Here is a 144,179-nt window from a genome sequence, read left to right on the forward strand (position 1 = left end):
GAGTGGCTTTGAGGACCGGAGTGAGGTCTTTCCTCCATTGCTCTCCGTCTTTACTTTGAGTCTCTTATTGGAATTGAAGCTCACAGAATTGGCTAGCGTGCTCTCAATGGGCTTCAGGGTTCTGCCTTCCTCACCTCCTCTTCCCAGTGTTTATGTGGTTCCAGGCAAAAGCCACTATGCCAGGTTTTTTTTTTTTTAATGTGGGTGCTGGAATCTAAACTCTGGTCTCGTTTGCTTTCCCATCAGATACTTTATTGAGACAACTTCCCAACCCAATCATCTTATTTTAAAAATATTCCATTGAGAGATATTGTCTGATCTAGTTTATTCTACTCTCTGAATATCCCCCTTCCCCTACATAATTTAATACCCTCTCCTTAATCTTGGCAGAAGCTTGGTACCAAGCTCAGGACAAAGTGGAGAAATGGCCATGGCATCCTAATAAACCAGATTGCAGCTTTCATCCACCGGGAAACAATTGTATGTAGATGAGAAAATATTGCACATATTTCTGACAGTAATTTAATGTTATCCATTTAAAAGTTATCTGACAATTTTAAAAGTAGAAAATTTTGTTTCTATCCCCATCAACCGATATTAAACTTTCCACAATCCCTTATGGCTATGTCAGTCTTGATGTTCATAATGCCTTTTTAGAATAAAACTCAGCAGAAAAATCTCCATAATAATCAGGAGGTTTGGAAGAAACAAAATTACTTTTTTATTACCAGTGAATAACATCTTAAATCATTAAAATGTTTCTCCATCCAACCCATCAGTTGCTGCTGACAGTTCAATCCCGACTGTGTAAGTATTCCCTAGCTTGGTAGTTTGATGTTGCAAGGAGTGTTGGGACCAGCTTCACCCATGTTTCAATCTCTATTTTTTAAAGGACTTGCCTAAAGTCCCACAGCCAGATGAGGCAGACTGAGCCTATGACAGTCTGATATGATTTCCATGCTAGGCTGTTCTCTGAGACCCCGATGCCTGGTGACTTCCTCAAGTTAATTTCTGATATTCGTTCAGTATTGTGAAAGAAATTCCTGTTGAGAGGGCGTGTGCTGTGTGTGTCAAGACCTGAACAGGTGTGATGCACTCTGTCTTTACGTCCTAAGTTTCAATATACAGGTGGATCATATAGTTACAGAGAACCATTCTCCAAAAGTCAAACCACAAGTGTTTATTAAAAGTCTACTGAGAACATTTAATTACCCTTGATATGGTTTTCTATGGTGGAAATAGCTCACCTACCTTCTCCCTGGATTAAAACCACTGCAATATTTTTATATTTGACTTTTCTCTTGATTTTCTCTACATATTTTTTGACTGTGACCTCCTTGCCCTCTAAAACTTCAACTTGAATTTCATCTTCTCTGTCTACTCAGACTTAATCAACTTATATTAAACCCTTTCCCTCTGTGATTCTGAGTAAGCAAGCCCCTATTGTAAAAGATATTTTCAAGAGTATTGCTCTTTTTATATGTTTTTTTTTTGTAAACCACTGTTTTGTAGTCGTAATGTCATGCCTGAGTCATCTTTGCCCTCTCAATATTAGGTGTCAATATCATTTGAGGACTGTTTGCCTCTAAGCCGTTTACTGTTTGGGGCTAAAGAGATTGGTCAACTGTTAGTTAATCTAATCTTGTAGAAGACCTGGGTTAAATTTAGCACCCACGTATTAGCTTCCAACCATCTGTAACTCTAGTTCTGGGGATCCAACATCCACTGACTTCCACAGGCTCCTGCATGCATAAACATACAGAGACAGAGAGAGAGAGAGAGAGAGAGAGAGAGAGAGAGAGAGAGAGACAGAGACAGAGACACAGAGAGAGAATAAGAGAGAGAATAAAATAAACAAAACAGTTATTTTTTTTAAAAGAGGATGTTAAAAACAATCAAAAATTGTTGGAGGCAATATTGACTTCATTAATTCATTCAGTACACGTCTTTGTTGGTTGCCTACTTTGGCTTAAGTATAATAAGAAAGCTTTGTAATGAGTCTTTCTCTGTCCCAGTAGCCAGCTCCCAAATAATGACATGGAGATTTATTATTAATTATAAAAGCTTGGCCTATAGCTTAGTCTTATCCCACTCACTCTCATAACTTAAATTAGCCCCATTTATATTAATATACATTTTGCCTCATAGCTCTTTACCTTTCTCTCATTTTTCATGTCTGACTCCTTCTGTGTCTCATTAACATCTCCTGCATGCCTAGATTCATCTTCCACTTCCTCTCTGTCTGCCCAGAAGTTCTATCTATACTTCCTGCCTAGCTATTGGCCATTCAGCATTTGATTACACCAATCACAGCAACACATTTTCACACAGTGTACAAATATCCCACAACACAGCTTGGTATCTGACTTCATAGCATTTACAGTTTGGGCTTAGAGACAGACGTGTCACTAATGAGAATGGTTTGTGGACATTATAGCAATAGAGAAGCCCCGCATGTGGGAAGGGCACATGACGAGCACAGAGAGAACCATCAGATCACACAGGGCATTCTAGTTGTGTTTAAATGTTCACAAAATATTTTAAATTCTAAGGAAAACTACTGAAGAACATTGACGAAACTGCAGCATTATTAAATTAATAAAGAAATCCATTCCCTACCCCAGATGGCTATTGGATGAGGGGATAAAAGAGGAGGATACACAATGGCTGTAAGTCATATTTATGTCATGTAAGATGTAATGTCTACAGTAAGAAGGAAAGGGTGTGGACTTAGGAGACTTAGGGGTAGAAACCACAGATATGTGTGTGTGTGTGTGTGTGTGTGTGTGTGTGTGTGCGCGCGCGCGCGCGTATGTGTGTGTGTGTTGGAAACAGACAAGGTCAAAGATGATTTCCAGGTTCTGGATTTAGCAGCTGTATGATGGATCCCCCGGAGCTAGAATTACAGATGGTTGGGAGCCGCTATGTAGGTGCTGTCGGTCTGTTAAATGCTTATCTGAAGTGTCAGAAATGAACAGATGCCAACCTCAGCTTCCTTTGTCTTTATTTTGAACCTGGAATTTCACTAGCCTTTAGAAAGTATTCAAGCGTGCCCTCAAAGACCCTGATGATGGTGGTGCAAATGAGCTCACCCAATGTTTTCAGAAGGCAAGCTTGGGACACTAAGTCATATCAAGGAGTGAGCTTGGAGTGCCAAGCCCTGTCTGGAGGAGAGTTCTTCATGTTGCTGGTGAGAAAGGGAGGTGAAGGAGTAGAGGAAAGGCATGAAGAAGGCCTTTCCTGTTGGCAAAGAAGCAATTTTGCTGAAGGTCCTAGAAGGGATGTATCATAGTCTTTCATGAACTGAGGTCTTACAAGAGCTATGCACATCTTAATTCACACCCCCTCTCCTCTGTGCTCAGCCTGGCTCTTCACAATCACAAAGGAAATCTTCCTTCATAAAGTTTAAAAACTGAATGGAGCTTCAGAATCCCTGACACCCGATTTCCTACTCCACGACATATACTTCAGAAGCCCATATTGTGTGTCCTGTGACTCCGCACATCTTACCAACCAATGCAGTAGATTTTAAACAAAACAAAACAAACAAAAAAAAAACTATTCTAAATTTTAGCCTTCTGCCACCCACAGCGTCGTGTCCCTCTGCTTTACACACTGAGCTAAAGTTAAACCAAGAAAAACCTGCTCATCTGGCTAGAGGCTTTATATAAAACACTAGATGGCAGCAGAGGTTCTTCGTGAATTGGAGAAAGACCGTGCACCCTGGACCATGGAGGGAAATGGTACCTGAATTAAAGGCAGAAAGAACGTGAAGGAGGAAGGCAGCAGTCAGCTAAGCCACATTCCATCAGTTCAGTTTGCTCAGCATCCTCGTCGCTGGTCTATCAGTTCAGTTTGGTCAGCATCCTCGCCGCTGGTCCATCAGTTCAGTTTGCTTAGCATCCTCGATTACAGCTTCCCGAGTGCGCTTGTTTGAGGAAGTGAATACATTTGCATTTTCTTTATAAGGCATAAAATTAATTTCCCTTAAGTGAACTTTAATTTTTCCTTGCTGGATTTCATTATTACATAGTAGGTTACTCCTTTATAAATGGGACCCCATCCTTAGGTATTTTTGCAGCCCCCTTAACAAGGCAAAAAATCCTTTAAAAATAGCATATGGAAAGGAAAAGAAAAATCACCAAACATGCAGACTTCACTGCTAAAATATTTACAAGTGATTCTAAAATATCAGGGGCATTGAACTCTATTCCAAATAAGTCATAAAAGAAAGCATTAAAGTGAAAGCGTGATATAATTTCTGTTTCTTTAGGAGTAAACCATCACTGTGTTATAGTGTTTACTCCATGATATTCCCCAGTGACCTTCATTTTTCTCTTGTCTGGAACTGTCACCCAAAAAGTGAATATATTTTTAAAAAATTCTTTTTGTATTCAAACTTGGGTTCTTTCCAAGTATTGCCTCATGCTTGAATCTCAACACTCACATGATATTGTCTGTGTTTACCTGGTAGTTAGTATGTCCTGCTAGGTGGTGAAGCTCTTATTATTATTTACATAATGAGAGTAATTGCCATGTGAAAGTGTTGTATTTCTTACTAGGTAATGAAGATCTTATTAAGTATTTGCACAATAGGTTATACTTTACAGATGTTTTTCATAACTATCATCTCTGTTATTCTTTATTACCTTATATTATACAGTGATTATTATTATTATGTCCATCTTACTGATGAGAAAGGGAGGACGAGAAAGGCTGAGTATCTTGCCCAGAGTTTGCAGACATTTTAAGCGAAAAATGTTGATTTAGGTTTAAGTTCTTTTCCTTTACAGCTTTGGAATGTCTTACGATTTCTCACCACCTTCCAAAAGGCTATAATGATGAAGGGTTATTTTTATTTATCCAGGAAAGCATAGAGGTGCGGAAAGAAGAAAGTTAACACCACCTTGTGCGTTTTACAAGGAGCAACTGTGGTTTCAGTGCAGGAAGCGGTTTGGAGTCAGCAAGGAATAATCAATGGCCAATGTATGGTTAGGAGGTGGCAAGCTGGGGGTGATGGTGGTGGTGGTGACGGCCTGCAGGCACCATAGTCAGATCTGAGAGGTGTAGGAGCCCACTCCTACAAGCTCAGCTAGGGTTCCTGGATAAGGGATCCTTGAGGCCAAAGAAAAGTCAGAAGAAACAGAAGACAGGATAGAATCGGGAGGTCTGTCTGGTCATGCTGAAGAAGCCAAACAGCCCAGAGTTTATTTCAGAACTTGCTTATATACAAAACCAGAACAAAGCATAGCACGGACAGTCAGTAGGTATCTAACCACAAGACCATTCCTGTCCTTGAGTGAGCAGCCTCCTCTCAACATGTGCTTGCTGTTATAAGCAGCCTTCCTTTCTATCTTGATGTTCCTGAGGCTTGTTGTCAGCAGTATATTGTCTACTAGATAGAGTATTCTTTCCTCACAGGCTAAATCAGAAGTCTCTCATAGCCTTAAAGGTTATAAGAAAAAGTAGAACAGGCAAGCTTAAACTCAAATGACTTCTTTAAGTCGGAAATGACTCCAGATGGAAACTGAGTCACACATGGGTTCCCACTGAGAGGTATTTAGGAGGTAGACTGAACAGGGCCTGGATTGACTGGGAACAGACAGAAAGGAAGAGGATCATTAAGGACGAATATTAAGAGGAGCAACAGGATGCTTGGAAGTGATGGTGTTTGTTGAAATTGGAAGATATTAGAGATGTGGTTAATTTTATTGGGACATTACTTGATTTCTATCTAATTTTCAACAAAAATGCCCAGAGGAGCATTTCTGCATCCCTAGATTACAGCATGGAAAAGTTGAATTATTTTCCCAGAATAATTTTAGCCTGTATTTTTCCAAGCTGACCTACTGCCTCCAGGAAATCCCCCTGTTTTCCCAGCTGTGGAGCTGAGCTTCCTCCGCTTGTTCATGACAGTAACGGTAGGCGTTGAGCACAGCTTCGGTTGCATTCTGCCTGCAATGTGGCATTTGCCTCTGGCTTTGCCTCTTGACTTGTACTTTAGTAGTATTTACTGAAGAAGTAATGAATTAGTTTGTTTGTACATCCAGTTTAGCACAGAAAATGGTTTTTTCTACTAAGAAAAGGGTAATTCCATAGCACAGCGTATCTAAACCAAAGATGGAGGAAGGAAGGGATTAAGAGTTATTTAGCCTCTAATCTAAAACAAGGTTAAGTTCTCATTGGAAATACATTGCTTTATAAACCAGAAAAGGATTGCCTGTGAACAGAATTAGGAATGATACTATTTTAGAACATGCAGAGACTGTCAGATACCTTGGGGGGATGAGACAAGAGCAAGGTAAGTTGGAAAATGGTTGTTTCCAGAAACAACAAATCACTGGTTTTATTTAAATCATAAAATAGTCACTGATTAATCATCCCACTTATTTATTCTACAAATCATCTTGATTACTGGGGATATAGAGATGAGGAGGATCCTCTTTGGGGGAGACAGAAACTTGGGGTGAAAAGGCAGGATGATATGTCTTGTGTTGTAACAGAGGTGTGTAGACGCTGCTGTGGGAATACAGATGAGAGAAATTAATTCTGTCTGAGTGTGTGGTCAGAGCCAGATGCATACAGGAAGTGACATTTGAGCTGGTTTTTAAATAATGAATAGGAATTCCCCTGGTAATCAAATAGAAGGAGCAACAGAGGAGAGCAAAACACACAATCAAGTTATGAAAGAATTATAGCATCTGCCTGAGAAAACATCATGGGATGGACTCAGAAAGGAAGAATGGGTCCTGCCTGGAATCCTTAATAAGAGATGACAACGTAGGCTAGCAGGAATTTTAGGGCACATTTTGAAAACACATGGTTTATATATGTTTAGGAGAAAATATGCTCATGGTTTAGGACTCATGATGTCTGGCAGGGAGGAATGCCTAATAAATGTTAAACAGAGAGAAATTTCTTCAGCAAGGAAGATTTCTAATATAAAACAGACATCTAGGTACCAGACATGAACAGCTGGAAACCGTTTGGGAAAGGATGCTCTTTGCCTCTGTAATTATGTGCATGTTCACAAGAGTAAACTAGAGCCTATGTGACCAGAACAAGACAATAATAAGTGATATAAACTATGACTTGAATATGTCAAGACACTGGATGTAAGTAATTGACATGTAAAGATGTCCATTCTTAAGACTGATTTAGAATGGTGATATTTCAATGAAATTCCCAGCAAATTTAAATGTATGTAGGAGTACTGAGATCACATAAAGGCAATTCTGAAAAGCAGGGACTAATGGAAGAGACTTCTTGTTCATGGATGTAGATGGAAATATATGAAATAGAATTGTCAGGAGCCATTTTCCCAAAAAGTATAGTGGGGACCATTGTCTTGGGGATGTTTGCGGAGAGTGTATTGAGAACTGTTTGTTGGCGGAGCCCACCCCACACCCAACTATCTTGAGAGCTATCTGTTAGCAGAACCCGCCCCACATTCCAACTATCTAGAGAATTTTTGTGGTTGGAATCACAAAAGGAACAATTCCGCTTGCATATAGAACACTAGGTGTGACTCGTGACCATTGCTGCCATGATTGCTGCCCTGGCAAAATCCCTTCCTGCCCTTGCCATGCCTCTGCCCTCATCCCAAGCCAAATTCCTCATTCAAGGGCTATATAAGCCACAACCATTTCTCTAACAAAGAGAGACCTTGACAAATCGAGAACAGAACCTTGTCTGGCTCTTGCTTGGTCTCCGTTTCTCCCTCCCGCCCGTCTTTTTTCAGATAGCACCTCTTCGGGACCCTGGAATAACTGACCCGCTGGGTGAGTTTACATAGAATGGTATTGGAACCAAACAGAACCTGAGCCAAAGATCACTAGAACACCAGAAAGAGCTTAAAAATAAATTCCACCCGGCAGAAAGTAAGTCACAGAAAACTAACAGGTAAAATAATTTATTCTGTAAGTGATGCTGACAGAGTGTGTGAGCCATAAAGATCGTAATCACACCTTTATGCTGAGCCACATTTAAGTGCTTGACTTTATTGTATTAGTCAGGGGTCATGATCACCTGACAGACCGATTCTTCAGAAGAAAGTTTTATTATAACAATATTCCATAGAGTCCGTCTGAAGGTCCAGGCTGGAGACACCGTGTGTAGGAGTAATAGCTCACAGCAGAGTGTGAACTGGTCCAGTGAACAGTAGGGTGATAATCAAGACTGACACCATTACTTGGGGAATTCAGCTTCGCTGCCACTCAGCCCTGAAATGCTATGTTTCTGCATCCGACTCAAGATGATTGCCAACCAGCGACTTTCCGCTAGCTAGCTCTTCAGGACTGATGTCTCTAGTGGATGGGCAAATGTGACTGGTCCATTTGCCTATGCTAATGCAGGAGAGTTCTTGTTTTCTGCGTTGAGGAGGAAGGTCCAGAGGCAGAGTATTCTCCGTGCACAGTCTGGGTGTTTGAGATATTCTAGATCACTCACACAACTTGAGGACGGCCTGTGAGATTAGAGGACTTGGTGTTAGACTCTTTCTTTTGTTCAGATGAGGAACTGGTTAAAAAGGTTAAAGATAAATGTCACCACGTCTTTGAAACTAGGAAGAGAAGGAACAAGGACCCAAAGTTTTTCTAACTCCAAAAGCCAAGTGCTGTCAGCCAAGGACACACTGCATGATGACTCATGCACACAAAGAAAACCTGAGCAAAGTCCTAAAAAGACGGGATTTTTCAAGCTCAGTGAAGCTGGGCCAGGGAGCAGTAGACGATGAGAGAAAGGCAGGATGACAGTGGCAAGGCTTGTGTCCACTCCAATCACAGGTTGCACCCACAATTGCCAGAGTGATGGTATTTGGAGAATTAGCTTATAATGTTGGAATACCTGTGATGGCATTAGCACCCAAGAGAGACACAGGAGAGGAAGTAGATTGTTCCCTTCTTCCCTCTCAGGGTCCAACCAGAAGATGGACATCAGTAAACTTAAAAGAGATACTGAGTCCAATAGCCCCTTGATCTGGGACATTGCAGCCTCACAAACTATGGGAAATCCATGTGTCTAAGCCACCTAGTTGATGGTGTTTTGTCTCAACAGCTTGAGATGTCTAACTCAGGTGGTGTGGTTTGGAACCCAGAGCAGAGAAGAAATGAATAGCAAAGGCCAGTAGATTTATGGCCCAACTGTGTTTCATGCCAGGAAGAATCCAGTACCAATAATTGTTTATCAGTGTCTTTTCTGGAAGCCCTGATACCCATTCCTCTCCTCTGCCTTGCTCACCCCTTTCCATCCTCACATATACAAAAATACCCATTGTGAGTAAATGTGCCTTTAAGGAAGGAGCAATAGGGCTCAAAAACACTGAAGAATTGTTCTATATGTGAGGGGAGGGGTCAGAGCATGCTACTGCTTGACTTAGCACAATGGAAGACAAAAACAGATGTTTGCAAGCATTTGGAAGGCCACTGTGTGAGGAAGAATTTCCCTTTATCTCTCTCATACTCCAGAAGTGAGAAAGTGCTGGAATGGGGAAAGATTTTCAGTACGGCTGAGAGCAAGTGGGCGGTGAGGACAAGAGGGAACTTGGGGAGAGAATGAGCATCTTGACCTCTGGTTCTCTTAAATTCTCAGAGGGCACACATAGCCAGATAGCACTAAGTTTTCATTATTTAAATAAATAGAATATAATTATTGAAATAAATGATCCAACAACTTTTGAGGCCATAACAATTTCTGATAGTTGGGGGGCTGGTGGCAAAAGGCGAGGGTGGCCTTATTCAGAGAGATGCTTTGGTGCCTTTGACATCAGTTTTCTTCTTTGGACCACAATGCAAGAGTACATTCCATGGAGAACATTGAAGTTTTTACTGAATGTGAAATAAATAGCAATGACAAGCACAGAACTGACAACACCAGGAAGACAGAAAGAGAAAAAGGAAAGTAGGATTTCTTTCCGGGGGAAAGCAAGTAGCTATAAGGCAATGATCACAATAAAACCACTAAGTCTATTTTTATAATTATTGGACATCTGTGGTGTGACACAAGTTTTGCAAATGCTGTTTTAGTTCATTTAAAAAAACCCCAGGATATAATCATATAATTGCCCATTTCATAGATAGATGTGAAGTAGCTGATGGCAAGTCATGCTGGCATTATTAAACAGGCCACTGAAATACGTTATACGCAGACATTTGGCATTTGAAGTTCATATACATGACAAGTTCATGTGACAAAGAGCTATTTTTTCATGCTATATGAATTAGACAGACAGACAGGCAGGTCTAGCAGTTCTCTCTTATCTGCCCTCTCACTGGGATAGAGCTGAACTGAGTTCTATAGCCAGATGGACCCAGTTCCGATTGATGGGGGTTCTGGATGTTTATAAAAAACAATTTTGTGTTCATCTACCCATCTGCTTGGTAGCCACACAACCATGAAATGGAACAGCTTTTGCATATTTATTCCTGCCTCTTTCTGTCATGCAGGAATGGGGATTACATGGTCACTTAGGAGCCTGACTGTCCATTTAGGAGCGCATTATAACACCCAATAGAATACAATGATAGAATAAGAACATGTTTCTTCGTCTCGTCCTTGAGAATATGACTATGCTGCAGTGAGCCATAGGGCCACTATTTGGATTGACTGAGTGACCAAGTCCTTCTCAGAGATGCTCACCTAAGTCTGCAGGTCAGTTCTCCAAATCATCTGAGCACAGTCCTAGCAGCAGACAGAATCCACCTTGTCAGCCAGTCCTTTCCTTTGTCTTTTGGTTGTATATATGTGTGTTCATGTATGTGGGTGTGTGTTCCTGTTTGTGTACATGTGTGTGAAGACCAGAGGTCACTGTCAGATTTCTTCCTCAACTGCTTCTCCACCTTTGTATTTTTACAGTGTGTGTGTATGAGAGTGCGTGTGTATGCGTGTGTATACATATGTGTGCATATGCACATGGCATAACAGGTACATGGAGGTCAAAGAACTACTTGTGGATGGGTCAGTTCTCTTTTTCCAGCATGTGTATTCTGAGGATTGAGCTCAGATCTTCAGGCTTGGTGGCAAGTACCTTTACCCACTGAGCCATCTCACTAAATGCAGACTTACTTATTAAGATAGTGTATACTTTGATCCTGGAGCTCACCAACTGACTGGTTGACAAATGACCTCTAGGGATCTACCTGTCTTTACCTCCCCCCCCCCCCCCCCAGCACTAGGAGTTCAGGTGTATTACCACACCCATCCTTTACAAGAATTTTGGGGTTTGAACTTGGGTTCTCATGCTTGCATGAGAGACACTTTACTGAGACTTCGTCAGCCCCCTATTTTGTCTTTCTTAATAATCCTGTTTGCTCTTTGTTCAGCCAAGGGAAGCCAAAAAAAGAATGAAGAGTAAAAGCCAATTTATAGCAAGTGCTCCTGGAGTTTCAGTGGAAAGTCTCTGAAAATGGAGACAAAAACAGACGTTTATTATCTGCCACAGGACTATAAAATATGCTTCTTTGCAATAGCTTCTAGGTGATAATATTTTCCTCGGAATGTTGTTTACATAAGTGCTGACGTCTGGGAACAATATTAACGAGTGTGCGTAATTCTTAATGGATTTCTTTTCAGGCTCAGCCTTTTTGAAGATCTGTAACTTCCTCTGTGTCCCACAAAGAACAATGGCCAATATTGGACCCTGCTGACTTTATACATGTCTTATCATACTCCACATTGCCCTTTAGGAAATCACTCACCTTAAAGTTGCCTAGACTCAAGCGAAGCCACAGGAGCTGTGCATAGAAACTGGGATGTCCTTCTAGGCAGGAACCTGACCATAGACACAGAGCATGGCTACACTTCTTGCTTTGTATCTTGCTTTTCCCGCTGCCTTTTTCCAAACGGAAACAAAGAAGTAGTTTTCATTGCTTGGCATGAGATCCAGTTAACACGCAGATCTAAGAAATGATAGGACTAAAAGAGACATTACCTCATCAGATAGAGCAATACTCTTCTAACTACAGACTGGTAAAACCAACAGAATGAAATGTCATCTGTTAAATATGGTCGCAGAACCTCCTGCTCTGTTATCATTGAGAGGAAGCTGTGTCTGAGTTTGAATCAGAGCTAACCTTAGTAATTTGTCCAATCAATAGAAGACAGCAAGAGTGTTATTTTGGTACTTCTAATGTCAGATCATATGAATTTTGTTGCTTTCATTTGGGCCTCTTGGAGTGTCGTGGACCGGGCTTGACAAAAATACCTCTTGCCAGGGTAGGTGTATGTGAATTTAGAAATATTAGTAAAGAATATGAAGGCACATAAAAAATAATAAGATGGAAAATACAGCATAGTACCAGCAGGGCATTCAAGGGATTACTGAAATCACCTGTGTTTATTTTTCCATAGCTTTTATACCCAATGTAAATAGGGGGGGGGAGAGAAGGTAAAAAAAGACTTTATTAACATGATATGCAGGACAACTCAGTCAAATCACTTTATCACTCTGAGACATCAAATCATTAGCATTCTGTTGTCTAGGTAGGAAAGCTGCTCTAGATCAGATATCCTGAAGGCTGCCCCTCCCCAGGTGACCTCATTGTTACAAAAGAAGGAGTGAAAGTACATATCCTGACCACCTGTCAGGATGGCATGGACCTACTTCAATCAGCTATCCTAATGTTAAAAGAACCAAGCAATTGCATCCTGAGTTGGGACCTGCAACTATGCTTATTAGTCATTTTGAGCAATCTCCCAACTCTCTGACCTTCAGACAAGGTAGAAATGGGCCCTCATTTTTGGGCCTCCAGATCGGAGAGTTCATTGAGGGGACTCTTTTTTTCTAGATACACAGTTACAAAGCAGTGAGACTCCAGCTCAGTATTGTTGTACCATTGACAGGGTTAGGCTCCTGACTGACAGCAGTATCCGCTGCCAGCCATATGGTAGAGCTCTCTTGGGTCTCCAGCACAGGTGAGTTTTTCAAGCCTGCAGCCCCAGCCTACCTCTAACTACAAAACCCACCAAGCAAAACCACTTGCTGGAGCCCAGAGCATTGCAAAGTAACATTAATATGATTGTAAGTCCTCAGTTTTTTCTACATAATAATATATATAAACAGGTTTCTAAATACAATATAGAAACGATAGGGGTGGAGAGATGACTTGTGTGCTATGCAAGTGTGAGGACCTGAGCTTGAATTCCCAGCACCCACTTAAAAGCCAGATATAGTCAGGCATGTCCTGTAACCCTAGCATTAGTGGTGGATGAAATTACCTGGTGCGGGTGAGAAGGAAACACGGAACACGCAACAAACCCGCTTAGGAGTTTATTAGAGGGGCTGTGTAAAGGCCTGGGGATCGGTGTGCAGAGAGGGAAGGAGATGGTGCGTCCAGCTTTTTAAAGCTGCCTAGCACATGCGCACAGGGGGTTGGCGTGATATGTCACACTGATGACGCAGATGATAGGCGACTCACGCATGTGTGCAAGGGTTTAGCTGAGTCATACATGGATGTAACCATTCATGCGGGAACGTGGATCACGTGGGGCCCTTTGTGCCCAATGGCCTGTCTGCATGTGCCTGGCTTTAGAACCCAGAAGTACAGCCTTATCTGTGGCTGAATAATTACAGTGGAGACAGGTGGAATCTGGGAGCTTGCTGGCTTGCTGGCCAAGCTGACATAAAAACCAATCTTCAGGTTCAATGAGAGATTCAATCTTAAAATATAAGGTAAAGAATCCTAACAAAAGATACCCAACATCCTCCTCCGGCCTCCTCATGCACACACATGAGAATGAACAACCTGTATATAGATGAGTATGCAACACACACACACACACACATACACACACACACACACACACACACACACACACACACACACAGAGAGAGAGAGAGAGAGAGAGAGAGAGAGAGAGAGAGAGAGAGAGGATAGGAAGATTGAGTATATTTTGTGTGTGTGCATGTGTGCCACATGAGGAGAGGGCATTGGCATTGAGTTCTCTGGAGCATCCCAATAAGAATTTATAATCAGATGAAAAGAGATATAAGATCAGCAGAAGTAAAAAAGTAATGAGGCTCAAAATGGAAAGGAATGAACTATAGACTGAATGAAAAATATGCATGATGAATAAAAGAAAACTCTGTTCTTAAAAATGACCATCAAAAGAAAATAATAGACTCCAAAGGATCCTTAGTGAACATTCTAAAAATAATAAATTGGAAAAACACTTGAAGAAATGGAAGGTTTCTAGGTACACATAACTTACCAACATCAAACCAAAAGTAATAAACTCTGACATAGACCAGAAACAGGTTAAAGACATTGAAGCAGTGCTAAAAATCTTCCAACAAACAAGCATGTCAACCAAAGCAGAGCCCAGGAGCTGGTGGGTTGATTGCTGAGTTTTGTCAAACCAGTAAAGAAGAACTAACAGTAATGCTTCTCAAACCCATTTTCTGAAATCTAAAGGGAAGGGACTTGTTAAAGCTCACTTAGTGAAGACAAAATCACCCTGATACTGACACTTGATAAGGGCCCAGAGAAAACTGCAGGCCCATGTCCTTGAAGCACAAAGATGCAAAAATCTTCAAGGAATTTCATGCCAGATTCAACAATACACAAAATCTCTTACAGAATGGTCAAGCTGGCTTCGTCTCAGGGACGCAAACATGCTTCAACCGACACAAATACAACACAGCATGGAAGTCAAAGGCAAAGTCACACAATCTTCTTAAGAGATGAAGGAAAGGACTTGGATCAAACTTGGGATCTCCTCTTGATCAAAGTCCTGAAGAAATGAGGTAGAGAATATTACTACCTTAATATAGTAATATAATAAAGCTTGTGAGTGACAAACCTATAGCTGACATCAAATCAAATGGGAGGAGAAGTGAAAACATGTTCCCTGAGGTCAGGAACAATCAGAGGTCTCCATTTCTGTCATTTCTTCAATGCACTACTAGAAACGACATATTACAATCAGGTAAGGGAAAGAGTGATTCAGACTGGAAAAGAAGAGGTCAAATTACTCCTGTTTGCCAAAGATATGGATTGCTACATAGAAAATCCCTAAGACACCACTGAAGACTTTTAAAATACTAAACAAATTCAGTAAAGTAGCAGGATATAAAACCAATAAATAAAAGTCAATAGATTTTTCTGTACATAAATAATAAACTTACTGACAAAAAAGAGAAAGAAATCAGGAAAATAATTTCATTCACAATAGCTAAGAAAGAAACACTCAGAAAAATACCAACTAGAGATGTGAAAGGCCTTTGCAATAAAATTACAAAACAATGACAAGGAAGTAGAAAGACACTGAGAAGTAAAACGATCTCACACAGTCATGGGTCAGTAGTATTAATGTTGCTTACCTGCCTATACTATTAAATAGATGTACAAATTCAATGCAATACCCATAAAGTACCAATGACATTCTTCCAAGAATTAAAAAAAAACTAATTAAATTTATTTAGAAGGGCTAAAGACCTCTAGTAGCAAACACAACCCAGAGCAGAAAAAACAATGCTATGTGTGTCATGATACCTGATATAAAACCACATGGTAGAACCATAGCAACAAAACCTCCATGGCATTGGCATTAAAAACCCCACATATAAATCAAACTCAAAAGAAGACTGAGAAAGAATCATCTCATACTCTGAACTGATTCTTAAGAAAAATGTCCTAAATATGAGAACTTAACTCTGGTTTCCCACTATATTGAAAATATGAAAACCCAAAAAAATCCTCTAAATAGAGCAAGGACCTGAGACCTTGGAGCTACATGCCACAATGGAATTTTATTCCTCCATACAGAATAAGACTATGTCATTCTTGTGGGAAAGTATATGGAATATAATTATTATGTAATGAAATAAGGCAAACTGAGAGATTGTTTTCTCTTCTCTTTAATAACTTAGAAGACATGAATTAAAGGGAGAATGGCTATTGAGGACTAGGAAGGGTTTGAGGAAGCAGGCGAAGACAAAAGGTGGTAGATCTGATCCAATCAATACATCACTGTCTTAGTTTAAGGTTTTACTGATGTGAAGAGACACCATGACCACGGCAACTCTTATATAAAAAGAAAAAGTTTAATTGGGGTGGGTTGCTTACAGTTTCAGAGGTTCATCGCATTATTAACATGATGGGGAGCATGGTGTTGTGCCGGTAGATGTGGTACTGAAGCTGAGAGGGCTTTATCTTGCAGACAACAGGGAGTCAACTGACAGTGACATTGAGCGAAGTTTGAGCAAAAGAACCTTCAAAGCCCATTCCACAGTGACACACTTCTTCCAACAAGGCCATACCTCCTAATAGTGCCACACCCTTTGGGAGCCTTTTCTGTCAAACCACCACAACATGTATGTATGTAAGTGTAGCAAAACTCACTAATTTATACTATTGGTGTGTGACAGTCATTGTGCTAATGAAAGAAAACCAATGAGGTTGACTTACTTTTGGATATATAAATAAAATGCTATGAATTTACAGTGTGCACTGTGTTTTGAAGTTCATGCATACTGTGGAATCATTAAATCGAGTTAACTAACGTACATGGCACACCGGTCTTCATTTCTGAGGTGTGAACACCTTACTTGCCCTGCTGCTGTTTTCCATGTGTACAGTGTTTTATGAGCTATAGTCACAGTGCTGTATAACAGCACATATTTCTGTTAGATAAGTCAAATCTTGCTTTGTTTGGCCTAGTTCTTCCTCTACACACATCCTCTTGTAGTCACTGTTCTATTCTCAACATCTAGAAGATCAAGATTTTAGATTTCCCCTGTGACAAGATCATTCTGCATTTGTCTTTCTGACCCTGGATTATTTTGCTTGGGACCACATCCTCCAGGTTTAGGCACATTACACAAATGGCAGGACTGTCTTCATTTTGAAAATATGAACATACATAAACGTATTTATGAGATTGCACTTTTCCATTGATACTTAAAAGTTTTATATCCTGGCTGTATTAAATAGTATTTCAAAAAGTGTGTATATGCAAGACATCCATGCAACATATCTAAAACATAAAAAGAACTCCTAAAAGACACAAGTAAGAAATCAATTTAATTAATACATTGGCTCAATGATATGAGCAGAAATCTCTTCAAAGAAGATACAAGAATGGCATGAACATAGGAAAAGGACCTCAACACTGTACTAGGGAAATGAAACTCAAATACTGAAATACTCTTATACATTCTGGTTGATAAATACAACTCTAACAAAGGCCAGTAAGAATGCACAATGGCAGGGACTTTGTGAGATGAAATTGAAAATGGTATAGCTATTCTAGAGAACAGTTGGGCAATACCTACTTAACATACTCATCACACAGCCCAGAACTCTCTCTCATATTTACCACAATAAGCTTTTAAATTATATACACAGAAGAACCTACACATAAATGTTTATAGCAGATTTATTCATAATTGCCTAAATGTAGAAGCATCAAGACAAACTTCAGAAGGAGGAAGAATTGAGCTTTGTACAAATAGTGAATTATAATTCAGTGCTAGAGGAAATGAACCACACAGCTATGGGTGGACATTGGTAAAATTTAGGTAAATATTATTTAAATAATTAAAGCAATATTAAAAACGACATACTATGATTCTAAGTTCACATTATGTCATTGGGTGACAATGATATAACATGGGTTTGGGTCCTTCAATGCCAACACATGTACTACTGGCAGAACATTCTGTAGTCATTGTACCAATGAAAGAAAAATCATCAGTTTGTGATATATAAATAAAAGTTATGAATTTACTGTGTACTCTATGTTTTGAAGCTATTGTATACTGTGGAATCAGTAAATCTAGCTAAACAACATATGCTATATAACACATTCCTCTGTTCTGGGGCGTGAACACATCTTGTGCACTGTTAGCATTTTCCCTGAATACAAGGTTTTACTAACTCTAGTCATGATGTTGTGCAATAGATGTCAGGAGCACTTGGGTTATCATGGTACACTTTGCCAAAGTCTGTAGAAATCTTAAGATCCTTCTGAAACGTGTCTATTGAAAAAAAAATGGCAATGAGGTAAGATTCGATTAGAAAATAAGAAACTTCTCAATAAAACACACAAAAATAAGGAAATCTTTGGCCTCTTCTTAGCAGGAAAGAGAAGATGAGCGTATTCAATATGCATAATGAAACATGGATTCTTATTGCTTGAGAGTACTCATTACAGACCTGACTTCTTTGTATAAGAATGCTAACAAAATGTTCAGGCTGCACGGCTAGGGAATTTATTTTTTCTTCACCAAAACACAAGCACAAAATATTTCTGACTCAATTATAACATGCAAACAATTTATACCTCATCACTCTTGAATAAAAGGTTCATTTCAAAGTGTGTCCAGCCTTTACATACACGATATGTCTGGGAGTGCTTGCTGGATAGAAGTCTAGATGTGATGACCATTGTATACAAGGATGGTAACCAGCTAAGGTTTCAACAAAGCTTTTTTGTTTTTCTAGCTAGGTGTTATATTATTCATGGAGGGCAATATAATCAAATATTCTTACTTGAGAAGATCAGGGTCAAAAACAGTGAGGTGTGTTTTCCCGAGAACAAACAAACATTCAATTATTTTATTCCCACTTGAAAAAAATGTGAAATCATATTAGGCAAAGAATCTTCCCATTATCTAGCTAGTAGCTCAAATGTATCCTGGAACAGTATTAGATATATTTAAAGAAGGTCATTGATATGTATTCCTCCTGAAATAACTCAGGGTCTGATGGAGTCATCTGTTCTTTGACATCGCTGGTACTGAACGTTGGCTATTGTTTTTCCTAGCGGCCTTAGAGGAAGCTCACTTGGAAGATAAGATATACTAAGATCAGCTGCCATCCACATCAACTCCTGGCTCTCATTATGTCTTACTTGGACTGTTACAGCATTAACTCAAATGACATCCCACTAAGACAGAGCCTTGCCCGTTGGTTCCATCATGTATATGCCTCAAGAGCTATTTTTAACTAATACAAAAATTTTTCCATCATTTTCTGTGCCTGGAGCCTACTACTCAGAGGAAGAAAGACATACGTGGCACTTCACACTTGAATTGTGGCTCATCTTTTCAACTTTTTCTTTTCTTTTTTGTAGAGCTTCCACAAGCTTTGTAATTTTATAACACATCTCTTGCGTAGGTCCAAACCATGGAGCTTCTTTGACTCCTGACTCCCTTTTTGTTCTATATCCAGGGATGAATCCACAGAGTGCATCATATTTTCTGCTCCAAAGAATGTCTTAAATCCTTCAATGATGAGCAAAAATCAGTCACTGTAAATAATTGGGAAATACACCAGTGTTTCTAGAATAGCTCCTTCTGTATCTCAGGTCTGTTAATAAAAAAAAAAAAACCAAAAAAAAAAAGAAAAAAAAAAAGAAATATCCCTGAACAGCAAAGCAAGAGCACTACCTGAGCTGCATCAGTTGTTACAGCGACAGAACAGCACCACAATGCTTCCCAACACTTGACGTGAACAGTCCAGTTCTGCGTCGACACATGAGTGAAGGGGCCCTGTCGGGACCAGCAGTCTTGAGGAGATACAGGAGACTGGTGGGAGAGAGTCAGAGCTCGTCAGTGCATGGTGCTTTCATGCCCTGTGGTCTGGGCTGTTGTTTCTGAGTAGCTTTGGCTTTAGCAGCGATGGTTGTTCCTGCTGGCTGATCTACAGCCAAGTATGTAGGCCTGAAAGACAAAACACACACACGAAGGACTCACTTTAATGGATTTCCCCAAACCTGCATACTCGGCTACTGTAACTTACCTACAAAGTTTAAGACAAATTAAAAAATACCAGTTTTCACTTAAGGGATCATGGAAGCCGTAATCTGGAGTTAGCAAGAAGAGTTGAAACATATCATTTAATCAAATGGCATGGGGAGAGGCACACTTTTCACTGGGTTGGGTTTATATTATATGTTAAATAGAACAATATAATATATACAGTATACAGTAACTTTATAAAAGAAATTATGAAGGAAGTCGCCATGACTGGAGAGACGGAAAACATCTTTTTCTGCTGGATCTTCAATATGGGAGCCACAAAGCTGGTAAAAATCCTGTGGTGTCTGTCAGAAAAGGCAGACTTGAGCAAGAAGCAAGAAATCTGAACTTTTGGTGGAAGAATTCCAAATATTTATCTATATTTTGTTATCAAAGCAAATTTAATTTCTTTTGGAAAATTTCCCCATCTCCTATTTGATGATGTCAGCACTCCTGCTTTAGGGACTCTGCTGCCTCCCACATGCCTTTTGGAGAAAGCTCATACTTCACCTATGGTCTAGACAGTCCAGAAAAACCAATTCTGCCCTGTGACTCGAAGCATCTGCATCCTGATGCCTTCTTAATCCACCAGACTGGTTCCAGATATTTGCCTTACTTGCTTTCAGCCTGGCTAGAAAGATCTTACTTTTGGACCAGCAAGCCATTGTTCATCTGTAAACCTGGGGTGGTGGCAGCAGTGATGAGGGTGGGGTTGGGGGTGGGGGTGGAGGTGTTGGCTAACTCTTGCTGAATCTTATCTGTATCTCTAGGTGAACATTCATTTACCTGTGTCTGGTGGGATACAGTGTGATAATCTTGATGAAAATTGTTACAGTCTACAATAATTTATTAACTATAACAGACAGGGTCTTGTTTCCTTTTACTCTTGTTGACATTATATGTCAATAACGTTGCCCTAGAACCAGATTGCCAGGAGATATTTTCTAGCAACTGTGACACTTACTTTTTTGTGGTTGACTGGTTTATTGATTGATCAATAGGTAAGGTGAATACTTCAATCTTTGCATCAATCTTGATTTCAAGAGGAAGGCATACATATATTTTATTAGGTTTTAGTTAGTATGAAGAGTAATGGGTTGTCCTGTAACATTTTTTCATATGTGTCATTGTATGTGGCTATTTTCACCCCTTTGTTTGCTTCTCCCTCCTCCATCACTTGCTGATACTCTTTCTCCCCCACAAATCTCCTCCTTCAGTGCTGGAGGGAAGGTTCAATGGTTAAGGGCATTGGCTCTTCTTCCAGAGGACTAGGGTTAAGTTCCAGCACCCACGTGATGCCTCATACTTCCTGTAACTCCAGTTCCAGGAGATCCAGTGACCTCTTCTGACCTCTGTAGGCATAGGGCACACAAGTATTGCAAGTCATACATGCAGGCCAAACACTGAAGTAATAAGGGTGGCGGCGGGGCTGCGTCCTCAACACCCCAGCCGCCTGCCCGGCTAGCTTATGCCCCGAAATAATTACACAGACACTGTATTCTTTTAAACACTGCTTGGCCCATTCTCTTCTAGGCTAATTCTCACATATTAATTTAGCCCATTTCTAATCATCTGTGTATGGCACCCCAAGGTGCGCTTACCAGGAAGATTCTAGCCTATGTCCATCCTGGGTCGGACCTTCATCGCGTGTGTCTGCCAGGGAGCAGGGCATGGCATCTCTGCTGAGGCGTCTGCTCCGGAGAGCAGAGCTGTGGAGTCTCTGAGCTCACTTCCTCTTCCTCCCAGCATTTTGTTCTGTTTACTCCTCCCACCTATCCTCTAACCAATAAAATGGGCCAGGGCAGTGCCTTTATTAGCCAATGACCTTCCTCCATCAAAACACCCATACATATGAAATAGATTAATATCAACAACCTCCCAACCTCCTTCTTCTAAGCTCACGTTATATATGTGTGAGGGTAATGTATACATATGTTTTATCTACATGGCTGAATTCTGGCTTCTGCATGTAAAGAACATGGGTGGCATTCTATCTTTCTTCCTGCTCACTACCATTTTGCTATCTTCCTTCTTTTAGATATGATTTTTTTCCCCTCTCAACGTTTCCTTCTACTTCCATGTTATACAAATACGTAGCCATAAATGCCTCTAAAATAGCATTTCCTAGGATACTATGGGGGCTGGTCTGCTGAAGCTTTAAACGTATCAAGTAGATGCAATTTCTGTGTTGCCAAGAAATCATCAAAGTTAGGGATGCATTGAGTCAGTGTGACAAGAGGGGAATCCGTGTGATGGGAAGGTGAGTATTGAGAGCTGAGACAGTTTCACAAAATACGTGATACATTCCATTGTACACGCCTGAAAAGTTTTGAGTGCACATTCGTATTAACAAGATATTGGTTCCATGTAAAATAAATAAAAGAAAATCTTACTTAGACAGTCTAGTGAAATGGTAAAATCCAAATAGAGAAGAAAAAAACACTTGGGGGCAGACAAAAGTGATTTTCTTGGAAAAGAAGAATAAAATACATGCTGCAAGGAAAAAAATGGACCTTCAGGTATGAAAGGAAAAGCAAACAAATAAAAACCAATCCTGGAATAAACCAAGCAAATCCGAAGTTCCTGTTAGACAATGGAATTCTCTTCTACATATAAATTCTGGAAAAACACGCAACCCAATTACTTTGTAAAAAGATGTTTCTTGGTATTATTCATAACACTGGAAAACATGTACCTAGTAAAAGCTGCTTAAATTAATAAAATTACAACAATGTAACATATAAAAAACTAAACTGCAGCTATAATGCATGCCAGTTGTTAAGAAAAAAAATAAAGGGGATGCTAACAAAACCAGGCTGAAGGAAATCTATGAAATAAAGCTAAGTGTTTTAGAGTCCCATGGAAAATGACAAAATAAACCACTAAAACCACAAAGGCAGCTCAGGCATCAAGAGGGTGGCATTACTGCCTGCCAGATCCTTAGAGATCTCAGTTAAAGTCTCTGTTGTCTGGAATAGAACAAAACAGACACGTTCCTATGTCAAAGATGGGACCGCAGCTAATAAAAATTTTAATTTAAAAATTAACAGTTCTAAAAATAAATGTTTATTTTCTTTGAATAGACTGTGACTTTAAAATTCCCACGTGGGGAATTTACCAGCTCTGCTGGCTTCCTGAGAAAAGATGAAAGGCAAACTGAATCTCTTGAGATGTAGAAACCCAAGAGTCTTTATATCCCAGATAATTAGCATCTAGTTTAAGGGAAAATTCATCCATGCTTTTACCCCTATAGATCTTGGTATGACATGTGTGGCAATATATAGAACCATGGTGATTCTGTTTGTGTGGCTTACTTTTTGTCACCTGAAGCTTTGAAGATTTTGTTCTTATTTTGTAGTTTCATTTTTCTGGGCATTTTTTAGCATCTGATTCAGTCTCCAAAATAATGTGGTTTTTTTTCTTTGTTTTCAGAATTTTTCTTCTTTTCTCTTTCTTTCTTTCTTTCTTTCTTTCTTTCTTTCCTTCTTTCTTTTTTGTTGAAAGACCTGGCTATCCTGGAACTTTCTCTGTAAACCAGGTTGGCCTCAAAATCACTGAGATCCTCTTGCCTCTGTCTCCTAAGTGCTGGGATTAAAGGCATGCATCACTACCGCCCAGCTCAGAAATTTTCTAATGTCAGTCATTATTGTTGCTGTATTGGTGATGGTGAATTTTTTTTTCTGGCAGAGTTTTGCTATGTAGCCCAGGCTCTCTTCAACTCGTTATCCTTCCTCTGGCTCTTGAGTGTTGGGATTAAAGGTGTGGGCTGCAATGCCAAGCCTTCTTAATATTTTAATAATTTTAGGACTGAGAGGGATGACTCAGTAGTTACGGTGCTTGCCATGAAGATGATTAGGATTTGTATCCCCTAAATGCACTGGGTGGGGTTGGTAGCCCACGTACAGTCCAGTCTGAGACAGGGGATTCCAGGAGCATGCTGACTATCTAGATTAACACTTAGTGAGTGCGCACTGGCTTCCAGGGAGAGACCCCACCTCAAAGAATATGGTTGAAGGATGACGTGAAAGATTCTTGACACCAGCTTCTTGCCTACACACACACACACACACACACACACACACACACACGCACGCACGCACGCGTACCCACATTATGTGCCCAACACACATGAGGCATGCACACATACCACATACACACGGAAAGAAGAAAAATAGATGATTTCCTTCTTCCTGAGACCTTACTACAGGTTCTCTTCCGATTAGATTCGCCACCTTCTCATACCGTTTCCCCACTTTAGTTTTCTGCTCTACTTTCTGAGGGGTTTTCTTAATATTATATTGAAGTTTCTCTATCTTTCATTTCCAATATTGTATTATTTTAATATCAGAACAATTTCTCTGAGAATTTTTAAGCTATTTTTTTCTTCTTTTTTCACTTTGCATTTATTTTTAAGCTCTCGATTCTTTAATTAAAAAAAAAATCTTAAAGGCATTTTCTAGGTACTGGTGGTCCTTGACTTACCACCTTGGAGAGTGAGGAGGGGCACTCAGAGATGCAGTGTCTCTGGGGGTGACTAGACAGAGGAACTGCTATTTATTACTTCCGGGAAAGAGCTACATCTGTCTGCAGTTGCAGGATTTTTTTTTTTTTTTTCATCTGAGCTGGTTGGGTAAAATTCTTCTCTCTCTTCCCTGGAGAGTAGACCTCTGTCCGGTTGCATTCCAGGAGCACAGTGGTGCACTCAAATTCCCCGGGTCTGTGTTTGGAACACTCCCCTGTGATGTGTTGGGTCTCTGGCACCAGACCCTGGCTTTTAGGATTTCCAGAAAATGGGCGACCCACCTTCTGCTCTGGCTAGGAGCTGACGCTTTGCCTTTATTGCCTGAAGATGGCTTAACTTACTTTTTTTTTTAAATGAATTTTAACCATTTTTTCCTACTTCTAGCTCCAATTTCTGCTTTCCTGGATCCTTCAGCATGGTGCACTGCCCCACAAACTCATAGGTTTCAGTTCCCCTTGGTTTGCTGTAAGTTATTGTTCATTCTATGATTCTAGTTTCTCAAAATTTTGTAAGGTCTGAGGTCTCTTCTTTGCTTCATGCATTTAAGGGTGTGAGCTAAAGAATAGTCCTTATGCAGAAAGGACACAAAAAGATAAATAGTGGCTCTACCTATTGTATTTGTGTAGCAGTAAGGTGCAAGTCTGCCATGCTTCAAAAGCACAAATTAAAAGGTGCTCGTGGGTTATGCCAGCTTTTCCCCGCTGTTTTATGTCTGGAGACAGAACTGTTATATAGCACCCTCCAGACCCTAGCAGAATCTGCTCTCAAAAATTTGTGTCACTTATGAATACAAAGTCATTAGTTATATCTTTAACAGAGAATAAATGCTAATGAATTTAAGGGCTAACAAATGCTAATGAATTTATATCTTACAGGATTTTTCTTTTTCAACATTAAGTTGTGGAATGATTTTCTAGAAATTTGAATAATATCTTTCCCAGGCCAGAGAAGAAGCTCAGGGAGTCATGGAAGTCACGCGCCAGGGATCAGTGGCTAGCGGACACATTAACTGCTGCAATTCACATGGTTTGCAAGAAGCTGGAGATGAGAGATGAAAAATAAGAAAAGGAAGAAACAAAATGTCCTGTCAAAAATCAGACTTTCAGGTTTATAGGCTTTTGGTTTAAAGCCTTTGTTTTTAAATTTGTTTCTTAGTACTTTCCTTTTGACCCAGATGAGCATCCTGCTTATGTACTTCTTTATGCAGCCCAAGTGGAAAGCTCTCAATAGATTTCAACAGAATTTATTTCATGTACCTGGCTAGAATAATGAATGGGAAGAAAGTCCCATTGCTTTAACCAAGAACTGCTTACCTTTCTTACAGCAACTGTAAGTCATTTTTAAAGAGGCCATTTTTTAAACACAGGCATACATAGTACTACAAAATTGATTAACATATTTATGAATACATTTTCCTGAACCAACCAATTAGTGCATTAATGCACACAGCTCTAGAATCTAGTTTTGTAGGAATGAAGGCAAAAATTGGCTTAAAATATTATTCTATCCATTTTTAAACACCAGGCTTGTATAGAATACATCATTTATTATTTCCATCCCTCATGTGAATACGTTGTCTTTTAAAGACTTAATAGGAAGAATCTGAGAGCTATAGCTGCTATCAAAGTGCTGGGTTTTCATCTGTCCAGGAAGAAATGAAAGCTGAAAACTCCCATGGATTTGTTTCCGTGGATTTGTCATAATCTATCCTTTCTGATGTCTATATCATCCTGATTCTTACATCCTGATATCCTTTGTCTTTATACAAATTAGTGTCTGTCATATTTAATATTCTTCATGCACAACTGCCTTTTCTTAACATATATTTTATATTTTAAAAGCACAGCTCCACATTTTTCTCTAATGCTACCTAAATCATTCTGAAAACCACCACTTCCTCCAAGAACCCCTCTGCTACTATTTTGTTATAGACAGTGTTCTCTTCTTAGATGAAAAATTTAAAAAAAATATTCTTTACTTATTCATTGGACAGATCAATAATTTGCTTGCCTACAACAACAACGATCTTATTGTCTTCTTTAGTTGCTGACAACAAGTCCTTGAAAGGAAATGGACTCATCCATTTTGATCAGTTCATAAGGCTTCTTATAGCATCTGAACAAATAGTGTTTGGACTTAGGCTATCTTTGAGATCCATTTGAGAAAAAGGGCATTGCATTCCCTCAGGCTTAGTACTATGCTGTGGAACTTAGAGTTGAGTCACCCAGCCACCAATCATACCCAAATGGACCACTCAGTTTCCATGTCTGGGTTACTATACTATTCCAGGGCCCCTATTTCTCCTTCATATTCTTGAGTTATGATAACCAGCATTTTATGCATCCTTAAAGCTTACTTCGTTTCAAATATCCTAAGCTATATTTCTAGAATTCTGCTTTGACTTTTGTCTATATGACGTGGACTTTCAAGAATGAGGTCCTATCTTGTTTTCCATCAGGTCACCTCATAGGAATGGAAGCTCATTCCTAGGTATGGAATTGGTGCCTGAATTCAACCCTGGTTCTTCCTCAAGTCAAATGCCATCACTCATCCAGACCTTTGGCTTCTGTATTACAATAAGTTTCTGGAAACTCTGTTATTCTGTTGAAATATTTCCTTGTCTGGACTGAAATAAAGTTCCATGTCTCTTATCTATTGTATATAGCTCAAGAAAAGAAGAGAGCTAGAGATGAAAGGATGCTGGTTATACACCCTCTAAGCTGCTGGAAGGGCCAAGGCCATCCATATTCCTCCACTGATTGAGGAGCTCGCTTATTGCCACAATTCTGTGAAAATAGCTATTCTTTCCACTGCACAGGGAAACAAATGATAAAGAAAGACCCAAGTGAAGAAAACAACAACACCAACGTTACCCTCAAATCCTGGCAACTTGACTCAGGCTGTAGAAGCCAAACCAGACATTAAATGCATCTTTGCTTTTGAGATCTGGCATCTCCTCAGCCTGCCACATTGCAGTTTGCCCAATGTACGTATGTGTGTGTGTGTTAAGATGTATTTATTTATTACATATACAGTGCATGTATGCCTGTAGGCCAGAAGAGGGCACCAGATCTCATTACAGATGGCTGTGAGCCACCTTATGGTTCCTGGGAATTGAATTTAGGAGCTCTGGAAGAGCAGGCAGTGCTCTTAACCACTCTCTCCAGCCCCAATCGTCCAATCATTTTGGTTTTATAGTATGTTTATTTCTACCTCTATGTTCTAAAGTTCTTTATACTTATTACTAAAGCAAATAAAAACAATTTAGAATGTACAATTAGGTTAATAACTGAAAAAAAATCAAAAGCCAGTCTCACAATTTCACTGTTACAACTCTACTGAAATTTTTTATGTTGATGATGGCAAAACAAACATATTTACAACTTGCTGCAAAGTGTAGAGACCAGAGAATCAGAATAAGATTTAAGGGTGGGGAGATGTTTTTAATTTGCTCAGCATGCATGTCCAGGAGACCATTTTAATTATGGTATTGGTTTCTAAGAAAACTATTTACTTTGGACCACTATGGAGGATAGATGTCAAGCATCATCAGTGGAATAAGGAAGAGCAGCTGCTGACTGACACAGTTAAGTAAATGAGAGTGTGCAATTGCAAGCCTTGAGACCTTATCTGCAGTTTTAGCAAACACGACTCCTACCTTTAGTTTTGCTAATGCTAGTGCTTGATTGCTTATTCAATTAAAATGACATGAGAGAGAATGTAGTTATGGGGTGTCCAAATGAGAAGCCCTGAAAAGTCATGGAACCTATGCCCATGATGACAATGCCCTCCCAACACCTGCCAACTAGAAGTGAGATGGACACTCACTGAGTTTTGCTCCAACCTGAGTCTTTTTAGAATGGTCAAAGGATAGAAGAGACCTGCAGCTTTTATTGTGTCATGTCAAAATTGCCAACACTTTACTTTTTAAATAAAAATGAATTAATTCAGCAAGAGGCAAACCAATACTCAAAAGCAAGTTTAGTGTTGTCTTGTTGGGAGGTATTAGTTAGAGGAAAACAATTACTTTGTTGCTTGATGTTTTGTCTGATAGTTTGATTCTAGATGCTATTCATATACCTGGGACTATAATAATGTCTAGGAACTCCTAAAACTAAGTTCCTGCAATAACCTTTAGAGTAGCATTCTAGCACATCAGAGAGTGCACATCTAAAACGTGTTTAGAGCCACTAAAAGCTTTTGAGAGTTAAAGAATATTCTTATACACTGCCTTATTTTGGTAATTTAGATTTATGTTCCTATCATCTTGGCTTTTGGATTCAGGCTTACCTGAATCCAAACTGACCTTCTGGTCTGGTGTGATTGGCTGGTTTCTTCCAGAGCAGCTGAGCAATGATCAGTCAGTCATTATCCTTCTTGAGTAATTGCTGTTTATGTCCACTCTCTGTGACAAACTTGAACACAAACAAATGAAATGACTTGTAGAAAATAAGTCATGAAGAAATGCTGCTCAGACATTGGTAAATGTTAGTCTATCTCTTCATGCAGGAGCTGGGTAGAGAAAAGAGCAGTAGGGCTGTGGTGGGGAAAGTTAAGGACAGTATAGAAACAAATTCTTTTGCATACTTGGCAAAGATGAACAAGATAATTTATTTAAAAGCAATTAGCAAAGACTTGGGCACATAAAACAGGCACTTAACTCATTTCCTGTTCTTGATAAGGGCAGAGTTATTTTAAAAAAATTTGGTAATATCATGAGAGGGGAAAGGAAGGTTTAGAGGACTCTGGACAAGGGAAGAACCAGGTGATTTTATCCTAAGTCACACTTATGCAAAAGTGTAATACATTGAGCATGAATTTCGTTGTCCTCCAGAGCCACCCGCACAACCTCTTCTGATTTCACTCTCTAGTTAACAAGACTAACCACACATGCCTATACTACTCATGGCCAAAATTTAAAGAAGCAATTTCATTGTTTAGTATTTGGGTGCCAGAATAGATATTTGAAGCGCTCCCCAACCCCCATAGAGATGGGAGAGTGTTGGCTTGCTAGAGCCCACATCTGAACACTAAGAGCGGGAAACTTACTTAAACAGTAGGAGTTGAAGAACTGGTGTAAAGGGAGTGTGAACAAATAAAGATTCCCCAGGTGGGGAAAGAAAAGCAGATTCAACAGAAATCAGAGAAAGACACACTGACAGTCTCTGGTGGCCAATGTGCTTGGAGTTGGAAGGAGAGGACTGATATAAGGACTATTAGCTCAGGACTAGCTAAGAGTGGGGTTCCCATGACTGGGGTCCCCCTCTGGAGAATCCAGCTCCTCTCTCAGCACAGCCACACTAAAGCCCTGTCCATGGCACTGCACGTTTTCGCCATGCTTCTGGATCTCTTTCCTCTCAGCTTTTTCTGCTCCCACTGTCTTTTCTCTCTTTCTCTTTATGTTTTGTTTAGATCCTTTGCCCATGTAGAAGCAGACTATGGGAGTTTTAAGAATTAGAGATCAGATTTTGCAAACTCAGAGTCCTGTTCCACCCACCAAACTTCACAAGCCTGTTTCCCTGTTTGCCCAAACACGAAAGAGGTCTGGAGACTTCGCAAATCCTCCAGATGGTCTGACACATCCTTTTATTCTCGACCTGTGAACGTGCTCTTATCTTTTATATCACCAACAGACATTCTTTTATGGTTCCCATTCACTTTGCTATTATGTCAAGACTGCTGGAGTTTCATGCAAAAAGCCTTTGTTGGATGGGGCCTTAGAGTAGGGAAATGTATCATGGCAGGGGGCCCAGAGTGTGCAAAAATGGGTCTCTTGGTAGTCTCCCTCCCTCTGATGATAATGAAAGAATCTCCCAAGGGGCATTAATGTCTTTCAAGGCTCTGAGATTTCCTTCACATATGATATTTTCCCCCTGTATATCAACTTCTTCATCTTAATGAATTCATAAATTTCTTTCTTCCCCCATCATGTAACTCTTTGAGGAAAATGAAATCTATCCCAAATTGCCAATGATCTCTTTAAGAGTGGCATGATTTGTCCAGAAATAGCAAACATGATTATGTATTCTGTGCCACAGTGTAAGAGATTTTTAGAGGAGTGGCTTTCCTTAGTTCTCTAGATGCCATGACAAAATGCTACATACTTGGTGGGTTTCAACAGCAGAATTATCTTCTTATGCTTCTGGAGTGAGAAAGAGTCAACTCAGCATACTCATGTGACTGGCTTCTGGGAAAGTCCTTCTCCTGACTTTTCAGTCAGCTGCTACTGGCTTAGATAGTGTGTCTATTGCTGTGATAAAACACCATTACCACAAGCAACTTGGGGAGGAAAGGGTTTATTTGACTTCCATTTCCACACTACAGTACCTCATTGAAGGATGTCAGGGCAGGAGCTCAAACAGGGCAGGAACCTGGAGGCAGGAGCTGCTGCAGAAGCCATTGAGAGGTGTTGCTTATTGACTTGCTCTCCCATGGCTTGCTCATCCTGCTTTCTTTTGATATCAAGAACCAAGGGCATCACCTCACCCACCATGATGTGAGTTCTCATCATATATAAAGAAAACTCACCATAAGCTTGCCCAGGGGCCAGTGTGGTGTGGATAGTTTTTCAGTTGAGGTTCACTTTATGACTTTGGCTTGTGTAAAGTTGACATAAAACTGGCCAGCACTTTCTCCCTGTGGATGATTGTGTGGACATGCAGTCCTTTGTCTTTCTGCCTCTACTTCTTCTCCTCTCTACTCTTCCCTATCCTCCTATCTTCCTCTTTTTCTTCTTCCTCCTCCCTCCTTCTCTTTCCCCACCTTTCATCTGACTACTAATCCTGTGGGTTGGCCCTTATGGACTCATTTGAGTTTAATTATCCCCTAAAGTCTTGTTTCCCAATACAGTCAAAGTGGGGCTCAGGACTTGAACATGCATGCTTTTGATTAATTTAGTTCACAACAAGCTGTGTCTTCTTTCCTTAATCTAAAACTTTCTTAATAGCATTCAAGGTATGTAGATTGATTATCATTTGAGAGACTCAATCTGTATAAAAATCCTTGTAAAAATGTAGAATTCTATATAAATGTAAGATATTGTTTGTTAAGGACAACAGCATCGAAGGAATATACAATAAATAGAAAAGAGAAAATACCCTGACTTCTGAGTTATATATAGACTTCTAAAGAAGCTAGTGACTGTCTCAGCAGATGAGAACAACAGCTGCCGTGAGAAAGGCTAAGATAGACTACTACTCTTTAAAGCGTGCAATCTTTTTAATGGATTATGCAATATTTGTTTCTATATAAGTAGTTAGCTTTGGGAAACTCGGTAATTATATCCCATACTACTTATAAATTGTATTTCACACATGAACGCTGAATTTACTATCATAATAGCATCTAAATATCACTAATAGACCTTACCAACACATCTGAAACCCTTCCAGGGCAGAGCTCCACTTGCGATAAGTGTCAGATTTATGTAGTAATACTGAACAATTAAGAGCTTTGCCACTCTGGTCCCTTAATTACTACTCATTATTTTTGGACGCTGACAATGTATCCAGGACTGCCTTTCAAAAATTGACACTGTGTGGGTGCACCCCTCGCGGTCCTGAGTTCCTTGCTCGTGCTCTCTCTCCTTCTGCTCCTGATTTGGACCTTGAGATTTCTGTCTGGTGCTCCAATGTGGGTCTCTGTCTCTGTCTCCTTTCATCGCCTGATGAAGGTTAATATTCAGGAGGATGCCTATATGTTTTTCTTTGGGTTCTCCTTCTTATTTAGCTTCTCTAGGATGGAGGTGGGTGGTCCTTGGACTTCCCACAGGGCAGGGAACCCTGATCGCTTTTTGGACTGATGAGGGAGGGGGACTTGATTGGGGGAAGGGGAGGGAAATGGGAGGCGGCGGCAGGGAAGAGACAGAAATCTTTAATAAATATATAAATAAATTTTTTTTAAAAAAGAAAAGGACAAAAAAAATTACACTGGCATGGGGATTCACAATTTAATCAGCTCTAATAAATCAAATAAATGAATACAGTTTTGAAAAATGGTCCTTAGGGCTTCCGCCTTCAATTTCTTGGGACGTCACTTATTTGTGGAGCCATGTCGTTCTTGTCTTTACGATGCCACTAGTGAGCGTGAAGAACACGGGTTTCTGCAAAGGCTGTGCTCAGGTTGGCATCCTTCCTGTCTCTGTGTTGAGCTGCATGGCAACTGAGGAAAGACATGATTCTCACAGGACATATTTTTCTTCTCCTGGAACCCAAGAGATGCCCTCCTTCTGAGTCCCGGGTTAGTTTGACTTTTCATACCATAGAGAAAACTAACTGACTTTCCCTCCCCCGCTTCTTCTCCTTCTCCTCCCTTCAAAACCAGTGTCACTCAGCTGGAGTTCATGAATGGTTTTTTGGGAACCTGAAACACATGCAAGTCCATTGCTTTCAGTTGTTTCTCAAAGGCCCTTGACCTAAAGACCTGAAAGTCTCAGAAATGCATGTCAGTTAATGATTGTGAAAATTTTTGTCCAAGGAATTTCTTTACTGTTTTATGTTGTTAATGACAACAGTTAAAAAAGAGCTTAGTTTACCCTTTTGTATAAGGAACTACTCATGTCATGGAAAACACAAAAATGAATAAGACCTGTGACTCGTACTTTTAAGAGCCACACGATCTTGAAGCAGAGTTAAGGAAGGCATGCCAACAACAGTAAAATAAGACAGGCTGTGACAAAACAAAACAAAATAGCAACAAAAATAAGTTCCCCCAAAAGCAGTTGTAGCGCAGACATAGGAGAGCAAAATACTGACTGCACTCAAAATGCCAGGTATACCCCAAACATGGAGAGTACCCACAGAGTATCTCAAAACACAGAGTACCCACAGAGTATCTCAAAACATGGAGAGTACACACAGAGTATCTCAAAATGCAGAGAGTACCCACAGAGTATCTCAAAACATGGAGAGTACCCACAGAATATCTCAAAACACCGAGAGTACCCACAGAATATCTTAAAACACAGAGTACCCACAGAATATCTCAAAACATGGAGAGTACACACAGAGTATCTCAAAATGCAGACAGTACCCACAGAGTATCTCAAAACACAGAGTACCCACAGAATATCTCAAAACACAGAGTACCCACAGAATATCTCAAAACATGGAGAGTACACACAGAGTATCTCAAAATGCAGACAGTACCCACAGAGTATCTCAAAACACGGAGAGTACCCACAGAATATCTCAAAACACAGAGTACCCACAGCGTATCTCAAAACATGGACAGTACCTAGAGAATATCTAAAACACTGAGTTTACCCATATAGTGTTTCAAAAATATGAATGCATTCATAAAGTATCTCAAAATGCCTTGTAAAAAGATAGAAAATTCAGCAAAAGATGAGTAGCCAAGGTCCTGATCAGAAAAGAACAAAACCTACAGTAACTATTATTTCCTTGGGACAGGAAACCAGGGAAGATGTTTGCTGTAAGCAAATTTCAGAGTGAGAGTGCCAGGAAAGTGCTGGACAAGAATGGAGATAATATACAGTACAGCATCCTGTAAAATAGAGCATCCTTAGAATTATTTTCACAGAGAGTTTTTCATTCACCTTCTGCACTTTAAAAAGATGAGCTGTGTCTAACATCTTCTGATGATAACTCATCGTTTTCTTGTAGCTAAAATGGAGGTTCTCTGGATGCCTGGACTGCAAGAGCACACTGGTTTTGATTTTCAGTTAAAGGAGCAGAAAGGATAAAGGCACAATGGGAGACTGAGGTAGTAGAGTGGTGGGGTCAATGGGGAGGAAGGAGGATGAATCTACTAAAACACTGTTGGGGCTAGCTCGATTCAGGAAATAACCAGGCCAACTTAAAGATAAACACTTATATTTTTAATTATTGTAAGGGGAAATTCATGCCACAAGAATGGGAAGTCCTAGTTCCTCTGTGTCCAGCAGGAATCTCCTAGAGAACACATGCACTTGGTCCATCTCAGTTTTTCTTCCTGGGCTCCAGGTAGCCATGCCTTAACTAGGCATGATTGGTTAACAGAGCTTCCCCATTATCTCCCCCTTTTGGAAACAAGATCGATCCAAACCCAATACAACTATATACAATAGGAACAGATACCAAGTATAAAATTACAAACAATATTAAGCAAGGAACACATAACAAAAGTTTTACTAAACATTCTATTTCAAGGAGTCTAAATCTTGCCATTAAAATATATGTCTGAATATGTCTATATAAATAATGCTTAAGTTTTCCACAATGAACAATGAATTTTTCTGCAGTAATCTTTGAAGTTTCCAGGAAGAATATGGGGCTCCACAACTCCAACTGGTTGATATGACTTCATGACACTGACAGTTCTACTACAAGACCTGTTTTGGGTACCAGCTGCACAAGATGGTTCCAACTTGGTTAGCTGAAATGGTCCACATCTTTTACACTGTTCTGTGCCAGACCTCCACAAAATACTCAAAAACTATTTGCAATCTTACCAGACATTAATCTTGAAACTTAACCATCATTTTACTTTCACAGGATCCTATAGAAACATTGCCCCCATGACAGCTGGAAGGAATTCTAGAAGACCATGTCCCCTTTCCCAGGAGAGTTTGTCCTCAGGGTTAGGGACATCATTTAGGGGTTGATTATAATTGGTATATGACTGAGGGTTGGAGAGAAATTTTATAAGCTCAGGGATCCTTTTGTAAAAAAAAAAGGGAGGGCAGAATTGGATGATGGGATAATAGATTGGTTTGTGAGTTATTATTTATAAACAATTACATTTGTATAGATCCTTGTATATTGATAAAAAGTTAAATAATATTGAATATTTTATGGATGCATGCTTCTACCTCTGTTTGAAACATTTTTTATATATTGATATATATTTACAATACTGCAGTGTACATTTCTACCTCTGATCAAGATACTTATATATTGTTTACGTTTGGAGGTCATTGTCCTCATTTATTGCACAGTTGTTTATTGTCTTAGTCTTTAAGTAATATAGGTATTAAGAATTATAGATCAATAGTCATCTATGTTTGTCATACTTATAGTTAGACTAATCAGGTTCTTTAGAAACATAGAGATTATATTCTGCATAGGTAGATAATCTTCAACCACTTCAAAGAACTGTAGAAAATGGCATTTAAATAACTTAGAGTTCTGTTGACTTGAGATGTAATTGCTCCTGGCAGTACCGATCTTTTCCCTAGAAAATGTTGAGCACCCGAAGATCCTGCATCTGGAGCTTGTTTTCTTCTTGGCAGAACTGGCCTTTGGGCAAAGAAATGCCCATACCTCAACCACTGACAAAGATACATAGTATCTGTAAATGGATAAAACAGGACTGTCAAATCCTGCCAAGACAGGGTAAGATAGTTTTGAAAAGTTTCTTGCCTTTGAAAATGGTTTGTCAGTCATTTTAGGCCTTAGCCAAAGTTGGTTGCTTCAACATTGCAAATGAGACTTTGGGTGATTGCCCAGGTAGCCAGTTGTTTCTGTTATTTGTTGCACATTTTGGAAGTTGCTCGATTGCATTTCCTGCTTACTCAAGTAATATTGTTTCCCTTCTCAGATCTTCAATGGGGTTGAAGATTAGATAGCTGTAGTTACCTTTCTCATGATTTAGCCAAGCTTAATTTAAATGCAAGATTTAGACTCCTTGAAATAGAATGTTTAGTATAACTTTTGTTATGTGTTTCTTGCTTAAAAATGTTTGTAATTTTATATTTGGTATCTGTTCCTATTGTATATAGTTGTATTGGATTTGGATCGATCTTGTTTAGACAAAAGGGCGAGATAATGGAGAAGCTCTGTTAACCAATCACACCTAGTTAAGGCTTGGCTACCTGGAGCTCAGGAAGAAAAACTGGGATGGACAAGGTGTGTGCTCTCTCTGGGAGATTCCTGCTGGACAAAGAGGAACTTGGACTTCTCATTCTTGTGGCATGAGTTTCCCCTCATATCAATTAAAATTATAATTATTTATCTTTAAGCTGGCCTGGTAATTCCCCGAATCAAGCTAGCCCCAACAAAACACTTTGTTCAACCTTATCAATGCTATGCACTATATATCAACACAATAATTTAAAAATAAAACATCAATAAAAATAAATAATTTAGCTACAAAAAAAAAGAAAAGAAAAAAATGTCAGCACACAATGTGACCTTTTCTATTCAGTATTCAATGATGTGGGATTTCCCTCTATATGCTGTGAATATGTTTTATTGCCATTGGTTAATAAAGAAGCTGCTTTGGTCTATGACAGGGCAGAATATAGCAAGGTGGGAAATCCAAGCAGAGACAGAGGAGGAAAGAAGGAAGAGTCAGGGAGACACCATATAGCTGCCTAAGAAGCAAGAGATATCAAACAAAAGCCTCGTGGTAAAATATAAAATAATAGAAATGGGTTAAATTAAGACGTAAGAACTAGCTACAAATATGCCTGATCCATCAGCCAAAAAGTGTTGTAATTAATATAGTGTCTGTGTGATTATTTGGGTCTGGGTGGCTGGGAAACACACACAGTCTCCATTTATAGTTCAGTCTGTGATGGGCATCAAAGTGGGTGAGTCAGGCTGAAGAATGAGGGGTCTAAGCAAGAACAGTGCAAGTTTGTTATTCATCTCAAGATGGTGAGAGTTAATAGATGTAACTTATAAAATCATCGGGGGAGAATGTTTTAGAAAATGAAGAGAGGAAGAATTACAGGTTGGGTATGGGACCCTTATAGAAAAAGGAGAAGGGGAGGAGAGAAAAAGGGAAGGAGGAAAGAAGGAGGAGCAATAGGTTGGGGTGTTTGTGTGTGAAGGAATTACAGATAATTACAGGATAGAGAAGAGATAAAGATAAGGTAAAAGGTCATGGAGGCAAATGTAAGAAAGAAATGGTTATCAACAGGACAGTGTATGGGAATCCAACACAGGCTGTTTGATCTCTGAACTGTTAGAAAACTCTGTACTCAAGATCTCTGAGAAAGAATTTTTATAGAATTTTTAAAGAATTTTTATAGAAGATGAGATGGAAGTCACACTTAAAGAAACCGAGAAAAAGGAGCAGAATGAGGTACCACGACTCCCACTCTAGTTCTGGTGGTGGAATCAGGGCAGCTACCTTTGCAGGTGACTGATTTTAAACAAGGAGCTAGACCACACATTGCAGAAGTCTTACCTGCATGGAAAGTCAACTTGAAGCTGGCTAACTTTAAATGTCAGGCACTCCACTGTGAGATTATCAGAGGAGGATGCCTGGGAACCCTGGAACGGAATCAGAGCAGGAAAGGAACAAATGATGTAAACAAGGACACATGGGGTTTTACTGAACTGCAAGCGTTCTTTACAGCAAAAGAAAGTCAAGAGGCAGGAAACACAATAGAAGAAAATATGTGTAAACATTATACAGACGACAAGGAGTGTTTCGGAGATACAGGGACCTCTAAACCACCCAACAACACAAAGGAGGAGGGGAGGCTCCCAGAAAGGAGGATGTTGGCATACTGTTGGAGAAAATGTGAGTTAGTGGAACCATTATGGAAGAAGCAATATGGGGCTTCTCGGAAAAGTTAAAAATAAGTGTCATGTGATTCATCAACCCCAGCACTGCCCCCATGTGACTTGGTGCTGTGTCCACAGCATAGCTGCAAGTCTCCAGATGTGACCCAGAAGTCAAACCTGTGCATTTGCTCCTAGAACACAGCAGGCCGAGGACTGCTGTCGTGGGGGAGACTGTAAACGAGGCCTTTAGACTTTCCTCGGGACCCTGAGTTTCTAAACACCTGAGTAGGAACTAATGATTAAAATACACTTGCTCTTCATCTGCTATCAAGAAGAAATTAGTCTAAAATATTTAAAATAGAATGGTACTAAGTAAATGGTACTAAGAATCTGATACACAGCTAATGTAGCACAGAAATTGACTCCTTGGTTGTTGTTGTATAAATAAATACGCAATCTTGATTGTTGAGAGTATAAATAAATATGTCTGATTATCTACACACAATGTTAATTTTATAAAAATTTAAAAATTTTTCTTGTGTTTTGATCAGGGCTTCGGCTTACCTATGTCTTTCAAAGACTGAGCAAATACTCAAATACTTCCTGCAAAGTGAACAACTCTGCATTTTTTTTTTTGACTAGGAAATACATGGTTTCTCTTTCTCCAAGCCTTACTCTTATAACCCATATTTTGCTGTTTTAGTTTCCCTCCTAAGGAGAAAAATATTAGGAGGAAAAGAAAACCTTGATGACAAAGAAGTCAACATCTAGCTCTGGAAGAAAGGCTAATTCCTCAGAGATGCATAATTGCTATCCAAGGTCACTAATCTTGGTGCTAAATATTTAAACAACGAAAGAAAAGTTAATTAAAAGCAAAAGCAAATTTCTTGCCTTCACCCATGCCATCTGGTAAATCTTTAAGAGAGCCATGGGCCCTATAACATATTATTCCAGGAAGGACAGAATAATTCATTTTCTTTCCTTTGAGACTTTCATATTAAAAAGAAATCTTTTTTCTTTAAAAAAAAATGTAGCCAGTTTTAACCTTTTAAATTTTAGTGGTTTTAGTCTCTGAAAGTATCACACATTTATACAATTATTTTGGTCACATTGGACCATCACTATCTCCCTCCAGCTCCTCTTAGTGTTCTCTACAATTCATGTCCTCTTCGTTTCTGGCGTTAATAGCCTGGTGAGTCTAGTGTGCTGCCCAATGCACAAACATATGGAGCCTTCCACTAGTGTACTGGCAACTTAGGGACATGACGAAGGAATGTCATTTTCCCACCCTCAGTAGCTGCCAAGTGTCCATAGCTCCTATGCCAGGGTGGAGCTTTCAGGGAGGCCTTTAACCTATCTATACTGGAATTCTCATGCCTTGACACGGCTGTTGTGAGTTGCTGTATACAGCAGCCATGAGCCGTCTAGCAGCTAGCAGACTTTCACAACTCTCCAGCTCTTACAGTCTCTCAGTGCACTCTTCCTTGACGATCCCAGAGCCTTGCATGGGGCAGGTACCCAGCCACAACTGAGTACCCACAGTTATACATACTTGGTACCTTGACCAGTTATGTCCCTGCACAAAAACTGCTCACTGTTTTAGGGAGCTTCCCTGACTAAAATTGGAAGCAATGCAAGTTTATGAACATGAACGTTGATATTTAGAAGGCAAACAGACAGCATGATAAAAAATGCAGTGATTTAAAGCACTATAGTTTGATAGGTTTTGACCAGTATTTAAAACTAACATTGTCTCAATCTAGTCAAGGAGTATTTTCATCCCGTTGAAAGGACCCTGGTCTAATGCCCGGAACTCTCCATCATTCCTTTTTCCTTTCCCAAACCAACTTCTGTTCTATATTTTTTTTATAGTCCAGATTGGTGTTAGTTGTTCCAGAATTTCATAGAAATGGCATCAATCAGGATGTAGTGGTTTTGTTCTGGCTTTTCACCTCAGCATAATGTCATCGTGTCCACCTATAATTCATTCTGTTCTAACTCCCGAGGCTTGCTGCATTTCTCGGGACTAAACTCTTGCTTATTCATTGACCCATTTGATAGGCATGTGAGTTATTTCCAGCTCAAGGCTGTTGTGAATAATACAAAGCCTTTTGATTTCCCTTCTGTTGAGTAGTGCCTCAGAGGGTGCTTGGAAGGCTGTGTGGTAAGGGTATATTTAACCTCATAGCAAAAGACCAAAGAGTTCTCCAGAGTTGTACCATGTCAGATTCTAATCAGCACGGTAGGAAAATTCCAGCTGTTCACAATTGATCATGCTGCTCATAGTGTTTTGATGTGTTTGGTGTTTCTATGTATTGTGATTTTTTTTCAAGTAAAATTTAGTTCTTGGAATATTGGCTATAGGAATCTCTCTCTCTCTCTCTCTCTCTCTCTCTCTCTCTCTGTGTGTGTGTGTGTGTGTGTATGTGTATGACATTTTTGAGGCATGGTCCTGCTTTATAGCCCAGGATGATTTCAAATTTGTCATCCCCTGTCTCAGCCTTCTGAGTGTCAGGCTTACAGTGCTTACCACTATATCCAGCAAGAGAAATTTAGACATGATAGGAGGAAGAAATTCTCCAAAGATTTGTCTGTCCCCTTTTTTTGTGTTCTGTGATCAATTAATCTTTCATCAGATATTGTCAATTGCTCCAGTTTTTATTATTATTGTTTATAAATTCCTGAATGTTTAGTTCTTATGGGTAATCTTCTCCGTGTATCAATTTATCTATTTCATTCCCATTCTCAATGACTTTAAATAATGAGTCTCTATTACTTAGAGCTAAGAGAACCAGAAACAAAGCAAAATGAAACAAAATGTTTCTGATACCATGAACACGACACTTGGTAGATATCTATGTGATACCTAAGTCTCCCAATAAATTGTGGGGCTCCTAACACTGCCTTTAATTAGTAGAAATAATCTTTTAGTGTTCTTAGTTGTTGAAAACACTAGGTTGCTGCAAACACTAACATTTGCCTCAAAGCTTGGTGCCATCCTCCACCAAGAGGGTGATTCTGGAGTCAAACAGGCTTTAAACCAGAGAAAAGCATAGAAATTGACAAACTGGATACAGGTGCTCCATGCTGCAGCCATGTGCAGAATTGGGTGTGGAGATCCAGCAACTCCAACTCCACTAAGAGACTCTAGACCGACTATCTGAGATTGGGGCATGCGTCTTCCTCTGTTAAATAAATAAAATACTGCATTTTTTGGAGCATCCATCTTTACTGGTTGCCAAGGATTCTGTTCTCACACTTGGTAATCCTTTTATGGGTTGGTTTTAGATGTGTCTCCAGTTCCCAAGGTGCTACAGCACGTTCTAATTTGGAGTGCATATTTATTTAATTAGGAACGTGGTGCCCGTTTCCGTCAGTTGGTTTACTGATTAATCACTGCCTTAAGAACCTATTTTCCTTTTCCTGGTCAGAAGAATAGTTCAAAGGCTCTTCAGATTTGAGAAGTGGCGCTTTTTCTGCACGTTAACTAATAAGAAAGAGGTCAAGTTTACAAACACTTTTGGCACCTGAAGGTTTGTTGGCAACACGTTTAGGACTGCAAACTTGGTCACAAGCACATACATCCCATGTTCTGGCAGTCAGTGGGACAACTGAGCAGTAAGTGTAAATACACGTGGCACATTCACACTGTGTTTGTTTATACGGAGTGGAAGTGAGTTTAATCAAGATGAAATTATGGATAATGCTTTCTAGTACTACTATGTCCTAAATAGAGTCATACAGTTGGGTTATTTAACTGAGAAAACCAGAGTTTAGTAAAAGTAGAATCACATATCATAGAGCTGGTTTAGGTTCACAGATAAATTAGAAAGTGCAGAAACACACGAATTCCATTTGTCTTCTGATACCACACCGACCTGAACTCTCCATGATCAACATCCCACTGCAGAGTGGTTTCCTTGCTGGAACTGATGAGCCTATAGGGGCTATTATACACCATGCTCAGATTATGCATTTGGACATAATCCTGTTGTCTTCAATCGCTGGGTATGACAATATATAATGGCGTGCATCCAGCAACACTGTTTTGTACACAGTATTTTCACTGCCCTGTAAACAAGCCCCTTTTCCTTGGCCTATTTCTCCCTTCTCTCCTCTCAGCCTCTGGCACCCATTGCTTCCTTAGTTTTGTCTTTTCCGCTATGTCATATTGTTGACATTATGTAGGACACAGTCCTTCTAGATTGTCTTTCACTTAAAGTTTTTCCATGCCTTTTTGTGGGTTGACAGTTCTTATCTTATTGTTGAATAATATTCCACTTCATGATTTTACAATAGTTTATCTGTGGAACATTTTTTTTTAATGTTACCCATTGGAGATGGTTGGAAAATGATTGTGCATAAGCCACTTGAAGTAGAAGTATGAAATAAAAGACCCAAGATACTTTGTGTGTGGAGTGGAATGATTGGATAATTTCATAGCAACAATAGAAGCAAGCAGTAAATGTTTGTTGAAGCGAACACAAAGCTGCTTGCTTTCGGGAATTAGATTTATGTGCAGGTAGTAAAAGACATGTCGACACAATAACTTATGTAGTTATTATGTCATCTGCCAGAAGACAGATAGAAACCTATGAGTGTCTCTTCCTAGGACTCGATAGCCATTGCTTTAGGGCAGTACAAATAATTGGAAGATTATCACTTTTCATTATACAATGAGTGAATATTTTAAATTCTAAAAAGCATTTGTAGATCAACAGGGCAATTCCAAACATTCTTCTGATTTTGTAATTGATAATATTAAGCAATAGCTTGGTATAATTTGTACCTACTTTTTCAGGCCTCTTATGGTAAAAATACCCAGTTTCCTCAAGTACTTTCAAAAGCTCAGAGTACCTCCAGTATGGAAGATAGAGGGATATTTGTTGTGGAATATTACTTTAAGATGTGTTACATTCGTTTATGCTGTGTGTTATTTGTTTAATGGTATAAAGATGTGTTGCAATCTTTCATGGTGCACTCTGTAAAGCTGTATTACTTTGCCTCTCTAAAATATCTGATTGGTCTAATAACCAAGCTGAACAGCCAATAATTAGGCAGAAGAGAGAAATAGGTGGCATTGCCAGGCAGAGAGAATAAATAGGAGAAGAGAGAGGAGCGAGGAGCAAGAAAAGGAGAAGATGAGGATGAGAAGATGAGGAGAAGATGAGGATGCCAGTTCCAGTAATGCAGTCCACCCTAGAGCAAAAAGGGAAGAAAGATACATAGAATAAATAAAGGTAAAAAGCTAGGAGACAAAAGGGTAATTTAAGTTAAGAAAAGCTGTAATGGCAGCTTACAAAATGGGAAAAGATCTTCACCAATTCCTCATCTGTCAGAAGACTGATCTCCAAAATATATAAAGTTCTCAAAAAACTAGACATCAAGATATGATAAAATCCAGTTAAAAATGGGGTACAGGTCTAAAGAGAGAATTCTCAACAGAAAACCTCAAATAGCCAAAATACACTTAAAACAATTGTTCAACATCCTTAGTATCAGGGAAATGTAAATCAAAATGACTCTGATATGCTATCTTATACCTGTATACATAGCCTATATATGGCTAAGATCAAAAACACTGATGACAGCTTATGTTGGAGAGGATGTGGAGTAAGGGCAATACTCCTTCACTGCTGGGAGGAGTGCAAACTTGTATAGACAGTTTGGAAATCAATATGGCTGTATCTCAGAAAAATTGGAATCAATCTGCCTCAAGACCCAGCTATACCACTCTTGGGCATATACCCCAAGGGTGCTCAATCATACATCAATGACAATTGCTCTACTAAGTTCATAGAAACATTATTTGTAAAAGCCAGAACCTGGTAACAACCTAGATGCTCCTCAACTGAAGAATGGATAAAGAAAATGTGGTACATTTGCACAATGGAGTACTACTCAGCTGTAAAAAATATTGACCTCATGAAATTTACAGGCAAATGGATGGAAGTAGAAAAAATAATTCTGAGTGAGGTAACCCAGACCCCAAAAGACAAACATGGTATGTACTTGTTTGTAAGTGGATATTAGAAGTAAAGTACCGGATAACAAAGCTATAATCCGTAGCCCTAGAGAGGCTACATAACAAGGAGGGCCCAAAGAGAGGTGCATGGATTTCCCTGGGAAGTGGATATGGAAGAGAACTTCTGGGTAAACTAGGGGTGGGGGTGGAGGGATGAGGGTGGGAACTTGAAGAAACCCATTGGGTGAGCTGGGTGCAGAAAGAGGTTTGGGATGGGAAGGAGGGCTAGGGAGAAACCTGGTGCCAGGGGAATTCCCAGGAATCCACAAGGATAAAGGCAGCTAAGACCCCTAGCAATAGTGGAAAAGATGTCTGAACTGGCCATCTACTGTAATCAAATTGGTGACTGCCCTAATTGTTATCACAGAGCCTTTGCCCAGTAACGATGGAAGCAGATGCAGAGATCCACAGTCAAGCACTGGGCCGAGCTCTGGGAGTCCTGGAGAAAGGGAGGAGGGATTGTACGTGCCAGGGGGATCAAGGTCATCATGTAGGAGCCCACAGAGACAGCTGACCTGATCTTGTGGGATCACATGGAATCTGAACCAATAGATAGGGAGCCTGCATGGGACTGACATAGGCCCTCTGCATGTGTGTGACCGTTGTGTAGCTTGGTCTGTTTGTAAGGCCCCTAACAGTGAGATCATGACTTGTCCATGAGGCTTATCTGGCCTTTGGGAACCAGTTCCCCCATGCTGGATTACCTTGCCTAGCTTTTACTCAGGGGGAGAAGCTTGGTCCTGCCTCAAGGTAATGTGCCAGGCTGTGTTCAAGCCCATGGGAAGCCTGCCCCTTTCAGAATGGAGACAGAGGAGGAGTGTGTGGGGGAGAGGCAAGGAGATGGGAGTGTGGGGGAGGGAAAGGGAGGAGAAACTGGTAGATATTAAAAATAAGGGGAAAATGTTGATTAAAAAATTAAAAAGAAATAAGAGTAGGGAAAGAAACCTGGCTAGAAACATGCCAAATTAAGGCCAGGCATTCATAAGTAAGAACAAGTCTTCATGAATTTATTTGGGAGCTGCATGGCGGGACTCCAAAGGGAGAAAAAAAAAAAAGAAAAAAGAAAAACAGCTACAGACATTCTTTCTCTGTGAAGCAGAGGAGAGGATTTTAATGGTTTTAATGGTTGGCTTTGCTTGCACAGAGGTGAGATAACCTGCCCCTTGGAGGAGGTCACTAAATGGAAAACAAATCTAATTAAAAGTTTCCATCATTTGAGCCCCAAGGATTGGGTTTTCTCTGCTCTCAAAAAGAATTCTGATAAATTCTTAAATGTATTTCTCATTCTATGACACAGCAACTTTTGATTTTGCCGTTTTGATAAATTATATAAAAGGTTTGGAGAGAATAGTGATCTATACTAGCATTTCTAACTATGTATCACTAAATTATTAAATCATGAGATAAAGTGCTACTCACTGAGTAACTATTATGTCTTCAACAATGAGCTGAGTCTAAAGAACGCAGCAGAGAGGTAGGGAGACAGGAGCTGTGACTAGTGGAGGAATGACCTGAGTCACAGGTAAATTAGACAGTTTACAGTTGGTGATGGTGAGGAGGGCTCACACCGCTGAAGGAACAGAACCCCAAAACACTGGCTATACATAATGTGGATATGCAAAGACATTACAACACCGAATTGCAAAAAGGAACACTTAAAAATTTTTTAAAAATTCGTTTTATTTATCAACCACAGTTTGTTCCCCTTCCCCTCCTTCTTCTTCCATTCATCCACTCCTCAGAGAGGCTAAGGCCTCCCATGGGGAGTCAACAAAGCCTGACTTATCAAGTTGAGGCAGGACCAAGCTCCTCCCCCCTGTATCAAGGCTGAGCAAGGTATCCCACCATAGGAACTGGGCTCCCAAAAAGCCAGTTCATGCACCATGGATAAATCCTGCTTCCACTGCCAGGGGCCCCACAAAAAGACCAAGCCACACAGTTGTCACCCACAAAAATTGAAAGGACTTTTCAGGGAAATGCAGTGCACCACCGTGGATAGACATCTTCCACTCTGTCTATTCGGGAGTCTTCCTGCTCACTAACTACAAGGTGAATCTTGAGCAACAAGAATACCCATGTACACAATATTCTCATCACCCCACACTTTTGTCTTTAAATGTCAAAGTGCACAAAATCATGGCACACATGTCATATTTCAATAGAGACAGTACTATTTCTTTCCAAATTTGAATGTGTTTTATTTTTATTTCCTATTTGTTGTTCTGGTTAAGGTTTTAGCACTGTTTTGGTCAGAAGAGTGGATATTCTTATTCTTTTTTTTCCCCAGCACTCGGGAGGCAGAGGCAGGCGGATCTCTGTGAGTTCAAGACCAGCCTGGTCTACAAGAGCTAGTTCCAGGACAGGCTCCAAAACCACAGAGAAATCCTGTCTCGAAAAACCAAAAAAAAAAAAAAACAAAACAAAAAAAAAAAAAACAAAAAAACTTATTCTTGATCTAAGAGGAAACACTTTTAGCTTTTTAACCACTGAGTTTGTTATTTGTGGACTTGTCCTATAATTTTTATTATGCTGAACTATACTTCTTTGTATCTAATTTGTTGAGGTTTTTTTTTTTAACATGAAAAAGGTTTGCTTCCTGTGTAAGAACAGATTGACACCAGTACTGAGCTATTTAGCAATACAGAAGCGTTGACTGTGGGATTCCTCCCCAGCTCCCTACAGAAGAAAAACCAAGCCTGAAGTGAACAAACCCAAAGGAATTAGAGCTTATTTGAAAAGACATGAAAATTCCACGCAAACAAGGACAGAATCTAACGTAGTGAACTGGCTTTTGTGCAGTATGCTGAGAAAACAGCTGTTTTCTGACAGAAGGACAGAAATGCAGAGAGCTTAGTAGGCAGGCCTCTAAAGCAGAAAGTTGAAAACTCTAGCAACTTTGGTAAATGGACCAAACAAAGATAAGGGTGCCAGAAACTTCAATAAAACCAACCAACCAATCAACCAGTCAACCAACTAACTAACTAACCAAGCAATCAGGATCCAAAACTGTAGCTAAGCCATTGTTACTTTTCTCAACTGGTAAAGATGAATCATGACATTTGTCATTGAACTAAAATGTTGAATTATTATCTAAGAGTCAGGGGCCATCACTCCAGCATTTCACAAAAGGAGGAACTCCTACCTCATGTCCTAGGTCTCAGCATATACTGTTACCTACAAGACTTTAGGAACATAACAAGGTTCACTGGTGATGAACGTGTGGAATGAACTTGTTTATTCATAAAGAATCTACAGATGCTTCTGCCATTACAATTACTACCAGCCTTGGTCACAAAAAGGTGAAGCCAGAACAGACAGAAACAAGAGACAAGGGGACAGGCAGGGGAGGGAAGAGGTTTCTTTCATTCATAGCTCCAAACAGAGAGGCAAGAGAAATGGTCTGGAAATATTTCAAGAAGAAAGAGAGGTTGAAGCCCGAGGTTCTGAGGGATGGGAGTGAGGGACTGAGAGCACTGGTGTGAGTATGCTGGGAGGCAGAGGCCAGAGAAGGTGGGGAGTGGCGTAGAGCAGTTATCATTCATGCCTTAGAGCAGAGAGTTATAATAATCCATAAAGGTGCTGCAACATGAAATAACAATTACTGCTATTAAGAGGTTTGTGGATGACTTCCACCACGTAACAGGAGAAAGATCACCTATGAGGATGGATGAACCAATAACTGATGTTTTCCATTATAAGTCTATGATACTAAATCCCCCGTGTATGTATATGTGAATTTTAAATCTGGAGGAGGTTGCTGAACAACATTTGCTTCCAGTCCACAAGAGGAGTACAAATACAAACCAGGGCACAGACACCTCTTCTGTACCATGATGCATATTCTTTACTAATTTAGTTTCTTGAAGTTGGAGGGAAAACCCTGGGAATGGAGATAGAAAGGAAAACTCCAGATTTTAACCTATTTAAAACAATTTTTGTTATTTTAACTACATAAGACAAAAACTCAGCATCTTAATCATCTTTGATATAATTTGTGCCCTCAATGCACTCTCAATAGCAGTATTGAGTTTCATTTTCTTTCTTTATTTTGATTTTTAATGAACAATTTGCACCTATTAAACAACTCCCTATTCCCCCCTACACAGCCTCTGATACCTCCTATCCATTATCCCTCTATGAATTTACCTATTGAGTTCAATCACATGAATCAGAATATCCTCTGTGGCTGACTTCTTCCATTTATCTTCATGCTATCTTTCAACAGTTTCCCAAAACCCCTTTAGAACAAAGGAAAAATTTCCAAAGGCACAGAAGTGAGAGTTGAAGTATTTATTCCATATGGAACCTTGATAGTACCAGGAAAAGGTAACTCTGCTAGTCCATAAGGAACAGCAGTGATGGCTGGCTACTATAAATCCCAGGGCTGCTATGTCAAAGTTTTCTCATCGCAACAAGAAAACACCTTTTGTTAGAGAAGAAAGTTGTGCAGAATTTGAGGATTTCCATATTTTTCTAATGAAAGACCCCTAACAAAGATAAGGTATTGGGAACCACACTTCAAAATGCAGCTCAAAACCCTGCATATTTACTTTGTACATTATCCAAGTGGGCTTATAACCCATGGTATTTCTGTATGCACAATCTAATGAATTATCTAAATCTTACTCGTTACTGCACAGTATATCTGAGAGATACGAAGACATTTTGATTTAGTCCATAGAATTTCTGTTTTTATCTCTATGTTGGCAACTTTCTTTCATGCTCTGTACTTCTTTACAGAATAGTGAACATCTCCATATGTGTTTGTAAAGTCTGTGTACGTGTTAATATGAATTATAACATTCCTAAAGAGATTAAACCATTTTTTATTTGTATTGATTTCCCATTGTCAACTAAGATTAGTTTCAAAGGTGAACAATTTGTAGGAAAACTCAGGGCAGGATAGAAAGCCGGCAGGTTATTTTCCATGCTTTCCTAAATAGCTGTCACTCTTGACAGATACCTAGGATGCAGTTATGCAAGGAGATGCTAAACCCCCAGCATTTCATTAAAAGCAAACTGCTGCTGTTGAGTACTTAGCATACCCCAGAGCATAGGAAAAACCGATAGATTTGCAGGCATGCCCTCCGGAGAGCTCAAGTGCAGAACCATGCAGATTGATTTATCTCTTGTAAGCACACTACAGGGAGAATCGTAAAGTTCTCAGAGGTGACCATTCCTGTGTGAAAACTGAGATTAAAACATAGATGTCAACATTATTTCTTCAGTGAGGCCTCTGGTTTCACAAGCTAATGACATGAAGGGGTGGTTTATTCAAGGAGAATTTAAAAATGTTTTTATTAATTCTTTGAGAATTTCTTACAATGTATTTTGATCATATTTATCCTCAACTTCTTCCCTTAACTCATTCTAGATTTGCCTCTGTCTCACTACCCTTCATAGACTTCATGTCTTCTTTTTTTTCATTTTTTTTCAAATTATTAACTATAGTTTGTGCTGCCTATATTATCCTGGGTATGTGGACATACACTGGGGCATAGTTGACATTCCAAGAGCCACACCCTTAAAGAAAACTCTCTCAGAAAGAGAGAAAGAAAACAGAAGCCATCAACTGTCCATAGTTCCTCAGTTAGGGGTGTAGTTCATAAACACTTTGTCACAACAAGGAGAGGTGGGCTATCCACAATTGGTGAATGTCACCAACAATGCCACCATACAAAAAAATTTTCTGTTAAGCTATTTTAAAGAGGAAGAAAGTATCCATTAATGTCAATACCAGTGGAAAGATACGAATGAAGATGCTAATAGGCCTTTTGAAGTATGGGGAAAGAGATTGAAATTCTATTAGGCTTCTGAATGACACTGGCCAATTCACTTTTGGAAAGGTGAGAGGCTGGAAATAGGAAGTAGTGGCTGAGAGCTGGGAGAGGCCTCACAACACAAATACGCTCAGAATGGCTTGACTGATGCATAAGTCATAGGACCAGGTTCTCAAGGGAGCCCGCTAGAAAAATTCATGTCAAGTAGCATCCATCAGTTAGTTATTTATGACTGACAGCTGAACAAGACATTATTAATGAAAGGAAACAGGGTACTGTTGTGTGGGTTCAGAAGAAGTTATATAAACTGCTGGAGGAAAAACTGTCATCAGTAGTCCTCCAGCTCTGGACTCAAAAACTACAAGACTGTCCTGTCTGAGAGGATATGCTCACTGGTAGAATAGTAGCAAGACAATCATAGGGATAACTGTGGGAGGTCCTTCTCTATATGTGTTGCTTTTTTTTTTTTTTGGTTTTTTGAGACGTGTTGCTTTTATTGGTGAATGAATAAAGAAGCTGCTTTCGGCCAATGGCTTAACAGAATATAGGTAGGCTGGAAAAGATCTATAGAGAGAGTAGGTGGAGTCAGGAGATGCCATGTAGCCCTGTCAGAGACAGATGCCAGACAGAACTTTACCCGGTAAACTACAGCCCCGTGGAGATACACAGATTAATAGAAATGGATTAAATTAAGATGTAAGAGCTAGTCAATAAGGATCTAGAGCTAATAGACCAAGCAGTGATTTAATTAATACAGTTTCTGTGTGGTTATTTTGGGGCTAAGCAGCCAGGAACAATCAAGTGGCCTCCTACAACAGGTATAAGCAGCTGCTTTCTGATTTGAGACTGGAGGGAACTCAGTTTGGTACTGTAAAACTGACCAAGAACCTGCGGCTGGGGAGGTCAGAGGCCTTAAGTGAGACAATGTTCTTTTGCTCAAGTTGCCTCCTAAAGATTTAAGCATGCACTTTTGGATTAGTGCTACTCTTGACCTTCGGCAGAAAAACTTAATGCTTTGGCACACCATTGGTCAAAGTGATGATGAAGGGCTTAACCCTAAACAGAATATCTACTTCCAAGGCTCAGAGGACATCTGGAAGGAGGGGCAGAATGGCTGGGAAGGGTTGCTATGACACATTGTCTTCTGGATATGACACAGCATTCAGGAAGTCACTGCAGCTGTCGTTTCCTGTACAAGATTGGGCCCACGACCATTTTGTCATGTGTAGGGGAGGGACTCATGAAGCTCCATCTCTCACTGAGGAATTTGCATAGTTAATAGTTTTGGGGAAGTTAAGAGGCTTTTTTCTTCAGTGGTGTAGTCAGCGGTAAGTTGCCTATGTAAATAACATCTACACCTGCTTCTGCAAGCAGCCATAATTAAACTCGGTGAGTAAAAGAGCAAAAGATATCAAAGGAGAAAGAGGCTTGTTGGGAAAAAGAAAGGGTCCAGAGGTGAAAAGGAGAGGATAAGAGGATAATGGCAAGGAGAAGTGACTTCTGAGTATATACATTATGAAAATTTCAAAACCATAATTTTTCAAAAAGAACAAATCCTCCAGTAACACACGGTATGAACTAATTTTGGTGATGAGTTAGAGAAGAACAAAGGGTAGGTATCATTTAAAGATGTCCTAAATTCAAAGCATCCCTAGGAGAGACAGCATTACATGCATCTGAAACTTGCCTAAGTCAGTCGTGGCTTCCCTGTTCTGTTCTCCACCAGTTCTCCTAACTCACATCACATGCTGGATTTGGTGGTGCCTTTTGCTCTCCCTCTTCTGCCACAGTTTCGGTTTTATAGTTGCTGGATAGCTAGTAGAATACAAATGAGGCAAAGTTGATGTTGTTCTTGCTCACCCTTCTCCCAAAGTATGTCTTCTCATTACTCACTGGAGATTAGTAAAGAGAGGTGAAACAATATAATCAGACTTTATATGCTGCGAATCTCAGATGACATTGGTGCCACTTCAGGCAGTGGGTGTGACAGAGATTCATCACTTCTACAAATCAGAAATAAAGGCTTGGTATTTATTTTTTCTGTTTTTGTTCTCATCTATGTTCAAAATCTGTGATCCAATTTAACCACCACATGCAGGTACATGGTATCTTAGACTTGGGAGAGGTGCCAGGTGTTCAAATCCCTAAACAGGGCAGATCACCAGGTATAGCTTGACATGTTCAGAATTTCTTCAGGCAAAGTGGTTTAGGCTGATGCTCCTCTCATAACCCACTGCAGGATTATCAGGAAACTGTGGGTAATATGTTTAATAAGTATCCAGAATCTAGACATGTTTTCCAACTTTGTGGTAGACACACTGGTCCTAGCCACTATTTCTTCATGCCTGCGTGACTCTACCAGCCTTATGATCTATCTGTACACATATACCCTTGAGCACTACAACTTCTCAAGATCTCCCTGCTAAAGAACCCTTTAGCAGCCCCTGTTTGACCCAGAAAGAGAACCTTAATATGGTCTACCAGTGCATATTATGTGACTCTACTATTTTTGACTCTTGCCTGCTATTCTTCCTTCTTATTGGTACTTCTCCAGCCATTGCCCATTTACCAGCTCACTGGGAAGACCTACTGTGTTCTGTCCTCTGTGCCTTTGCTATCTCTATTAATTCTTTCTGTTACTTTTCCCCCAAGTGGCCAGATGGCTCATTTTTAAAAGTTATTTGTGCTATGGAGCAATCTTTACGTACACTGTGGATATTGTTGCTTTCATTGACTTAGTAAAGGGCTAAATAGCCAAAGGCAGGTAGAGGTTTGGTGGGACTTGGGGACAAAAAGAGATCACAGTGATGAAAAAGGGTGGAGTCACCAGCCAGGAACAGAGGCTACAGGAGATAAACATGCCATGTTGTAAAAATGTACCACTACATGTTAGAGTGTAGATAAATGTGGATTAGTTTAAGATATAAGAGCTAGTTAGTAACAAGCCTAAGCTATAGGTTGAGCATTTATAATTAATAATAAGTCTCTGTGTGCTTGTTTGGGGAGCTGGCAGTACTGACAAAAAACTCCACTTACATCTTTGTGTCTTTGCTTCTTCAGAGCCCTCCCCACCCCAGGGCATCCTATTTAAAATCTATTTCCACCTCCATTCTGTCCTCTCTCTTTCCCCTGTTTTATTATGTTTCATTGCATTAATCATCATGTGTTAATTTTTTTAAATTTTATCTATTGTCTTTTGCCTCAAGAGTAAACTTCATGGGAACAATGAGACCTGTATCCTTTAGTATGTACTCCTTATGCCTAATACCTAGAGTAGTAGCTGGCATATGGTAAGGCTTCATACATATTTTAAGAGTGGTTGAATGAATGGATGTCATTCACATCCTATTACTGGAACCAAGACCTGGCCTCGCTATAATGTTTGTCTTTGACTAAGACTTTATCTGAGGTCTTTTATAAACAGATTAACCTAACCTGGACCTTTTTCCCCCTTGCAAATGTTTTCCTTCTAAACCACACAACATTGAAATAGATTCCTGAGCCCCAGTCTTATACAGTGGGAACTGTCTCCTTTTACTTGCATTCTTGGAGGCCTACAGATGGGAGTAAACCTTACCACTTCTTTGGAAAGAGGGTTTGTATGCAGCATATATAAGGAACTCAATAAACTGAGCACTCAAATTAAAATTACCCAATCAGTTAATGAGAAACAAACAAACAAGTAAGCAAACAAAACTGAACACATAGCTCTCAAAAGATGAAATACAAATGACCCACAAAAAATTCTGAAAAAATTCAGCATTTTTATTCACCAAGAAAATGAAGATCAAAGCTACACTGAGGTTCCATATTATCCCACTTAGATTGGCTATCTTAATGAAACCCAAATTACCAAATACTAGCAAGGATGAGGGGCAAGGAATAACCCATGAATACTCAATGGTTTTCTGCAGTGACCTACCTGAACAAGTCCTTCCTCGAAGCTATAAAGCCTTCTTTATTGAGAACCTCAGGAAGATTGTCATTTATTTTAGAGAGTAACCTTCTTATTTCTCATACACTGAGGCTCAGTCCAAGAACTTGTCTTATCCTGTTGGATATACATGCTTTCAGATTCCCCAGTATGTTCTATAAATGGTATTTCATACATCATTTCTTCCTGCCTAAGTCATAGAGTATAACAGAACTTAACAGACAGAGAGGAACTCAGACTTTTAGCATAAATCCAAAGCTCTCAGGACAACTAAGAAAGAGAAGGGACTTCTGATAGATCAGTCATTTAGTCACTGATAACACAAATGACCATGATCATGTTGCCATTCATCACTTAACTAATGTGCTCCTGGGAATTTGGGTTGCATGATCTCATTTAGTCTTGTACTAATCCTAAAGGTAAATCTCATAATAGGAATGTAGAAACCAACCAACCAACCAACCAACCAACCAACCAACCAACCAACCAATCAAAAACGCTGATGTGCCCAAAAGTAAAGTAATGCAAAACATGAAGCCATAGGCAGGAGGGCAAGATTAAACTGGGGTCCCCAGGACTGCAAAGCTCAGAATCCAGGCTGACTCTTCCCCTACTGAGTAGTTACTGACACTTTAAAGTACCCCATTGCTGAGGGACACATAGCTGTGAAGGCTCCCTGCTGCCTGAGTACCACTGAATTCAGTTACCTCCTGTACTAAATGCCCTCACCATTTAGAGTATATGTTCATGTTAGCTTTCATTTCTCCATTACAACGTTCTTTTTTGTTTAAGAGGGTCTTCAGATTACAGATGAAGGAAACAAAGAAGAAGTTAGTCCCCTGGAGTACCCACTGAGGTAACATGGAATTGCACCATTGTCCTGGCTGGAAGATCTGTTCTGTGTCTCCAGTAAGAGTGCAAATTATTTTGACAAAAAAACGCTCTATTTTGAAGTCTGTTCAAAGCTCTGTTTTAGAGTTACTTAACAAGGTGCAATTTTCCTTTCTATCTCTTCAGTGTTCAAATGACCCCTGTAATTGGTAGACACTGCAGTCACAAAATGAGCTGAAGTGGAGAAGATAAAAGGTCACCTTCTTGGAAAACAGTGAGACTCTCTCTCCTTTGGTACCGTCTTCACTCAACACTAGCTAACTGTGAAAGGTTTTGACTGGCACCCTGTAGCAGTTTCTATGTGACTCAGAAAAAGCCCCCAGGCTGTTGCTACCCAACTTGGGGTCATTAAAATGCTTGAGTGAACTTCCTCATACCTGTCTGCTGACTAGGGTTGTCGTTGGACTAAAGGGAGAGAGAGAAACTCATGCAGGACTGGTGTCTGGATCAGACGTCAAAATGAAGTGGGAATATCTCCAAGGCCAGACCTCAAGACACTGCAGTGATTTCAAATGGACAGAAGCATCCCCAGTTGTCTTTATGCTTTAATATAGTTTTTCTTCCACCTTTACTATTTACATGGAGAATGCATTTGTTTTATATTTGTGGTTTTTTTAAAATATATCTTACAGTGCCACCTAGAGAGGTCCAAATCCTTCAATTAGGAATTAAACTGGATTTCTAATCCTTTAAGCAAGAACCCTTTGCGCCGGGCGATGGTGGCGCAGGCCTTTAATCCCAGCACTCAGGAGGCAGAGGTAGGCGGATCTCTGTGAGTTTGAGACCAGCCTGGTCTAGAGAGCTAGTTCCAGGACAGGCTCCAAAGCCACAGAGAAACCCTGACTCGAAAAACAAAAAAAACAAACAAACAAAAAAAAAAAAGAACAGAACCCTTTGCAAAGGTTTTGTTTTGTTTTCTAAAATGGAAAGAAGAGGGGAAAATGGCAATGTCTAACATTCTTAATTCTACAAACATCTTACAACAAGGTTTTCCTTCAGCGTCACTTTTTTGCAAGCACCGAAGGTTGTAGAGCTTTAGTTCAAGCAGACAGGGTCACGAATGCCAGGACAACAATGTACTTAGTTAGGTGATTTTCTTTTCTCTTTTAGACTTACTAGTTTATACATTCTACTTTATGAGGATAATGATTTGGAACTAAAAACATTTCATTTTTCATTTACTAAATGGAATTTAGTTAAAATATATACCCCATTAATTTTTTCAGTCATGTATAGGTCATACCATTAATTATTGAATGTCATGAGATATCTTGATTTAATGATGAACTAGGGCTATTAGATTTTTTGTGTGTGTGTGTTCACACATGTATGTGAGGATATGTATGCCCATACTTGCAGGGAGGCCAGAGGAATAGATTGTGCATCTGCCTTATGTTCTTGACATTGGGACTTCTACTGAACTTAGAATTAAGCCAACAGCCAACAACCCCCAGCAATCCTGTCTCTGCTTTCTTGGGGTTACAGACATATGTGACCACAACCCACTTTTTCTTGTAAGGTCGAAGGATTGAAACCCAGGTCCTCAAGTTTGCACAGCAAGCATTTCCACCCACTGAGCCCCCTCTCCACCCTCATATGCCAGACATACCTTGCTATTTCTAAGCAGTTACTGCTGTTCCTTTTGGAGACAAGGCAGCTGGTCTACAGTTCCCAGCATCCCACCTAACTACACTCCCAGACGCACTTGGATCCCCCTTTAAAAATGGGGGGACGCCATAACTCACCCCTCTTTCCCTTTCATCTCTTCACCCCCATACCTCACCTGTCGTCACCCCCCCCCCCATTAAAGTTCACCCACGTGGGACTGCCGTGTGTCTCATGTTTTCTCTCCAACCCCGCATCCAACCCCGCAGAAAGAATAACAGTTACTCTTCAACCTCTTTAAGTCAATGCCCACTATCTTTCTTGGTAATGCTGGAAGATAGAGGAAAGCAGTTTGGACAATAAGAATTGGAATTTTTCAAGTCTACTTTGTACTGTAAAACTGATGGAGCAAGGTAGCTCAGTAAAACAAATTACAGATGTCAGCATCCCATTTTCTGGCTAAAATTGAAATGACTAACACATTTCAAAGAGAAGTTTATTCCAAAGTAATAAAAATAAATCTTCTCTCTAAAGAATAAGAACATTAAGCTTGGTATGCTTGCTGGATCTGTGGGTTGAGTAGACATGATTAGACCAAGGATCATAAATTCAGAGGTCTTCAGGGCCAGGTCAGTAGTAATAATGTAGGATTGTGAGGACAGAGGTGGACACGGAGCCTCTCATGTGCTCTATCTAGAAGGTGCAGCTGCTCCTCAGCTCTGGAGAGTTACTGTCATTGTGAAATGCAGACCTGGCATTGCAGAGAAGCTGTGATCCGGGTATTTATGAGGAAGGTCCTCTGCCCTTGGCCTAGACTTTCCCAGGTGATGTTTATTTTATTTTAGACACTGTATCTACATCTCAAATAGCTGTAGCCAGGAGAAAAGAATGTACTAGACTTTGTCTATAGAAGTCAGCAATGCAAATGCTCCCTGTTAGCTGCTGGAGAGGGACTAGCATGGTTCCTATTTGAGGGCTTCTGGCACAAGGCAAGCTCTTTACAAAAGAATCTAACACAAGTACTAGTGAGTGCAATTGCATAATTAAATAGTATCTGAATCAACTAACCACTAATTGCTAATCGCTGATTAACATATAGAATGGATTATATAATGCAGGACCACATCCAGGGATCTACATTTCATTTCTTGGCAAAATGTCACTGTAATTAATAACCATTCTAGGATCGCAATAGCCTTGAACTCATCACAACACTGAAGACATGCTGGCAAATTTTAGTCTTTGATTTGCTACTTTTGGGCTTGAAGCTCTTGGTTGCAAAATATTAGACTTTTGTTTTACTTTTGATTCCCCAGTAGTGGGACAGACCTGTTTTCAAAATGTCTTCAATGAAGTCAAACCTCATAGAAATTCAATAAAATTCATTTGCATGTATTTCTCATTAACCTCCTCTGCATTCTCCGAATTCCTGACTAACACGGCCTTAATCAAGACTAAGCCCAAACATGTGGGCTTCTGGCATACAAATTTCCAAGGCGCTTGCTATCATTTTGGCCAATGAGCTGTGTTCTTTGGTGTTCGGGTCCAGGCTGTGATTTTAGTGCAATGCTGTAATTTTTATGCCCTGGTGACTTTAGACAAGTCTGAGATGATTGTCTAACCCATCACACTTAAACTATTGCCCCCTCCTCCTCCATGTTTCCAGTTAAAAGCTTACCCACACTTGAGTTGAAGATACAAGGTATATGAATGTGTGTGCATACACATGATACATGCATTTAAATATGAAATTAAAAAATAAGGAATGCATATTATATGTACCCCCCAAAGCATTTTTTATCACAGAAGAAGCAGGCAACAAATGAACAAATTCTCAAACTTATCTTTCTGACTTTTAGCAAATTACTTTTTTTTCTCTGCATAGTTTTAAAGCACATATAATACTGCTTAAGAAGTGGCTTTCTTCGAAGTGTGAAAGACTCAAATTATTATGAGAAAGAAAAATGAGCTGTGGTGACTGGGAGTTTGGTTTCCCTCATAGGTTTTACTACAACTACAATATACATACATTCCTTTACACACATACATCTATGAAGCAATAAAATTACATAAAAATTTTCTGAAAATTCATAGCATTGAATAAGACAAAAATACTGAAGTCCAAATTCCTAGTTCTAAGCTAACTTGTCAGTCTCTGTGATCAGGTGAAGGGACAAATGACAGCGGGGCCAGCCCTTTCTTACACACATCATGCTAGTACACTGTGGTTTCTTGCTTTGGGACTGTTGCATGAGTACAGGACAGCTTAAGAATATGGAAGATTTTGTTTACTGTTTCTTGAATTTAAGGTAACATCAGTTTGAGCACTGTTAGGAGGTTCCTGAACGTGCAATGAATGCTTATGCTTGCCTTAGAGATGTTAATGATAAGAAGAAACCACAGTTGCTTCAAACATAGCCGAGAATATGCTTAGAGATTTGTTAGTCAGTTATTCATCTTATCCAGAAAGATGACCTAACAGGAACATTTATGCTACAGAATTCATATTATCTATCTATCTATCTATCTATCTATCTATCTATCTATCTATCTATCTATCTGTGTGTATGTGTTATATACATATCATATCATGCATTCTATATATATACATATTAAATATGTATTTGAATTGAAATGAAATTTATGCCCTGGCAATGTTGAAGCATGCATGGTCATGCTGTATATGGCAGTTCTATTGTCCACATTGGGTTTCATGGTCTAAGTTGATGAGGATAACTGACCAGGTCTCTTCCTCATTATATATGCATAACATTTAATAATTATATATGTATATAATATAAATGTAATTTTATGTATATACACAAATTCATATATATGAATTGTATTTATTGAATATATGAAATGTATTTTCAAGTTTCTAATGATGGAGCCAGAGGACACAAGCAGTATGTTTAACATAACTGTGCCTTGCCAAGAAGGGCTTCGGTGGTTTGACCTGTGACCAGATGAGGACCTGTTTGGTCAGAAGTCTTTTTCAAGGAAATCTGGATTCAGACCTAGAACCCGACTGTGCCTATCTGCTGGTGTTAACCTGTTACCTGCGTTTATCACATCACAGACAGTCAGAAGGGCCTGGATCTGCAATTCACACTTCAAGGACTGTGTCTTTGCCAGGAAGTAGATCATTTAAATGTACTGGTTTAAGGATATATAACCAAAACCCTAATACTCAGAAGTCAACAACGAAGTTTTGACCTTAATGAACACTAGTAATTCTATATAGATCATTTGTCCATTCTATAGTGAACAATACTTTTGAAAATAATTTCAATCAACAATTGAAATAACTATACATACTTGTATGTTATAGTCCATCTTAGTGTGTCCTTTTGGTGCTTGCTAGTGTATCCATCATCTCTAGCATCTGTCATTTCTGAGTGATGAGAACATTCAAAATGCTGTAGTTTAGCTATTTTGAAATACACAGTATACTACTGTTAACTGTGATTACTCTGACACTGCTATTTATTCCTTTTATCTTCATATTTATTTTCTGTCAATCACCAACATTTATACCCCTCCCCTTTCCCAGTGGCAACCACTATTCTCTCTGCTTCTATGCAATCAAATACTTAGCTTCCACATTTAAGTGAAAGCATGGAGTATTTGTCTTCCTGTGCTGACTTAGTTCTCTCAACATTACATTACTCATGTACCAGCAGCCACCGAACTCACTGAAAAATAACGTATTAGCTTACCGTCCTCAGAGAGCAGCTTGGATCCACCCTTAAAACCCTTTCTCAACAACACTGGAAAATTCCAGCTAGTTTTCTTTCTTTCCTTCCTTCCTTCCTTCCTTCCTTCCTTCCTTCCTTCCTTCTCTCCCTCCCTCCCTCCCTCCCTCCCTCCCTCTCTCTCTCTTTCTTTCTTTCAAAATATGGATCAATCTTTGAAAGGTATATTTCTTGTAGTTTGGGACTTTAAGTATTCATTTTCTGTTGCAGTCACGGCATGAGAATGAGGTCAACACAAGAAGAAAAGCAAACAAACAAAACACAACAAAAAACAAAACAAAATGAACGCAGAGTCTGAAACTCAAGTCTTTGAAAAGCACAGACTCTATTTGAGGCCAAATGCCAGATAGTCCCTGGGCAGCTTAGTCTAACTTCTCAGCATTATGGAGAAGGTGGTCCCTTGGCTTTCTTCTTCATATACTAGAAGTTGCTCTGTAAAATGACTGTAGGGACTTACAGATAAAGGGCTTATAAATGTCCCTGACAAAACATCAAAATCTGTGATAATTTCCACCTAAATAAACATGTCTTCTGTATTCTACAACAAACTGTGCTTAGGTCATTCAAAATAATTTAAATTTTAGATACTTAAAAGAATAGAGTACTTTACCTTAGAGGTCTTCTGTCTATAAAGATGACCTCATAGACCCAGAGAGTCATTTACGAAAACATATTCTCAGAGAAGCTCACAGTAGTCTCCCTGAACCTCTGTCTTAGTACATAATTAATTGTTAGCATCAAGGACTCTGGTTATCAAGGGCGCTATTATGGCTTTGGTCACTACCGTTATTCATTCCATTGTGAGTCAGATTCCACTTAGATTTAGGGTTAAACTATATTCTCTGAAAAGGTAAGTGACTTCTTGGATACTCTTGGGACATTAATTGTCTAGCAAAAGTTATCTACAAAAGTTTAAATCTAATTATTAAAAAATAAGGTCTCCCTGAGTGAGGTAAGCCAGACTCAAAAAGAGGAACATGGGATGTACTCACTCATAATTGGTTTCTAGCCATAAATAAAGGACATTGAGCCTATAATTCATGATCTTAGAGAAGCTAAATAAGAAGGTGAACCCAAAGAAAAACATATGGTCATCCTCCTGGATATTAACCTTCATCAGGCGATGAAAGGAGACAGAGACAGAGACCCACATTGGAGCACTGGACTGAAATCCCAAGGTCCAAATCAGGATCAGAAGGAGAGAGAGCACGAGCAAGGAACTCAGGACCGCGAGGGGTGCACCCACACACTGAGACAATGGGGATGTTCTACTGGGAACTCACCAAGGCCAGCTGGACTGGGTCTGAAAAAGCATGGGATAAAACCGGACTCGCTGAACATAGCGGACAATGAGGACTGCTGAGAAGTCAAGAACAATGGCACTGGGTTTTTTTTTAAATTTATTTATTTATTAAAGATTTCTGTCTCTTTCCCCCCGCCGCCTCCCATTTCCTTCCCCCTCTCCCAATCAAGTCCCTCTCCCTCATCAGCCCAAAGAGCAATCAGGGTTCCCTGCCCTGTGGGAAGTCCTTGATCCTACAGCAAGTACTGGCTTTGTGGGAGCCTAGGCTGTCTGGATGCTCACCTTACTAGACCTGGAAGTGGGTGGGAGGTTCTTAGACTCCCCACAGGGTAGGGAACCGTGACTGCTCTTTGGGCTGATGAGGGAGGGGGAGTTGATTGGGGGACTGGGAGGGAAATGGGAGGCAGTTGCGGGGAGGAGACAGAAATCTTTAATAAATAAATAAATAATAAAAAAATAAGGTCTCTAAATAGGAACACTACATTAAAAAGTCACAGAGATCGAGACCCTGACTGTTAAACTATGCCCTCCCTGTGTGCATCTGTGTGCCTGTCTGTCTGTATGTCCTTGTGCCTGACTGTACATTCATGCACCTGTCTGTACATCCATGTGCCTGTCTGCACATCTGTGTGCCTGACTGTACATTCATGTGCCTGTCTGTACATCTGTGTGCCTGTCTGTACATCTGTGTGCCTGTCTGTACATCTGTGTGCCTGTCTGTACATCTGTGTGCCTGTCTGCATATCAGTGTGCCTGTCTGTACATACGTGTGCCTGTCGTACTCCCTTGTGCCTAACACCTCCCACTTACCTGTTGATCTCCCTATTTGTGGTCTGAACTGCTTCTTCCTGAATTTGCTCTACCTTTCCAGACCCTGTCTTTGCTATTTTCCAGAAACTATAAAATATACAGAATTCACACCCTTCCTCTCTGCTAATGGACTCTACCCACTGGTTAAAAATGATCAGAACTGGGTTCAAATTCCAGCTTCATTTCTTACTAATCTTGGGGTATTCTATAAGGCTTTGTTTTTATTGGTTTTTAGAAGTTGTAGTTCTTGGGCAAATTTAAAATGTAATTAAATATAATTACATTATGATTCCAGAGCCCTAGAAAATCAAGTACAAGAATGATTTTCTGATAAACTTTTAAAGCTACGCCACGTTTCAGTTTCCTCACCCATAAAACATAATTAATAAAAAGGTGTTTGGTGGTTATTATAAAGATTAGCTCAGATAAAGGATACTCTACTTAAGAATTTATCTGGCAGATAAGCACTCGATAACATTGCTTGAAAAATATCCCATGTTTTTTAATTGAGTTTTGAAAGCTTTATTCATGAATAGTTTTCTAAGGCTCAATTGATATTTTGTTGCTGTTTCCTCCACTGTGGTTCTCAGCTCTTTTGTGACGTTGCTATCACACAAGCGGCTTTGGCAGGGTGACAGAGCCCTGGGTTAGGAAACCGTGTGGTGTGGGATGGATGGAGGTCAGGCCTTGTCACATACTCGCTAGAATCAGAGTCAGTGCTTGAACTGAGTCCCATTTTCCTCACAGCAGGAAGGTCATTCAGAAAGATGTCTTAATCCATGCTTTAAGCTGCTCTAAAGTCCTTATATACATTCAACCCATTCAAGACCCTCAACACACACCTTCTGAGGTGTTATCGCTCCTGTGTTCATGGGGGCACTGTAGCTCGGAAAAGGGGATCTGCTTGCACCGTGTAGGAAGGATTGAAAGCCAAGCACGTGCCTGTGACTACTACTCACGGAAGGGCTTTCTCTTCTCACTCGTGACCTGTGAAGGGCGAGGATACTACTGCCTCCTGGGGGCTGAGTGGCTGTTTTCTGTGTCTGTCTCATTTCCCCGTGAGAGTGGAAACTTCCTCAGAGGATAAGGCATCCTTTTGGTTTTCATCTCTCCTCTCTTCGTCCTAGGACCAAGCACTGCAATGGATTCCAATGTGCATTTAATAAATTTCCTGTTGACTTAAACGTATGCTCTTTAGCTTCTCTCCTGAGGGCTTCCTTGCAGCCTGTTAAGTGAGTGCTAGGCAGTGATGTCTGAGGGTAGTCACCATCATTAACTGTGACACGATACTAATCATAACAATAAAATCAAAGGCTGCTGGACTCAATAGCAGGCAGCGCACGTGGCTTTCCTCATTCAGGAGTTGGTAGTCCCGGGGACTGGAAAAGTCGGGGCAGAAAATGAATTACACATCGCACTTAGCTTGTCTATAGCAGATGAGAAACCGAGTGCCAGGACAAATGTGTACCTGCCTCTCTTAATGTTACAGAACAAATGGGAGGCGGAGGTGTTGCGAGAATCCATTGCCTGGCGACTGCTGCATTCAAGAGCCGCCTCCAGCCTCCCCAGGTAAAGACAGACACGAGAGGAGCACAATCGGTATTTCTTAACCACCTTCTAATTTGTTGTTTTACAATCATTCACTGCCCAAATTATTTTTTAAGTGTATTATTAGTTTGTGGTACAATCGACCATCTTTAGCTATCTTAAGTGTGTCATTTGAGCTCACTGAAGCACACACAGCTGTCACCCCTTCGGAACCTCTCCACTGTCCCACTCTGGAAATCTACACTCATTTGATATTATCTTTCCATTCTCCCTTCATCTCAGGATGTAACTATGTTTTCTTCTAAGATACGAACGAGACCGTTTGAACTCCGGAGGACCGCCTCACTGAGAACTGTGGTCACAGAAGCCCCTGAGAATTCGTCTAGCTGTGAATTTCGTCTGACTCACTGTGGTCTCGGCCTTGAGACTTTCTTAGCCTTTTGCTCCCTATCTGACAGCAGCAGACGTGGGGCACAGAGGGCTTTGGGGACAGGTTGCTTATCCTCTCTGCATCAGGCTTTCAAGATTTTTCCTGTCTTTAGGGTTTGTTCAGCTTCCTCTGCTGCAGCCACATCCCCATGGCGCGGGCCCAGAATTTATGACTCATTGGCCTTATTTACTTCAGAGAGAGTTACAACGGTGAAAGGAAATGGCCGAATTTATTTATTTGACACGGATCTACTGACTCTCAGGGTGAGGAAGGAGAATCTTTTATCTTCTCGGCAGAAAGCTACAGTGTCCCAGTCAATGGTTGGAACTGAGATGAAGCCTCCAGGCTATAAATACTAGGCTTTGGTCATTTGTATACCAAAGGGCACACAGAGGGCAGGTGGCAGACCCGGACCTCTGTTCTTGCTGCCCCTTCCCGGATATTTCTCTGACTGTAGAGAGTGGGAAACTGTTTAGTCCGGTTCATGAAATGATCACAGATTTAGGACCAGATTCCATGCTGCATTTTATTTCCTTTGCTCTCCCTTTGATGCTGGTCATCCTTGATGTGCACAATCCCCGTTCTCTTCCCCTCTGGCATATCGTCTTCTTTTACATATACTATAAATCCGATGATTTTCCTGTCTAGCTTTACTTAATAACCTTTTTCATTCCCTAGATGACTTCAGACGATTCTATGCTTCTACACAGCCTTCCTTGACAATCAAAAAGAGTCGATAGCTGCTTTATTCGCTTTCTTCGTGTTGGCCTTTATTGATACACACACATCTAAACTTACTTCATTCAAAAACAATCTTTGCTTAGTGACAATTTGTGACTTAAGAGCACCCCAGAGCCTCCAGCTTCTCCTTGGAGCACACACACAGAATCAGAGCAGAGATCAGAGGACAAACATGGGGCCTTCTGGAAGCAGAGAAGACTGATGTTGCTTACTTTGGAGCATCACAGTAACGTAACAAAGTGACTTTGTTTTAAGTTACTCAATTCCCTTGGTTTTTGTTCAGAGAACGGTTGGATGTCATGGCCTTTTATACATTATGTATATATCCCTTTCAGATCTTTTATTCTTGAGGTTTTAGTAACAGACTGAGATCATTCACACACATAATTTCTTGCAGTCTAATTTTACTGATTTCATATGGGAATGCTTGTTCTTTCTTTTTATTCTTTTTGTTTATTTATTTTGTGTGTATGTGTATGTATGCTCTGCATGCCTGTTATGTATGCATATTCTTATATGTGTGGGCAAATGTGTGTGTGTGTGTGTGTGTGTGTGCACGCGCGCGTGTAAGGGCACCCGTGCACATGTGTATGAAGTTTGGAGGTATGCATTAGGACTCCTTCTCAATAGTTCTGCTCTTTATAAACTGAGGTAAGGTTTTCAAGCTGAACCCAGAGATCACTGATGCGGGTCTAACCTGCCAGCTTGCTTCAGGGATCTTGTCTCTGCCTTTCACACACTAGAATTACAGGTGGAATGTTACCCCCACCTGGAATTTCCATAGGTACTGGGGATTCAAACTCCTGTTCTCAATTGCCTCGGGGCAAAGCTTTAACTATTGAGCCATCTCCCCAGGCCCTGCTTCAGCATTGGTTCTCCCTAGAATACCATAAAAAACCATCATAAATAGGAAGGCAGAGCATGTCCTCTGTCTTCGTGGTTGGTGTCACCTGCCACTGAGAACCATTGTCTGGTTCCTGGGTAGAGATGTCAAAGTCATCCACTTTTAAGCCTTTGACCAAATTCTCAAAAAAAGCGACTGGCACAGCTTAAGTTAGGCATGGGGCCTCCTACAGTCCGATCCATGGCACTTCGTACTACAGAGAAGTATGAAGAACCGCACTGCAGTTTCCCTCAGGAACTCACACGTTCTTCCTCACTATCGACTCCGGTATCTGACTCTTGTCTCTATGTGCCCTCTGTCTGCAACCTATGGACCCTGTTCTTTTTATGGTGTGGAGTATGATGACAGTCATTTCATATGCAAGTGAAGTAGAGGGAAAAGATTTCGATTCATGTCTAGGAGAGACTATTTGTTTATTTATGGTAGCGGGAAAGAAGAGTTGGTCTCAGAGCTTTCAGATGAGGGCTGCCTTTTCACCTGTGTTCCCTTGGCTCCGTCACACGAGGCAGGCAGCTCAGTGACTATTAAATTATTTTTACAGTTTTAAAAAGTTGCCCCCTAAAATATAGCTTGATAGTCTAAAATGCTCAGAGATGCTATCAGCTGAATTAGAGCATTTTAGGCTCTATAACAAAAGTGCTTTTAAAGCTCGCCAGCTAATCTGACTTTTTTGTTGTTTTTTAAAATCAAGATATATACACTTGATTTACATAAATTTGCAAAATAATGAAAATATAAAGACAGATGAAAATTATTACCCACAGGAGCATAGAAGACACAGTAGGACGGCAAAGGAGATGGAAAGGATAGGGTCATCTAGTTACACAGTGTGTCTTTGAAATTATAGGACTAATTTTATAAACTCAAACAAAAAAGCCAAATAAAAAGCTTTAAAGCTCCAGAGGGAAGGACGAAATGTGAGAAATCTAAGTGGCTACCGATTTGGGGACAGTGGTTGGAATGGCGGTGGCTCAGAAGCGATACAAAAGACTTTCCTGATTGGCCAGCGACTTTCAGTGTTGCTTTAGGGAATCAAATCAACTGCCTTCTGCAGTGCTGTTATTTTTTTTTAATATAACCCCAGGGTAATTGTGCTCAGCTCCATCAAATTGGGTTAAAAAGAAAAGAGGCTAGAGCATATGGCTACTTTGTAAATAAACTTTCCCTGAGCTGCTGAATATCACTTCAGCTCATGAAGACACTTGGCCGCAGGAGGAGGAAGGAAGGTTGAATCTGAGAGACAGACGGCCCGTGTCTGCTGCCACAGGGTAGAATATAGCACAACCATTTCTCCTGATTTTATAAATACCACTGGCTAATATACTTGTAGGATTTAAACTTCTTAGATGACAAAGGACCCATGACTCAAAATTAGATGACAGAGATAGACTTTAAGAAGATACTTCGTGACTCTATTGACTCATAGTGGAATAAACAGTCAGCCAGAACGGTTCAAGTCTTCTTAACAGAAACTCTAAATATGCTGGCTAGTTTTTTGTTAACTTGACACTATAGTCAGCTAAGACTATAGCTAAGTTATAGTCATCTAGAAGGAACCTTGATTGAGAAAAATGCCTCCATTTGATCGGGCTGTAGGTCAAAGTGTAGTGCATTTTCTTAATTTGTGATTGATGGTGAAGGGTCCAGTCCATTGCAGGTGGGGCCATCCCTGGGCTGGTGGTCCTGAGTTCTATAAGAATGCAAGCTGAGCAAGTCATGGAGAGCAAGCCAGTAAGCAGCACCCCTCCATGGCCTCTGTATCGACTGCTGCTTCTGTGTTCCTAACCTGCTTGAGCTCCTGTCCTGACTTTCTTGAGTGATGGGCTAAGATATGGAAATGTAAGCTTAATAAACCCTTTTCTCCCCAACTTGCTTTGGTCATGGTATTTCATCATAGCAATAGTAATTCTAACTAGGACATTAAATCACATCCTCTGTTCATTTGTATCATTGTCTTACTTCAAGCCACCAAACATCAGAGACAGGTCTTCTGGGGACAGTGTAATCCTAGCTACCTAGGAGGCTGAGTCAGGAGCAGAACAAAGTCCAGAGCTTTCATGGGCATAGAACAAGGTCAAAGTTAGCGTAGGCAATTTAGTGACCACTTTACCACCACTTTGTGAAAACGGGCTGGGGATATAGCTCTGAGGCACAATGGTTGCCTGGCATGCATGGGCCCTATTTTCATTTACCATCATGGCAAAGGAACAAACAAAACCTTCTCTTATAACTGGGATGTCTGTTTCTGTATTATTTTAGGTTCATTCCTCTAAATCATTCACATGATTATCTATTTTGTTACAGTTTTTGGTAATCACACATCTAGTTACAATTTCTCCTTTTCTCTTTGGCAGAGACATTGTATGTGAGTAAAGGTACAGCATGTGTTATATAGTAAGTTGGTATTTTGTATTGTATAGTTTCTATGTTTATAGTTTTGGGGACCATGTTAGATTCTTCATGTGCGCTGATCTTTTACGTATTTACACAATAATCTAAATAAGTAGGTACCACTGTCTTCCCTGTAAAGATGAAACAACTGAGCCTTATCCAGGGTAAATAATTTGGTAATATCCACAATCTGGAGACTAGGAACTGTCAGATTCAAATCTAAGGGTGTCTCACTTCAAATCTGAATTACAAATTGTTCTTTCAAGTCATCAAGTTTACATAGGCAGTATTGTTTATAAAAGATTGAAACAGAGAGGACATACATGGTGGGCAGAAAGGGAAGATTCCCTAAACTCTCACTGAGGACAAACAACTCTTCCATAAACAATGGTGCTCTGAGCTTTGGTAGACAGGTGAGAAAATAAAGACCACAGGGTGTAGGGAATTAGATACAACTTGAAGTTGCTATCAGGATGACTAAGTGGCCAAACCTGCGTAAGATATTTATTGTTTGGTCTGTTTCTCCATTGATGCACACCACCCTTGTTCTGTTGAGGAGAAATTAATACTCATAACTGAGTTTAGGAAATACTCCCACAGGAGCCATTAAAGGGCAAAGCCGAAAGGTGGAGGATACAGCTCAGTTGGGAGAGTGCTTGCTTCATATTCCTAAATCCTGGCTTAATCCCTAGTACTCCGGGTTTGATCCTTGCACTCAGGAAGTAGAAGCAAGAGGATCAGAATTTCAAGGTCTTTCTCAGCTACACATGGAGTTCAAGGCCATTCTGGAACTTGTAGGACTGCCTCAAACACCAACAGAAAAGGATAGGGACAGAGACTGCCTGAAAATCTGCTAGTTTCTAGGGCCATGTCTCCGCCTCATGGGAGGTAAAGGAACTACAGTAAACTATGAAGGTCACATACATAGTCTAATGACTGTGTCTGCTTTAAAATCATTCAGGTAATTATAGGAAACAAGGAAGAATATCACCACCACACCACACACATGGTTTATCTTTCCTTATTGTAGAGAATTACTTAGGGTCTATTGATTTCTTTCCATAGGCAAATACACTTTTTTTCCTAATTGATTGGAAATCATCAATACTGTTCCATTTAAGGGTTGTTGCATTTCCCCAAAAATATTGCCTTATTTGCTGATGTATATTTAACAAAAGACCAAACTTCACATAAATGTTACTGACATCAATATGAGGGGAGAGGGATGTTGAAAGAGAAATAAATTCAAGAAATTTAAAAAAATTTTCTCTGTACACAGATCATTTACACGTAATTTACCTGCAGAGACTATAATACTACCTAATACTATTGATTATAATTTAAAATTTAATTGACCTTATATCCATCAATCTTTGTAGCTTTTATGAATCATTTTCTTCTAATCCTTGGTAAAAAGCATTGGATTATCATATTACCAGTCTCTTGATTTAGAAACAGATACAAGGATTTGTGTGTCTCCGAATCATCAGTGAGGTTTTTGGGTATAAGCTGTAGTTGGAAATAGCACACAGGATTGCTACCATGCTAGTTATTAATAACAACACCAAGCATAAATTAAGTGCATTAGAGAGGCTTTGCAGTCTGCAACTGGGGAAGGGAAAATGAAGAATCAAATTGGGGGTAGGTTTACAAATAATTTATCAGGCAATCCTGATGAGAAAACTAGCAATTGAAAACATCCCAAACACACTAACCTTGTTAAGGACTTTGAACACTTATTATCCTTTGAAAACGCGGGTACTTTTTCCCCAGTTTATAGTGGGCTCTGGTATTGGAAGTTCTTTCCAAACTTTGTGTAGAAACTTCAGTGGCATCGTAACTGTTGAAATGCAGGAAAACCCTCCAAGGTCGCATGGTTATAGGGCTCTATCCTTGTGAATGGACTGATGTGAACAGGAGTACCTGATAGATACCTGAATTTGCCTACTTTGGTTTTTCCCTTGTCTTTCGTGCTTGTTACCCTTCAGCTATGGTATGCTGTAGTGTGGAGGTCCTAGTCAGATTCTAAGCAGATATCTGTTTCATATTCTTAGACCTGCTAACCCACAAAACTTTGGACCAGATAAACTTGCGTTGTTATCTATTATCTATTCTGCAGTATTGTATTGTAGCAGGTGACCAGAGACCAAGAGGTGGGGGGTGTCCCCAAATTGCCTAGGATCCCATTGATGTGAAGGTATCACTCTTGCCTGGCATAGTGGCTCACACTTTGAAGTCTCATTTGAACTCAAGGCTAGCCTGGTCTACATAGTGAGTTTCAGGTCCGACATAGTGAGAAACTGTCTTTGAAAATGTGAATGTGGTAGGACTGACCATATCCTTGTATTGTCCTACCATGGTTCTTCAGAGAAACCAAACCAACAAGGCAGATTAAATATAGTTACAGACACGGGTGATAGAGATATGGATGATGCAGGCAGACGTACAAGCACACTCATGCCTGCAGAGAGTTGGAGATGGCAGGAGGGATAGACAGATACAACAGGAGATGTCTAAGGCTTGTCTTGCACAGTTGTCGAGGCCAAAGCCCCATCTCTGCTACCAGAAGGTGAGACAGCCAGGAAAGCCTGCACAGTTTAACTCAGTTGTAGTCTCCATGTCTGAGAACTGCAGTGGGCCGCTGAAGTCTGCCTGAAAAGTCTAAACTAGGAATTCTGATGCTTGAGGCAGAAGATGTGCCCTGGTTCAGGAAGAGAGAGAAGATTTACTTTATCTTTTGTCCTGCCTGGTTACAGGGGGTTAGATGGGTTTACTGACCTTGGTTAAGGGGGAATCTGAACTTAGACTACTAATTCAAACACTAATCTATCCCAGAAGCATCCTTACAGACACACACTGAAAGGGAGATTTATCAGTTAAATAGGCATCTTCTCACCCAGTGAAAATGACACACAAAGTTGACTAAATCGCACATCGTCGAGAGGATACTTAGCAGAAATAAGAAGATGTGCATATCCGATATAAGCATCAATGACTTCTGTGTGTGCTGTTACTCTCTAAATTCCTTTACAGCCATTATTTCATTTGTACGTCACAGATATACCAATGAGACTTATACTGATCTTACTTTGTTTCTTGTGGGAGAGAAAATGAACCTTGGAGGAGTTGTTTTGCCCAACGCCAGTGATTCCCTTTGGATGTGTGATTTCTGAAACCCTAAAATGAGAAGTAATTGTTACACCAAGAATTTCCTTTCTAATTATGTCGTCCAAACCTCATCATGGTTTTTCTGTGCTAGACACAAAGCAGGAAGACAATGCGAGGCTCCCAGCAGATTTTACCATCAGCATCTTGCTAATTCTTGGTTCCCAACTCCAAAGGCTTTATAAAGAAATACCCACTTTATATTGAGTAGCTACTTTTTAACAATGATCAAGAAACAGTGATACCCTCAAGATATGAATTTCAAGCTAAATGAGAAAATAATAATTTTATACTTTTATAGAAGAAGAATGATATTATTCCAAAATAATCTCTGATTCCATACATTTTTGAGTTTCCATTTTATTTTGGGATATGTATGTTTAAAAACCATCAGTCAGATTAGTTAAGGGCGCTGTCAATACTAAATGAAGGGCATGATGGCATGATGGAGCAAGCCTCCTTTATACTTGCCAAATGTGAAGCTCATAGTAGTATGTCAATCTTTCCTAATTATTTCTTTTTAAAATATTGACCAGGCTTGGTTTGTACAGTACTTGCCGAGAATGCATGAGGTGCTGGGTTTCATTCCAACACTACATAAACTGGAGGTGGTGGTGCACAGGTGCACAGCAGTAATTCCAGGGATGGAGAGGTGGAGGGAAGAAAAGAAGAAGTTCAAGGTCATTACTAACTACAAAGTGAGTTCAAGGCTAGCCTTAAAACTTCTGGCGGAAAAGGGGATCTAGTGATATCTATTTCAGGAGTGGGTTAGTGAACAAGAATTAATTATGCACGTGAAGGACTTTGAGAAGTAGGAACTCAATAAACATGGAGATGAAACAAATGTTTTCTAAGTTACTATAAAGAATTACATATGGGAAAACTATGGAATTTCATTAAGAATATTAATGGGAGGCTAGCTATCTCTTAAATCTTTGGTTAGCCCATTTCCATAATTTTATATTTTATGACGAGGTTTGTGGCCTACCAATAAGGTTCTGGTTTGTGGCTCACATCTTTCTCCTCTGATGGCTCCTTGGCTTCCCTTTGACTCTACCTATTTTATCCCAGCATTCAGTTTAGTTTTCCTGCCTAGCTCTATTCTGCTAAGCCACTGACTGAAACATTTATTCATTAACCAATAAAGGCAACACATAGACAGAAGGACTTCCCACACCATGTGTGGAAACTGAACAATGTTCACCTGAGTCACCAACGGGTCAAGGAAAAAATGAAGAAAGAAAGTAAAGACTTTCTAAAATTCCACAAAAATGACTGCATAACATACGCAAACTTGTGGGACATAAGGAAAGCAGTGTGAAGAGGAAAGTTAAATGCCTACCTAAAGAAGCTAGAAAAATTCTACACTAGTGAGTTAACAGAACACCTGAAAGCTCTAGAATAAAAAGAAGCAAACTCACCCAGGAGGACTAAACAACAGGAAATCATCCAGTTGAGAGCTGAAATCATCCATTGAGAGCTGAAATCAATCCAATTGTGAGCTGAAATCAATAAAATAGAAACAAAGAAAACAATACAAAGAATCAATGAGACAAAGAGTTGGTTCTTTGAGAAAATCAACAAAGTAGATAAAACTTTATCCAAACTAACCAAAAGGCAGAAAGAATATCTGAACTAATAAAGTCAGAATTGAAAAGGGGGACATAACAACAAACATAGAAGAAATCCGGAAAATCATAAGGTCATGCATTAAAAACCTCTTCTCCATAATATTGGAAAACAAAGTAAATGGACAATTTTTAGATAAATATCATTTACTAAAATTAAATCAAGATCAGATAAGCGAATTAAATAGACCTATAACTGCCAAGGAAATAAAAATAGTCATCAAAATTGTCCCAACCAAAAAAAGCCCAAAACCAAATGGTTTCAGCACAAAATTTTACAAGATTTTCAAAGAACTAATAACAGCAATCCTCAAATTGTTCCACACAATAGAAACTGAAGGAACATTGCCAAACTCTTTCTGTGAGGAGACAGTTACCCTGATACCCAAACCACACAAAGACACCACTAAGAAAGAGAATTGCAGACCAATCTCACTCATAAATAATGATGCAAAAATACTCAATAAAATACTGGCAAACCGAATCCAAGAGCACATCAGAAAAATCATCCACTGTGACCAACTAGGCTTCATCTCAGAGATGAGGGTGGTTCAATATCACCTTTGGGTATATACCCAAAGGATGCTAAATCATACCACAAGGACATGTGCTCAAATATGTTCATAGCAGTATTGTTTGTCATAGCCAGAATCTGGAAACAACCTAAATGCACCTCGACTGAAGAATTGGGTAAGGAAAATGTGGTACATTTACACAGAGAAAAAAATGACATCTTAAAATTTGTAGGCAAATGGATGGAGCTAGAAAACATCATATTGAGTGAGGTAACCCAGACTCAGCACGACAAATATCATATGTCCTCTCTTTTAAGTGGCTTTTAGACATAAAGCAAAGAAAACCAGCTTACGATTCACAATCCCAGAGAACCTAGACAACAATGAGGACCCTAAGAGAGACATACATGGGTCTAATCTACATAGGAAGTAGAAAAAGACAAGATCTCTTGAGTAGACTGGGAGCTTCAGGGTCACAGGAAAGGTCAGAAAGGGAGAGGGGAGGAAGGGGGGAGTAAAAAATAATATTAATGGAAGAGCTATTAAATACCTTGCGTGAGGCAATATGCATATATAACACAATGGCATATTTTACTTCTCAAGAAAAGAGAAGCCATGACATTTAACTCTTTCCATAATGAAAATTATGTAATAACGAAAATTAAGTCAGGAGGCAGAAGGAGTTTTGGTTATGTTTAATTACATCTCGGCGATACTGAACAAGTCACATACCTTCTCTGAAATTCTGTGTCCTCATCAATAAAATAACATGACTGTCCCTTTCTTATCTCCTCTCTACATGGTCACAAAACATACTTATTTGCACACTTAAAAGAAATTTCTTTTTATTCTAGTTCTGTACCATGATATAAACGGTATGAATATACAGCAATATATTATATGTGTATTTATATCTCCTGATATAAGTACACAGCATTGCTCCCCGGGTACCAATCAATCTAAGGCCTTAAAATCTCAGATGCTCAGATTATTTGTTGACCCTTAATGCTCAGGTAAACAAGGCCTTTTATTTCGAGCACTGCGTTTTGCTTTTGAAGCATCCTGCTGCGACAATCATTCCCATCGAATCTGCTGCATTGGAAAGCGCCCTTGGATGATGGCTGGTTTGGCTCTGGCGCTTTGGCCTTTCCGCGGAGGTTTCTGACGTCAGTCCAATTCTCCGAGCAGGCCTGTTCTCCCGAGATGTCCAGCGCAATCTCTCAGTCTCAGAGGCGACAGTCTAGATGGAATTAGCTTTGGTTCTCCCATCACTAACTAGATGGTGTAGCCTGCCTTGGGGCACAGGGACATTGATCCGACTTCTGTAAAAAGCCTAATGAAGTGCCTTCACCCTGTCTCGGGATGCCAGCACTTTAAAAATGGCCCCGAAATGGAAAGCTTAGGAAACATGGGAACTGGGCAGTCATTTTACAAACTTGGAAAACAAGCACAAATTATTTCCATACTTTGAAGGATCCGCCTCCATTTCCCCAACTCCGGGTTGGAAAGGGACCTTGACAGGGCAGATGATTATCCTCCAGCCCCCGCAGCAGAGGGGAATGGAATTCTCCTAGAAGTCAGAATCCGCTCTACATTTCTAAACCCTGCCAGTGCTGCCGTCGTTCCGTGGCTCATACAGCTTCTTAGCAACATTCATGGTCCTCATTACCATGAAATACGACTTTTATTCATAATTGAATACCACTCATTTGCTGACTATTGCCTCTGCGCAAGAAACTTCCATAGTGAGGTGACAAGCAGACATAGAGAAATGAAAGAAAATTAATGAAGCACTGTAAAATTCTCCACATAAACTTGGGTTTTATATGGTGCTATATATTTCGCAGGGCGTTTTCATGCCTCAGTTCAGGGACCTGGAACAATAGGCCAAGGGAAACTATTAGGGAAAGATGGGATGGAGGTTCACAGCATCTCAGAGATGAAAGGAATCTAAATTTCATCACGTCTATCATCTTCCACATAGGCCTTTCTTGCGTGCCCAACTGGTGTTTACCAGTTCCTACTTAAATGCACTGGAAGCAGGGACACGTCTAAGGGGAGAGATGGCTAGTGCTTGACTAAATGGCTTCGCCTTACAGGACCTACTCTTCTATACTCAGTCAAGCTCTCCCTCTGGTAACTCCTTCCGCTCACACATTCGTGTTTGATGACCGGGATCCCAGCATCCTTGGTATGGAGGGCAGCTCCTCCGAGTTGACGCATGGGGATGTAGCTCCACCACACAAATCTCCTCCATGCTAAGTAGTCCATCCATTTCTTTCACCAAGGATCATGCTGGATTCTTGGGTCGGTCCCACATATTCCCAGTGGGAGCTTGTCTTTAAAAAAAAAAAAGTATTAGTTTCCTGCTATTTCTAAAGTGCTTTGTGTGCTTTCAATATTGGCGTGACCATGGAGCTGGCTCTCCCCGCTGACTGCCAAGCCCCTGATGTATATGAATGGTGAGGGTTGACGTGATCTGTTCTACTCTGTTGGATAATGATTTAAAATACAGCAGCGAAAACTACAAAGATCTTGCGGTGTGGTCCCAGGATGCCATGATATTGTTCACCTTGCTCTGCGAACTCTATTTTGAATATTTGTATTTAAACCTTTTAGTGTTGCTTATTTTTATTCGTTTATGCTTTAGCCGGTGTCTTGCTGTGAGCAGCTTATGAGCAAAGATAAGATTCGGATATTTTCACTACTCAATTTTGCTGCTTCTCACTCATTTGCCTACTAGTCCAGGTGAGAATTGGCAGATCTCATTACTGAACATTATCCTGCCAGCTAGAGTCACTCTTTACCTTGTTGAGATAATTTTTTTTTGTTGTTGTTTGTTTTTTGAGATACAGTTTCTCCATGGAACAGTCCTGGCTGTCCTGGAACTCACTTTGCAGCCCAGGCTGACCTAGAACTCACAGAGATCCACCTGCCTCTGCCTCCCGGAGTGCTGGAATTAAAGGTGTGCAGCACCATGCCTGACTGCTGGGATAATTTTAAACCTGTATTTTGGCTTCTATTGTTTAGTCATGTCTCTTGGCTTGCATCCTCTTAAAGGCTGGCTAAATATGCCTTTGTTTAAGACTCTGGTAATAGTTAGAATTGGGCCACAATGTCATAACTCTTAGTAAAGAACCCCTCTGACACCTGCTTCCCATCAAGGAGCCAAGATTCTAAAATGAGCTCAAAGTCCAGAAAGCCAGCTATGTGAAGACCACAGAAGAAAAGCAGCTGCCCCTGTTCCTGATTACCAGAGAATGCACACTCCTGACCTCCAGTCCAGACACCAGGTGGTTGCAAAAAGAGACAACAGACAAAGTAGCATCAAAAACAGCTTACCTAGTAAAAACAGCTTACCTAGTAAAAACAGCTTATTCTCCCATTCTGTCCCCAAATGAAACTCTCCCTGCCCTTTCCTATCCTTAACGACAAAAACCCTTGAAGGATGTAATCTACGTTCTCTCTATCTCTCTGCTCATTGTGTGGCTGGGCCCTGTATCCTGATCACTGTAGAGCTGGATCTTGAGGTGCCACCTTTCAGGTTAAATAAAGCCTGTTTTCACTGTCAAGGGCATTTAAATTCTCATTCTTCATTCCTATCTACAAACTGAATTCTTACATTTATAAAATCCCTTTGTAAAAGAACATTTGATTTTGAAAATATTTTCTGGACAGAAACAATTACTGGAACCCATCACATTGGTACTTTAGGGATATAGAGAAAATAAGAAAATGAGGTGGACATACTATCCCAGTTTGTAAAATAAGGTGCTGACTCGGGGACTTGTGCATGTTAGGCAGCGACTTTTATTGACTTAGTTACTTTCCTATGCAGGCTTGCTGAGTTTGTTTTCCCAAAGGGCTTCATTATTCAGGGTCTCAAGTCCTCCAGGCTGATGAGTTTAGATTGAGTTTGTAGCTGTGGATGGCCTTGCATCTCTGATTCTCTTGCCTCCACCCCTTAATGCTGAGATGACAAGCTCGTACCACCGAGCCTCTTTACGTTGTGCCCCATACCGGACTAGTGTCCCATGCAGAATGCTAAGACAGCAATCTATCCACTGAGCCATACCCCCAGCCCACCTCACTGCTCTTGAGAGAAACTCACTGTCTAGTGAGATTCTGGATCACAAGATCATGCAAGGACATCTCCTGCCAGGGCTCCACTCCCTCCCCACCCCCCATTGGACTAATTAGGGGAGCAGAGTCCGTGCCTGTGAGCCCGAGGCAAGTCTGCATTGCCTTCTAATTAGTGATGAAGGAACCACAGCTAATTCAATCTGGCCTGTCACTCTCTAGACTGAGGAATTATCCCAGACATCGTGAGAACACTGGCTTTGCCTTGGCATCCTCAGAAGGGACAGCTGATGCTGCAGAGTTTTATTCTGTCCTGAGGAGCATGTTGAGTCAGAGCAAAGTGAACCACTAAGATGTACACATGGAAAGGAGATAAAACAAACTCATCAGATGCGATGCAAAATGGCAATACCTCAGACCGGGGACATATGCAGTACTAAAAATATACTTCTGCTAATGGGTTGATGCTTTAGAGTTGATCCAATGCCAACTTGTAAATCAACTTATAAATCTAATTTATAAGTTCAAGGGTGCCAAGATGCAAAGCAAATAGAAACATTTTATAAGTGTCTATATAAGGAAGCTATGAATAACAAACCTTAAATATATAATCTATTAAAATAATTGAGCCCCTTTCCAATGTCCAGTGTGACCTTGTGTGTCCCGCAGGCCCTTCTGCCAAGCTACAATGTTTATTTAATTCTCTGGCATAGCCTTGTCCTTTCCTTGAGTCCTAGAATTCTATGAAAAGACCAGTGGGTAAGTATTTATTATATGACTTTTATGAAGCAGACTTTAAAAACAAACAAACAAAACTCTTTCACTCTTGCATGGAGAAACAAAATCAGAGAGATACATGAACAGATAAAATAATGTTGGTTATTGATAAATGCACAAAGAAGATGAAATGTGGCAGATTGAAATTTGACCGCCATCTTTTATCCTGAACAAAAATCAAAGACCTCAAGAGACCACAAACTCTGAAACTGCGAGAGAAGAACACCGTGGAAGTGTGTCCACACGTAGGCCCAAGCTGTCCCTTTCTGAACGGGACCTCGGGAACAAGTAGATAATGACAAGGACCTGCCAAAAAGGGGAGGAAAAACAAATGCTTGTGAATAGAGTTAGTAGGGTCGAGGACATTCATTATATACTTACATACAAACGTCAACATGATACCTCTTATTTTGTAGAATTAAAGCAATATAAAAGGAAATCAGCAAAACAAATATAAAAAGTTAAGTAACAGGAAAGAAACACAAGCAAACTACATGCGGGATGTGGAAACGTGATCTTCATACTGGACTAACAAGAAACCGTCGCTGTCAGTTCTGAGGGCAGAAATCTGCCTGGCACAGGAAACAGGCGTTTTCATTTCTCTCTACCTGTTCCTTTTCTGTTCATGTGCGTGCATGCATGTGTGTGCGAGTGCAAGTCATACGTGTGCATCCTGGGGCTGGAGCACAGACGACTGAATCCTCCTATGTGGGACTAGAACTGAACTGGGATCCTCTGGAAGTGCTCTGAACTGCTGAGCCATCTCTCCAGTTCCTCGCATCTATCCACCCTCATATTCAATGACCACCTTAGCCCTTGAGCTAGGTTTGGAAAGTTAATTCACATTATTTGTGGATTCTTTTGCTCAGGCTTTGTGGGTTGAATTTCTGATTTAAGGTCTCCTTTAAAACTCTTACCTCCAGCCGTGGAGAAAGCTCCGTGGGTAAAAACACTTGCTATGCAGGCAAGAGGACTCATCCCCAGCACAAATGTAAACAAAGTTAGGCATGCCCAAGAGTGTATGTACTTAGCATTAACGGAGAAGAGGCAGGCAGACCCTGAGAGCTTGCTGGCCAGAGAGCCTTGCTGAAGCAGTGAGCTTCCCCTTCAATGAAAGAATCTGTCTCCAAAAATAAAGTGGAGAGCACTAGAGAAAGCTCAGACATCCTCTTCTAATCTCTGCACTCATACACATGGGCCCAGGCACGCACGCACGCACTCACGCATGTAGGCACGTGCATACAAACACTCCTCTGTCCCTTTCTTTCTTTCTTTCTTTCTCTCTCTCTCTCTCTCTCTCTCTCTCTCCCTCTCTCTATCTTTCTTTCTTTCTTACACCCGTCACACACACACACACACACACACACACACACACACACACACACTCACCCCTTTCTCCTTCAGACAACAGAGAGCCCAGGCCTGATTCCCAAATCCCGTGGTTGTAAACCTTCTTAATGCTGTGACCCTTTAATATAGCTTCTCAGGTTGTGACCCTTTATGTGTTCCCCAACCATAAAGTTATTTCATTTGCTGCTCCATAACTATAATTTTGCTACTGTTGTCAATTGTAACGTAAATATCTCATACGCAGGATATCTGATATGCCAACCCCAAAGGAGTTGTGAGCCACAGGTTGAGAACCATTGTTCTAGTTGGAGCCCTAGAGCTTTTATTGTGTGCTCTCAGAAGGCTGCACACTTCCTCCTTCCTCTCAGAGTTCATGGTGCTAGCTTGTCATTTACTGATTGCTAACATCTCCCGACAGCAAGACCTCTGAAGGGAGAGACTGAACCTTCGGCTGACACTTGCAGCGTCCTTAGTGATGTTGCTGCAACACACTTAGCCCAAGACCTAGAGGCAGTGATCTCCTAAGCTTTCTGCTTCCACCTTTTATTTGGCTGAGTTTTATGCCAGATATTTTAAACACATTTTTTTCCTGATGCTATCAACTATCAAAAGTGATTTCTTCTGAATATATATATATATATATATATATATATATATATGTATGTATATATATAGTCACATTTCGCAATTTAAATGTAGTTAAATTCCATTTAAAATTGCTTTGGGCAACTACTCTTACGGACAATATAAAATTCAGGCTTCTTTGTAGAACAAGACCTATATGTTTCCAGGTCACTCCTGATGAATATTTTGCTCTGGTTTTGCCAATACAGACTTAATATTCATGTAAAAAATTTGTTTATTTAGTATTAATATTTTATTTTCGTTATCATTTCTTGTATCCAAGAAGCCTCATGAGATTTTTAATTATCCATGACTTTCTAGAAAAATCAACCAGTATGAAAAGGGAATTTTAAGGTTGTTGTACTACTCAGAAATATAACATTCATATTTAAATACTGCAGTATGGGCAAAGAAAGAGTCCTCATGTTTCTTCCCCAAACTATCTTCTGGCAGAGGAGACTGTTTAATAAATCTCACATACACACTTTTTCTTGTTAAAATGTAAATCCCCTTAGGAAGAATTAGATATTAAACCTTGTTCACAGTGGCATTTAAATGGCTAATATCAGATTTTTTTTTCTTAAGAAAAAAATGAATAGCTGTAAAGCTCTGTGCTCTGGAAGATGCAGGTAGGGAGTCAGAGAAAACTGCAGAGCAAAGCAGAATACATTAAAGAGAGAGGGGGTACTCTAACTCTGTCAATTTCACAGTGTCTTTAGGTGGTTTATCTCCCCAGCTGGGGGCCTCAGGCTCAGGACAAGATGCTCTGTTCTGTCTTTGAAAGGTATTTTCCAGAGCCTGTTTTACCAAATCCTTTAGTAATCCCCTGATTGTGCAGCATAAAATCCGAGGAAATAAATCCTCTTTCTATTTCAGAATTCAGAGTGAGGTAATTCTCAGTCTCTTGATTTCCAGTATGCCATTCATCCTGGCTTGTCATTCATTAGTCATATGCAAGAAGATTTTAAATATTCAGTCTTCGTGCTGGGCCCAACTGTGTATTTACATACGTCTTCATAAGAATTGGCAAGGGTAATTTTATATTTATCTATTCAAACTCTGGCCAGTGTTGGGTTTAGCATTAAATGACTCAAGGGAAATTTATATCTGAAAGCCAGATTAGGATTCCAAATAGTATATGCTTGTCAAATACTAAATAATTCAGGTGATTCAAGCCAGATTCACTACAGATTCTAGGGTGATCAATAGCACACAAATGGGAATAGTGTGCATATTCCAGTGTGTGTGTGTGTGTGTGTGTGTGTGTGTGTGTGTGTGTGTGTTTGTGTGATTGCAAGTGGTTAAGAAGAAAACATACAATGACTTAGAACTGGTCATTCCAATTTTGATGGAAAAGTTGACAGGGAATGGTGAGTGGAAGGAGGGTTAGGAGGCAATAACAGTAGTTCCAAATATTGAGCTAGTGAAAATTCTGACCATGGTACTATGGTTGTTTGAAAGAAAATGGCTCCCAAAGGAAGTGGAACTCTTAGAGGTCTGTCTTTGTTGGAGTGGGTGTGGCCTTACTGGAGGAAGTGTGTCACTGTGGAGGTGGGCTTTGAGGTCTCATATATGCTCAAGCCGCACTCAGTATCTCAGTTCACTTCTTGTTGTCTGTGGATCAAAGATGTAGAACCAGCAGCTTCTTCTCTAGCACCATGTCCCACCATGATAATAGTGGACTAAACTGTTGTGGAATGTTAATTGAAGATGTCTTACATTTGTTTATTTTGTGGAGCATTTGTTTAATGATGTAAAGATGTACTGTATTCTTTCATGCTACATTTATTTATCTCTGTGATGCTATGTTACATTGCCTGTCTAAAACACCTGATTGGTCTAATAAAGAGCTGAATGGCCAATAGGTAGACAGGAGAAAGAATAGGCAGGGCTGGCAGGCAGAGAGAATAGATAGGAAGAGAAATCTGGGAAGAGGAGATTGAGGAGCAAGAAAAGAAGGAGAGAAGAATGACAGAGGCCAAACACCCAGCTACACAGCAAGCCACGGAGTATGAAGTAAAGAAATGTATATGGAAAGACAAAAGCCTAGAGGCTAAAGGGAGATGGGATAACTTAAAATAAGCTGGCTTGAAATAAGCCAAGCTAAGGCCAGGCTTCCATAAGAAAGAATAAGCCTCTGTGTGATGATTTGGGATCTGGGTGATGGGACTCCCAAAGAGTAAAAGAGATTAAAAAAAAAACCAACAACACTAAACTTCTAAAACTGTAAGTCCCTCAATTAAATGTTTTCCTTTATAAGTGCTGCTGTGGTCATGGTGTCTCTTCACAGCAATAGAAACCCTAACTAAGAGAGGTACCAAGCCAGTCATATGCATGTTTTGTTGAATCCTTGAGGATTTCCTAGGAAGTAGGTCCCATCTAAATCTCTGTGTGCAAATAAACATGTTGCTGAGAAAGGTCAAGGAGCATGGCCATTCACAGAACACCAGAGGCAGGTCATTCGATCTGTAGGCTGGTGGGTATTTGCCATATGACTTCAGAGTTAAAACTGACACTAGTGCATGTAAGAACAGGGTCAAGATCGGGACATGGGTCAGTCAATGATCTGCTTGTCATTCTTTCTTATAATATGACATGCAAAACACACAGTATGTACTCCATTCCCTTTCATTTAGCACAATCATCTTGAAGCTCTCCTGTGCTGTGAATGCCAATAGTTCAGTGGGCCAGTGAGATGGGTCAGTGGGTAAAAGTGCCTTCCACCAAGCCTGGTGGCCTGGAATGATCTCCAGGCACCACATGGTAGAAGGAGAACTGATTCCTGCCTACATCCTCTGATGTCCACACATGCACTATGAGAGGCTCTCTCCCCAGCCCTATGTGTACACAAAATTAAGAAAAATACCAATAGGTTATTGTTTCTTATTGTTAAGTCATGTCCATACGTGAAGTCATCTGGATATGCTTCTCTGCTCTGTTGTGGTGCCTGTGCACCACACCCTTGGATCTCGATAGTTGTGTTGCAGCGTGTGGTGGTGTATCAGTGTAAGAACCTGCCCTGAAGTTCTGTCCCAAGCTTTTCAGTAGTCCAGGTCCTTTGCAACTTCACTGTGAAGTTTCCAGTAATGTAGTGTAAAAGAAGTGAGATTTTATTTTTATATATAAATTATGTGCATATGCATGTGTCTCTCTGTGTGTTCCTGCACATGCATTCAGGTGCTCTGGGAGTCCAGAAGAGAATGTCAGAGTCCCTGGAGTCAGAGTTACAGGCAGCACTGACCATCCAAGAAGGGCGCTGAGAACTGAAACCTGTCCTCCATAAGGGGAATATGTGCTCTTAACCACTGAGACATCTCTTTTTGGAACTTTTGAAGAAAAATAAAGCCTACTAAAGTTTTGGATATGATTATTCTGAATGACAGTTTTGTGGAAGAATTCTCATTTAACAACTGTAGTCTTCAGTCTATGAACCCAATATGTCTCTTCATTTATATAGGATTTCTTTGCTTTGAGTAATGTATTGTAATTTTTAAAAAGTTTACATGTATGCCACAGTTTTGGTTAGATATTTTGAATTTTTTATTTTGATACCATTAATATCGTTTCTAATAATTTGTTTCTTCTTCTAGAAGCTTCTTTATAGGTTAAATTAGATTTTCTACACAGACTTATATAATCTAGTGACTAAAGTGTTAAACTGACTCTTACTTTCAAATCTGGATCCTTCTGTTCTCTCCTCCCTCCTTCTCTGCCTCCCACACTAGCCTACTTTTCTTGCTCTCTATTTCTCTTTCTCTAACTCTTTCTTGTTTGTGTGGCTCATTCCCTCTCTTCTTTTCTTTTCCTTCCTTTCTTCTTTCTTTGTTTCTTTTTCTTCTTTCTCTTTTTAATTGTAGGTTTTTTTTTATGTAGCATTGCTAGCCTTGAACTTATGGCAATCCTTCTGCCACAACTTCTGAGTGCTAGGATGTGCTACCATGTCTGTCTTTTTTTAGAGTTTGTCTTTTGCCTGTTGTATTAGTTACAACTTCCAGTGCATTGGTGAAGAGAAGTGAGGTGAGCGGTTTCCTCTAGTTAATGGCTGTTCCCCAGGCCTCAGTTATTTCTTCACAGGCGTGTGGTAACTGATACCCTCCCAGGGCTCCTTGATGGAGTTGCTCTGGGGTGAGACTCCTCTCTAGAAATGTTTGTGAGAACTCCAGCTTTCAAGTTCCCAGGTTCTTATCTCTGTGTGTGCCTCAGACTCTTCTGAATTCTACTGAGATTTCTGCCTTCCATTGCTGCTTTCAACCATTCATAAGGCAGAAAGCTGGGTGATGTTGGAGTTCACCCCATCTTTCTAGTTTCTCAAGAGATAGCTGCCTCCCACTGCCTGATGGACTGTGTATGCATTACCTGGGGTTCCTCATATCTTGTCTTATTTCTGTTTCACACAAGACGGGGAAATCTCCTTCCTGTTAATTTGTAAGCAGTTATGTGCACAGCAATTAGTAAGATAGGGACATAGTGTCTACAATAAAAACTCAGTTACCACCTGCGACATTCCCAGAACTTGTCCCTAAAATCAATATTCTAAGCATCCTGAGCTGATTTTTTTGGGAGGGGGTTAAGTCTATAGTTTCTCCCTAATATTTATCTACTGGTCTTTCATTTCAGTTTCTCTTTAACCATTGATTTCCTCATCTATTCTGCTCTGGATATTCCTATACTTTTCCTCCTCAGCCCTCAACGTCCAATTTCAGTAGGTCATCAACTGGGATCAGATAGTAAATCTTTTACTTGAATACAGCCACAGAAGATTTGTTCATAGTCAAGGCACAAAGTACAAGGTGATTAAAATTTCTTTTTTAAGTATTTTTTTTTCTTGGAGGTTAAAGTTCAGCTTACTGAGCAGGTTGGGAATAAAGCTGTGGTGGAGTACGCTAGCATGTGTGGCAGACTGAAAAAGTAATGTTCCCCAGGTATTTGAACATTTGGTCATGAGTACGTGGTGCTCCTTGCGGAGGTTATGGGACCTTTAGAAGATGTGGTCATGCTGAAAGAAGCAAGCCACTAGGGGTAGGCTTTGAGAGTTTAAAGCCGCACCTCACTTCCCAGTTCTCTCTCTCTGCTTTCTGTTTATAGTTGACCACATGGTCTATCTACTTCCTGCTCCAGTTCCTAGCTGCCATGTCTCCCCCACCACTATGGACTCCCCATATGGAAGTATAAGCCAGAATAACCTCTTTTTATAAAAGACATTTGGTTATCCTGCTTTGTCATAGGAATAGAAAAGCAACATACAAAGCTATATATCTTTAGCTTTGGGTTCGATCCTCAGGATCCAGACAAACCCACAAACTGTAGCAACCGACATGGGGTCACCTGCAAAGCTTCCTAAGAACGCATGCTTCCTGGCTCTAACTTAGATGCACCAAGTTTTTATTTCTAGTCCGGAGCCTTAGAGAATCTAGTTTTTAAAATGTTCTGTAGGTCCCTGTCATTCAGTGGATTTTTATGGTTCAGTAGCCATTGCTCCAAGCACATCTTGTTGAAGAAGTGGTGCATAGATGCTGTAGTCATAGCATCCTCCTCACTATTGGCTTGTCGGTACACACTAAAGATGTGCTCAGCTGATTGTTCTCCAGCATTGCATCAGTTGTCATTGCTGGGATCGCACCTACCCACCCGTACCACGCCACTGAGCTGAGCACTGCTTGCCGCTCCACTGTAATTGGACCTGAACTGGGGACCTCTGGGATGGTATTCATGATGCGAGGGTCACTGAGCAGAAGGAAGGGTCAAGAATCACTTTTGAGAAGTCAATTACATACAACTGGCTCAGTTGATTAGGTGGATCTGTTTTACAGTGGCATTAGTTTATTAGATGTTTGTTTTGAGTGAGGGGCGGTCTTGAACACAATGTGCTATTCACATCATCACAGTGACACCTTTCCTCCCATTAGCTCTGCAGCCTAATCAGATTTGTACCAACCCAGGGAACAGTCAAAGCACACAAATGGCAAGGCTTCATCATGTTTAGTTGTCCAGTGGGAACCAGGGCTTTACAAAGTGAGTTCATTCTCTGCCCTTGAAAAGCTAGGAGCTATTTTTAGCCCGATAGATATTAAATTAGAAATCTAGAAGCCCCAGGTCCTTCCTGGAAGATGCTTCGAAGTTTCCCAATAATCATCACACATGCTAATGCCTGATGCATTATTCACAAAGCACATGTGCATGCTGTGGACCTTAGCACAGTAAATTTAGGCTTAATGATTAGGCAGGCTCCAATGTATGTGGCACAGTCTCTGAACAGCTGTGCTATACACTTCACCGTTACCGTACAGATTTGAGAGTGAAGATCTTTGTCTCATAATCTGCCCTAGCCAGGAAGTGATTCCAGCTCTTCTCTGAAGCTCCTTTGTCGAAGGAGGATGCCACCCCTGGTTAGTGGAAACTGGCCACAAGCATTTGATTTGTTGCAGTCCCATACAATCTTGCATATTCTATTAACCATGCTCTTTCTCAAGAACATTTGGAAGCTGAGCTTGAAAGAGATGCTCGCCCTCTAGAAAGTGTTAGGTCCTCGGCCTGGCGCTTGTTCTGTGTATCTCTGCGTCTGGTTCCATCAGCTACTGGATGAAGGCTCTAGGAGTTCTCATCGAATTTCCCCTCCCGGGGAGATCCATGTGTCCCTCTCAGGGTCCTCCTTGTTATCTAGCTTCACAGGAGCTCCCGATTGTAATCGGGTTATCCTTTGCTTTATATCTAAGTTGACTCCCCATTGGAACCCTTACCTGTTGAGAGGAGTGAATGGGAGTGGCTGGGGGTGGGGGCAAGAGGGTCAGGAGTAGGGGTGGGAGGGAGAACTGTGGTTGGAATGTAAAATGAAATTAAAAAAAAATAAATTTTAAAAAAGAGCAAGACAATGCCTCTAAATCAAGAAAACTCTCTCTCCCTTATTTTAAAGCCTTCTCAAGTTTTTTAAGTGGGTTTAGTCCATCACGTTGGGCACCATTTGTAGTAATAGGAGCGGCGGGGCTGCGTCCCCAGGACCCCGGCTGCCTGGCTAGCTTATGCCCAAAATAACAACACACAAACTGTATTCATTTAATCACTGCTTGGCCCTTTAGCTCTAGCCCTTACTGGCTAATTCTGATATCCGGATCAACCCATCTCTAGTAATCTGTGAGCACCGGTCTTACCGGGAAGATTCTAGCCTATGTCCATCCTGGGTCGGAGCTTCATCGCGTGTGTCTGCCCAGGAGCTGGGAGCATGGCGTCTCTGCTGAGGCGTCTGCTCCTGAGAGGAGAGCTGTGGAGTCTGAGCTCACTTCCTCTTCCTCCCAGTGTTCTGTTCTGTTTACTCCTCCCACCTATCTTCTAACCAATGAGGGCCAAGCAGTTTCTTTTTATTTAACCAGTGACCTTCCTCCATCACCTGTGATTCTGAAAGAAGGGTGTTAGGCATAAATGCAAAATTAACACCATGGTAAACTGAAATGTTTCCTTAGTGTCTCCTGCACTCTTTATTTTTTTTTTTTGTGATGTGGTATCTTGTAACTATTTTTTAATCAACTTACCTGCTATAATAATAAAATATTATAAATTTAAAAAAAAGAGCTAGGTACTTTAAAGAACGATAAAATTCTGAGTCCTCTAGAATGAAGTAAATTGTTTATTACTTGTTAATACATGCACTTATTTACTCACACATCCATTCAAGAACGGTTTATTGAGTCCCTTCCATGGAATGGTTGCTCTGTACTGAAAAGCCCTGCAAAGGAAAGTTATGCAGCAGCAGGAAAATGGACAACAGGAAAGCGGAAAACAGGAAGCTGTGTGGGGTGTGTGTTAGAATAAAGAAGAAGTCCCTTTGGTGAGGCATCCTTCCGGGAGACCCTTGAATGGCATGAGGCAGTCTTCCATAGGAATACAGCAGGGAAGAGCTGAGGCAAATGTCCCGGTGGCCGAAGCCTGTTGGACAGTGTGAGAAACAGCCAAGAGGATGGAAGAAAAGGAGAGGGAGGGAGATGGAGTCAGAGAGATGGGAAGAAGGAGGCCTTGCTCTTGAAAATAGTTCAAATGTTGTTTAGAAACCTGAAGGGGACCTATGGGCACCTCGAGTAGAAGAGTAGCATAGACTGCCATAGGTCTGAAGAGGACCGCTGTGAGCGTTGGGGTGGGGATTTGGAGGGGTCAGGATAAAGGAGGCTCGGGGGGAAAGCAGAGATCAGAATTTGTCATTCCTGGGGTCCTTATGGCAGTGCAGGAATACAGTAATAAACAGGAACAGCAGTTTTCAAGACAGGATATATGTTATGGATTTACAACCATAGCACTGATAGCCTCACAAAACCTCTGCGTTGCTATAATTCAGTTGTGTAAGTACTGAAGCAAAATAAACTGTGTTCTAAAAATCCCTTGTCCTTCTCTAAGAAATAGGAAGACAAACATAATGAAATCCTCCTCTTCTTCTGTACTCTGGGCATAAATTACGTCTTTTCCAGTGTGTGGAGGAGAATGTTCCTTGTAAGAGAGAGAGATGGCAAGTAGAATTCCAAGATCTGCTTTTATAATAGATCTTGAGGGAAAATTTTTGGAAGAAAGAAAAAGATTCTGTTGAAAATACCATAATTATTAAGCACATATTTTTTAATATTAAGTTCTATGGAAATATGAACATTTGATTCAGAATGCAAATTCGGGGTCTCACTACTCAGAGGTATAAAGTCATAAATTTAGATTAAAAGTCAAGAATCTCTATTTTGAATGGATGCACAGAAGTGAATGTTTTAGACGTGCTTCCCATAGATACCTATGGCATGGTCTCAAAACAAAGCGTTTGCTACACGTTTGACAGGAAGTTGATGCAATCTTCTCTCAGAACTGTATGATCTCAGACTGAATGTTTCTGCAAACTATATTCTCTTCTCTCTTGAATCAAATGGCTACTGAGGACGGCCATTCCCTGCAGTATATCTTACTCCAGCTCCCTTTTCCTACCTCTAACTATTGGGGTTGGATCCCAAAGTGACGATTCAACTCCAGTCTGGCAAATCAGAGTTGTTCTCCAAACTAGAGATTTAAGCCTCATGGCTGAGACTACAAGCCAGGAAATGCAAGAGTTTTTAGAGTAAATGGAAGAGTTTTTACCATTAGTCGTCTCTAAGAAAGATGGGTACCCATAAAAGAATGCAGGGGCAGTATGAACAGGGTCCCTATAATATTTGTGTTCTGGTTTCACTGTTTCTGAGACTCTGTCACATCCCTACCCTGTGACTCAATATGTGTTCTGATGAGCAGTTGCTGTGTAACAAATTGCTCTAGAGCTTTTTATAGTATGCTAACTATATTTAATAAGAATTATTGTGTATTTCAAAATTTCTACATGATTAGATCTTAAATGCTTTTGAATTTTGGGGAAGTAAGGTGGGGGCAATGAGGGATAGGAGGTATATTAGCAAAAAATAACTGAATAATCCATATGAAAACCCAGTAATTTGTAAGCTAATTATAGAAATCTTACCTGAGTAATGATAGCTCAAGCAATAGTAACTCCATAAAACACTTTACAGACCCACCTTCTTCAATGACACCCTTTAATCTACCTCCTATCTGCCAAGCGAAGAATCACTCCAACACATATGCCTGCTGTCATACTATTCTGCCCCAGCACATGGGCAAAAGACCACAGACTGAAAACAGGAGCCAACATAAATTCTTCCAGTTGTTTCTGTCTGGTATTTTGGTTGCAGCAGTCCATGCACACATGAAAATTCTCATAATAACTGAACAAATAAACAGGCCCTATCAACCTGTAGAATTCATTCTCAGATATGATGCAGTTACTTCCAAACTCAAGATGAAAAGAACCTGCTTATTACAGATCATGTCGCAGGTATCACAAGTTACCAAGCATTTCAGCTTTGATGCTATACATGGCTGAGCGAAACACCTCTAAGAGGATGTACTCCCTGAGACACTCCACAGATATTAATATTGTGCCAACAGGGCATAGAAGGAAAATTGGATTTAGTTGAACTAGCATGGAGATGAAGAGTATCATCTCATAGTTCTGTGGTGGTGATTGGTTCACCGCTTCCTGGGTTTCAAAGTGATTGTAAGGATCAAATGAGACCACAGGTTGGAGAAGGCTGTGTTCAAAGCACACAAGTAAAGCTTTGGAGTCAGAAAAATGTGAAATTGAATCTTGGCTTTGTTACCTGTTAGATGTATGACTAAGGGAATTTAATGAAACTTGCTGGTCAAAGACTTAACTCTTCACTTCCACACTGGCATACCACCATTGCCTGTTTCACAGGCTTCCTCTGTGGATAACATTAGGTTATTGTGTGTAACGCAGCTAGCTGGCCTTTGATCACACAAGCAGGTAAACACAGCTGGACATCAAGGATGCTCTAGGAAAGGAAAATAAATGAAATGAGGATATTTAACTAGTCTAGTGTTTCCTCATCTCACTCTGGATTCTCGCAGGGTACCACGGAACCCCAGTGAACTTACAGACTCAGAAGGGATGAGTCAAAGAGAAAGCTGTTGTAATAATATCAAGCTGTAATAGCTCATATCCCAAGCTCTTGAGAGGTGTGCAATGATGTTTTATAATTTATCTGGTTTCCTGGGGTACTTCACATGGAGTGTGTCGCTGAGTAGGTTCCTAAGCAGTTGTATGGATAATTCTTAGAAGAGCTGTGCATACGTGGCTTCCTTACAGCCTATGCCCTTCATAGACACTTCTGTCATGAGACACACATCTGGAGTCAAGTCATCTACATCTTCTGTCTATCATATTTTCAATCAATAAAGTCTCAGGTGGCTTTATTTTCACATAGATACAGAAATCAGAGAACGGAACCATATAATCCCACCCACATCTAGGTTAGTGAACAGTGAATTTATTGGGGTTACTGACTGGAGAATGGGTGAGTCAAAGGCAAGTGTGTCATCAACAGCCCACTCTGGTGTGGGTGACAGCTCATAAAAGTTGCATTGCTGGAGCTTCCTGCCTCACTCGCAGGCAGCTGAGCGGGTCAGAGAGTTTCCTCTCTCTAGTAAATATTATTGCTTATATACTATTGGTGAGGAGCCTTATGAATCTTGTAAATTTCAGGAGGTCCCTGATCCTTTTAAGTTTCATTTATTTCCTGAGTTGTATTTAGGTTCTCTCCAGGAGGGAATGCTTCAGCTCGGAGAAAACATCTTCATAACACACTACATAGCCTTGAGTGCCCAATAAATCCAATCTTTGAATTTCCCTATCAGCCTCCTGTTTTCATGTCAGGATTCTAGGATGGAGGCATGTGCCATCCTTATTTCAACTTAATTTCACAGCTGAGCCACTGGGCCTTGTGTTCTCTGTGCAGCTACTCTCTGCCTATGGGGTAAGAACACTGTTGTGTGCAATGGCACCCGCGGCCCACTTGCTTGCAGGATGCTGCATCTGTCAGTTATGTCTTTGACAGACACTGGAGAGTAGTCAATCAAGGTTAAGTCTCCAGCAAGGATGGGAACCATGGGATTCTGTTTGCCTGCCTGAAAGAAAGCCCTCATTTGCTGTTTTTTTCATCTTATTAGGAGGAACTTTGGGAGGATCAGACACATTGTCTCTACAGAGAAGGACATTTTTTTTTCTTGTTTGCCAAGGCAAAACAGTTTGAATCTAGTTAATCCAAGAAATACATAGAGCTATTTAGGTGTGTGGAAACGAAGAGTATAATAACATCCTTCGAAAATCAAGCTGGCAAAATTCATGGGCTATAATAGAATCAGTCCTCGGCGGGAGAAACCAGTAAAGCTTATAAATTACTAAGTAGCATCCCAATGGCTTATGTTTGTCCTATTCAGAGAAAAACTATAAAGACAGACAGACAGACAGACACACACACACACACATAGACACACATATATATTTCACCTACTTGGTTAATGGATCCATTGTCAACAAGCCAAAACATTGTAAATTCACCAAACTATTGATAAGTGACATCTTAGGAGAGTTTTGGCCAGACATAATGGCTTTTATTTTGGTAATCATTTGTGTCACATGCTGTGATGGAGATTTTAATAACATTAAAAATGAATGAAGTTCTGATTCTGCTTAGCATAAATTAGGACTAAAATATAGTAAATCAGAAGTTTTAAAAAATACGTATTATGATTCTGAAAGAGTTTGTAGACTTGAATACTGATGTCAGATTTTTTTTAATAAAAAAATTTGTGTTTCCCTTTAGCTAGTTCCCTAGGAACCTGTGTTGCTTTTGATGCATGATATACTATTGGGAAATGTGGATTTCAATGTATTTGACTGGGTATATTTTTGATGGAGGCTCTGGAGTTGAATGAGCTGATTGATAGATACCTTAGTCCATAGAAGGCATTGTACTTGAAAATCAAGAGAACACATAAAAAAGAATTAGTAGTAAGACTAACAAAATCATCCACTCTGAAGTTGGTGTAGGAGGGTCATCTGTCAATGTGTTACTTTCATTGGTTAATAAAGAAACTGCCTTGGTCTTTTGATAGGACAGCAGCTTAGATATGCAAAAGTATACCGAACAGAATTGTGGGAGAAAGAAATCAGAGTCAGGCAGTCGCAATGGCTCTCCTCTCCGAGACAGACATAGGTTAGAATCTTTCCTGGTAAGCCACCACCTCGTGGTGCTACACAGATTATTAGAAATGGGTTAACCAAGATGTGAGAATTAGCCAATAGGAGGCTAGAACTAATGGGCCAGGCAGTGTTTACATGAATACAGTTTCCTTGTAATTATTTCGGGGATTACCCAGGCAGCCGGGAACTGGACAGGACACGGCCCACTCGCTGCACATCTTTGCAGCATGGAATTTCAATGTGTCTCTTATGGGTAGAAAAACAACACACTGGGTAAAAGCTAGTAGTGGAAAATCTTCAGTAGTGCCATTCAAAGCTTATAAAGAAAGCCTCCTTTATAAAGGAAATCAACATGGACTGTTGTATGCATTAATAATTGACTTTGCAAATTTAAGGCTTGGCACTAAGTTCATTATCTTTTCTCAAGAAGTATAAAAGAAATATAAATTTCAGCATGCGTTTTTCTATACCTTCCTTGAGATTCGAAAATAAACATGTAGTGATTTCCTTTTTAATTTGGAGCTTGATTTGTGTGTGTGTGCATGTGCATGCATGTGTACCACATGTGTAAGGATGCCCATGGTGGCCAGAAGAGGGCATCAGATCCCCTGGACCTAGAGTGACCCATTGTTGTGAGTTGCCTGACAAAGGTACTGAGAGCCAAACTCCCATCCTCTGGAAGAGCAGCAAGTTTTCTTACCCGCTGAGCCATCTTTCCTGTGCCAAATGTAGCAGATTATTGAAGACAGGATTTATTTAATTAGTTTGATCAAATATGATTGACTAAGTGAGTGCCACATTACTCCCAAGGAGAAAAAAGGTTATGAAAATTATGGGAATTTACTCACATTCCCACTTGCTTAAGCGGTGAATTAGGTTTGTATATTTCCAGGTAAACATGGGTATAATGGTATATACTGATACTGATAATCAGCCTTCACATGATTGGATATTAAGACCACTGTCACTTGTGTTTCTCTTGGTTTTCTTAGCTAGTATAGAAACTTCCTACTCTTGCTTAACATAAACCATTATCATTTTACACAAAAGTCTAACCCTGGGTAATGAATCCTTGACAGTTTGTTTACTCCAAATAGCAGAATCCCATCAAAACATTTTCCTAATGAACTCCGACCTGACCTTAAACTTTTCCCTAGTATCACACTTGAATCTGCCACTATCAACTGGTTATTATTTCTGTATCAGATCAAACTTAGTTGCAATTTCCACAAAGCACAAAATATCCTTGCATTTTTATTTAAGGCATGTTCCCTTGAATATTTAATTATTTATCATATAATTGTGAACAGATGGCAGCTTACAAATTATCCACTTATTTTGTGTGAGAGGAAGTAAGATCTTGCAAATCTCCCCTCCTGGGACAATCAATGTCCAGATCTTTTCCGTTTCTGTTTTAAGAATGACTTCTTACAGAATGCCAATATGGTGCTTAGACGCTGGGGGAGAACATCGAATAAATTGAAATAATCAAAGTGATTTGTAAAAAGATATTAATGTGTAATCATTTTAGGGATGCTAGTAAAATGCTGTTCTTTTTTCTGGTCAGAAAAATAAAATCTGAGAATTTTATCAAAAATAATTCTAGGATAGCTAGGATTCTATAGAATGTTGCTATCGGCTTTTTAAAAATTGTTGAGTGGTCAGGTAGACGTTGAGTTATATATGCTTTATTTCTTCTACAAGGTTTGGAATATTAAAACAAAACAAAAAACAGAATAACTCTTCAAGGGTAGCATTGAGGCAGAAGCCGAGGGTTCATTACTGATTGGTTTCTATGTTAGAGAAACCATTTAAATCAGGATAGTGTATGTCTGTTATTTGGTACTAATTGCCATCAACAAATTTAAAACTATTTCTGGCAAAGCAGCATGCTAAAATCCGTCACAGTAAACAGGCCTGGTCAGCACCCACGAAAAGAAGAATGAAAATGCCATACATGGAGTAGAGTCTATGAAAATTGGTGATGAAGTGTTGATCAAGAGTAAATCTTCCCCTCACTTCCAAAATCTGATTGTTGAAATGCAGTCTTGTATTCAGAAGGGATGGCCACGTCTGTGTGACTCTGCTCCCAATGGCTCTAGAAACACAGACAGCAAAGCATCAAGCCCCCAAGCCCCCATCAAAACCATGGAATAATAAGACCAATGTTTCTAATACAGCCTTGATGTGGATCCCAATCTGAGAATCTCTACAATTTTACCAAATTCTGCATAGCTCTGGTACATTGTACCTAATACAAGGCTTTGTATTAGGATGAGCAAGCGTGAAGTCTCCTCGACATTTAAGAATATTGTAATTTGCCAGATTTAGGTCTGTTCTTGTGGATTAATTATCCAGATTCCTTATGTTTCTGGGAAAAGTCACAGGATGTGATGCCAGACTTTAAAGAGAACTGTTTAATTCAATAACTCATCTGAAAAGGAATTTAAAGCTTATCACTGGAAAACTCTTCTGCTTACTGTAGGGAAAATTACATGAAATATGACTTAATTTAGTTAGTCCTGGGGGAAGAAGAGGGCATGAGCTATCTCTCAATATTGTGTTTCATCCCTTAATCTGGAGAGCTATCTTTGTCTTTGTGCAGGACAGTCTGAATGTGCTTGTCCTTTCTCATGGGTATGTACAAGCTACTTCCAACACCAGCCTTTGGGTATGAGCTGTTGATTTAGCTCTGTGGTGACCTTGTCTTTTCCACCTTTTGATCTCTGTGCATATCCCCATCTCAGGCCCTAACTTCTCCTGCAGCTGCCGCAGCAGCTGTATTTGATGCACGTAGAATATTTTCCAAGCGATGGCAGTGAGGATACTACACCCGAGACGGAGGAGGAAACCGTTGGTAAATGGCTAGATGGAGTTAATGATGAAGGCAAAAGTCATTCTTTGTTTTCAGGTGCCAGAATAGACTCTTGCAGTATTACATGTATGTGCACATATGTAAACATACTTACATAAGTATCAACCTGGCAATTTTGCTTTCTGCAAAATGACAAGAATTAAGCTGCCAGCTGTCACAGCAAGAGCTTTCATTATGGTTATTCCATTAATTTTACATGATGTACAACAGCAAGTTCATCTGTGTACTGTTAAGTATTTTTGTAATTAAAACCCCATCACAGTTGTCAGAATAAATGAATAGAGCTCATTCTCCCTTATGTAACATCCTTTGTTTTTAATCTTGTTTTTTATTGTTGTTCATTATACATTCATTAAAATACAACTTCATAACCTACATTGAACACAGCTCAGCTTAGTTTGTGGTCCCCAATTTACACTCGATGAATGTTTGCTGACTTCGAATATAAATGATAAGCAAAGTGAATCAAAACAACCCCCGTGGGGTGTCCGATGCTTTTCAAAGGCTTCAGATTAGACAGACACTGGGTCCCATATTTGTTCTCCTTTCTCTGGTACAGGTCTCCCATTTCAATTAGAAATTGGAGGAGGAAGTTGGGAAAATAGGCTTCAGAACTAACTAAAGTCCAATAATGGAAATGGATGAAGAAAAGCAGAGCAACTGAATTTTCTATTTCCTGGGGGACTGATGTGCCAGGAAATCATAATAGGCAAAGACACCCGAGTCTACTGCCAAGTTTGCCTGACCTTACCTCCATCACTAGACTGTGAAAATGCCATTGTTATAATACAGTGACCCTCACCCTATAAGGTCTGTGTTTTCTCTCTTAATTAAATTTATGCTTCTAAAGAGAAATCTTTGAAAGGTGGCTTGTGTTTTACTACTTGAATCTACTTTGGGCAATATAATTATCACAAATCCATTTAGTGTTTTGGTATTTATTTTTACTCAGTACTGTAGAAAACTGGAATGAAAACAATGCCAGCATCATCTCCTAAGAGTTATAGTCAAGAGAACAGAAATCCAGACCGGAGTCTATCCTTTATTGTCTTTAATTAGTCAGACACACTTGACAAGCATCTCCTTCTTCATCATTTGGTACTTTGCCATTATATACTTTCTTAGTTTTTCAAGAATATGTTTTGATTATCGTTTGCTTCAAACATAATCAGTCTTTCCATCCCCATAAGGTTATTGCTATATGCAGTTATTTCCCTCCCCCAATTAAAAAAAAACAGAATAACAAATAAAACCATGCTATGTCTTCATAGATTTCTAATTAAAACCCCGGCAAGTCACATTACTAAAAAAAAGTCCATAGAATTTCCTTTCCCCCCTTTCATCCAATATCTGTCTTTATCACCCTATCACATGACTACAAGGAATGTTACAGAAGTCTTAATGATTCTAAAAATCTGTGTGGAGGGATTGCTTTCCAGACCAATCTAAGACTCTATCTTGGAATGTTTGCCTATCCCCACTTTATATCCTCTGACTTCCTCACACCCACAGGCTAAGTGTCAGTTTCATTGATTAGATTCTCCCCTCCATGTGAACACTTCTTCCCTGGATAATCCTATTTCACTTTCATGCTGGGTAAAGATTTGAGGAGCTGCCCAGGTAGATGTTACTCAGCTTTTGCATAACAGCTGAGAACCCCCAAAGTAGGGGTACCTGATTCTCATGATGGGTGACAAGCGTGGCTATTTTTTTTTGCCATTGTCTTTATCAGACTGGAAAATTAATTAAGATTGTTCTTTGCTTAGAAGAAAGGCATTATTTCCATTTCCTCCAGTCTGCTTACTCTACAAATGCCCCAGGAAAGATGGTCTGGAGTTAAAGGATGGTACCTCACAGAATGTGAAACAAAAGAAGAGGCCCACAGGGAACTTCCCTTAACATTATGGTTGTTAGAAAATGTACGCTATCTCCTTGGCTAGGCACTTCCTATTCCCCAGAAATAATTCATTCATCTTTCTCTGTGTTCCCCAGAGGCTGGTTTAGACTGCAAATGTATCGTGTCTTATAGAATACAATTTGTTTCTATCTCCATTTCTCCTGCTCTATGGTGAGATGCTGGTGCTCAGGCACCATAGCGGTCCATCTCCCATATTCCTGCTCTTACACCCCAGCATCCAGACAAGGATTAAAATAGTGGGTGTAGATGTGTGCTAGGTGTGGTAGAGCATGCATTTACATACCAGCTTGGGAGGTGCTGAGGAGAGTCAGGAGTTCAAGCCTAGCATGGATCTGCATTAAGTTCAAGGCCAGTCTGGGCTGCACAGTTAGACTATGTCTGTATACATACATAATACACACACACACACACACACACACACACACACACACACACACTTTTAAAAGGGTAAAAGGGGCTGGATAGTTGACTCCATGGTTAAGAGCACTTGTTGTTTCAAATGACCCAGGCTTGATTCCTAGCACCCACATGGAGGCTCACCAAATCCTCAGGCACCGAGCACATGTGTGGTGCACAGAACTAAATGTAGGCAAAACACACATACACATAAAACAAAAAAAATAGGTCTAAAAATAAAAAAGAGTAGGTGTGTGATGGAATTATTTATAATCAGAAATGTCATGAGCATTGAGGTCAGGAAGATTTCTTTTAAGGATATGATGAAAACCTCATCATTTAAAAGGAATATAAAGAGAGACATGAGGCTTGTTAAGAAAATAAACACTTGATGTTCAAATGATCAAAAATGGAGCGATTGTTGGCTCAGTGTTACTTTTCAAAGAAAAATCTGCTTTTGTCTCCAGAGTGTAATATTAAATGCTACATTTAACCTCCAAGGCATTGAAAATTCTGGATAGAGACATACTATTCCCTAGATTCAAATTTATTCTGCTTAAAATGGATATAGAACACAAGTTCTTTTTTTTTTTATTCCTCTTTAGAACTGTCAGAAAATTCTTCAAGAGGCTAAGAAACTGTGTCCCCAGGGGCTGAAGCAACACCTATATATAGATGCACACTGGTCCACGCTTGTAATTTGCTTCGGTATCCATGGGGATGACAGGTGTTAAAGGAATGCAGGCTGATATGATGACAAAAAGCTGAGCTATACGATTCTGCATTAAGCATTTGGCATCAAGAGAGTTTGATCTGATCTGAAGTGAGGATAAGTTTGTTAAGAGAGTGTTATGTACTTATTCTGACTTTAGATGGTGTCAAATTGTGTCTGAGGAGGAATGGAGTTTTGGTTAGTATGGAATATTTATTTCATGATTTCTATTATCAGTCACAGGTAGGTACAAGGTAAGATTTGTTGATGAGTAAAAGAACAATTTCCTCCAGCAGAGAAGATGGCTAAAGTTGTAGATCCATCCTAGCTGGCTGTATAATCTTAGAGAAATCACAAAGGTGTGTGTGTGTGTGTGTGTGTGTGTGTGTGTGTGTGTGTGTGTAATCCAGAGAGAGAGAGAGAGAGAGACGCAGAGACACACATACATATGCATATATTAGACTTCTTATGATGATTGAAAGAATTACCACAAGTACACCTCTTAGCCCAGTGCTGACATAGTAAATGATGAATAATTTGCTATAATACATTTGCATTTATTTAAGAAAATTTGTCCCAAAGATTGCTATCTGTTTATCTAATGACTTACTATCAATTGATAAAAATGCTTTTCTTTGATTTCAGGCTGAAACCCTTAGGCTTATTTCTTTCAGCATTCTCCAGAAGTCTGATTTGTGTTCCGTTCTGCGTTCTGACTATGCTTCAATGAAAGTATGCATAAATACATTTAGGACAATGATTGTTTAAGGTTCGTCCTCTGCCGACGGCAGGCATAGTAGGGGTTACAAACTGCCTCCATTTCACAGCTTTCCCTTGTCACCAGCGCAGATTCATTCACTGGGTTCTTCCCTGCACACAGTGGAGTTCAGGATGCTCTTCCGGCTCCTGCAGAATGCTCCTCATGCCCCACTTCAGAGCTACCAAGGGGTTAAGGGCCTTCAACACTCACACAGGCATCCTCTTGCCTGCTGACTGCTGCTCTCCTTAATGTCTGGCTGTCCACTGTCTTCCGTATGAGCCACTCCACTGCACTCTTCCACTGGAATAGGAACTGGGCCTCAGCGTAAATATATTTTAGGGTTCTTGGCATTGAACCCTGGGAAGCTGAACTGACACTCAGGTCTCAGTTTTCACACCCGGCGGCTCTGCTTGCTCCTGGGAACCAAAGCTCCAAAAGTAGGGCTGAGAATCAAGTTAGATTTAACCCCAGGAAAAGAGAAGGTATGGTGAGAGACTCATTTTAATGACACCAGTCATACCTGGCAAAGGAACACAAAGGTGCCCAGAGGGAAAGGCATTCTGTGCATAGTTGTGATTATTGCTCCAAAGCAGCTACCAGCATGTATATACACATGAGATGCCACTCTTCACACATGGTTTTGTTTCTTAAGTGGGAGCTAATCCGGAATGATTACTTTAAACCTCACACTTATGCAAGGTGGCAGCCTTTTTTTTTTTTGAGGCTTCATTTATTTTTATTTTAGGCACATGAGTGTTTTGCCTGCATGCATTTAAGTGAGCCACGTGTATGACTGGTAACGATGGAGGTCAGAAATGGGCATTGGATTCCTGGACATGAAGTTATAGATAGTTGTGAGCTGTCATGTGGATGCTGAGAATTGAATCTGTCTCCTCTGCAGGGAATAGCAGGTGCTCTTAACCACTGAGTGTTCTCTCCAGTTCCCGATGTGGAAGCTTAAAAGAACAATAAGGGAACAGATCTTTCTGACAATCGTGTTACATTCACCTTGACAAGACTCAGAAATACCTGGCATGAACTACTTGGACCAAGATAAAAGAGTATCAAGGAGGAGAAGACAGACTCAGCATCTGGGAGAGATTGGGGAGGGAAGGGAAGAAGTAGAGGGAAAGGGAGGGGAGAGGAGGGGAAGGAAAAAGAGGAGGGGAAAAAGGGGAGGGGAGGGAAGAAGTGTGTGGGAGGAAAGGGAGAAAGAGACACAGAGAGAAATACCCCCCACATCACACACACACACACACACACAGAGAGAGAGAGAGAGAGAGAGAGAGAGAGAGAGAGAGAGAGCGAGAGAGAGAGAGAGAGAGAGAGAGAAAGAGAGAGAGAGAGAAGAAAGGGTGGAAGCTGAAGTCACAATATCAAATATTTTATTAAGGACTCACCAGCTAAATGTCCTCGGCTCGTGTGTGTGTGCTTTGCTCACAGATGTCAAATAGAAAAGTGAAAGTAGATTTCGTATTTAATTTAGCAAGACAGGAGAAGTACAGGATGGAAGAAAGGTTAGTGGGAGCTGTAGGAGTTTCTGGTTTTAAGCCAACCTTCATGGTTATGTATGCGCGCTGTTATTTCCAGTCTTCTCAGAAAACATATGCAGGAAAATTCCTGTACAGTGGCTCTCTCCTGTATACATCGCAGCCACCCTTCTTGCTTTTTAATTGTGTTTGCACAAGGTAGGCTTTAATTTCTGCCTGGGGCAACATAATTCTCAGCTTCGGCCATATTTTGAAAACTCTAAGCTAGGAAATGAAGCGTGGGGGAGGATATTGTGCGAACCTTCCCGAGCCTGTCAACACATTTCCATCCTAAACCAGCTGACCACCTGTCTCTCAGGAAAGCCACCAGGGAAAGGAACTGCACATTCGCTCCTGCTCCCCTGTGATGATCGTCTCCTGAAGAGAGAGAAATGTGCAGGTTGAAACGCGAAGACTTCTCAGCGTGATGCGTTCAACCTTAGAGCTAAAGTTTCTGTAGCTTAGGGAAGTGAAGCCAGCATTCACTTTGCCACCTTATGTCCTAGGATGATTCTTGCTCACCATACATCCATCTGGCCCTCAAAATAATATTACAGAGTTGCAGATGAGAAAAATGGATGCTCAATTTTATGACTTCAGGTAGCTTGTCCTGAATTAGTGTGTTGCAGAAGGAAATTGAAAAACCAGTTGGACCTGAGCCTCAGATTATATATTCTACTTCCGAACCTGTTATGGCTATACAGAAATTTTGGGAAGGAATCAGAAATGGCAAGATCCAGAAAACACTGCTGACTTCCTGCCATATAAACTCAGTCAGAATGAAGACGAAAACAAGCAAACAAAAACTACAGCCACCCAAGACCTTTGTCACCTCGAATTTTGAGAAAGTCCTGAAGGAAGCTGTCTTGGTTTGAAAAGTCTATTTGTTGTTTCTTTTGCTAATGACACATTGCCACAGAAACTAAGATGGGAATTTTGGTAAACATTGAAGATCACAGAAAAGAAAAGAAAATTTGTAATGCCACCATATTAATATAGGTGTTGTGAGTTATCAAAACAGAATGAGTTTAGAGACTATGAACCCATTTTCTTTTAGAATAAGAACTCTAAGTGTATTCCAGATAAAGTCATCTTCAGGGTGGCTTCAGAATTTATTTTAGCTATTATCATTCTAGCCATCTGGAAGAGAAGAAAGAAACTGCAAAACCACCATGGTCAAAAATCCACTGCCTTCTGTTGTCTATCTAAACAGCAAAACCCTCCAGATACATAGAAATAGATCTCAGATGACCTATTCATCTAGGGCTGTTGGGAAAGGGTAGTATCCTTGTCTATTCAGGAGACTATAAGAAAACACCCTAGACTGGAGTGCTTATAAGTAACTGAAGTCAGTTTTCATAGTTTTAGGAGCTAGGAAGTCCATAGAGAGGCCATAGGAAAAGCTTACTGCTACCATTCTGTTAAGCAAACAGCAATAAAATGACTCCAAGTATCATACTGCTCTACTCGTAGATCAGTGTCTTGTTCAACAGTCATCAAAGAAGCAAATTCTTGCAGTAGACGTGAATTAGCAAAGGCCCACAGCTTGAGACCTTGGCGCATCAGTCCTAAATGGGATGTTTTAATCAAAACTATTGTCTCAAGGCTCAGGGGTTTGGCCAACATAAAACAAACTCCATGCTTTGTGTTTTGCTTTTTTTCATGCACGTTTTGTTTCATTTTGTCATATTTTTTTTGTCTTCTTGGTCTTTTGATTGTTCGTTTTGATTTTTGTTTCTGTGGGGGTTTTTTGATAGAAAAAGAGCATAAAATTGGGGTGTAGGAAGGTGGGGAGGATGAGAGAGAAGTTCTGTATTGAATGTGGAAAATGTTAAAGAGAAAAGTAAGGGAGCAAGTCCAAAATGAGTCTCGGCCCATTTTCTGTTTACACGACAGAGCCTTCTGGTTACATCTCCCGTGGTGAAAGAGCAGGTCAGTCCCCTGATTTTCTTCCTATAAAGGAACAGGCAGATCCCTTTCTATTTTATGCCCCATACATGAGAACAGAGATCTTATGACTTAGTTATACCTCAAAGTTCTCCACCTTATAATACTATCTCAGTAACTGCTAAGTCTCAGTGTAAGACTCTTGGGGGAACACCAGCCTTTGGACCATAACTAGTTGAATGGATTTCAAAGGGAAATTGTGTCTGCCTATAGATTACTAATTTATTTTAGATTCATAAATAATCTTTTAAACCTAATTGTGCATTTGTGTGTGTGTGTGTGTGTGTGTGTGTGTGTATGCACGCACACAGGCACGCATGCCTATAATGAACAAAAGTGGATGCCGGTCCCCTTGGAGCTGGAGTGGTAGGCAGTTTGAGATGGGTGCCGGAAATCAAACTCACCACTGTGGAAGAGAAACAAATGCTCTTAGCTAAGGAAATCTCAGCAGTCCCCTGCCCCGGTGAATCTTCATGTGAACATCTATTGCTACACACTTTAAGAACAGAATTAGAAGAGCTTACCCACGGACTCATAACATGCTGTTTACACCAGTCAAGAATATTGGCAGTTTTCCTCCATGTCATTCAATAGTCTGTGGCATTTAAATATGGCAAGGCACTTCACCGTCCCAATGGAGCATACTTTATTCAGCCCATCAGGTGTGGTTAGGAGTTTACTATTGTAAGAGTGAGATGGGGGGCTTTATATAAAAATCTATCCACACCAAATCATTTAGAAGGCCAGTGGATAAGAAGTTGCTAATGAATATTCCATACGTATCTTAGGCAGGTACTATGACTGTGGTATCTGCAGTGCAGGAAGTGACTGATCAGGGTCGTAGAAGAAATACCTATCCTTGGCCACTTTGCTACATTTCTGTTATCTTCGAGATGGACCAGAATAAGGTGGCTCTTGCTGTGGACAGGTAGGCCATTTCCAAGTTTGTGTTTCTCCCCTGTCATTCCCATAGGAAGAAATCACTCTGCCGACCTGCGAGTTTGGGCTTGCCGCATGAGCAGGGCTTGACTGCGCAGAATCCCATGACCCTCAGACACTGGCATACTGAATAGTGTCTGCTTTCTTCAACAACAAAGGCGCAAATCTATGTCCCATCACCTGCTTAGCGCTCCCAACCCTAGCTCAGTCTGTATCAGCCCCATGTATGTGAGCTCAGCACCTTACTCTTGTATACTGAAATTTAGTGGCTGCTTACCATGGAAAACTCTTCAGCGGTAACTGGTAACTGATATCTGGAAACCCAGCCTTATGTTCTGGCTGCCCCCCTTCCCTGCTCTTTGCAGTGTTCTGATCTTTCCGGGTGCGGGACTGCCCCTAAAGTTCCAGGTGTCAGCAGACAAAGGAGTTGAACTTCGAAAGCTTTTCACCCTGCTTGGGCCGTATGGGCCTCACCTGGTTTTCCATTTTCCCTTTCTCTTTGTTCTAGACCTCAGTCCCAGCCCAGTACAAGAGGCTAATGGACTGCAGAACAGCTCTTGGCTTCGAAAATGTCAGGCTATAATGAGAACGGGAAAACAATTATTAACAGGGCCAGTCCTGGATGCCCATGGGGCGCCATCTTTTTACCTCCTGCTCGCAGGCGCAGAAATTATCAGTGGAGCCCAAACAGAAAACACATGGCTGCACCAGAAACGATTTGGTAGTTTCTTAAATGCTTCTTAAAAAGCCCAAATTTATTTTTAAAAAAAATAAAACAACAATGAGGACCATGTAGACACTCATGTAAAAATCCAAACACTCTACCCCATTTAGGGACTTCTCATGACCTCGCTTTAGGATCAGAATTTGGCATTTCCAATGTTGTATTAAAGCATGGAATAATTATTGCTGTATATTTATTGCAGGAGGGTATCATTTACTTCAACCATTTCAGCATTCCACTGCTTTCTGTTTTCCCCCTTGCCTGCTCCTTCAGCAAAAAATCCCCCGTTCCCTTTGTACTTGATTGTGATACGATGTGTTGTAATATTGTGTGTGTGTGTGTGTGTGCGCGCGCGCGCTTGCTTATTTCTATGTAGGTTAGAGCTCTCATGGGAGAGAAAAAGTGTAATATTTGTCATTTTCTTCTGGCTTCTTTTGCTCAGTATGATCCATGTTTCCGAGTGCAAACTGTAGCAGAAGCGGAGACTTAAGCTTTAAGCCTAGCCAGGATCTCAGGCTCTTAGACGCCTCGAGTTTCACTGTGGCTGAGAGATCTTCAGTTTTGTCTCCCCTCCTAGGTGTATAATCAGGAAGGCTGTGATATCACGTTCTTCTCAGGAAGTTCTGGAGCAGGCCTCAGCATCAGATAGTTCCAGAGAGCAGTCACAAAGTGATCTCTTTGGGGATCTTTAAGGAATTTCATGTCCGTTGTTCTTCTCTACTAGAGCAAATGGCGTTTGCCTTTCCCAGGTCCCTCTTTGCTACAGAAGCTGTTTTGCCTGCTGAAAGATGCCTTGCTCTTCCGAGAGCTCTAATTCTTCCTGTTAACTCACACCTGAGTGGGGAAATTCATCCCTGACCTCTTCTCTGGCAACTTTATGGTTCCTTATGTTTCAGGGGTGTGCCTCACTAAGCTCTGCCTGATTCAGGGTCCTTCTGCTCCTTGCAGGCATCTGGATCTAACACAGGGAGCTTCATTCCAAGCAAGCTTAAAAATGGCAATGTCTTATTGATTAAAGACTTCTGACAACCTACTTAGAGATCCCACAATTCCACCATTGTGAGACTGAGCGTACCGAGCCTGCTATGTCCTTTGCAGGGTCATAGATACACATCAAGAGTGGACATTGGGGGGCAGGGAACAAACAAAGTCACAAGTTTTAGTTGAGCTATTCATTGTGGAGACCTGTGATGTCCAGGCAATAGGGATCCAGGAGGAGATGCCAGGGAAACTGCAAAGCAAGTGTGTTCTTTTTTTTTTTTTTCTTTTTGCCTCCTTGTTGGGGAATCAAACAAGTGTGTTCTTGAGAAATTTGCCAGACTCAAAAACATTATCACGCCTGCAATGATATCAAATCATATAAGAAAGAATGTGATTAAGTGTTAAGTGTGTGGAAGAGTCTATGGGAAGGTGTTTTCTGAGTCTCTACCACTGCGTCTGCTTTCCCGCATTATGAAGAAACAAGTCAAAACAAATCAACACTCCAGACACAATGACGAACTTGATGGCCTTGCTCCACTCTACCTAAATTCTGCCCTTTCCCCCATTGGGATTAATTTTACTCCTTTCCCTCTTTCTCACCTTTCCTCCCTCTCTCCCCCCCTTTCTTTACCTTGTAAAAATACCTAGCCGTTAAGCATAACAAATGCAGAACAATCAAATAGGAAAGTGGGCAAGCTGCTCCCCTTATTTTAGAGCTTGATGAGATGTGTTAGCTTTTACATTTTGAGCTCTGTAGGATGCCAGGCACTTGGAGCAGGGGTGGCTTCTATCTTTGTGGTGCTAGCTGCACAGGCATCCTAGTGGGATGAAATCATCTTTGTTTCTATTTTCTCAAAATTATGTGGATTTTGTCAAGGTCTTCAAAGAAGCAATGGTCCTCTAGCTTCCTTTGGCAAATCTGGGCAGCCCACTAGAGAAGCAAGAGGCTTCTGACTGCACAAAGGCCCTTGCGTGGGGGTCTGTGTGCATTCAAGCATCATAATGTGCTTGTTATTCAAGAGCGCATCCCAGCCTTTTCCCCGGGCTCTCCAGGGATTCAGCAGCGGGAGAGCAGGTGCCCCATGATCCTATGCAGCTTGTCATCACTGTCCAAAGTTCTGACATGTCCGTGTCTGTGAGCTAGCTGCTACCTTGACTACCCGAGGGATCATGGGAGAAAGCTTTAAAAAGTACCGAGACCCAGCTCAAGATTTTGATGTAATGGCGGAAGGACACAGGCTGGATAGTGATCTTTAAAGATTTCCTGTGTGCTGCTGACATGCAGCTGAGTTTGAGTGATCTGATGCGGAGGAGGTGGTGGTGTGGCGGCGGCGGTGGCTTGAGACTATTGTGGGAGTTAAAAGGCAGGTAAGTTTGAAATAGGGGAACTTCAAAAAGAAACACATGTCATATCCACACATTCAAAGCAACTTCTCACTCTGGAATTGTCACCAGGCCCTCTTCCATCCTCTTGAACCTCTCCAGGGGACCAAACATTGTGCCTGGGGTTAGAGATGAGTTTTGACCATAGACACGTGACAGGGTTGAGGTTTTCCCACATTATAATTTTTATTCCAGCAATGAGAATGATTACGAAATAACGAGCCTATTTTTTTTCTCTTTTCCCCGCTCCATTCTCTACCCAGCCCTAGAATTATTTTCAAAATGCAAGTCAGGTCACATTGCTTTTTCCATTACCCCAGCCATTTCCCATGAACATACAGTGCAAATTCATTTTCTTTTAGGGTACTAGCAGCTGAATCTAGGGTTTTGTGCATGATAGATAAGTCATACACCACTGAGATATGGTCTCAGTTCCTTATATTAAAATTCTTTTTTTTTTTGAGACAGAGTTTCTCTATCATGTAGCCCTTGCTATCTTAGAACTTGTTATGTAGACAAGAGTGGCTTCAAACTCATAGAGATCCAGCTATCATTACCACCAGAGCCCTGGAATTAAAGGTGCATGCTTACCATGCCAGGCTAAATTTTAAACTCTTAGCAATATCCTTGGCTTCCATGCCCACCCAGTGATACGGCATCTTTATCACACTGACTTCATTTTGTACTGTACTTCATCGTGACACACAAGAGCTTCTGATACTCTCAGTTCACTAAATATATTTCCCATTTCGGGACCTTTGAATTTCTCATTACCTTTGATTGGAAAAGTCACTCCCTAAAATACCACAATGTCCTTTTTATTCAGTTCTTAGTGTAAATGCCAAATCTTCAGAAAGCCCTTCCCTCCCCACCCTGTCTATTTTACTCACCCTCTCTCATGCCCCACCTATTAATTCCACAACATACACTCCCATCCAAATGAATGTGTTCTCAGTCACATTTATTGCTTATCTCCTTTCCACCATGAAGACACACTCTGGAGACTAAGACCCCATTGGTGATGCTCACTATCATTTCCCCTGAGGCTGGAATAGTGACTTTCTGGTAACTTCTAGGCAAACAGTAATCACAGCTGGGGATTACTGAGGAGAGAAGGCAGATGGGAGAGAAGAAGGTAATGAACCATTCATAATCTCTTCCAATGCCCAGCATTCCAAGTTTGCACTCAGTATCTGGCATATGCAGTCCCCTGGTTTCTTTTCAGAATGGGTAGGATCTGGGTAAGATGGGAAAGCAAGCCAGTATATCCACAGTCTTAATTGCTCCTTTCCTAATGTTAATACCCAGCAATTTTAGTGGCAATTTGAGCTGCAGCCTTTATGAGTAGAAGCCAGGATCTCAATGAGAACCAGGGGAAGCAGTAATCATCAGCAAGCTTTAGTCAAATTTAAATATAAAGCTGGCAGCAGACTGTAAATCCAGTAATGAAGCATGGAGTTATTTCTGTAGCACATTGGGTAGGTCATTGGGCCTCTGTATGTCCAGAATGTATGCAAGCTTTCTGAAATGAGAACTTAGACAAACAGGACTCCTCTGTGTTATACAAATATGCGGTAATGGTTTTTATTTAGCCAATGCATAAGTGTGCGCCAGTACTCGGCCGGCTTCCTAATACAGTATCTGAGACTTAGCCCCATAAGGAAGAAGTTGGAAAAAGAATCTGTCCAATTCAAGCTGCAAGAATCAAGGGAAGAGTCTGTGATGCCCCCCAGGCAGTGTTCGGAACCATGCAGACAGAGTAGAAGCATCCATAAGAGAAGCTGGTCAATGAGAGTCCAAAAGCCACACAAAGCATTGGCTGTAAATTCAGTACCTTCCTGTCTATCTTGCTCCTTCCCTACAGTTTGGGGTTCACCGCAAAACTGAGAGTAGAGTATAAAAAAAGACAAGCTTGCTTAGTAATGTGCAAAAGCCATATGGTCATGGTTGCAACAGAACCTGTCCTTTAAGATGCCAGGCAATGTTGGTCTCCTTTTGGAGCAATCCTTGTGTGGCTTAGCATGAGACACTTATGCAATATCTAACCATATGAGAAAGGGAAATCCTGACTGATCAATCCTGAATCCTATGAAAGAGGCTGGGCTTGAAGAGCAATAGCTCTATTTGATTGGCTATTCTCAGTTACATCTTTTATCTTTTCAGAGCTATGGTTTTTCTGTTTGGGTCCACCTTGTGACCAGGCTTGTATTGTGGACCCACTCCCACTGGGGCCCTTCTGTCCACAGCTCATTTAGACCTCTTGAATCACTACAGGTTGTGCACTCCTTCCTCAGTTCAAGTGCGGGTGGTCACCTGGACCTTCCAGTTGCAAGGCCCTCTCCTTAAAATTGCAATAGTAGTCTCTGAAGACATAATCTAATTCAATGGCCAGAATATCTGGTGCATGCTGGAGCCAGCTCTTCAAGTCTTGGAATCTATGGATATTTAAGTGGTTTAATTGCTTCCTATTGATATATAGTTCTACCTGAGAGTCTTGAGTGTCCCACATGTACAGATGGTTGAGTCAGTCTTGTGTGTGTGTGTGTGTGTGTGTGTGTGTGTGTGTGTGTGTGCGTGTGTGTGTTTAACCTTCTTGCTTTGACTGGAGAACGGGATGATACTGTATACCAGGTGGGAACAATGGACTATCAGGCTTCTATATCTGGGGAATCTTCTGCCCTACACAGCCTTCCCACCTCCTCAGTCTTCCCTCTTCCTGGAGTCACATTTCAGATTCCATTTGCTGCCTTCTGTTCTTGTCATCTCAGCTTTTGCATCTGCCTCCGTGGAAGGCTGCAAATGCACACGGGAGAAGGCTTAATGTGATTCTGGGTGCCCTGGGAAGGACAGTCTGCCAAGCGCAGAGGCCACCAGCCTGCTTGCTGTGGGTGATGGCACTACACCACTGGTTACTGTGGGTTTGTTTGTGATTTAAGTTAGTGGAGCAATTTAATATCTTCATGAAGGAAATGGGAGCATCGAGAGGAGGAGAAAGTGAGGAGGGATTTCAGATGAGGTGTTGGGCTTCCAAGGGCAGCCTCAAAGCACAGCCCCACAACCTGAGGTCTGAAGATAAGGTAGAGGACCAGAAAGGCAGAGGGGAATGCTTATTGTGAAGTCATCAGAAAGGATATCATGTCATTTTCCCTCAGGGAAGACTGCATCCTTTTCCCTCTGGGAGGACCACATCCTTTTCCCTCAGGGAGAACCACATCCTTTTCCCTCAGGGAGAACCACATCCTTTTCCCTCAGGAAGGACTGCATCCTTTTCCCTCAGGGAGGACCACATCTTTTTCCCTCAAGGAAAACTGTGTCCTTTTCCCTCAGGGAGGACTGCATCCTTCTCTCTCAGGGAGGACCACATCCTTTTCCCTCAGGGAGAACCACATCCTTTTCCCTCAGGGAGAACCACATCCTTTTCCCTCAGGAAGGACTGCATCCTTTTCCCTCAGGGAGGACCACATCTTTTTCCCTCAAGGAAAACTGTGTCCTTTTCCCTCAGGGAGGACTGCATCCTTCTCTCTCAGGGAGGACTGCATCCTTTTCCCTTAGGGAAAACCACATCCTTTTCCCTCATGGAGGATAACATCCTTTTTCCTCAGGAAGGACTGCATCCTTTTCCCTCTGGGAGGATGCACCTTTTCCTCTCAGGGACACTTCTCTTCCTCAACTTGACCATTGGGAAGTCCTGGAAAGTGCTGCTTTCTTGGTCATTCCCAAATGTTTCCAGAGGTGATCTTCTTCCACATGTGGTTTCTATGACTATCCATGGACTGACAAATCTCAGAACCAAGTCTCCAGTTCTGAGTTCATTCCTCAGGATCTGCCTCTCCTTGATGTCCCAGTGGCTCCTGGGGATATAACAGAAAAGTTTTTCTTTTTCCTCTTTTGATTATTTTATCTCAAATCTACCAGGCAAACCTCGTTTTTATTTATTTTTATTTTCCCTTTTTAGCCCCCCCCCCCCCATCACACCCCTGTGAAGAACACAGAAGGCCACACCAATGCAGATACTACATTCACCAACTCTTGGAAAATTTACCCTTCCATCCTTCCTCAGTTGTCCAGTCTTCTCGCTATCACCCCCCAAGGTGAGACCTCGTCATTTCCAGTCTTGAATAATAGTGATCTCTCCTTTTGTCCCACTTCTCCAAACCATGCTACATGCTTTCCCAGGTCCTCATGTCCTTTCATGCGTTCTCACTAATGGAAATCAGCATCCTTATTGAGCTTTTATGGTTTCCTATAAATTATCCGCAATCCTCATAATAATGCTGTCATCATCCACTCGGGAAATAATGTGTCTTACATGTGACTCCAGGTTCGCTGATCCCCTAAAGCCTTGCTCTTTCATTATTCTTCTAGCCTGTTCTTGACACCCCATCCATCCAACACCATTGCCAATTTAACTGTTTGTGTACCACCAACTTCTATAGACTTTAAGTATTGAAGTTAGGATTCAGCTTCTCCCATTTGAGCACACACTCAACATATCAGTTGAATCTATAAGAACTATCTGTTTTAGGTGATTAAACTAGGTGCTAGCTCTCTTTTTTTATAATTAAAAATGATTTACTTATGTTACATGTGTGACTGTTTTACCTGCTTGTGTATCTGTGCACCTTGTGTGCATGGTATGCTGAAACCAGAAAAGGGCATTGGATCCCCTAGAAATGAAGTTACAGATGGTTGTGAGCTGCCGTGGGGTGCTGGCAACTAAACTTTGGCTCTGCTGCAAAAGCTAAGAGTGTTCTTAACTGCTGAGGCATTTCTCCAGCTGCAACAATTTTTATTATTTTCAAATATATTTAGGAAAAGTTTATTATATGATGAATACCTGTTATATAATTTAAGCAAAAGATAAAAGTCAGTGTTACTTTTTGGCAGATAGCATCAAGAGCAGCTAACAGAACTGTCAGTGTGCCAGGAGCCATCCTGGGTGTTAGTGTGCGTTTGTTCAGGAACACCTCCAAACAACCACAGAGGTGGCTGTTCCTAGTACAGCGTCAGCATGTGATATGAGGGAAGCCATGGTGCTCGGCATTTCTGTACAAACCATAAAGTTACCAGGGAATGGAGTTAGAGGTTAAGTAACAGCCTGGAATCCTTAGCCAGTGATAGATGCCTTCATTTCAAACGATACATGAGCCAAACACTGGGAATCAGGGAATGACAAGTGACGTTCTGGGATTCTCTGTGGATACACCATCTTATTCCTATGTTACTGTGAACCGAGCCTCTGGGCCTTTCCGGGGAAATGGAGCTCTCATACATGTTATATCGACTACTCCACGAGAAACTGAATCTGATTGAAGTAGTGTTCAAACCTGGCTTTATATTAAAATTCACACAGGGATTTTAGGAAAAATGATGCCTGGACCCTCCCACAGGAGACTTTGAGTAATTTCCTCAAAGATGTGACTGGTTATTAGGATTTTAAATATCTTTTTAAAGAATAAGTTTAATGAGTAGCAAGCTTGAGAACTCTCTACCCAGGATGGTAATTCCCAAAATGTGATCCAGGGACTTCAGGCCGGTCCTGCCAGGGTCCTAGGATGCCAAGACTGTCAGTGACAGTGAAGGGCTAGGGCTGGTTTGCTCTGATGCTGTTAAATTAGCAGTTGGTAAAGACACCAGTTCTGCAGTAGGAACCGAGACAGCAGAGTCAAGTTCATAGAGACTTTGAACTTTTATTGCTGCACACAGTGAATTAAAAAGAGCATAGCCATGCCATGTGATCCCATCATTGAAGAAATAAGAATTAATTTTGTTCATACTTGGGCTGAGTATGGAACACTTTTAAATTTTAAGGTTTTTTTAAAATAAATTTGCCTGTGTGTGTGTGTGTGTGTGTTTATCACATGCATACACTGTCCATGGGACGCAGGAGATGGCAGAGAATCCTCTACAATTGAAGTTACTGATGGTTGTTAGTGTAATGGTCTGTCCTGTCCCTTTAAGAGACAAGCCCCATCCATTACCCCCTGACCCTCACTGAGGCCAGCAGATCTTCCTTCTGCTTCCAGCCCGAGTTCCTTCTTTTTCTCTCTCCCTTCTCCCCACTTTTCCATTCCCCCTCTTCTCTCTTTCTCTCTCTCTGCTCTTCTCCCTTCTCCCCTTCCCCCCTTTCCCTTTCCCCTCCATAACCCACTAAATAAATACCCACTTTCTCTGCATGGCACATCTCTGTCTCTCACTCTCACCCACTGAGCGGCTCCCTGCCTGTGACACCCTGGCCCTCGTGGCCTGCAGGCCACTCTGCAACTGCAGCATTTTCCACAACAGCTCCTTGTGGCCCGCTGCCCCCTGCAGCCACTCGGGGAATATTGCCCTTTTACTTTTACCATAACAGTTAGCTACCATGTAGGCGCTGGGAACCAAAGCCAGGCCCTCTGTAAGAACAAGAACTCCTAACCACTGAGCTGTCTCTTCAGCCCCATGATCATGCCGCATTTATTTTTACTTAAAAAATGAGACTGCCATATAAATTATAGTTAAGATTTTGGTATTTAGCAGGTTTTCTCCCCTAAAATGAACAAAGTAAGCCTTTGTGTTAATGAAAAATAACTTACAATGTTTGATTTATTTGTTGCCAATGATAAACTCTTCATCTTTTAGGTGAAAATAAAGATTTCTATGGCTTGGCTCCTTTGTCATCCTTAATGGTAGTACTGAAAGGACAGGTGGAGCTATTTAAGGGGGTTGTTGATCGTAGACAACGGTATGCTGCTACCACCTGAAAGATAGTTACTTGTCAATTAATTAACATTTTTCAAATGTTCAGTCCATGACATCAGAGAGTCGGCCAGGATATCTGATCCACTCAGTGTTCAGAACATACCTGTAGATTTTAAGGTATTGAAGCCCAATGAGCTCAACGGCTTGTGTTCAGATCATACATGCAGCGAGCCTCTAAGAAACTACTTTTTGGTGAATTGGCAGGCAAAATAAAATAAAACTAAAAAATAACATAAATTAAAAACAAAATAAATCAAATTTAAAACAATATGAAAATACTTTCATTTCCTAGTAATATATTTGTAAGAACAATATATTCTTCAACTAAATGTCATTTCCTAGGAGATTGACCGTAGGAGCAGGTTTGGCAATCTAAATGACTTTTAAGTCAAGCACGAAAGATATTTGCAAATATGCAATGTATCACTTTCCTCAACAACTTTTGATGTGGGAGATTATGCTACTTCATTGTTTTAAAGATGTTTAAAACATTAATATGCAATATATTTAATTATTAAGTGAATAAACAAATATACTGAAATGATCAGTTTGTTTTTGTTTTTATCAAAGTCAGTACTGGTATATGTAGCCCACATACATTTGAGTGTTCTCCCAAGGCTTTCTACCCTGGGGCACTGGGTTCTCCTGAGAAGAGAGAATAAAGGAGGCCCAGGAACATTCTGTTTACTTTCTACTGAAAGAGACTGAACAAAGCCACCCTGCTTCACTACCATTGGGTTTCTCACTCTGAAATGCTTCGTTCCTCTCTGAAACTTAGATTCACTTAGTGTCTCACCAAGCTTATTCAAAGTCTTTATGCCATATTTGTCTGAGCAGGCCTTGAGATGTTTTTAGCACTGGGGTACTTTTTAATCCCATGGTACAGAGGACGAGGACACACAATGGAATGGCTGATTCCAATACCACATCCTTCTGCTGTGATTTATCTGGGCACCCATGCCAGTACCTGCCAGCTTATTGATACATTTACTCCAGAGATTACTAACCAGGCTGCTAACTAAAACTTGCTTCAGGTGCAAATGATGATTCAATCTGGGATCAAATCTGCTTATTAGACTAAATACCGGCCTGAGAAAACTCAGCCTGTTTCTGTGGGAGCCTCCGTCTCTAACTTACTCCTGCAAGCACTGCACTCCAGGGTGAGGAGTCCTGAGGGCGTCTTGAGCTTTGTAGTTGCCATCTCTGACAACCACTGAGTCTGTGAATCTTTCAGTGGTACTGCATAATTCTCAAGTACCGTTGGCTCAGGCAGGAGACAGCACCAGATCGTCTTGGGGCTCTAGCAGCCTTTCCCCCATGCGTTCTTTTTTTTTTTTTTATTGGAAATCAATTGCTCTCCTGATTACACCTGGCTTAAATGCTCCATTTGTTTTTTTTTTTTTTTTTTATGATAAACCCGCAAGCAATCTGACCAAATTGCATGCAGTTTGCCTATCAACGAACATGCAGTTCTGCTTGGAGAAGCTGTGAAGTCAACAAAAAGTATCCTTGATCTCTAGCTTTGAAGTCAAGTACAAATATTGTGTGGGGGATGTGCCATGTGCATCAACTTCTTACAATGTAAAGTCGGGGGTTCACTAATTCTTTGGTGTTCTCAAAGTCCTTGTGACCTAACTTGAGATAGTTTATATGAGATATCAGGCATCTTATAAATAAGCTTAAATCTGCATATCTGAGAAGTACAGTCATAAAATGTTGCTGGCAAGTACCTTGAGAGCCCAGCTTTCTGGTCTCAGGGATGATTGTTGGTACCATTCATTTAAGAACACTGAGTTCCTTGGTGGGACCATCACATCACCCTTTTTCTCCTTTGCAATTGAGAAGCTAAGTTTTAGTTTATTCCATAGGTTAAGAGTTCTGCATAGTACCTCATTGTGGTCTTTTTTATTGACTCAGATTAGAATATCACAGTGGATTAGACTGCCCTTTGCTCCAGCTTTTACATATATGGTGGTGCTGGTGGTGGTAGACTCCCACTATCTCTTAGACCTGTCTTCAGTCTTGGTCTTTGAGTCTTCCTTCCATTTTCTTAGGTTAGATAGGAAAGGGAGTAAATATCTTTGTATCATTTAGACAATAAACTCCCCAAACACAGCACCTTATGATAAATTGAGTTTTCACTCTCATGGCTCCTATGTCATTCTGTACCATGTGGGGACTCATGAACTCACGATGTCCGCCTTCCACACAAAATAGATCAGTAAGAATTTTCACATGACTCTGCAGGGGACTAGGCAAGCTGCTATTGGTTGGTCATCCATTCTCTACTGCTGTCAATAGAATGTTGGAATTCTCTCAAATCCACATGTTGAAGAGTACAAAACTTATTTGATAGTACTAAGAAGTGTGGCTTTTTAGAAGAGGCCAAGTCATGAGGGTTCAATTCTCATGAGTGGGATTAGGGACCTTACAACGGAAGGCAACTGACTCCCACACCATGTGAGGAGGCAGCGATTAAGTGTCATCAATAGCAAAGACAAAGACGTTTTGTTGGAACCCACAAGACTATACAGAGGATGCACAGATAACAGACCAATAGGCAGATCCCCGGGAAGTGTATATGCGTATGTCCACACGGAACAATCTGTCTTGCAGAGCTGTGACAACTCTCGTCTTTTGGAAAAGTCACTGTCATATCTGTAAAAACCGTGTGAAGCCATGATTCTTCCCTTTGAAATGGGATTCATTTCCAGAACACCTCAGTAGTGTGACTTCTGCAGGGGCAACAGAGTAACCTTATTCCATTTCCCCATCCCAGGAGGCCTTGGAGAGATAACATTCACTCTTTGTCCTAACAGTCAAATTTACATAGAGTCAATTCTACAAAATTACCTGCTAACAGACCACATAGAAATTTCTATAGAAGATAGACAGTGAGCAGGAAGGCAGCATGCCCCACCTTTGCTAACAAACAAATCTGGGCGTCCTCAAAGCTGGTTATCACCACAGAGATTAGATGAAGAGATGGTTGAATCCAGGACTCAGGGATGTTTAGTAACTCTATCTAATTGTTTGGAATGTCAGGTACTTCCCCCTGAATTCTGGCTCTTTCCTGGGTTGGGCCATCTGTTCCAGAGTACTGCTTTGTCAGATTCTGCCTGCCCCTTTTTGTGATTTTATTATGCATATTATCATTGCCCTTGCCTATGGAATTTTCTATGTCTGTAAAAACTAGAAACCTCATGCAGATCAGCCCTGTAATAGGGAGAACGGGGGTCTTTCTGTTTCATCCAGCCTGGCTAGCTTACACCCGAAATAATCACACAGAAACTGTATTCATTTAAACACTGCCTGGCCCATTATCTCTAGCTTCTTATTGGCTGACTCTCACATATTAGCTTAACCCATCTTTATTAGCCTGCCATAGATATCCAATTCTGAGCACTGAGAGGGTACTGAGGCTGATACTCAGATACCCCCACTGATAAAGTTTATTATCCATTCTACCAATGGACAGTTGGGTTGCTTCTTGTCTTTTGGTTTTAATTAACAATGTTATTATCAATGGAATTATACAAATATCTCTTTAAGTTGTATTTTATTTTATTTCATCTGGGTATCTACTCAGAATGTGCTTTGTTGAGCCACGTGGTGATTCTATTTTTAATTTTTTGAAGAAAGAAAATATTGTTTCCATAGTAGCTATAACTTTTCATATTGGGTGCCTAGTTTTTGTGAACAGTTAACTATCTCTGAAAATCACTCTGCTGCCAATTAGCTCTGTGACCTTGTGCAACTTAATTAGTGCCCATGAATCTTATTTTTCTTGGTCAGAAAATAGAGCTAGCTGGGCACCAGAATGTATTCCTTTGATCCTGGGATGAAGGAAGCAGAAGAATATCTGTGAGTTAGAGGTCAGCCTGGTCAATTCTCATCAGGATCAAGTTAGATGATGTATGCAAAGCCCTTAGCACATAGCTGGTAGAAACGGAGTTATGTGCTAACTACCTTTCATTTTCCCTCATCTCCTTGCACACCCTGATCCCCATATCTTTCTATTCTTCCATTCATCCCCACCTTCAGGTTGAGCTGGTAAAGGTCAGAAACTCATAAATTAATGGATTTTCCACTCCAAGCTCTCCAAAATTCCAGATCTGGGACTGAGCTATGCCAGGACGAGAATGTGGCTCTCAGATGACAAGAGTTCTGGAAACTTCCCCGTAACAATTTCAGCCACATAAGGCTGATACTTCCGGGTTCTAGAGCCCTGCACATGCAGACAAGCCCTCAGGCAGAAGTGCCTGAATGTTAAAGGACCCTACGTGACCCACGTGTGCACATGCGTGGTTACATCCACTATGACTCAGCTAAGCCCTTGCACACATGCAAGAGCTCATCATCTGTGTCATCTGAGTATGAGGTGGTCATGCCTACCCCCTGTGCACATGCACTAGGCAGCTTTAAAAAAGCTGGATGCGCCATGCCATCTTTCTCTCACTCTCTGTATGCCAACTACCCAGACATGTACACGCCCCCTCTATTAAACTCCTAAGTAGGTTTGTTGCATGTTCTGTGTTTCTTTCTCAGTGGTTCCAGGTAATTTCATTCATCCCTTAATTTGCGCATGGAACACCTTTTGTGCTGGCTAGATTAATATCACCTTGACACGAGTCAGTCATTTAGGATGAGGGACTCTCAGCTGAGAGAATTGCCCTACCAGATTGGCCCCATAGGCAAGTCTATAGTGCATTTTTCTAATTAGATATTGATGGGGGAGGTGCGGGGTGCCACCGCTAGTCAGGTGGTCCTGGGTTCTATAAGAAAGCAGACTGAGCAAGCTAGTACACAGGACCCCTCCAGGGCCTCTACATCAGCTACTGCCTCCAGGTTTCTGTCCCATCTGAGTTCCTGCACTGGCTTCTTTAGTGATGGACTGCAATGTGGAACTAACTGTAAGTTGAAATAAATGGATTCTTTACCATCACCTTTGTTCCTGATGTTTTAACACAGCAATAGAAACCCTAAAGAAGACACCGTTTAAGCTTAATTGGGTGCTTGTTGACTAGTGGGGGCAGGGAGGAAACTACTGCATGGGCTGGAGAGATGGCTCAGTGGGAAAAGCATGTGGTGCCCAAGGGTGAGGATCTTCGTTCAGATGCCCAGAATGCACTTAAAGGCAGATGAAGTAGCACACGCGTAATCTCAGCATTTCTACAGCAAGATGGGAGAAAGAGACAGGAGAATCCCCAGAAGCTATGGACCAGTTAGCCTGGAGGTGAATAAACCCTACCCCAAACAAGGTGGAAGGAGCAAATCAATGTTTGTGGTTTTCCTCTGACATCCACACATACCATGGCACCTGCTGCCAGCACTCATGTGCACATGGATACAGACACATGCATGTATGCAGTGTGCTCATATCATACATGCAAAAACATTTAAAAAGCTACTCCACCACTCAATGACTGAGTCGTAGTCTGTCTCTCTCTCTCTCTCTCTCTCTCTCTCTCTCTCTCTCTCTCTCTCTGTGTGTGTGTGTGTGTGTAGGGGGCATGTCTGTTCACGTGAACATATGTGCATGTGGAGGCCACAAGGCAACCTCCAGTGTTGTTCCTGACTCTCTGTCCACTTTGTCTTTTGAAGCAGGTCCTCTCACTGGGACTTACGGCTCACTGAACTGGTTAGGCTGGCAGATCAGCGAGCCTCGGGATCTGTCTGCCTCCACATTCTCAGTGCTAGTGTCCAAGCACATGCCACGAATACAGCTCTAGAGGTCAAACTAAGGTCCTCCTGCCTGTATGGCAAACACTTAGCCAACCGAGCTCTCTCCTTGGCCCCTAACACATTCTTTATAGGCTTCCTAACTTTTCGTCTTGAGCTGGAATTGCTTCTCTCACCTGAAAACATCTCAGATCCACATCTGCACTTAGTTTTGAATTATTTCAGACAAGCTGGGCTGGTCTCAACAATAAAGAGCTGCAACTGATACCACTTGAGATTACTGACTCACTAGTCCCCCACGATGTTGGAATCAGAATACAGGATGACGCAGGAGGGAAAATTAATCTTTGTACCTTTGAATTGGCCTGCCCCTGAAGCTTCCTTCTGGCCTGGGCTAGGTATAGAGCTCTTTATCTGCTTATCCACTTGAGATAAGGCCACCCTGGTTTTCTTATCTTCCACAGGAGTTAGAAGTTTGATTCTGGTCCTCATGCTGTCTAACTGACAGGTAGCCAGAAACATTGGCTTCCCCTTCCAGCGTTAACTTTTTTTCATTTGCAAGCAGAAAGAGGTAAATTAGATTGGAAATTGAATTACAATTCCCAGGCTCCTTAGAAAGCCAAAGCGTCTATGAGCCTCTGCTTTCTTTGGCAATTTGAGGTGTTGTGCGATGTCTTCCACACCTTTGATCAAAGCTAAGGAGACATTTACCAGCAGGAAGACACTTTTCCTCACACATAGATCTACTTGCCATCACAATGTTTGAAGATTATTGTGATCTTACACTGCAATACACAATCAAACACCAGATGCTCGGCGTCCGGAACCAAAAAGGCAGATGAACAATTGAAGCTCTTCCACTTAACAAACTGAAAACGAAGAGGCAGATACTTTGACCGTGTCTCTGCCTAGGCTCCCCACCCCAGGGTGTGAACGAATACTCATGGGATCAAAGCTGGGGTTGGCATGCATGGTGGTGGAACGTGCTAGTGACGGGACGGGAGTGACAAGAGCTTTGTCAGCTGCACGGCTCGGGCTCTGAAATATTCACAACAAAAGTCCGCAGAGCAAGAACAGACAGCACAGGCCATTTCCAAACAGCTTGTGAAGAGCTGTCGTCTACTTTATCCCAAGCTTTTAAGAGGCATTAAACAACTGAGAAGGGCCTGGTCAGGCAAAACAGGGAGAGTTTTGCAATAAATTGCAAATGCCACTCTGTATTTACAGATAAATAGAGTGTCATAAAAATCACCCCCTTTCATTAGCAAAAATATTTATTTCTCTTGTCACAAGATGTCACGGAAAGAGGAATATTATTGATGTAATATTTTGTAGACACGGTCATATTCTTGACATTTTCTGCAAATTAATATCTTGTTTGTATATGGGTATCCACAGTTTGTTGCGGCTCTCATCTTCTAAAAGCTCTCTCTCTCTCTCTCTCTCTCTCTCTCTCTCTCTCTCTCTCTCGTGTGTATGCGTGTGTGTGTGTGTGTGTGTGTGTGTGTGTGTATGTGTGTGTCTCAGGTCACATGCGGAAGTCAGAGGACCACCATGGATGCGGATCCTCACCTTCCATCCTGTTTAAGACAGGGTCTCTTGCTCCCTGCTGTATAAACCAGGTGAGGTAAATGAGCTTCTGGGGATAGTCTTGTCTCTTTCTCATCGTGGTGTAGAGGTGCTGTGCTACAGATTTGTGCTGCTCTGTTTGGCTTTTACATGGGTTCTGGGATCTGATCTCCACTCTGCATGTTTGCATTGAAGCAGCTCGCCACACTGAGCCATCTCCTCAACCCTAATCTCATATTTAATTGTACTCAATTTTCAAAACCTTTTACTTTCTTTATCATCATCTTCATCATTGTGTATGTATTTGGTCACCACTACCATAGTAATCCTCATCATCATTTTGTATGTGCATGTTTGATGTGTATGCCCAACTATAGGTGTCCACTTGCCAAGGTATGTGTGTAAAAGTTAGAGAACAGTTCTGGGGAATTGGTTCTACTTCCACCATAGATTTCAGGAATGGAACTGAGGTCTTCGGGCTAAAGCAGAAAGTGTTTTAGCTGTTGAGCTAATCACAGGTCCCCTAAATTCTCCATTTGAACTCTGTCAACAATTTAGTAAAACTGGCATTTTCTAGTTGTTACAATTCTGTCTTTTTCTCTTGCATCTTTGACCATTGGCATGCCCAGAGTATCACAGGGATGCCGAGGACTTTCTACCATTTGTCAAAATAATGCCCTTATATTTACTGACTCTGCCATCTTACTGGTCATGCTGACCACCTCCAGGAGCTTCTAAGTTTGAAAAGAGAATGCTGCTGGTGGGGACAATGCCCTAACGAGACTGGTTCTCCAAACATGGAATTCCAAGTAACAGGGCAGTGTTTTTTGCTAGAAAATTATATAAAGGCAAAATCCTTTTGTCACATCGTTTAGGTGACTCTGTTCCCTGCTTACAATTCAGGTATTCTGCAATATGCATGAACCACAGCCTTTTCTAATAATTTTATTACTCATTTGAGCTAGGCTCATGTCTAAATTAGGCTGATGTAAAATGTCGCTGGAAGTTGATCATACTGACATGCATGTTATAGATTCCTCTCCTGAAGAGTGAGATGGAGTGTGCTTTGTGTGGGAATAGAACTGTGCAAACTTCTCCCATCGGCTTCCATTTTCCTGCTCATCAACACAGGCAGATAATTTTGCCTTCAGTTTTAATCACTTTTGGTAAGCTCTAAGCACTGAGCACCACACAGATATCAGAGCCTCAACATAATAGCTGTAGGAGTCTGAGGCCCATGGAGAGACAAATGAGGAAGGTCTGACTCACTTTATTTGAAAATAACTTTTCTGATACACGAAATTGCCGTAATTCTGCTCATACCAGGAACAGGTGGCAGAAATTAGTGACAAGTCACCTATCCATTTTCATTTCAATTTGTGTGTGTTTGAACATTTGCAGTAGCATAATTGTTTAGATCTGAAGACAGCAGGGGAACACGAGGGAGTTCTGTGTGTTTCAGGGCAATAAGAAAATCTGATCTGTGGTGGATAGGTTATAGCATCTTCCACGGATGAATGGCTCTGTCGGGAGCAAGATCAAACTAGGGATTAAAATTGCCTCAGGGAGATGAGTGGTACCCCAGAAAAGGTCTCCTCTAGGCACAAGAAACAAGTAGTTCCTTAGTCACTCTGGGCCTCAGTTTTCTCCTCCTTAAAGAGGAATGGTTCTTAAGATTGATGGGAAACCATGAAGAGAATATTCAGGGCCAGCACAGCCACTGCTGGGCTATGACATCACCCTCCTCCTCCTCTCTGCCCACAGGTGCTCTTCATTCCCCACCCCCTTTCTGTACTATTCTGTCAACTCTAGATCAAGAGTTGTCTTTAACCTGGCATAAATTCGGTACTCCTTAGAAATCCCACCAAATAAAAGATACTCTCAACCATCTCTTGATGTTTAATAGGTGTCAAATAATGGCAATACACCATTATTTAAGAGGTGTTTGTTTCCTGAATAGCTCAGAATTGACTTATTTTTCATCCTTTGCAGGGACATCCATTTGACTGTACAATAGCACCCCAGAAAGATGTGGAGTGGTGAATAATTTAACAATTGTACAAAAAAGCATTTTGCACTTCAACAAGGCACACAAAAGTGGAATAACCTTTAGTTCAAAACAAATTTTATCTTAAAGCCTTATTTCTCCTCACTCTTTCCAAAGGTCAGAAAGAAAAGTGACTTTTTTTTTCAATTAACATGCTAAAATCTGCAGTTTGATTAAAAACTAGTCCAAATCAGTTGTGTATCTCTGACTCCACAGAACAAAAGCTGGAGGCTCTTTCTAGAGCTGGTGAATTTCCTCATGGCTATTATTGTAATCTATGGTCCTACTATCATTAGGCATGATCATCATAGTGAAAACAGGTGAATATGGGTGACAAGAGCCAACTGAAGGGGCTTTGATCAGCACATATGAGTTCACAGTGACTCACCCGAGTTCTAGAAAATGACTTATCTTATTGTCCTTTCTTTTAGAACAGTATCAGTTTCTTACAACTTCAATCTATAGGACCTTTGTTTGTTTGTTTTGTGGTTTACTCTGCATCGTAAAGTATTCTCATTGATTTCATGACTTGCTTCATTCTTCTACAGTCACTGAGTATCTGGGCCTGCCAATGGCAGAATAACAGAAACCACAACACAGCCAACACTAGACAGAATGTTGCTTTATTGCGGCAGAAAACCATTTCAGAGTAGGAAACAAAGAGGTCCCAGAAGTGTTAAGTGCACGTTTAAAATATAAGTGTGGGAGCTTCCACACGACTCTAGGGAGCCTGGCCCTGAAGCCTGTGCCCCTAATTCCTTTAGAGTACACTCTCCAGGACATCAGCTTTTCTCTGCTGTGTGTACGGTATTGAAATGAAGCCTGTCCCAGAGAAGAAACGGCCCAGTACTGTTGAACACCACTGGACCTCTCAACCAAGCGAACTTTTCCCTTGGCTCATCAGGCAAGAAGATAAGCAGGCTGGGCACTTCCCATCCAGCTTGGGTTTGAGTCTAGGTTGCCATGCAACCCTGTTGTTTTTAAACCCTCCGTTTCCTCACAGATGACCCTCTGGGGGCTCGCCCTACCTCTAAAAGTCAATAGCATTCAAGTATAGCATATGCAATATAAAAGGTAGAACTCCCTTTGTTGGATAAACTAATTTTGGCTTCTCATTACTGAAGACAATCATACTAACTTAGTCTTCTCCCAAGCAGACTGGATGCCTAGTCTGTAAAGAGCTGGGAATTGAAAAGATGCCAGGAGCAAGCAAGTCTGATGGTGATGAAGGGAAGGTGACAAGAGAGGTTTGTGCTAGGTCTTCATGAGTCTACAGGGAGAAGCCTATGGCTGTTGGTAAGAAATTCGCATACTGTCCTTCTACTCCTCACTTCCAGGAAGGACATTCCCTTTCATTGGAGGTTTACTTCGAATCCTTAACCAATCAGAATTTTTGAGGGGGATTTCTTCTTTCTTTTTAATTGTGGGTAAGGGAGGAGGGGTAACCCTCCCTCTCAGCGTGAGATGTGAGATGAAATTGGAGGAACCCTTAGCTAGCTTACTCTCCATTCTGGGAAGGAGGCTGGTTTCAAAGATTGGAGGATCAGATCCTGGTAGCATTTGAGCATCTGGTTCCTTTTGTTTCAGGGAGACCAAGTCCTAGTTGTATTTCCTTTCTTGTCGTTCTTTCACTGTTTCCTGGGTCCATCATGCTCAACAAAAATGAAGTGAACATCTCCTTCTAGCCAAGGTATCCTGAATTAGACTTTTATAACTTGAAAAAAAAAGATTTAAAGTCTAAAAAGCCATTCTATTCACTAGTAATTGAATTGAAACCAATTAGACCCTGAACTCAGAATCCATGAGCCACCTAAAGAATGATGGAGAATTTTATTGGTGGCTGCACTTTTCCCCCCTGTTGTAAAGATGCATGACTTCCATCAGATTCTCAAAGGGGGGTGTGGACTAAAAAAGGATAAGAACAATTACACCAGGGAGCTTGTGGGCAGGGGTAAGATTCTTTCTGTGGGAGTTCAAGAAACAGCCATTCAGTGAATTCAGCACACATCAAGGAAACTCCTGCTGAGCTTCCGATATGGCGCTGGGCTCATGGGGGACACAAAGATGAACACTATGGCCTCAAGCAGAGTGAATCTTCTGGGGCAGAGACACAGACAAAATGAAACAGAGTGGAGTAATTTCTATAACAGAGGCACAGCGAGGGACCTCTGGGAAGCACAGGCTGATGAATAATTTTTCTCGGCGACTCAAAAGGCTAAGCAGCATGGTGTGCATGCAATGCTGGAGGCTGCAGAGCCTGGGCTGATATCGTTCACCTGTGCATAGCTCCTGGGAACTCAGACTCTGTCTTTGGCCAAGTGCATTCACATCCTCTTCAGTGCATTCATGACTTTAGGATCTTGGATCTGGTGTGGCTGAATCTCCATTTCAATCTTTAAAGAACTGAAGTAACAATAGTATCTACCTGATGGGGGAAAAGCTGCCCACAGTTAGGATAAAGTAAGGACCCAGTGGATGGTAGTCACTGATTATATTGCTGCAGCCGTTCATGGTGAAGGTGGTTGTATGCCAGGTGGATGTGATGCAGGAGAGATGCTAGGATAATGGGCACTAAGAAGAAAGACGGGGAGGTATAGATGATTATCTAGAGTAGCAGTATGGTTAATTTTGAGATTGGAGTATTTGTAAAATGCCTGACCTGCTCAGCTTTGGTATTGACCTGACTAAAGAGCAAAGAAACAACAGACACATGTTAGAAAATGTGGGACTGGGTGAGCCATATGCCCTGGTAGACACACAGCAGGGAAATCAGGGCAGGTTTATCACATACAGCTGAATTGAACAAGGAGCCGGGCTAGTGAATCTCTGTAACCAGCTCTGCAGGGAGGCAGTCTCAACCTGCAGTAACCAAGGAGAAAGCTGTGTGGTCGATTCTTTCAGCATATACTGACAACCTCGGTACTTGAACTAGGAGACGGCTTTACCATTCTCCTGAGCCGGACCCGGTGGAGGCCTTGACGTTCCCATGGGTCTGAGGTATTCAGATTCCTGACAGGGCTGTGCTCACATCAGCAATACACATTCACTCAGGACTAGACCCTAGAGAAGACAAGTAGAACATTTCAAAAGCCGGGTCGAAGGGTTCAACAGAGCAAGGACATTCCAGGGCTTTGGGTAGAAGACCATTTGCAGGATAGAGGACCAAGAACTCAGAGTGGAATAGAGGGAAGCCCAGGAGAGGAAGGGCAGAGTGCTTCTGAGTTTGAGTTTAGACTCTGGATGGAACTACACTCAGCTTTTGGCTGTTAGGGCCAGAGAGACGGGTCAATTGATAGAGTTGCTGTGCAAGTGCAAAGAAGTGACGCCAGATCCTTGGCAACCACACAAAGCTTTACATGGCGACACAATCTGTTGCTCTAGTGCTGGGGAAGGGCAGAGGTAGAGACAGGCGGCTCCCTAGAGCTTGCTATCTAGTTACTCTAGCTGAGTCAGTAAGCTCTAAGGTGAGCGAGAGCGCTTGCCTGAGAAGATATGGCAGCAAGTGATTGGAGAAGATAGCACATATTGATCTCTGGCCTCTACATACACATATACATGTATAACTCCATGCTTATGTGCATACTTGTGGACACACATGCACACACGCACACACACATGCACGTATTTCTTGATTTTGTTCCTTAGAATTTATACCACTTTTGAAAAGTTACTGAAGCTTTTCCTAAGACATGCCCTCTCTCATTTGTAGGTCTTAGCTTTTATGAAGCTATATAAGTAATATATATATATATATATATATAAAATTAAAGATGTATTTATTTATTTATAATGTATACAGTATTCTGTCTGTATGCCTGTGTTATATCCAAGTTTCTGATCCCTAGGTGAATTCATGGAGCTGTATTTCTGATGCAGATTACATGAAGATTTTTTAATATTCAAACTTAAGTTTGGACCAGCACCCTGTGTGGTGGGTGCAGAAAGTGTGGCAGGGAGCCCTGGGAGGATAGAACTTTTAAAGGGGGAACGCCATAATCAGGGGAGTTCATGTCCTGCTGCCTTGGGATTAGTCGTAGGATAAGGTAGTTTCTGAAACCATTGGTCAGTTTTGGGGTGCAAAAACCCTAACGAAGAGCCATTAATAACTGACAAGGTCTCTTCAAGGACAGGATGCCTCCTAGGAACATCTGGACCTTGTTAAATTTTATGAGCCTGCTCCCTATCTCCTCCATTGACTATTTTTTAGAGTATTTATTTAAATTTCTGCTGTTGTAGCACATTTCTGGAGGTGAGATCTGTCCAACCCCCACCCTCCCACCCTTGCTCGTTATATGTCTTAAGATGAAGCCCCTTCCTTAAAATGGAGTTGCAAAGTCAGGTCCTCACACCTGCAGGCCAGAAGAGGGTGCCAGATCTTCTCACTACAGATGGTTGTGAGTCACCATGTGATTGCTGGGAATTGAAGTTAGGCCCTCTGGAAGTGCAGGCAGTGCTCTGAGCTCTTAACCACTGAGTCATCTCTAAATTATATATATGTGTGTGTGTGTGTGTGTGTATATATATATATATATATATATATATATATATATATATATATATCAGGAAAAATAGAAGGAAGTCTGTCTAGAAAGACAAAAGGTAGGGGGAAGGTTGAGAACATAGAAGCTGTAAGAATGGGACAAACGAAATATTTAAGCCCTAAATACATTTTCAAGACTTATTTATTTTTATTTTATGTGTATGGGTGTTTTCCCTGCATGTAGATATGTGAACCTGTGTGCACAGTGCCAGTGGAGGCCAGAAGAGGGTGCTGTATCCCTGGAACTACAGGTGGTTTTTGGGGACTGAACTTAACTCCTCTGCAAGATCAGCCAGTGTCCTTAACCACGGAGCCATCCCTCCAGTCCCCCAAATGCAATTTTTATTGAAGATACTTTCAGCTTTTGATGAGAATGTCATTGAATGTGCTCAGCATCCAATAAATACTTGCACAAAGACTTTAAAAAACGAATTAAATAAAAAAATCCCAAATCAAGAGAGATAATAATATTTACCTCGGGGGATTATTGAGAGGAATGATTGTGATACACACAGTGGGGTTTCTACTTTTGTTTTAATAGGACGTATAGAAAGATCTTTAGCTAATGCTGTAACTGTAGGGAACGACTAGGAAGTTATTTCTCCCAGGAATGGAGCCTTCTTTCCTGCAGCTCAGCCTCCTTCACCTCAGATAAACGTGACAGGGCTTGAACAGCAAGACAAGAACAAAGCCACTAAGCTTCCCACAGCCCTGCCTCCATTTCCTCCAACTTCTTCCCGACTTGTTTGGACAGCAGGCTCACAGCACATGGGTGCCTAAGCCTGGATGCAAGCAGGGCTCGGAAGTTACCATCACCTCATCAATGTATTCTTTTCCTGGGGAGGCCCCAAGCTGAGTGGCAATCCGTTCTCTCCATGAGCAGAGGCGAAATCCTGGAGCCTGCTGCTGGAAATGAGCAAAACTGTCTTGGTGTTTGTAACATCACCTCAGAGGAGGGGAGGAAAGCATTCAGAGGAAACTGAACTGTAAGGACTCATGTCCTCCCCTTTTGAAAAGAAGAACTGGGGAGAAAAGAATGATCTTTTCACCAGCCCCACATTGAACATTGGCTGATCTCCAAAATATACATAGAACTCAAGAAATTGGTTTTCAAAAGAATAAATAATCCAGAAAAAAAAATGAGGTACAGACCTAAACAGAGGTAACCCAGACCCAGAATGACAAGTATCATATGTACTGACTTGTAAGTGGCTTTTCAACATAAAGCAAAGAAAACCAGCCTACAATCCACAATCACAGAGAATTTAGACAATACTGAGGACCCTAAGAGAAACATACATGGATCTAATCTACATGGGAAGTAGAAAAAGACAAGATCTACTGAGTAAATTGGGAGCATGGGGACCATGGAAGAGGGTTGAGGGGAGGGAAGAGTAAAGGAAGGCAGCAGAGAAAAATGTATAGCTCAATAAAATAAAAATAAATAAATAAATAAAAATGAGATGTCCACAGAATAGGACATGGAAGTATGGTCAGGTATTTGATGCTCTGTTAACTTTTTAAAAAATCTCTGAGTTTTCCTTCAATTGTTTTCTTGTTTCAATTTTATCTTATAAAGAATATTCAAAAAGCCTACATATTCTGCTCTCCTCAAATACCCAGCATGTTAAAACAAAACAAACGGAAACAAAAACCCAAACAACAATAACAACAACAACAACCAAAAAAAAAAAAAACCCAAAAAACCACAGGATGCCATTTCCCCAAAAGAAGTAACATTCCTGACACTAGTGGTTACTAGTCCCTGGGCCATCATGTTTATGATGACAGGGATATGATTATAGTATACCCTTACTATAGTCTAGGCACTATTGTCTTTTTATGGAACAGGTCCTTGTTTGTGCCCTTGTCTGGCCTAGAAAGCAGTAAGCTTTCAGACTGTCCCCTCCTCAAATTCATGGCAGCCTCCTGCTTCAGCCTCTTTAAGTGCCGGTTTTACACCACCCCAGGTACTGTTCTAAGAATTTTTTAAAATTAATCTGATCCTCTGAGATGTACAGATTAGGGAATATTACATATTATGCAGATGAGGAAGCGGGGCTGATCAAGAAGGCTGAACAACTCGGTTGAGGTTTCACATCTGGTGAGATACTTTAGTAGAATTTAAATTCCAGCAATCTGGCGTCCATCGTGAAAGCCCCCATTAATATTCTGATGTTGCTAGTGTGTTAATTTATCGCCTAACTGAAGATTAATGATCAATTTATGATACTTTTATTAAAATTTTGTACGGTGTGAAGACAAACTGGCATGTCACCAAAGCACCGAAGGCAGCTGTTTAGTCTCTAAATGCACACTCGCGCGTGCATGAGAGGACTGAAGACCTGGGTGGTTGATGCTTCTTGATGCTTTTTGGGCTTTTTGTTTGTTTTAATGTGTGGTGCAATATCTTTCTCTACAGTGCCCCAGCTACATCTGTGCATCCTTATCTATTTGTCTACTCATTTTCCTGTTGCCGTATGGTGCTTTTTAATCTTCTTCCCAGAAAATAAGTAAAGCATTCCCTCTTACCTTAGAAATACTTTCCCTACAATTGGGCAGCTGTACCAAATGAACTAATAGCGCACAGACCATTTCTGTTATAATGTTGCCATAGGATAGATGCAGGAACTAATGAAATTATTAGTAGAAATTTTCTTAACTAGAAAAACAGCAAAGGGAGTTTTTCCCCCTGTGACACTGTTTCTGAACCTTGATATTTTTCTAATTTTTTTATATTAAAAGATAGCCACACGTATCAGTTTGCTAGAGGTTCACAATAAAGTAACTGGTCTAGGAAGCCTAGCAAGCAAAAACTTTCTCGAGTTCCTGAGGCTAGAAGTTTGAGTTCAGGGTGTCAGTAGAGTCAGGCTCTTCTGAGAGGAACAAATTTATTTTATTGCTGTTGTCAAAAAGTACAGAAGAGATAGCTGTAAGTACAGAACATTCTGTACTCCTAGAAACTGTAACACCTCCAAAATGTCTGATGTGCATCTTTCCCCCAGAAATGATAAGACTAAAACTGGGGATTGCATTTCTGATAGAATATTTCCAATTCTTAACTGTTCTTCCATTTTCTCCATCAGATGTAAAGTCTGTCTATATGTTTTCCCTTTCCTACATGTCCCCTCATTGCATACCCTCTTCTGTGCTCTCTGACTTTTGGGGTTACAGTGATTGGGGGTGTTTTTGTTGAAATCCATCTCACTCACATCCATGACTGATAAAATAGCGAGAGAATGCTCTCGCACAGAGTCATTGGAGGATTACATGGTTTTAATTGTGAGATGGTATTTTTCGTAGTTGGGCATAGATTTTTTTCTCTACTTAAATTCTGGGCTCCCGAGGAACAAAGGACACACTCATGTCTTAGTATAGAAGGTCCCCAACTCAGCACAAATAGTCAAGTAATTGACTTTAGAATGGACTGGAATGCTCACGTAGCCCTTCTGTTCTTCAGCTCTGTACAGTATTCCGTGTGTGACAAAAGAGAGCCAGCACAGAGTTACACAATGGTTTTTGTGTTAGAAGTTTTCCTGACCGCAGTTAATTGTCACTGATCTGAGCACATTTAAGGCAGGCTGTGGTAAGCTCTGCTCGACAGGATCAGTGCAATAAATGCTTTGTTTTGTTTTTAATTTTTTTTTTAATTCTAGAAGCATTAAGGATTTGTCTCAAGAAGCTGATCCAGAACCCTCAATACCGAGCTCTTTCTGCGGGATCTTCTGGGTCCCCTCTATGAACTCTGTCAAATCAAGCATGATGAGATAGAACGGACTGCTCATACAACTGGGAGCTTCACTATTTTTAGCATGTAAGCAAGGCATGAACAGGCTCATGCGATTTTTCTAGGCTGACAATATTTTCTATATTTCAGCATGTATCCTTTAGGGAAGACTTAAGCTCCAGCTAATGACTGAATGAATGAGAGAAGGTACCAGGAGAGTCATGCATGGCTTCAGATGTATTCTTCTTTATGTATCTTTGGCCTCTGCTGCTTTTGAACTGTACCCTTTCACTCTAAGGCATTGTCAACATGAACAAAACTTTTTTTTTTTTTTGGTTTTGTGCACTCTTCTGAGTAAATCTCTGAATCCCTGGGTGGTCTTGAAAGTCTTAAGGGAGCTTCAAAGCAGCAATAAGATGCATTTTCAGTATTTGCTTAGATGCATCTTTTCAAACTGCCAACAGGAGAAGAGAAAAATTACCAGAGAGAGGCTACAAATTGTGATAACAGCAACTATCAGTCCCATAAACTTCGAGGAGGATGAGACCCGCAGAGTCTGCAATTTAACAAAGTGCATTCAGATGTCCACTGAGGTGTAAACTGTCAGTGTGCAGTTTGCCACTCACATACTGAAGGCTATCTAGGAGTTAACATCCTATAGAGAGTATAAGAGCATATCTCCAAAGGACATGTTTAAACAGTTCTATCAACTCAAGGAAATGCTTTGCTTTATTGGTAAACAACCACCTTTCCTAATGATTCTGTTATTGCAGGCTCACTCCAGGTTGTAAGACATATTTTTGAAATACAACTTTGTCATATCTGTGAAAGTGAACATACAAACTCTGAATTAAAAATAAAGAAAAGAAGCATTAATTCCATTCAGGAAATTTTTTAAAATGTGCGTTATTCTTGACTCAGCCTTTCCCCCTCCTTGGTTGGATAATCCATCTATATATTCGGACTGTTCTCTGATAAAACAGATTATTGTTATTTAGGCCTTATAATAATTTTTCATATTAAATGAGGTAACATGTCAAATTGTTTTGCCAAGTATAAAGTGTAACCTAATAGTAAACATTATCAGTCCTTCTCACGGGCAGTGGATTACAGTAGACAACTATGTAGGCATCGGGATTTTTTCATTTTAAGAATATCTTGTCGATGGTGTCATAATGGCATGGAAAGGAGTACCGACTGGCTAGCAATAGTGGGTTGGGCAGATAGAAAAGTTTGAGGCTGAAAGGAGACCTGACTAGGAAGTCAGAGACACAGAAGCAAAGGGAATCTAAAGGGGAGTATTTTGTCAGATAGAACACACAATCCTTGAACACAGCTACCGAGTATGCCCATCTTGGTAATATATGGCCTAAGTGGACAGTAAGGAATATTCAACATGAATGGGTCTATAAATGACTGATTGAGACACACATGGTATAGGAGGTCCTTCTGTTTATGTGTTGCTTTCATTGGTTAATGAATAAAGAAACTGCCTTGGCCTTTTGATAGGGCAGAACTTAGGTAGATGGGAAAAATAGAACTGAATGTTGGGAGGAAGAAAGCAGAGAGGGAGAGAGACGTCATGGAGCTGCCAGAGACAGACATGCCGAATCTTTCTTGGTAGGCCACAAACTCTTGGTGATATACAGATAAATAGAAATCAAGATGTGAGGTGAACATCCAAACTGCCTAGACTCCCACAAAGCCAGTACGTGCAGTAGGATAAAAAACCCATTGCCACTGTTCTTGAGTTCTCAGCAGTCCTCATTGTCTGCTATGTTCAGCGAGTCCGGTTTTATCCCATGCTTTTTCAGACCTAGGCCAGCTGGCCTTGGTGAGTTCCCGATAGAACATCCCCATTGTCTCAGTACTAGACCTGGATGGAGGTGGGTGGTCCTTGGACTTCCCACAGGGCAGGGAACCCTGATTGCTCTTCAGGCTGACGAGGGAGGGGGACTTGATCGGGGGAGGGGGAGGGAAATGGGAGGCGGTGGCGGGGAGGAGGCAGAAATCTTTAATAAATAAATAAATAAATAAATAAATAAATAAAAATAAATAAATCAAGATTTGAGAGTTAGCTAATAAGAGTCTAGAGATAATGGGCCAAGCAGTGTTTTAATTAATATAATTTTTGTGAGGTTATTTTGGGGCTAAGCTAGTCGGGTGGCTGGGATGAACAAGCAGGCCCTCCCCTTGCAACACACACAGACATAGATTAGAACTTGAGCATTACCGATCAGGTAATATCATGATTTGGGACAAATAATAGTTTCTCACTAAGCCTCATTTACTCAGATATAGATGAGATAAACTATCTGAAGAAATTATTACCATGAACTTCAGCAATACAGGTAAGGCATTAGGAAAGTTCTGGACAAAAAGCAAGTGCACATTGTTAACACACATGATATGATTAAAAATGGGGAATGATAACCATACAAAGACACAGTAGCAGGGAGTCTGCTTGTTTGTCCTGGTCGCCCAGAACCAAAACAATCACACAGAAACTGGACTAATTAAATCACTGCTTGGCCCATTAGCTCTAGCTTCTTATTGGCTAACTCTTACATATTAATTTAACCCATTTCTATTAATCTGTGTATTACCACATGGCTGTGGCTTACCGGCTAAAGTTCTGGTGTCTGTCTCTGCCCTCTTTCTCCCAGCATACAGCCTAGCTTTTCCTCTCCTAGTTCTGTTCTGCCCTTGCCATAGACTCAAAGCAGTTCTTTATTCATTAACCAATAAAAGCAACACATAGACAGAAGGACCTCCCACACCAAGACACTAAGAAAGAGAATTACAGACCAATCTCACTCATGAATATTGATGTAAAAATACTCAATAAAATACTGGCAAACTGAATCCAAGAACACATCAGAAAAATCATGCACTATGACCAACTAGGCTCCATCCCAGAGATGCAGTGGTGATTCAACATATGAAAATCTGTCAATGTAATCCACCATATAAATAAACTGAAAACCAAATCCACATTATTACCTCATTAGATGCTGAAAAAGCCTTCAACAAAATACAACATCTCTTCATGATAAAGGTCTTGGAGAGATCAGGGATACAAGGAACATACCCAAATATAATAAATGCAATATGTAAGATTTCATCTTATACCTGTAAGAATGGCTAAGATCAAAAACACTGATGACAACTTAATGCTGGAGAGGATGTGGGGTAAAGGGAATACTCCTCCATTGCTGGCAGGAGTGCAAACTGGTACAGCCACTTTTGATATCAGTATGATGATTTCTCAGAAAATTAGGAAACAACCTACCTCAAGACCCAGCAATACCAGTTTTGGGTATATATCCAAAGGTTCTTCAATTATACCACAAGGACCTATGCTCAACTATGTTCATAGCAGCATTGCTTGTCATAGCCAGAACCTGGAAGCAACCTAAACATCCCTCGACCAAAGAATGGGTAAAGAAATTTGGTATATTTACATAATGGAGTACTTATTACACAGTGGAAAAGAAGAATGATATCTTGAAATTTGCAGGCAAATGGATGGATCTAGAAAACATCATATGGAGTGAGGTAACCCAGACCAATAAAGACAAGTATAATATGTACTTACTCATAAGTGGCTTTCAGACATAAAGAAAAAAAAGCAAAAACAAACAAACAAAAAAAAAACCCCAACCTTCAATTCATAATCCCAGAGAACCTAGTCAACAAAGAGAACCCTAAGAGACATATACATGGATCTAATCTACATGGGAAAAGACGGGATCTCCTGAGTAAATTGGTAGTGTAGGGATTATGGGAGAGGGTTGAAGGGAAGGGAGGAGAAAGAGAGGGGAGTGGAAAAAGTATATAGCTCAATTGGTGTAGGAGGGTCTTCTGTCTATGTGTTACTTTCATTGGTTAAATAAAGAGACTGCCTTGCCCTTTTGATTGGGCAGAAAATTAGGCCGGCGAAGTAGATAGAACAGGATGCTGGGAAGAAGGCAGGCAGAGATTGTCACCATGGAGCCAGCCGCCAGGTCAGACATGCTGAATCTTTCCCGGTAAGCCACTACCTCGTGGTGACACACAGATTATTAGAAATGAGTTGAATCAAGATCTGAGAGTTAGCCAATAAGAGGCTAGAGTGAATGGGCCAGGCAGTAATTTAATTAATACAATTTCCATATGATTATTTCAGGGGTTAAGCTAACTGGGCGGCAGGATGGGGCCTGCTGCCATTCCCTACTACACTCAATAAAAACAATAAAAATACAACAAAATTTAAATAAATGGGTGATATTTTCAAATCAGAATCAACTGGTTGTTGTTGAGTATAGCAAGGTTCTTCAAAGACTTTGGGACCTGTCAGATTCTCCTCAGGAGGAGGAAAGAAGATCAGGTTCAGCTATGGTTTCTTGTTACAGCACAACAGATGACTGCTCAGAGCTGGAGAGGAGAAAGCATGCATCCTTTCATCTTCCTTCTGTGGGAGGGGAGCGTTCTCTCAGTGGCAGCTGCTGCTTCACTGTAGTGCATGGTGACATTTGAGAACCACCCAAACACCATTTAATCTCTTAAAATTTTAGATTTTATCATCAACAACAACAAGATCATGAGGTGCTGGGCATAAGAATGCCACAGTGCATGTATGGAAGTCAGAAGAAAGCTGAATAGAGCTGGTTCTCTACCGTCTGTACATGGATACCGAGGCTCAAACTTGGGTCTACAGACTTGCATGACAAATGCTTTTGCCTCACTGAGCCATCTCACGGATCCAAGCATCATTCTTATTTCATCAGTTTGTCTATATGCATGTGTGTGTCTATATTTATGCATACTTATAATATGCAAAATGGCATTGGAGATTGATCTCGGGACCTCATAAACACTAAACAAGAGGTCCCCCTTAGCTACATTTCCTATCAGCTGGAATATTTTTTTGATTAATGAATTACATAGTAAAGGAAGTCTTGGTATGGGACTAGGTAGAGTCAGTATGGGAAGAAAATCTGGAATGAACATTTCTGTAGAAACGAACAGATAAAACACACCCTATTATACAGTGTCATAGGTAACAAGACATTTACAGTCTGTGAGGTCCTCTTACAATGTGTTTCAACACTTCATTTGACTTAGAATGATCCTAATTATTTTTTACACTTGCCCAAACAGCCTCAGTAATTTGTAGGAGACAGATGAGCCATAACACGCACTAGAACCCAAAGAAAGCCCCTCCAGGAAGAAACGAAACATCAACATTAGGTCCTTATTTTCAGATCTCAAAATGGCTCCTTTAACCAAGGAAGAGTCCACGCTGATTCAGAGTGCCACTCGGGCAGCTAAGTGGGCACTAAGACCATGCAGTCCACTGTTGCCATAGGAAAACCGTACCATGGTAATGATGAACAGAGAGGTAGGGCTCATGCTGAGGAGAAAGAACTCAGAAAGCTGGAGCAGATGGCCCATTGTCTGTTTCCACTTTGGGTCTGACAGATGAGCAATGGATCCAATTATATCACTGGAAGGGGAGAACCATTTAGGACATTTATGATCTATAGGACAGTGGAGCTGCCTGTGAGCAGAACCAGGTGTAACCATACCTGTTCAGGAGTAGCCGTGGTAACAATGGACATGCTCCAAGAGGGCAGATCTTGGAGCACATGTTGCCTAGGAAAGGAAACAGGAAGGTAGTAGAGGCCAGAAGTAAAACCAGCAGGTGGCTCCTGCAATCTGTACCAATGATGCGACGCTGGGCCCTGTGCCTTTATCACAAAATACCATATTAAAAAAAAAAAAGACTAACTAAAACAACCAACTAAGAAACTCTTAAACTCATCAGAAAAGATCTTATTTAACCCAGTGTTTCCTACGAAAAGTGATTGTTTTGCATCTAAGTAAACAATCAGCTCATGCCGCACAAGAGACTTCCCTGGTGTCGGCATGAAATACTTTGCAAATCGACAGTGAAGGATTCCCTACCACATGAACGGGTAATTCAAAGCTGAATGGGTTTCCTCCCTGAAGCTCTTCAACCCTTCTCTTATGAAGGGTGGAGATTCAAACCCCACACGTAAAGCACGCCCCTGGAGCTTATTCGAGAGAGATGTCCCTTTCATTTGGAGCCTTTCTGCAGAGGGACGCGGGTGTGTCTCAGGGTAATGTTTTGTAAAGAATACCTCAGAGAAGACTGCTCTGGAGTCCTTCAGGAATAATGTAGGGATCAGAGCCTGTGGCACATTAAATAATTTAGCGCCGGCTGAGGAAGCTTTGGGATTTAGCTGCTCTGCACAACTAAAGGCTTGCACTTCCTTTGTTTGTGCAGAAATGAGGACAATAGCCCAGTCTCACCATTCAAACCTGCATTCAGGTGGCCAGTACTACCCTCGACTGCCTTGTCATCCTGGAGACTTTCCTTTAACCCTTGAGTCCTGAGAATGAACTATAAACTGGTTCCTTCCTGGGAGAATTTTCCAAATGGGAGATATTAAAAAAAAAAAACAGAGGTTACATAATGATTGACATGTTATATACTACTTTGTATTTCAGAATGTTTAAATTCCAAAGCCGTGACATTCTCAAAAAAGTTATTGAAAACATTATATGCTAATGAATAGAATCTAATCTTTGAGCGATGGGATATATATTCTTTCTCCAGCAAGCCTTAGCAGCAAGGAGGCTCTGTACTTCCTCAGTCAGAGATGCGCTACAAGGGATGAGCTGCCCCAGAAAGCAGATCCTGAAAAACGAAGGATTCTCTGCAATTCTCCCTACATACAGTAGGTAAATATACTCAGTTACACATGTTTTCAGTCCACTAACAATCCAATCAGCCTGGAAATTCTTCTTCCGTGTTTGAATTCTTGTGGCACCAAATCGAGAGCAGGCGTCTAGCCCCGTGTTTAATTAGTCTTCTCTGCAACCTGGCAGCAGACATAGAAGGGAGAGTGGAGGTTTGATGCAGCCAGCTCCTCACTGCAAATGAAACTGAACTTGGCAAGACGTATGGAAGGAAGAAAATGCTTCTCCTCAGAGGTTGCTGGCGTTGCACATGATGGCAGGACTACAAGTGAGCAAGAATATCTTGGGTCCTCCGGGTCTGTATCTCAGGCCTGACTCACTTGTAGGTGAACTTCCACCGGGGCAGACCTCTAGGGGCTCATTGGAGAGATGAATGGGAATGATCAGGTGGATGCTATACAGAAGTACAATGTGGTTCCAGGGTAAGGAACAGACCCCTAAGGGGTGCTCTCATTAATCCTCCCTCTAGAGATGGCTCAAGTTTGGAGGCATAGTTCCTGCCTTCTCTAGCTGTAGGTCACACGCCAGGCAGACTCAGGGCCACTAGGTCTGCCAACGCACTCTCAAATGTCGCACCAAGAGAACCCACTCAGATGACCTCCACAAATCTTGCTACGCAGAGGTGAGTGCCTTGGAGAAAGAAGTCCTGCATTTGGGAAGATAAATGAATCATCCGAGTTAAGTGGGAAGATTGTATTCTGGTCCAGGGCAGGCATGGTTGAAGGGGGAGGGAGAGGAAGGGGAGGCATGGAGAAGACCATTTCCAGGCATGTGACTCCACACAGACAGCAGAGGGGAGCTCTGGTTCAGCGCACCTGCGTGTGCAAGGCGGTGAATAGCACAGCATTGAAGCAGCGTATGATAATTAAAATTATAATATAGTGACCATGTATTGAGAGCTTATCATATGCTAGGCCTTGGGACTCAAGGGTTTTAAGTTTAATTTTAGCAGTATACAGCACTATCATAATCCCCATTTTACTGGGAACTCAGAAAGATTAAGTAGCTCTCTCTAGAGCACACAGGGCTGGGAGTGGAATTTGGAGTCCAGTGATAGGAACTTATACTCACTGGTGAGGAACCATGTTATTTAGGGTGAGGAGGTAAAATGGGTTTTATTTAAAGAATAGAAACATTTCCTGATTTCATGGAACTCATGATCAGAGGAAGAAAAAGTATGTCAGATAGTTATTTATACTATCATAAGATCAGTAGAGATTGGGGAAGGAAGTATAGGGATCTTCAGAGGCTTTGCACACAGGGCCCTGTACAAACCCACACTCAGTTCCTTATGCCAGTCTGTGCTGTCCACAGCTTTAGGAACCAGCTGACACATACCCCGTAGACATGCGGGAAGATCAGTCCTTCACAATCTATGTCAGATTTTCGTTTCTGCAAAATTCTGCATAAGAGGAAACTGCCATATCACTGTGTCTATCATAATCTTGTTGTTTTGACCCACAGGATGAAAAAAAAAAGATGTCTTTCAAGCTGCTGCATATTCTCGCCCTCTCTACTCTCTTGAACTCCTTAGATGTTATGGGAAAACAGAAACTTGATCTTATGGCTCACAGTTTTTCCTTTCCCACTGACTCTGGCTCCTCTTTGGGGAGGTTTTGGAGCAGAGCCAGAACTTCAAGTCTGGCTGCTTTGGTTTGTGCTCCACTGGGGCCAAGCCTGTGGCTGGATTTGGCTGGGAAGATTGTACAGCCCACATGCTAGGCTCCTTTCTTTTAGGCAGTCTGAAATTCTGAAAATCCAAATATACATCCATAGCAGCGGTGAAGCGCTACTGTGGGAGAGGAAGTCATTTCCGTCAGTGCTACAGCCACTCACGAGTTACTCACGCTCCAGTGGACTGCTTCACAGCCGTGCCCCTGGGAGCAGCCTGGGGTAAACTCAGTTGGTCACGAAGCAAAAACAAACACAAGAAGGAAGGAAAGTGGCACAGTGACTTGATGGTGATGGAGAGTAGGAGAGGGTGGAAGGGTGAATGTGACCAGAATGTAGTCACGTGTACAGAATTGTCGCAGAAAAAAATTAAGGGAAAAGGTCATTCCCAAGCTTATTTGACTAAGTAGTGCAACTCTTTCTCCAGTAACAAGAGGGATTATTAATAAACCATCTATTATCATGTCCCATAGGGACTGAAGCAGCCGAGCTGTCCATCCGGTTCAATCCTATTGTTTTGCTTTGTTCCTTCAGGAACTTGTTTGGGTTTGAGAGGGTTGCCTAGAAACATTATTCATCCAGGACAAAGAATTAGTTAGGAAACAGTTAAGAGAGGGAGGCTATGATTTAGATATAGTTTGAGCATGCCCCTTAAGGGCATATCTGTTGGCGTTTAATTCCCACTGTATGGGTGTTAAGGGGTATAATTCAGCCTGACCATGGTTTAGAGGTAGAACCTTTGGGAAGTGATTGTGATTTCATAAAGCCATCAGGGTTCAATGCCCATGATTTTGTATGATGAAGAGACACCAGAATAGAAATCAGCATGTTTCCTGTCTCTTTCTAGGAGATGTTCTATATCACTTGGACATTGTACCAGTAAGATGCAGCCTTTTGACCCACACCTAAAGACCAATGAGTCAAGATAATACTTCATTTCTTTATAAGTATCCTGCCAGAGGTATTTCATTATAGTAATGACAAGACTGAACCAACGAAGTGATAAACAGGACCAGAAGGGCTAAAAACCCAACATGGATTTAGTATCAAGTCAATAAACTTCTTAAAGCATAAACTAGGGGATTTCCATTCCTAAATCAACCCCTTTCCCTAAAGGAGACTCACCTTCTGAGGCTTCCAGGTGTCAGAGGTAGGAATTGCACAGCTGCAAAGGAGGTTTGTGGACTGATTTGCAGGGGTGAGGTGAGAAACTCTTAACCATTAACTTAACTCTTGAGTTCTAAACACTTAAGTGTAAAGATGGAGAGTTCTAGCAAAATCCACAACATAACCTGATTCTGCCGCTCTGATGACAGCAACTGAGCAGTTAACAACAAAGACATAGAGGACCAGTACAAGAAGTTTCTCCATACCCCACATTTTCATTTCCAAATGGAAAGTGTCCTGTCAGTGAGAACACATTTTAGTGGCCATAGATGGCAAGCAAAGCTGTTTTGAAGTTGTTTGTTTTTTCCTTCAGAACAGAACATTCTCATATATGGAGTCTGTGAAGATTTTTATCCCTTAGGGAAAAAGTTTCCGCTTGAGCTATGGAGACAAACTAACACTTTCATGCCATTGAACTCACTCTCCCAACCAATAGAATTAAGATTCCTCCAACATTTTGGTACCTTTCCACAGCAAATGTGGAAATATAGGAGACCTTCATGATCCATTAACTTTTCTTCCTGAAGCATCCACCTTCTGTCAACACTGAATTTAAATATTCACTTCAAGATCATTTGTTCGTGAAAGCCGGGACTTCTGGATGACTTCACTTAATCATCCAATGGGCAAAACTGTACACTCTCTTTCCCAGAGAGAGCCTTTTCAGAGATTATGTCAGCAAAACCTGAGACCTGTGGACCCAGAAAAGAATCCAAGCAACATCTACCTTCTGGGTCCTTGGGTCAATCCTGTGTCTACAAGAAAGTTTCAGACCCCCTTCTGAAAGGTCGTTGCTATTTTCCCACTGTGATATGTATTTCCAGGAATCCTAGCTCTGATGAGTCTGCCCTAGACTGCCAAATAAGAATGCCCTAGTTAGTAAGACCTGTTCCCCCATAGTTTCAAGCTAGAGTGCACTGAACAGTCTAATGTGCAAGATAACAGGAAGACGATAGGGAAAAAAAAAAGCTTTTGTCAGGTTTTGATGCTGCCATGTCGGCTGTGAAAACAACTGCTTCTAGCCCATTATCCTGATTCTTTGGCTTGTCAATCAAAATTGTCCTCTAAGGAACGTATATTCTTTGTTCTTAGTGGTGTCCATTTCCACAGACTTCTCCACATGAAGTATCCAAATACTTGGGATTTTCCCATGAACTGTAACATGCCCACCAAACATCCAATCTAGGCTGTCATGCTTGGAAATATTATCTGATGCTCTGACGTCCCTCCTCTATTGATTAAGTTGGCTTGAGATTCAATTTTTTACACTGAATATCTCATTCTTAATGGTAGTTCTTCTGTTCCCAGTTTCATAATAGCCACAAAGATGCATCAAAATCTTCTGTAGTCCTCTGAAGTGACTGCTGTCACCTTGTCTTTACTTCAGAGAAGGTAGTCTCCTTTGGTCGCAAAGATTCTGGGTGTTTCCTTCTTATCATGGTTGAATGCCATCATTCACTTCATTTTCAAAGACATTTTGTTTTCTCTGATTAAAAAAAATGCTTTTCCTTAAAATAACAGTTCTGTATATATTCTTAGAAAATATTTTATTGACTCCCTGTAACAACTAGTATGCTAACAACTGTTTTGTTTTCAATTATTGAGAAGATATATTGAAATATCCCATTGCCATAAAAAAGAATGTCATACTTCACTGAATAATTGTTTCTCCTTCTATTTTCATGGATCAATGGCCAGTCAATTATATGCTGTATTTTTAATAGCTATATACAATTGGTTGCTCCAATTCATAAGTGTTTATCTAAATAGAAATCAGTACAGTGAATAAATGAGTCTGTATCAGCACAAGAGAGGACATGAACTTGACTAAAATTTTATTGCATACTGATACTTTTAATTTCCTATGAATCTTACTTTAATAAGTTACATATTTTTCACAACAGATATGAATATAAACCCCTGATTTGTAAGTCTGCTGCATGTTTGAAAAAGCTAGACTTCCTTGACATTCTGTTGGATGAGAGCATTGCAATTTAGGTTGCAGTTGCATATTATATGATAGCCTTGGTCAAAGATTGGCTGCATGGCATATAAAATGGTGATTGCGAGATTATAGGGTTTACTGGGACGTCAGTTATTTTAGTGTGCACACACTCTATGGTGTTTACACTGTGACAAAATTGACCTAATGTTGAATTTCTCAGAATTTGTGCTTAATTTTAGATAAGACACAACTGATTGTGGATTATTTGTTGCTATTTACATACAACAGAATTCTATGGTTTTGAAACATGTGAAGACATTTAAATACTAAATACTCATAAAGATAGAGGCTTTATGTGATTGTATATGGGTTCCAGTGAGTCTTCTTTATAGACCCATGCTGAATCAATGCTTCCCAGTAGAGGAGGGGTGCCCATCTCATGGGACCCATCACCTTAGAAAGATCAGGAGCCATGGGAAGACACAGAGGCCTTAAGGATGTAGCTGCCTTCCCATGACTCATTGATGGCCTAAAGTGATGCCTTCTATCCAGAGGGCATTCCTGTTCTATTTGAAAGCACTGGGCTAGGCTGGGCCCATGAGGATCAGTCATGGACTCGGAGTCACCCGACTCTCAGCGAGTGTGCATGTTGACGACTGGTAAGACAACTCTTAAAGTACAGTAAGAGAAATAAGATCTGATTCAGTAAAGCAGAGATCAATATCTATTCCAAGATACCACAAGACTTCATATTTTATAAAAGGAGTGAATATGTTTATTGTACTTATTCAAATAGCTGAGCTAGATCTGCATACAATGTTCTCTGGAAAGTGTCTAGATTTCTGCTTGTCTCTAACAAATGCTGACTAGTGCCAGGTAAGTAAGTAGGAGAAAACTGACTATTAATTTTGCCAGCAGTATTTCTCCACTGAGAAAGAGTAAGTAGAAAACAGACTACTAACTTAAGTTATAGTATTTAGGTTTATAGGAATAATTAAAAGAATCTTATTGTGTATTTAAGCTTGAGATTTATGATATGTTAAGTCATACAACTACCTAGCCTACTCTGGCCAACATCAAATCAAGTCATGGAAGTCGCTGTGAATTGCATAACCAAGGATCATCTCTTTAAGAGCTTAGAGGTCTGTTCACTCATTTACCAAGTGAATGGTTTTCTGGTGCCAGCTATGTGAGACACTGTTCTAGTGCCAGGGACTTGATGAGCTCATTGGATTAAGCAACTGTTTTCTTAGAGTTGGCTTCCTAGACCTTATTTCCTTTTGTAGACAGAGTTTTGGTATATAGCTATAGCTGTTTTTAATCTCACTATGTAGGGCAGGTTAGGCTCAAACTCTTAGTGGTCTTCCTGCCTCTGCCTACAATATGCTGGGGCTTGTACCTACAAGCTACTATGACATGTTAATCTAGTCATTATGCTAAATAAGAATAGGTAAAACACATATAGATGTCCTGTATTTTCAGGTTAGGATAAGTGAAGTGAAGAAAGTAAGTCAGAATAAAGCAATGGGGTATTGAGGAGGGATGTGCTGTTTTAAGGATGACTTGTCAAGAAGGCCTTGTATGACCAGGTGACTACTGTATCCTCTGTGCAATTTT

Source organism: Microtus oregoni, unplaced genomic scaffold (assembly GCF_018167655.1).
Source record: "Microtus oregoni isolate MIOR12 unplaced genomic scaffold, Mior012 000055F_ref0000237, whole genome shotgun sequence".
NCBI classification, from domain to species: domain Eukaryota; kingdom Metazoa; phylum Chordata; class Mammalia; order Rodentia; family Cricetidae; genus Microtus; species Microtus oregoni.